This window comes from Hyaena hyaena, unplaced genomic scaffold (assembly GCF_003009895.1).
Source record: "Hyaena hyaena isolate Hyena2069 unplaced genomic scaffold, ASM300989v1 scaffold_539, whole genome shotgun sequence".
NCBI lineage: Eukaryota > Metazoa > Chordata > Mammalia > Carnivora > Hyaenidae > Hyaena > Hyaena hyaena.
This window is the reverse complement of record NW_024081169.1, coordinates 155,370-299,548: the sequence shown is the minus strand read 5'-3', so window position 1 is coordinate 299,548 and position 144,179 is coordinate 155,370. Positions and strand designations below refer to the sequence as shown.

The window sequence follows — 144,179 nt, the reverse complement described above, 5'->3', positions numbered from 1 at the left end:
CCCCCAACCAAGCCAGCCAGGTGCCCCACCGTCCCAAATCTTTTAAAAAAGAGTATATGGAGTCTTAGAATCCTTGGGATGCCCTTTGGGCTAATTTGTATTAAGATCTTATAAAAATCAGTTGGTTATTATAGGTCAGTTGTCACTGAGATAGTGCCTGCCTAAATGTATTTAAGCTTCTTAAATTGCTCCCTATGAGACTGCATTGACTGTCCTAACAAGTATTTTTGTTTTCTTTTGTTTTAAATCAGAAATACACAGTACAATCTTCTGAGAAGGTTGCTTTTCAACTTGATTTATTTCTTGTGCAAGAACACAAGTTGCTGGATTCTGTTCGTAGTAAGTGCTTCCTTGCCTTCTCTCTAGTTCAGTGTCACCACCTGTCTGGGAAGTGTATGAGGGGGAGTGCCATTTTATACCCAAGGAGAGTGAGGGTTAACTTGTGCAAGATCACTCAGTAAGAAGGAAGTCCAAGATTAAAGCCTTCACTCCTTAAAGAGTAGTGCTTGAGAGGCAGCATGTATGAGACTCCAAACATTCTTATTTTGAAGCTGCCTACCTGAAATATAAGAGCTGAGCTACAGACACTGTTTATATCAGTAACCCAACCAATGGCCGCCTGCTTTAAATCCGGATCCAGCCAATCTTGGTCATATTTGTTCACAATCCCCAAGGCAAGTCCTAGGCTCTGTCTCCTATGCTGATGCAGAGATGCCTCGAAGTATATTCTGCCGGACTATGAGAATAATCTGACAGATCAGATTTTTCCAACCACAGGAAGCTCCCCACTTCACCTCTACCTCACTTAGCCTATCAGAGTCATAACAAGTCACCCTAAAACCTGCAGCTTCTCTGCACTTTCTGAATATGGAAATGACAATCCTGACTTACCACACCAGCACCTGTTAAAAAGATTGATTTTGTAAGAGAATTGCATACAAGTTTTTTGCGAGTGGGTATCATGGTCACTTTTACACATATGACACTAGTATGTTGGGCAAAGAATTTGTGCTCATGTTTCTTTTTTTTTTTTTTTAAGTTTTATTTATTTTCAGAGAGAGACAGAGTGAGGGGAGAGGCAAAGAGAGAGGGAGAGAGGGGATCCCAAGCAGGCTCCACACTGTCAGCATGGAGACCCCTGACTGATGCAGGGGTCGAACTCATGAACCGTGAGATCATGACCCTTAATTGACTGAGCCACCCAGGCACCCCCTGCTCATGTTTCTTAAGAGAAAAAAGTAGAATAGTCCTTTTAGCAGAACAGATATAAATACGCCAGACACTGCATCCCAGAATCCACTCCAAGTTCAAATCCTTTTTGGGACCTTTTCTTGGAATCAGATATCTATAGTCCTAGAACTTCTTTGGGCATATTTCCTCCAAAGCTTTTTTTGTTTCTCTTTTCAAAGGAACCGTAGTATGGATACTAGAAAATGACAAAATTAAAGATGGATCTACCAAACCAATTGTTTGTATGCACGTGTATGTGTGTGTGTGTTTAACTCATTTACAACAGCTTCCGTCCACAGAACTGAAAGCACCACAACAGAACCACTGAGGAGAAAACCTAGGGGACTTGTGATCACTTCCAAAGAGCAAAGCCCTGTCAGGTGAGGGCAAGGGTGAGCGTCCGTCGAAAATGACCTGAGGGCTCATCAAGTCCAAAACCCACGTCCGCAATGACAGAGAGCTGTGCCCTGTGATCTCAGGAAGTAGAAAAATGAGCCACGACTAGAAACTAGATCTCTTCTCACATCCTTTCCACCTACCATTCGCAGGCCTCAGCACAATCTTTTCACAGAGATGAAGAATCTGAGAGAAATTTAATCGGCGGCTCACCTCAAAAGGTGATTTTAATAGTAATTTTCCATATGTTTCATGGAAAATTGAAATGATGAAAGACATTTCAGATGGCAGCAATCATGGCCACGTAACTTGATGTTCTGTAGCTTTATCAATTGACAACCCCATTCCAAACCCACTTTGACAGACTGTCACTTGGAATACATTGGGGGTATCTTGTCCTTTGTAGGTGCTTCATAAGTATTTATCAAAATAATGTCAGAATATGGGCTAAAGATATCTATTAAGGTGTGGGTTGCTTGTTTGTCAGAAACCTTGATAGACACCATAAACATGCTGATCCTAAAACACTAAATAACACTCTTCAAGTTCTCACATGTGTCGGGCACCATACCAAATGTCTCATAACAGTGCTTTCCCAGGTGGGGTTCCCTGATCCACAGCATGGGCACCACCTGGGAACTCATTAGGAACACGATTCTCTGGGGGCACCTGGGTGGTTCAGTCGGTTGGGCATCTGACCTCAGTTCAGGTCATGTTCTCACAGTTCGTGGGTTCGAGCCCTGCGTCGGGCTCTGTGCTGACAGCTCAGAGCCTGGAGACTGTTTCAGATTCTGTGTCTCCCTCTCTCTGCCCCTCCCCTGCTCATGCTCTGTCTCTCTCTCTCTCTCTCTCTCAAAAATGAATAAACATTAAAAAAAAAGAAAAGAATGGATATTCTCTGGCTCTACCCAGACGTACTGAGTCAGAAATGTAGGGGCTGAACCCAGCAATCTGTGTTTTAACAACCTTGCAGGTGATTCTGATGCATACTAGACTTTGAGAACCGCTGCTTTAATATGTATTTTCTCATTTAATTCTCTACCCCAATACAGTGATACTGTTGTCAATCTCATATGACTAAGGATGAAATGGAGGCATGAGAGTGCTTCCTAGGTGCTCACCAGCCTCGGTGACCACCAGCTAGTGGCCTGGACAGTGCAGATGGAGTATTTCCATCGTCACAGAAATGTCTACTGGACACTGCTGTGTGAAGGCGTTCAGCTGACTGAATTTGCTTGTAGCAGGTCAAACACCTATAGGTCAGGACTCTCCCTGGAGAGTTCTTCCACTAGAGAATTCATGAAGGTAGTAAAAGGATTAGTTAAGAATGACCATTGACTTACCTCAAACAATACTTCAGGAATAAGAGCTAACATGTACCACCATGCACTTGCTCTGTGCTGGGTACTTTGGGTGTTTAGATGCAATATCTCTTAATATTTCTATCAGGCTATACAATAGGAGTTATTAGTGCTACTTTTTAAAGTAAAGATTCAGCAACTTGCATAAAGTCACACATGTATTAGTCTCTAGTATCTCCTAGTTAGGAGTCCATTGATACCCCTTAATTAGTAATGCCAAGGGAGGGTCTGCCCCTTCCTGACTAGTCTAGATTCTTCCCTCAAGCACTTGTGATTCTCTCCTGTGTGTCCCTTGACCTTAACCCTCACTTCTCCCTCCCTGCCTCCCTTCTCTCCTGTGCTTCTTACTTCGATGTTCCTACAAGTCTTCCCCAAAAGTTCCTCATTTGTGCACACAGCACGGTCTAGTTTGTTTTTTCCTGCAGACTTTATGTTCTGCCGGTTCTCACTGTCACGTGCTGCATGCCTGTGTTCCTAGTTAAACAGGGATGACTGTGCCATGTGGCAGCTCTTAGTCTCTTTAACATGACAACTCTGTTCTCATTGCCTCCATGTTCTCCCTGCTGATCAACATTCTCTTTTCACTCTGTTAACCAGAGGGGTCTTTTGAAATTTCTTTGGCTGGGAAGAGTCCATTCTTCCTGGAAGTTGCGCTGAAAACTGATTGCCTATCACTACCATGTCATGTTTCCAAGTACCCCCATAGGGGGGTACAACCCGGAGGCTTTACTGTTAATCATTTGAAGTTCTCATCTGTCAACTTCCAATAATTCTGCTCTACTGGCCAGGCAGGGATTCTCTTCTTTTTCCAGAAAGGAAACTGGTTCAGAGTGCCAGTGACTTATCCTCAGATATGCAATTCAGCATTGTGACAAATATTTATGTAGGGCCTTCTTCGTGAAAGGCACAGGGGAAATACAATATGCCAATAGGTAGAGGAGAATCCACAGAGATGCTAGCTGGCAAATAGTGAGTGAGCATGGGAATGAAAGATTAGCCAAGATGTTTAGGGAAGGAATAAAATAGATACGTGATGGGAGAAAGGGCTTTCCACTCAGAAACTAGGACACCGAAATATGAAGCATTTCAGGAAAAGCAAATCCATACAGCATATGGTGAAACGAGAATGGAAATACTAGGTTAAACTGTATGAAATTGTCAACAATGGTTTGTATTTTTTACCAAAACACTGGTAGTTCAGTGTAGATCAACCTAATCTATCTGATGAACAAGGATTTCGTCAAGCACCTGTCTTACAGGTACCATCAAAGTACCGAGAATTAGAAATGAGACACAGCCTCAAGAGATGTCTCTCAGAGATGAACATGGAAGGCCAGTGAGAGGTAGAACCAAAGATGTCCGGGCTTGTACCTCTCCTGGACACACATCATTAACCATGGCGTTAGCTCTTAATTATTTGAAATATGGCTCACTCAGTGCCTCTGAAATAAACAGAATATTTGGTCGTTGATATAACCATGTTGGCTCTGTGAAATGCAAACTCTTTTTTTTAATACCCTCGACCCAATCCCTACCCACATACACACATGGCAAACCAGGCTGATGGTCATCACCTTCTGAAAGTGTTTCTGAAGAGCACATGATGTGACTTCAAGTGACTCTATTTAGAATAAACTGATCTCATTTTACATAGTCACTGTCTCATCAATAGCCACCTTACTCCCTTTTTCAGGTAAGATTTTAAAATACAGGATTCCTGGAAAGAAAGCCATGACCCATCTTTTATTGGTGAATGTAGGGTGAAGAAATACGTGTGCCTGGCATTTACCACCAGATTGCCCCCCACTAGCCAGTCCACAGAGAACCCTGTTGAGAGCAACTGTCACTCAAATAGATTATCCAGGGAGTTCCCTTAGCTTGCAGCAGCCTCACACCCGCCCCCCCCCGCCCCGCTCCTTGCAAAATGAAATCCTATGAATGAACCCAGATATGACCACAGGGACCAGACCTGGGGAGAGGTGTTCTTGCCAAGAGCCAGACAGCGAGTGAACAAGAAGGGTGTTATTCCTCAGCAGTATTCTAGAAGAAAGTTCTTATATTAAAGGGAGAGGTGAGTCCTTGTGGGAATTCAAAGCCATGAAATTGTTTTATGACAGATTCCCCTCCTGGGAAATGACAAATTATGGTATTTCTGAAGTTGCGGATTCCTGTTTTGTCCTTCCTGCATCAGCGGCTATTATGACTTCCAAGCCACTCTCACACCTTCTACAGCTTCATATTCTTTTGTGGAAAGCACATCCCGATGCCTTTTGGATGTACTGGCACTTTAACATGTCAAGGTAGACAGAAGAGTTTTTGCCTTTTGATCCCATCTAAATTCCAAAGTAACAACCTCTCTATTAAGCTTAAATGCTTCCCCACCTCCCATCCCCCGCCCCCAGAAAACAAGATGTACAGATACACAAAGAGTACTTACTGTACTTATGGTTCAGAATTTCATCACTTTCTATGTGTATTGCCATAAAATTGTTGTGGCAGAAACTAACTATGCTCCCATATCTAGTCTCTCCTTCCTTTTCTTAAAAAAATTAATATTTATTTTTGAGAGACAGAGACAGAGCATGAGAGGGGGAGGAGCAGAGAGAGAGAGAAAGAGACATAGAATCCAAAGCAGGATCCAGGCTCTGAGCTGTCAGCACAGAGCCCAATGCGGGGCTCAAACCCACAAATCGTGAGACCATGACCTGAGCCGAAGTCAGACTCTTAACGGACTGAGCCACCCAGGCACCCCTCTCCTTCCTTTTCAGTAATGGAATCCTCTCTCTTAGTTTTAGCAGAGATCACAGTGTCAGATAGGAACTACATTTCCCAGCCTACCCTTCATCCAGGTGTGGATCTGGTCATGTGTTCTAGCCAATGGGATATGAGCAGAAGCGATATGTGCAATTTCCAAGACACATCTTTTTTAAAGGAAGTTGCTTCTCCTTACCACCCCCACCCCCATTTCTGGGAGCAGCCTGTTGGACCAGTTGACAGAAGCCACAAGAGAAAGATGGGGGAAATCAACCCCTCAGCCCCAGTCTCTGGACTCCGTAAGCAGTGCTGCCTTTCTGCCCTGCATTGCACCACCTAACTCCGGACTGTTTTGTGAGAAATAAACTTTCATATTTAAGCCACTTTATCTTGAGATCTCTTTGTACCTTAGCTATTATCCCAACTAACACACTAATCTTACTAGACTCTTTGTCTAATGTCTTCCCTCCAGTTGGGTTACTTCAATTCAACCAACATTTTGTGGGAGACTTCCTTGTGATGAGACAGTGTTTTTCAAAGTAGGGTTCCCAGACCAGCAGCATCGTCCTCACCTGGGAATTGTTAGATATGCTTATCCACAAACTCTACCCCAGCCTTGCTGAATGAGAAGCCCTGGGGGTAGGGCTCAGCAATCAGTTTTTTTTTTTTTTTAAGTTTATTTATTTTAAAAGAGAAAGTGCAGAGAGTGTGCATGTGTGGGAGAGGTACAGAGAAAGGGGGAGACAATCCCAAGCAGACTCTGTGCTGTCAGCACAGAGCCCAGAGTGTGGCTTAAACTCAAGAACAGTGAGATCGTGACCTGACTGAGATCAAGAGTCAGAGGTTTAACCAACTGAGCCACACAAGGGGCCCATCAGCAATCAGTTTTAACAAGCCCTTCAGGCAATCTGGATACATGTTCATGTTTAAGAACACTGTACTGGGGCATAAAAAAAAGGAATAAAAACCGGCTTCTATCAAGGAATTTACATTAGAGAGTAAAAGGTGCAAATGGATAATCAGTCATAAAAACATAATTATTGCCTTGACTGTCTGCTATTTTCCTGTCTGCTCCTCTTTTTCATCAGATTAACTCAAAATAATTTAGCTTTGGTTGTTTTTATTTACATATGTGATTGTTTATGAACAGCCTAAAAATTTAGGTCACATGGGTGTATGCAAATCCTAAATGGGGAGATACCTGAAGGTACACTTGCAATAGGGTAAACAGAGATTTGATTATCAATATTAGAATTGATGAGGCTCTCCTGAAGCCAAGAAAGACAAGAAGAGGGAGTTCTTTTACCCCATGGGTAGTAAAATTACGGTACTTAGTACCCTATAAAGGATTATATGGCCTAGAAATAAAAACAGTCAAGCATGGATTAAATCCATGGGTGAGAAAGTCGTAAAATGGCATTAAGTACGAGTTAGGAATGTTCAAATTATTCTGAAAGTCTCTGACATCAGCATCCTAAAAGGAAAGTACCATCTTTACTATACTTACATCATAATCTTATCATCATCATCTTCTGTGTTCAGAATTCTAGGCTAGACCAGACTAGGCCAATGTGGTATTGTTGATGGGCTAGAAGAGAGAATGCCCCAAAATAAAGACTCTTGTGGGGCTTCTGGGTGGCTCAGTCGGTTAAGCCTCCGACTTCAGCTCAGGTCATGATCTCACGGTTCATGAGTTCAAGCCCCGCATTGGGTTCTGTGCTCATAGCTCAGAGCCTGAAACCTGCTTTGGATTCTGTGTTTCCCTCTCTCTCTCTGCCCCTCACTCCACTGCTCATGCTCTGTCTCTCTCAAAAATAGGTAAACATAAAAAAAGAAAAGACTTGTATTTAGTGAATTTTGTATAAAACCAGTACACACTTCAGATTTAATGGGTGATAAAGTTAGAGAAAATAAAGGAGACAATGGATGCAATTCATAAAAGAACTTGTCATTCCAGAGTAAAGCTGGCTCACCATTATTCTTGTGAATGAGAGAAGAGACAGTCGGATCAATGAAATCTGTAGATAATCCAAAAGTTACATAAACTACAATTATTACTAAACACAGCAAATGATCTTGCATCTTTGGCATAGGAGCTAAACACTTTAGATAGTGCTAACATATAAAATAAGTGTTGGGGTGCCTAGGTGGCTCAGTCAGTTGAGCTCCCGACTTCGGCTCATGTCATGATCTCATGGTTCATGGGTTCGAGCCCCACATCAGGCTCTGTGCTGACAGCTAGCTCAGAGCCTGGAGCCTGTTTCGGATTCTGTATCTCCCTCTCTCTCTGACTCTCCCCTGCTCTTACTGTCTCTCTCTCTCTTCTCTTTCAGAAATAAATAAAACATTAAAAAATAATAAATAAAAAAATAAAATGAGTGTTGTACATGCCCAAACTTTGGCACGTTAGATTCTTTGTGATAAGGAAGAGGTAGCAGTTAGCATGACTGAAAGCTCTGTGAATCTTTAGAAGAAAGGGTTTCATTTCCCCACCAACTGTCATTTGCTGCTAGAAATTAGTCTAGCCCTGGCTTATGCATTTTCAAAATCGTGCAGTGTCTTTAAACCACCATCCAGTTTGGTAAGATACAGTCACTTTATTTCCTCCTTTCCCTCCTTTTAATTCCATTTTTATTGAGAGCAAATTGAACTGCGTGGGCAGGCCAGAGAGGGACCCCTCTGTGAGGCTCCAGCATGCCCCACCATTGCACCCTAGCAAGGATTCATGTTACAAGAATTACATCATTGTGATCTGCTTATATTGGCTGACCAGGCCAAACAGACTCCTCGGTGTTGCAGGCAGGTTAACTCCTGTCGATCTTCAGGAACCTTCTGTAAGAGAGCTCTTGCAGCCTCCAGAAATCTCTGTCTTTCATCTTTTATTTTTTTAAGTTTATTTATTTTTGAGAGCAAGAGCGAGAGAGAGCATGAGCAGGGGAGGAGCAAAGAGAGAGAGGGAGACACAGAATCTGAAACAGGCCCCAGGCTCTGAGCTGTCAGCACAGAGCCCAAAGCAGGACTCGAACCCATGAACTGTGAGATCATGACCTGAGCCAAAGTCAGATGCTTAACTGACTGAGCCACCCAGGCACCTCTCTGTCTTTCTTCTTGTAACTTTCTGATCTTTTACTAATTTAACACATGAAGCTGCATTTGGCAAACTATCACCATATTTCATCTGCATAAACCTGTATAAAGCATAAGAAATCTTATCCCCATTTTACAGTTAAGTTTTTCCCTCTGTACTTTGGCAAGAACTAACTTATTTATTGCACTGGATATTTGCATCATAAATTACTATTCATTTATCGTATGTGTACTTATTTGTAAGGGCCTCTGAGGGCGTTGCAAATTCAGATGGCTTCACAAGACAGAACTATGTAAATACATTAAATAACAAATGTTTATTTGGTGCTTTATTATGTGCTGGGCACTGCTCTAACCTCCAGCACCTGGGAATGTGACTTAATTGGCAGATAGGACCTTTAAAAGGGAAATTAAGTCTAAAATGAGGCTGCTAGGAGCACCTGGGTGGCTCAGTCGGTTAAACGTCTGACTTCAGTTCAGGGCATGATCTCACAGTTCGTGGGTTCGAGCCCCGTGTCAGGCTCTGTGCTGACAACTCAGAGCCTGGAGCCTATTTCAGATTCTGTGTCTCCCTCTCTCTCTGCCCCTCCCCCACTCATGCTGTGTTTCTCTCTGTGTCAATAATAATAAACATTTAAAAAATTAAAAATAAAATAAAATGAGGCTGCTAGAGTAGAGTCTGGCTGGCATCTTTATAGGATGAGATTAGTACACACAGAAAGACACAGAGATGCTCTTGTTCAGAGAAAGGGCCGTGTGAGGACACGGAGAGAAGGTGGCCACCTACAGGCCAAGGAGAGAGGCCTCAGAAGAAACCAAACAGACTGACACCTTGATCTAGAACTTACAGCCCTTGACACATTTTCTGTTAAGAGTTGGTGGTATCCTGTTATGGCAGCCCTACCAAACTTATACAGAGCATGAGCAGGGGAGGGGCAGAGAAAGCAAGAGACACAGAATCCAAAGCAGTCTCCAGGCCCTGAGCTGTCAGCACAAAGCAGGGCTCGAACTCATGGACCACAAGACCATGACATGAGCTGAAGTCAGATGCTTAACCGACTGAGCCTCCCAGGTGCCCCCCAGTAAGTTTGTTTTAAATAGGGTTATCAAGGATGGTTTTGCTGAGGTTAATTTTAAGCAGGAAACTGAATGAGGGTAGGAAAGCAGTGATGTCAACTCTGGGGTAAGATCCATCAGGACAGTGAGAATGTCAAATGCAAAAGCAGGAACGTGCTTGACTTGTTTAAAGAGTAGCAAGAGGGGCGCCTGGGTGGCTCAGTCGGTTGAGTGTCCGACTTCGGCTCGGGTCATTATCTCATGGTTCGTGGGTTCGAGCCCCACGTCGGGCTCTGTGCTGACTGCCAGCTCAGAGCCTGGAGCCTGCTTCAGATTCTGTGTCTCCCTCTTTCTCTGACCTTCCCCTGCTCATGCTGTCTCTCTCTCTCAGAAATAAATAATAAAACACTTTAAAAAATTGTTTAAAAAATAAAAAGAGTAGCAAGAAGACCTTTACAGGTAGAGTCTGGTGCATGAGAAGCACAGTGGTAGATGAAGACGGAACTTACAGGCCCTTATAGGATTTGAGTTTTTCCTTTGGGCATTGCAAATGGAAAGCCATTGTAGGCTTAAGTTATAAAATGTTCATGTTGGCTATTGTGTTGGGAAATAGATTATAGGGGTCAGAGATGGATGTGGGAAGGCGAGGTAAGGAGGCATTTTAATCATCCATATCAGAGGGGAGTCTTGGAGTAGGAGAGCAGCGATGGAAGTGGTAAGACTTGATCCAGTTGGGATACATTTGTGAAAGCAGAGCTAACAGGGTTTGCCGATAGACTGGTTGTGATATTTGAGAGGAAAAAAGAAGTCAAGGAAACCTTCATGCATGGTGTAGCTATCTACTGAAAGGGGAAGGGCTGTAGGAAAAGCACATTTGGAAAGATCAGGAGTTTGGTTTTGACATGTGGAGATGTTTAGCAGGCAGTTGGATATTTAAAATTAGAGGTCAGGCAGAGGTCCGGGCTAGAGATCTTAATTTGGGAGTCATCAAGATGGGGACAGCATTTCAAGCCAGGAGTCTTGAAGGACTCTCTGCATGTGTGAGTGTGGACAGAGAAAAGAGGAGGTCCAAGGACCGATCCTATTTCAGTGTGGAGGGAAATGAGAAAATATGCACCGAGGAGACTGAGAAAGAACGTCCAACATGACAGAAGAAAAACCAGACAAGAGTGTTACCCTGGAAGATAAGTGAAAGGCTGTTCTCCAGAAAAGGACTGATCTATGTCGAGTTACATGAGGGCTGGAAAGGACCCTTGGATTTAGCAGTGTAGGGACCACTGGTGACCTTGGTCCAACCAGTTTGGGTGGAGGGAGGGGTCAAAAGTTGAGTATGTTTGGGGCACCTGGGTGGCTTAGTCGGTTAAGCGTCCGACTTTCACTTAGGTCATGATCTCGCGGTTCGTGGGTTCGAGCCCTGCGTCGGGCTCTGTGCTGACTGCCAGCTCAGAGCCTGGAGCCTGTTTCAGAGTCTGTGACTCCCTCTCTCTCTGACCCTCCCCTGCTCACGCTGTCTCTCTCTTTCTCCTAGAAATAAATAAAAAAACATTAATAAAAAAAAGTTGAATATGTTCAAAGGGAGATGGGAAGAGGGAAATGAGAGAGAGTGACCTGGACAACACTCGCAGGAGTAATGCTATAAAGGGAAGCAGAGGAATGGGACAGGAGGAGGGCGATATGGAATCAAGGGAGGAATTAGTTATTTCTTAAGTGGGGAGAAATAATTGCATGTTTGTGTGCTGATGAGAATGACCCAGCAGAAAAGGGAAATTTGGTGACATGGGACTGAGGACAGTTGGTGAAGGAACGTCCTTGAGTGAGTGAGAAGGAATGGGATCCAGAGCACATGTGACCGGGCTGGAGCTAGATGGGGAGGAACACAGAGGAGGAGGGGGGACAGATGGACACAGGTGCAGATGGATTTTTGCAAGTGCTGGAAAAGCAAGCAGTAGAAAATCTCCTTGTTGCCTCAGTTTTCTTCGTGAAATAGGGATCAAGGTCGACAGCAGAGAAGTAGGGCAAGGAAGGACATGTTGGAGTTTTGAGGAGGAGGGAACAGTCCTAGGGAAAAGGAAAGGGAATGTGCCAGGGAAATGTAATAGATACAGCAGGCAGCATTTAAGGGCTCACTTGAGGCTCGGGAACATGACTTTATGAGAGCAGTCAATGCAGTTGATTATTTTGCTCCAGCTATATTGCACCGTGTGGGTGTAGGCAGAGTGTAGGAAAAGTTGCATTTAACCGTGAGCTGGGCTTTGCTAGGAAACTGCAACAGAGGTCAAAGTGGAAAAGGATCTAAGTGCATGTAACAATGGCCATGGAATCCAAACCAGGCAAGGGAGGGAGTGAGGAAGTGAGGGGTGTGGAAACAGTGAAAAGATAGCAAGATCAGTTGACGAAAGATCCCAGGGGTGTCCAAGAATTGAAGGAGTGAGCTGGAAAGACAGGAGGTTGATGGTCTAAGCTTGAATTCAAGCTTATGGGCATGTAATTCTTGGTATTGGTAAAGTGTGAGGGATGACCTGAGAAATGGTTGTATATATGGGGTGGAAAAGATGATCTCTGGAGAAGAGAGAGTCAAAGAAACTAGGGTATTAAAAGATTATTTACCTCAATGTGCAACCACAGAGGGAGGTGCCCAGAGAGGCACTGGAGAGAATGAGAGAGGGCCAGGAATAACATCTACAAGAAATTAAAAGGAATGGTCTGGAGAGTCTGTAGGCTAATGGTACCAGTTCCCAAACCAAGGGTTTTAGGGAAGAAGGAGGGATAATGATCTAGATATAGCAACGAGGAACAAAGGGGTCACTTCTCCACCTGCAGCTGCCAGTATTGCCTATCAGCTGGAGCATGAGAGCCCTCACATTTCCGGCACCTTCTGGTAGCAGGCCTGGGCTGGGTAGTGAGCAAGGTAGTTTTTCCTTGGTCTGCACTTTGTAAGATTACGAGGTGGGGAGGGCATTGAGAGACAGGTGGTTGGCCATTGGGTTGTTATTTCTTAACCTATAGATGATCCATCATCATTTAAGGCATCAACAGACTTGTAGTTTCAGTTTGTCTCTGCTAGTCTGATTCTTAGTCTAAAGCACTTATCTTGTTGTTGTTGTTTTGTTTATTTTTTTCAGAGGGGTTGGGAAAGTGAGGGGCCTAACGGCTAAATTAAGTCCAATTCCTCTGAGATCTTTTCAGAATATCTCAGACACTTCTGAATAGGGAGGCTTCTCTGGAAAAAGCCCTCTCTCAAAGGGACCCAGAAAATCTGGGATTCTCCAGGCAGGCACCCTTTCTAGGAATCTGCCCTGATTTCCTGGGGCTGCCTTGTTCTGGAGTTCGGAGGCCCCTCGATAGGGGCGGGACTGACCCACGGTTGCTGCAGGCCACTGCTTTGCTCGCTGAGTGTTCCGTCCCAGGGACACCGTTGAAGTGACATATTTTCTCTAGGCAGAGATGTTGCTTTGCATCTGACAATCCAAATTTTTAGAGTTACTTCCTCAGTTTGAGCAGCTTTGGTTTCCAGAAGCGTACCCACATGAGCCAGCTAAGAGGAAACGGGTACTGGAATTCGTGGTGAAGCAGTCTTTCATGTGGCTTGTAAGCTATTCCTAAAGACATTTCCAAAGGGGCATTCCAAAACGGTTTTGAGCAGTCATTTGAATAAGATAGAGAGTCCCAGAGTATCTTCTTTGAAGGACAATTCTAATTTGAATAAATAAATTCTAGCATTTAAATATATATGTATCAGCCCCATTGCTCTCCAGTCAGTTTTCCACTCTTTAATCCTTTAAAGATTGATTGGCCCAGCTTTTCCAAAAATATAGCTTCCCTTGAGGATATTTTAAGGGGGGCTCTTTCCCAGTTCTCTTTTGCCAAACAGCACACATTTATAGGAGAGGCCATTAGGGATGTACTTGGAATAAGACCAAATCAACTAATGCCCAAGTGGATGGAACTTCTGGGATGATCTCATTAGGACCCATACAAACCCACTGAATTAACCAGTCTTCACAGTTTTATAAGGAAGCAGCTAAGAAAAGCTATGGGGGTGGATGGGTGGGGGAACTAATATGGGAGAGTCATCTTCAGCTTAACTCATCCCCTTCTCTGTGTTTCATAGCCTCCTGGGGGAAGAGAAGGGGGGAGAGGATGTTGGTTCTGGAATCTGGGCAGGAGGAGATCTGACCCAATTGAAGGTAGAAACTTCCCTACCCCTGGACCACGATATATTGTCCCTATGGCACTGCCCAAAGGGATGTCTAGGGGCGCCTGAGTGGCTCAGTCGGTTAAGCGTCCGACTTCGGCTCAGGCTGTGATCTCATGGTTCGTGGGTTTGAGCCCCGCGTCGGGCTCTGTGCTGACTGCCAGCTCAGAGCCTGGAGCCTGCTTCAGATTCTGTGTCTCCCTCTCTCTCTCTGACCCTCCCCTGCTCATGCTGTCTCTCTCTCAGGAATAAATAAAAAACAGTTTTTAAAAAATTTAAAAAACAAAGAGATGTCTAAACGTTAAATTTCTCTTGGCATTTCCCAACTTAAATTGAGCCTTCCTCTTCAACTTATGCTAAGATAGTTATCTTATATATACCCAGCAGGATGCCACACCTTGTATATAATGAAAGTATTAACTTTGAGTCTCATCTCAGTATGCTACATTCTGGCAGAACCCCCACCCCCCCCAAAGTGAACCCATTAAACATGGTCAGTCCCTCACAATGTAGCAAAACTAGTTTTGCCTTGTATGACACATTCACGCAAGAAATGTTAAATACCTAATCCCTTTTGCACATCTTTGTTTCATACTTCTCAATTCTGTCCATTCACTCAAAAAATAGTTCTTGAATGTTCTGAGCAAGGCACTGTGCTGGGCACGGAGAAGAGCATGGTAACCATGATAACGTAGCAAGGATATTAATACTGATCAATAAGTCCCCCTAAAAATGATTCTTTGTGAAGTATTTTAAACAAACGATGTTTAAACTTCGGTTAGTATCTTCCCTTTCCCCTCCCGATGTGCTTTATCAATCCTACTATAAAAGTCCTGAAAGCATTTTGGTGGAGTGAAGTACGAGAGAAAACAAAACAAAACCAAGTTTGTGGTGTAAAAGGGTAAATGAAATTGGCACTCTCATCTGCTCTTAGAAACATGAGGACTCTGCCCGCTCTGGGGGCTCCTGCCCTTTTGGAAGCCCTCAGCTGGTCTTTAGTGGTAATGATGACATAAAGGAAAATTACATTCTGATGCAGAATTCAGCCCCTTCATCTTTCTCCTTTCTCTACAGCATGAAGCTAGGGGCCCATAGAGGATCTAATATCAAAAGGAAGAGGGTAATACCACTACATGGAGAAAAAAAATAATTACCAAATTTCCTGAATAGTAAACAGCCAAAAAAAAAAAAAAGGAAGAAGAAGAAGAAGCTGAACCCTTTGATAGCTTGGCCCGTAGTCTGCCCGTGAATGCCTTAAGGATTATATCATCAGACTGACTCCAGCAGCCAGTGCTATTGTTTCATAAGGAGGAAACACCGAAGAAGGGGAGGAGAGAAGAGGGGATGGGTGGGAGCTGGTCTGCCCCTTGGGGAGGGGAGAGTTTGATCTTGAAGGTAGGTGCAGTTATCAAATGTTAGTGGTTGTGAAGCTAGAAAGACAAATTGAACAATTTCTCAGCGTCTGTGGAAAGGAAGTTTCTCGGGGCCATTTCTCCTTTTCTTGGGGGATTAAAATAAACGTTTGGATTCAATAACTTTTCTACCACAGATGACATTCGCTCCGAAGAGAGATAAAGCGACGGCAAGATGCCAGGAAAAAAAAAAGTCATTGCTGTAAACTATCACCTGGGGGCAGTCTTGTGACTGTTAAGCTTCCTCGGCCTCATTCTAGTACGGATTTCACTCCTTTTTTTTCTCGAAGGGCTCAGTTTCTTTATCCGAGATTGAAGAGTGAGAAAAAAGGGCTCAGTTCCTGAGCCTCCCACCGTCCCCAGTCAGGCGGGAGGCGACACCACGAGAAAGTGCAGGAGGTTGGGAACGGTCACAAGGATCTTCCTTTGGGTCTTTGAGATGGAAAGCCTCAGAAGCCGAGGCGGCGGCGGCGGGGTGGGGGCCCCAGACGGCGGGTCCTGGGATACTAACGACCTCCACGCGGACCGCAAGGGCGAGAGGCCCGGGATTCCCGAGATTCCGGGAATTTACCGAGACCCCCAACCCCGACCCCGGCACACACGCGTCCCCGCCCCACCGCGCCAGGCCTGCCCCGCGGGTGCCGAGACGCCCTGGCTCCGGCCCACGGCCGCGCGGGGACACTTAGCCAAGGGGGGAGGGGGCGTGGGCCCTGTGGGGCGCCACTGACCAACGCGGTCACTCCAGCGGCGGCGGTCAGGCCTGCGCCTCTCTGGCTGCGGCCACGGCGTTACGGGCCCTCGCTCACAAGCGCCGGGGGAGCTTCCCGGCCCGAACATGGGCGTCCACAGCCGACTCCCTGGGCGCAGAGCTGGCCCAAGGCCGCCCGCCTCTGCCCACGGCCGGCCGGGGACGCGTGTAGCCGCGAGCCGGGCCCGGGGCTCACTGGCCTCGCCCTGAGGAGGACGCAAGACTGTCTCAACCCCGCGTGCCTTTTCCGACGGGGTTCGTGCCTTAGCATTAAGAGCCCCCAGGACCTTCCTGGGTTGGGGGCTCAAGTCGGTGCAAGGAGGCCGCGCGGGGCCTAGACGGTTCTGTCCGTCCGCGTGCATGTCTGTCCGTCCGGGGCGGCCCGGGAAGCGGCTGAGCGCCGGTGCAGTCGGGCGTGCGAGCCGTGACAGTGTCAAGCGGACCCTGAGAGCCCCGAGCCCGAGACGGAGCCAGGGATCCTCGCTCCACAAAACCGCGGCGGGGAGTCCGCGTTGACAAGGAGCAACTTCCTCAAGGCTTCACCTCCCCCACAGGCCCACCGCGCACGCAGACGAAGGCGGCATCCGCAAAAGTCGGGAAAGGGGGAAGCTTGCTGGAGGACTTGGCCTCGGCTGTGACCGGGAGCCTGCTCCGGAGGCCTCCTCCGGCCCGGGACCCCACGCCGCTCTGCGCGGCGCGAGGCGGGCGATCCGCGCGCCGGGGCAGCGCCCGCGGACTCCGCGGAACTCGCGGCGCGGACCCATTGCTTCGGAAGTAGCAGGGTCCTTAGTGGAAAGGAGGGCGAGGCCGTCGCTTCTCAAAATCTTTAAGAAGAAAGAGAAAAGAAAAAAGTTAAAACTCAAGACGGCTTCCTCCCTCCCTCCACCTCAGAAGACAGGGAAGAGGCAGGGTGGACGAGAGGCCTCAGTCCTTCGGCATCTCGAGCCCCTAGAAATAAAGCGAGGGCGCCTTTTTGCCCCCTCGCGGGCTGCCGTAGTCGCCCTCGCGGTCCGCCCACGTGGGGAAGCGGCGCGGCGCGTGGCGGGGGGACTAGCCCCTGCTCGGAAACTTTGCAAGGGGGTCCCAGGGCGCGGGAGGGCCCCTGCCGAAGGCTGCTCGGCGTCCCGGAGAGCGTGAAATCCGCGGGAGCCTGAGTCCGAGAGGCGCACTGGGACGCCGCGCTGGCTTCCTAGAGGGCCCGGCGCTCGGCCCCGCCGCTCCCGCCCCACCGACCTGCCCCTCCCGCCCCTCTTGCAGCCCCACCCGAGCTCCGCGCGGCGCTTCCCGCCTGGGACAAAGGCGGGCGTAGCAGCCTGCGCTCCCGTCCGAACATCACGGACGTGGCCGAGTCGCACCAGGAGCTCCTGCGCTTCGCAGGGTAGGGACCGAGCCTCACCTAGAAGCCTCTACTCTCCTCCGCGACGAGTGGCAAGCGCGGGGCCGCGAAGGGTGCGTTTGGCACCGCCCGCCTCCTGCGCTAGAGCGGCCGCGGGCCGCTTTCCCTTTTCCCGCCCAAGTGCCGCGCGCGGGGACTGGCAGCCCGGGTGGTCTGCAGCCCCGCTGCCTGTCTCACCGGCCCGCGCCACTTCGGGCCCCGCTGCTGAACCCGGGCCGGGAGGGAAGGTCGTGGGCACGCCGGCGGGGAGCCGCCTGGCTTGGTGATTTAGCGATCCAGCCCCGAAGGGGTGTGAGCGTGTCTCACCTGTACAGGTGCAGTGAAAATAATTGCGCGCGTTTAAGTCCGAAGTTACATTTCCAAAAACTAGTTGCAGAAAGGAGAGCGATGTTCAGAAAAGCAAAAGCCGTTTGCTTCCCTTGGTTAAGGTGAAAGTGAAATGTGTGCAGCTGCCTAGAGCTGGAGGATTTTCTCTGTCGTGTGCTGCCCTAGATAGAGCTAAGGCGAATGAGCAATTAGGGAGGTCGCGTGCAGTTTACACTTCCTCGGAATCCGTACGAGGCAGGTCTCTCGTCCGCAGTGCCCTCTCATCACTGCCTTCCCGTTGGAAGAATTGTACCCGCCTCGGCCGTTGGAGTAGGGTGTGCTTGAGCGCAGTCACATCTGGACGTGTTTGGGTGACGTTCAACCCCCACAGCTGCCTTTGCCCCCAAGCCCTCCAGCGAAATTATTTTCCATGGCATCTTGTGGCCGGCTTTTCTGTCTTTTGGGACATTTTACCTTTGTCACACTCTACCCTAGTTGACCAAAACCAAAGGAGGGAAAACTTCCAGACGGAATGCCCCTATTAGTAACTCTTTGCTTGGCCTAGATGGTAGAATTCGAAGTCCCTACCCAGGAATGTGCTGGTCCATGCAAATGCCTACGGCAAGCCTGCTAAGCCTGTTCCCGTCTGTCTCAGAGTCTGAGCATTCAAGACCAGGTAGTATAGAGGGGATTTTAACTGACTATGCCATGAAGCCACAGGCCACTGGCTCATTTGCTGCTTCCCATCCAGGATAGGTTGCACACTGATAAAACAGATAAGTTAGTAAGGACACATGAAAATGACTGCTAAAAAAACTAAGTGATAATTTGAGGCTACGTGCAGTTTCAGAATTTGGGAAGTAGAGAAAACTAAATACACTGTCCTCCCATTCTGCTTTTTTTTTGTAGGTGTGATTACACTATGTGCAAGTGACTTTGTATGGTAATGTAATAACGTATGTATTTGTGTTCACATGTGTCTGTGTGTGTGAGGGTGATGTTAAAGTGTGCACCTATGGAAAGAGCCCTACACCAATCTCTCTTCTCTGGCGTCTGAATTGAAAAGAAATCCTTTGGTTGCAGGGTTTATGATTCACAGCCTCCTTAGACTGCTCCTGTTAGGGGAATAGGCTTTAGGAATGGAAAGCACTATTTAAAAGGGATTTAGCACATTCTGCTTCTCAGCATTTCCCCCAAAGGTAGTAGGACTGGAAGTTGGAGCTCAAGGCTGTCCATCCCCCACTTCCACAACGGCACAGGAGGAAAAGTGTGAACTCCTAGGGCGCCGGCAGACTCGTTACCACCTCTGGCAATGACCCAAAGTGTGTGTGTGTCTTGAAGTGTGAGCCCCATCACTCTGATTGTTCAGAGCTGAAAGTTCACAAACTGCCATGAAGTCAAATCACAGTTTGCTGGATGAATTTGTACACACACACACACACACACACACACACACACACACACACACAGTTTTACAAAGGAAAATTTAGTAAAATGTCCTGCACATGGTAGACATTCAGTGATTATTTGTTGAGTGAATGAATGAACTCATTTGTATATTTATTCTTTCCAAGGCAATTTGTAACTAAATAGGCTGTGTATGCATATGTAATATATATGTAGCAAAGAATCGTGTGCTCCGAATATAGGGGAATTTTTGTGTCTGTCCCTTTTTGCTTTCCAGTTTTCCCAAGCAACCCCCTCCCCCAAGTCCCTGCCTGAGGCACAGGTCTCTGCAACTAGTTGGTAAACTTATCCGTCTCCCACCGAAGCCTGTCAGTCAGCCAGTAAAAGCAAGTGCGTTGCTTTGGTCACGTCCTTACTTCCCTCGCAGATCACACTCATGTTTCTATAAAGGTTTTTCGGCTAATTTCATCCTGCACACCCCCACATTCCTTTATACTCTCGATAGGTGGTATAGTGCTTAGGTTTCACAGGCCTGCAAACAGGCAGGTCACCTCTGTTAACAGACGCAGCCTCAGTCAGCATTTTCATAGCGTGGCCCAAGTTCCCAGGAAAGCTTGGGTCTTGGTATGGGAAAGGATTGCCAGTTCCCCGGAAGGAGAGAAGCCACTGTTCCTAATCTGGCTGAGACTAACCTCACGCTCTAGATTTGTACTACAAAAGCATGTATTTAATCACAGTTCTGTGTGACTTCAGAAATTACAAGCCTGGTGTCTCAGAGAAGAGAGTTCTGTGCCAGGACCTTTTGAGCTCAGTGGGTCTCACTTACTGTCACTCTCCAGCGGACCCTCAAGTCCTCGTCCCCTCTGCGGGAGCTGGAGGACCCTCTTCTGTGCCCCAGCCAGCTGCCACCTGGAGGTCCAGGGTACCCTCTTCTTCCTCTTCCCCCCACACCCTTTCTGAGGGGCAGCAAGCTGGAATCAGCAGCCAACCAGTGCCCTGATCACTCAGTCACTCACCGCAGGACGTGAACCCACCTAATTTCTGCCATCTCTGAACAGTCTGAGCCTGAAAAACCCAGAAAAACAGGACAAAGACTCTTCCCTTTCCCCTCTGCTCTCCGCTTCCTCAGCCCCCATCCTTTCCCTCACAGTCTTCCCCCACCCCCCTAGCCTGTGGATATGCAGGAGGTCCCTATTCCCCCAGGGCTGCTGCCTGCTTCATCTGGACAGAGAGTGGGGGCGGGACAAGAAAGGAGTGTTTTGTTTGGTTTTTTAAATTTATTTTGAGAGAGAGAATCGCAAGTAGGCTCTGCACTGATAGTGCAGGACTCGAACCCATGAACTAGGAGATCAGGGCTTAAGCTGAACTCAAGAGTCAGAAGCTTAACCGACTGAGCCACCCAGGCGCCCCAAAAAAGGAGTATTTTAAAACTCCATTAAAGCCAAACTGAAACAAACAAACCCTGAAAAGCAAAACAGTAAAACAGTGGCAGCTCTTTGGGATCAACCTGGAATGTTTCAGCCCCCACCCCCAAGAAAGGATAACACCTCCTCTTTTAATGAGATGAACAGTGACCAGGACTCAGTGGGGTTGGGGGAAAGGGACTGGCAAACTGGAGGTGGAGGGGCGTCTAACTTGTTTCTAGCCTGCACTGCTAGAAAAATGTCTAACAGCAGTTGCCTCTGGAGCTGCTCAGTGGTGAGTGGTCTCTGGGAACAGGCCTGACCCAGGGCATAGTTCTCCCAAGTGAGGCCTTGAATTTGGGTCAGGACACTTGTGATCCTGTTTCCTCACCTGTCCGCCCCACCCACATCAGAGGCTAAGGCCCAGAGGGGCCTTGCAATGTGTAGTGCTTTACAGTTTATAAAGAATGAGAGTGGTGACAACCCAAAGGCCAGTCTAGCTCAGGGACCTGGGCAGCCTGCCGCCTGCTGCCTTCTTGAAGTTCTCTCCGGGCTGCTTTCTGAATCGCTTTTAAAATTAAAACAAAAAAACAAAAAACCGAAATCAAACCCAATTCAACCGTGTTGAATCAGCTGCTCACTCTACCTGACCCGCCCCCGATGTGATCTACAGCCGAGATCGCTAATGGTCACCTAGGGACAAATTAAAGATTTGAAAATGCTGAGCTTGAGAAGCCGAATTCCTTACAGTATCTGAGGTCGTTAATCACCCAGCAGAAACCAGCCCAGCAAGGAGGAAAAGTGGCTAGAGGGACAGGAAGACAGTGCGGGTCTGTGTGCTGGTTGGGGTCTGTGTGCTGGTTGGTGTCAGACGGATTCAGGTGGAGGGATTCTAATGCACTTGTACACATGTCTCCGAAGTGCTCAGAATCGGCGTCCCAGGTGACGGTCCCCAGGAACCATAAAGCCCTTTGGGGCTGCTCCAATTGCCTTAATTTTACAAATAAATGTGGACTTGATAATCAAGAGACTTGTGCAAGATTAGTTCGGGACTTGATGGCCCAGTGAGTTGGATCCACGCCCACACCTATGTTCCCCGAGAATAGGCAGCCCCCCCCCTTTTTTTTTTAACCCAAGGTGGTGAGAAGAACAAGAGATTCATGTTCACAGTGTCCCGGCCTCTCGGGAATCTACCTCTGAGGGCAAGGTGGGGTTAAGTAGTGCAAGTAGCAAGAAGGCGCGTGCCTGGAAAAGTGGCACGCTGGAGCCTTGCAGAGACAGGAAAGCAAGGATCTGGGAGGCGGGGAGGCAGGGGAGATGCAGGAGTGTCACTTCTGTGCGGACAAGGAAAGGGAAGCTTCGCCACCCACCACTGTCTAGGGTGGGCATCACTACAAAATTCGGGTCGCTAGTCTGGCACCAGGTCTTCCAAACAACAAGCGCTCTCCCAGGGGGCAGCCGCTGCCGGACTCCAGCCCTTTGCCTGTCTGGGAACCAAGAGTCCAGGCCCCTTCTCCTGGGGCCTCGACGCCGCCCGCGCAGCTCCCCGAGGGCCGTGCGGGCGAGCACAGGCGCTGCGCTCTTCCCTCCTCGTGGTGCCCCGAAGGTGCAGGGCTTAGGTCACCCTCTCCAGGAGGCAGGCTCCGGGGTCGGGGCTCCTCCGGGGCCTGCCCAGGCCCACTCTTCGACTCGATCCCCCAGTTAGCCGCGCTTCTCTGTAGCTCCAGAGCTATACAGACGATTTGTTTAGTGAAGCTCCTCAGACAATGGAAAGTTACGAGGTTTCCTGGATGTTGTGTTCGGGAGGCGGGGCCGGGACCCGCTGACGGCGGTTTCCCCAGCCCCGTTCCCCACCTCTCTGCCCCCTCAGCCACCGGGCAGCAGAAAGAGGCGGCCAGCCTTCTCGTGCCCTTCAGCCGGAGGACCTACGGCTGCCGCGCCCGCCACCTCCGCACCTGCCAGGCTGAGGTGAGATGCCCGGCGCGCGCGGTGCTGCCGCGCGCCAGGTGCCGGAGCTGCCGGGGCCACAAGGTCGAGCGATGGGCGGGAGAAGGGAGTTCGAGGCGGGGTGGGGCGTGGGCGGTGGGGGGACAGTCACCCCTCAGGGAGTGGGAGGAATAAGAATTTTTAGGTGACCTGCGTAAAAGGTCCCACGTCATTTGGCCTCTCGATGACTTGGGACCCGTCAACGAAGTTTTAGGGACCTTGGTTTTTCTATCTAGAAGTGAGGATAACATCATGCCGTCCCCACGCCCCCGGGGAGTGACAGCTCTCTGGTCCGAGATGCCGTCCCGAGGGCGGCTGGGGGGAAGCAGGCGCTCTCCCATCCCTGTTCTGGAAGGAAAACCTGACATTGAAAACATCAGAAATGGCCACGCTGGGGCAACGCAGATCAAGTACAGTCGAGGTGCTATTGCGCGCTTGGTCTTTCCAGGAAAGGCAAGACCGCGGCGGTTTGGGAGCAAGCAGCCGAGTCTTCCGGCTTGCCCCCGGGCCGGCCCCCAAAGGGCGCAGGGAGCCCGGTGAGGACGTGGCGGTCCTTCTACGCGCCTTGCTCAGGACGTGGGTTCAGCACAGGCGCGCGAAAAAGCCCTCACCTCTGCAGCCCGGCCTCCCGAGAACCCGGCGGCGAACGCCCAGCGGCGGCCGGCCCCTCCCTGGGATCCAGCCCCACCTGGATTCAGCCTCTTCGGCCGCAGAAGCGCCCAAGCCCCGCAGGCTCGGCGCGCACCTCTCGCGGCTTCCGGCGCTGGAGCCCCACACACTCCAGAGCGTCTGGCGTGGCCGCCCCTCGCTTCCCTTAAGGCAAGCGCGCGGGGGCCCGAGGGAGCTCCGGCCTAATCGAGCAGGACCGCCCAGTCTCCCAGTCGACCTGTCGCTTAGGAACAAGTCCGCAATCAGGATCCTCGCCACCTTCTGTCTGGAAAGCCCGGGACTGACCTTATTATTCAGGGGAATAATCCGAATCCTAACCTAGTTCTCCCCAATTTTCCCGGCAGAGCAGAAGTGGCCTGCCAGCCCGAGCGCGGAGGAGGCGGACAAGGAGCCTCTGGCCGCTACTTGGTAGGAACTTGGCGTTTTGATGACGTCTCCGCGTTTTATTCGGGTATTTGGTTGACCCCACGACCGGTGATTAGCCACCCTCGCCCTCCCGCTCACCACCCACCCCCCCCCCCCGGGCGGTCCGGGAGTCGGTGTTTTGGCAGGAGCCTCGGGGGCTCTGAACGCAGGACGCGCGGAGTTGGCGAAGGCCGGGTTCCTGCACGCGCCCCGAACCAGCGCCGTTGCGTGCTTCCCTGCTGCGCACCCTGCGAAGCCGGAGGAGGATGAAAATTTTAAATACGTTGGCCCAAATTCATTCTTGAGAACACTTTGAAGTTGGGTAACTCGGACCGCGCCACTCTGCCCCGCTCCCTCCCCCACCTCCCCGCTCAGCCAGATGCACCAGAAAGCGGCACTTTGATCTTGCATAGCAGTAATTCACATTTCTTTTAAAAAAAAAAAAATTTTTTTTTTCTGTGAAAAGAGGATGGGACCGGGGAGAACATACTACAATTCCACGGGCGCGCGGCTGAGGAGCGGTTTTCTGGGCCGGGCCCGGGCTGGGCCCGCGATGCCGGCACCTCTGTTCGCCCGGGTTTGCCGCGTTCCAGGGTTTGTTCTTCCTCTCCTTCGGTGGAGAGGGACCCGTCCGCGCGATTCACCCCGGCAGGAAGCTGGGCTTTATTTGTCTTTGACCTCGAGATGCTAGGAGAGGTGTGGAGAGGTTGGCCGGGGCGGGGTGGGGAGTTGCCGTCGGAAAAGCTCTGAGGCTTTCTGTGAATTGAACTGGAAGAGAGGGGAGGAGCTCAGAGTAAAAGCGCCTCCGCCTTGCATCGAAGAACTCGGTACCCTCCACCCTCCTCCTCGCCGGGAACGAAGTGAGGACAGCTGCAGACTCTGGGTGCAGGGCCAATATCAACCCGTTGCATCGGTCTTTCCCGCCACGGGGGATTTGCTGAAATAAAACCGACGTGCAACCTTGTCTGGCGCTTTGCCTAATAACCTCAATTGGATTAAATTTTCGAGAATACCCAACTCCGTACAGCGCCAAACACCGCGGGCTTCCCACCGCCTCCTCCCACCCGCACACGGGCACACAGGTCCTCCCTCTTCTGCCGCGGCAGACCAGGCGGACCCCCACCGCTCTAGGACCCGCTTCGAGTCCCGATTCCCTGGGTTCCTCAGCACCCACCCCACCCCCGGACCTTTCTCCCCAGAACTGGATCCTCTTTCTATTCTCTAAATGGAATCTCTTCTCTTTCCTCCCTCTGAGGCCCTGGGACTGTGTATCCCACACGTCAGAGCTTGAGGAAGAACGAGGAAGCTACCCATCTTCAGTCTGAAATCTAGTCCTGCTAGGCCAATGGGGTGTCTGGTTTGTGCTAAGGACCCTAAGTTAAGCGGTTGGCCTGGGGTGGAGGTCGGGGGGCTCTCCTCTGCATGAGGTACTTACTCAGAAAACCCATTGGGGGGGCCCTCTCTAATCCTCTGTCCTAAGTCACCCTAAATCCTACTTGGGGAAGATGGATCAGAGTGGGGGACCCTGATGGCATGTCCAGGCCAGGGTTAGGGCTTCAGGGGCTGAGTTAGCCGTGTCCTCTTTCCTCTGATTTTTCTTTTTCTTTTTCTTGTTTTCCTCTTCTTTCCTTTTGTTATTTTCCCTTTCTTTTCTTTCTCTCTTCTTTAAGTTTTGTCTCGTTCTTCTATCCTTCCTTCCCGTCTCATGTGTCTCTGGCCATTGTTTTCTGTAGCCTCTGAGTCCTAAAAGTTCCAATCAAGTTTCTCGGGCTGTAAGGAGGCCACTGTCAACCTGCTCACCAGCACTCGCAGGCTCCGACGGGGGCCGGGGGCCGCATGGGGAACTGGGAACCAAACAGAAGCTGGCCGGCTGAGAGGGGTCAAGGGCCTCCCAGGGCCTGAGGCAAAGGCCCAGGAGAGGGACTGGCTCCCACTGCACATTCCTTTCCTCTTCTTTGCTCTAACACCCCCCTCCCTACTCACTCACCTCTCTCTCCAGCCCAGAGGACACCTGTGAGTTCTGCATCCAGTTACAATGTAAAATTTGAGGAAAAAATAGGTGGAAAGGAGACAAATGGGAATCCTGAGCAGGTAGAAGAGGGGACTGTGTCAGCTGGTTGGGTGGAAACATGCTTCTGTGGTCCTGGGGGAAGCTCCCTGGCAAGAGGGACAGAGGCGGCCATTACCAGTAAGGGTACAAGGCAGGCTGGACTGGCATCTCGGGAAACATCCACGCCAAGGACCCGGGCACACAACGCTACATGGCCTCAACAGTTTTAATTCAGTGTTTGCTCAAAGCAAGTCCGCTAGGGAGACTGGATTTGCCATCAGTGGGAGAGAAAAAAAATAGCCCAAGAAGAGAGGCTGCCAACATTCCACCAAGAAACCAAAATCGGGAAAAGGGAAAAAGAAGGGATGTTCTGCTTGAGTTTTATGCGCTTCCTTCTTTCTGGATCCCACAGGAGGCAGCTGGCTGAGGCCAGTGCCCCAGGGCCGTCCCTGGACTGCTCTCCAAAATGCTTCCATCACACCCTCAGGCCCAGCTTCCCGGGCCTGGGTGCAGGAGGAAAGAGCCTGCAACCTGGGTGAAGGGAGGAGGCTGCAGTCCCCTGGGCACAGAGACAGGATCAAACTCGAGACTCAGTTTGAGTCCCACAGAGGCTGAAGGTTTCCTGGGGCATTGATGCATAACTGGCTGGTGACGTGCATCCTTTGAGAGGTGGGGACTCTGATGGTGAGTCGGCCTCCTGCCCAAGCCCTCTGGTCTGGCTTCACAGCCCTTCTTGGGCACCAGGGACCTCTATTTTACTTCCCTCTCCCTCACATTAAACCAAAAGCCATTCCTCCCAAGCCGAGCTTTTGCTTCCAAACTCCAAACCTCTCTCTTATGCTGGGCCCCAAGGCCCTAGGGGCTTTCCCTCTCTGAACCCTTTTATGCAACAAACCTGATATCTGGGGCCTCAGCTATTTTGAGGAATAAACTGCTGATACTAGTCAGTACAAGGGCCACAAGACCTGTTTTTTATTTGCATTTCAAACAGATCTGAGCTGTAGAAATGGGGACTGAAATATACTATGGACCTCAGCGTCAAACCCTGTGAATATGTGTAGGAAGGAGCAGTGGGAGGAGACTTCACTTTGAAAACCTTTGAGGGTCCCCCATAGGGAGCAGCCTCTCCCTAGTGGCCTTGGAGTTACTGCTAGATGAACACACTCTGTTCTCAGGAAACTTCCAATGCGAGGGCAGAGGCACTCTGTGTGGCACTGGCTGCCATCCACCACTGGGGGGACACATTCCACTGGGGAAGGACAGGTGTTTGAACTGAGCTGGGGTGGGGTGGGGCTCTGTTGCCTCCTAATTGCTCAGTTACCATCCTTGCCCCCAGTGTCTCATGGGAGATGTGCGCCTGGGGGAGGGGGCAGGTGATGTGCAGGCAAGAAACCTTCAAGGAATAGGTGGTTTGGGGGGGTTGAACCAATAAAGGATCTGAGCTGTAGAAGCCTGTGGTGCTAAAGCGAGTCTGCCCTGGCCTACTGGGCCACCACGCCAGGAGGGAAGGTCAAGGGTAGATGTCCACTAGATGCCGGTACCGCAGAGCACGGAACAGTCACAAGTGCCCACCGGGGCTTGGCAGCTTGATCTTAGTTGACTGAGCCCCACCAGAGAGGGCAGCCCCCTGACTCCCTCCTGTGCCTGGTGGTGCTTTTCTGTTCAGCACCCTTTGCGTTTCACCTCCAGGGAAAGACCCTATGGAGCTCCTGCCCTTTTAGCTCCTCACTCACAGGGATGCTGCGCTCAGGCTGGGAAGGCCTTCTGTGTCTATTTTAGATGGGGTGGGCTTTTTTCTACCTGTGTGAGCCACCTCTATCAGTTTCCCCCCTGCCACCTTTGCTGGGGCCACTTCGCAGCAGAGACAACCTGGGCGTGTGAATTGCATCCAGAGAAGCTGAGGGTATAGGGATTAAGAATTCTGGCTCCAGAGCTCTATAATACCTGTCCTGAAAGCTGTGAGACCTGAGCCAAGTTACATAACCCATTTATGCCTCAGTTTTCTCCTTTGTAAAACGGGCCTGGTAATACCAGTTCTTGGGTCACAGAACTTGAAGTGGGTGGAATGGGTTCATGTATAAAACACACTTAGCCCAGAGCCTGGCATGAAGTAAAAAAGGCTCCGTTAATATTAGTTCTTCGTAAATGGTGCAGAATAGAAAGAGAGGAGCTACAAAATGAGATCCAATGGCGTGAGAGAAAGGCTGTGGAAATACATACTTCTTAGCCTCTGGATGTCAATGCCTTTGCTGTGTCTTGAGTTGGGTCAGAAGTTCTCGTTTCCCGTGAAAGCAATCAAGAACAGCAGCACTGGGGGCAGGTGCTGGGGGTGCCGTGGCCCACTCTGGTGCCACCGCTCTCTGCTCTTGCCTCGAAGAATCCCCAAACCTCTTGGGCCTCTGGCGCCACTGCTGTCCGCAGACACCACTGAGGGTTAGGAGACCACAGACCCGCCCATTTGTCCTGCCCAGGAGCACCTTCATTTGCCTGCATTTGCGGACTGTCCTGTGAAGTCTTTGGAAAGTATGTAAAGTTAAGGAAATATTTTTCTTGATTAGGGATAGATAGCTTTCCTTGCCCGTGGCTTTTTAGGGTACTTGGCTGTGAGCCCAGAGTGCAATGGCTCCTGCTGGTGCTGTTTGAACTGCCTCCCCTATCCCCAGCAGTAGGCCCTGTGACTGGCAGTGTCAGCCTCTCCACAGACACCCATCGTGTGTCTCTGCTCTGAGACACCACTGGAATGGACAGTTATATGTATAGTAGAGCATATAGTAGAACAACTCTGTATATGATTATTTGTAATTAGTTTTATATAATATGGTATATGTTTTATATATAGAATCATAACATAATATGTGTGTATATATGTATATACATGTATGTGTCTGTCTGTGTATATATGTATACATACACATATACACATACATACACATATCTTTCCAAGGCTCGTTTGCTGGGGCAACGGAGCTCCCTGTGTTGGTAATCTCTCTATGCCGGCTCGCTTCCAAACCACCAGGGATGTGATGCACCTCTCTCAAGAGTTCTGGATATATTTCTACCCTTTTAGATTTGGTTTCACTCAAGAAGGCTGGAAGGAGGCAGCCTATGACTTATGGACCAACACTAACAAAAAGCCTTGGTGATCCAGCCCACATGCCTCCTCCCAGCCCCCACTTCCCGAGTCCGAGGGCAGAAGCAAGCATGGCCCTGGCCACTCTAGCCAGCCCTACCTCTCCACCTTGGAGGATTTAATTCCCCAACCGCTCCTTGGAGCTGCGCGGTCAGAGAGCTGTTCCTCCGCTCTTTGCGTAATGGATGATTCGTTCTTCACTCCTGAAGAGGGAGAGATTGATCCATATGGAGGCTGTGAAAATCTACTTGTCAGCTTAGCCCGAGCCAGCTCAGGCCCAACAGGCTTGCCTTCTACCAAGGACGTTTTGCCCCTGGGTGGCCAAGTTTTATTAGTGACAAGTGAAATCTAAACACACTTCCAGCAAAAAAAAAAAAAAAAGAAAAAAGAAAAGAAAAGAAGCCTTTAGCTGCTGATTGCTGGCGGCCCCGTTTTGGTGCCCTTCTCCTTGCTCCGTCCCCAACCCCGAGCCCGGGAACCCCTGGTATTATTCTCTTTAAGTTTCCGGGCTCTGGCCCACTGTGTTAGACTGTGGGGCCTGGGGCTTCTCCCCCTCTTCACCTCCATAAGCTTTAGATAATCCTTCCTTTCAGTGGAAAAACCAAGGGGAACTCTTAACCTTGCTTAGCCACGCACCTGCAGAAAACAGCAGGAAGAGAGTGATGGAGTCACATGTAGCGGCAAACCTGGAAGAGCTGGGAGACCAAGGGTCAGAAAGAACTCCAAAGAATCCTCTGCCTGGGAAGTGTCTGGTGCCTGGGGTTTGGCGGTCTGGTCGGAGGCAGGCTGGCTGGAGGGTGGAAGGGGCTGCATGCAATTAAAAAGCAAAACTAGACCAAAGCCTGCCGTCCTGCTCAGTGCCATTTCTCACTGACCACTTTTTCAGTCCCTGCTGGGTCTCCAGGGCTTTGGAGAATGCCCTCAGTCTCTCCCAGGCCCCCGGTAGCTTCCCCAAAGTGTGAGGCCTCAAGGCTGAGTGCTCATCATCTCCTGCACTTTTGTCTCCTAAGAGGCCTTGACCACAGATGAAGCTCCCTGCAGATGAAGGAGGAGGTTGTGGGGCAGCCTCGTGGGTTTAGCTTCTGGAGGCCGGGGAGAGCCCAAGGGAGCTGTGGAGTTGGCAGAGGGAGAGAGGCGGAATTCGGGTAGATTTCTGCAGACTTTGGGGCTGGCCGAGTGTGTGGCCAGAAGGCTTCCCCGTGGCTGTGTGTGATGCTGTGTTTCTCGGTGTGTTTCTCGGTGCATGTTGGATTCTAGAAAGGCATGCACCTACCTGCATGTAGCTGCACTCTGTACATGAATGTGTGCGATGTTTCAGATATAAAGGTGGCTCCATATAGTCATGCACGGTGCAAAATAGATGCACGAATCTTGTACTGCAAACTTCCTATACAAGTACATAGTAGACACTGATGCGCCCACGTTTATTTCGGGGTGCACGCCGGCATCCTCAAAATCTGCCCACTTTGGGCTGGTTGCCTAGGGCAGCCAAGCAGCCCTGAGCTCCGGAGGGTGCCAGAATGTTGCCTCCCGGCCCAGGCCGGCCTGGCGAAGGCAAGGGGCAGGAGGGCCTTCCGGGAAGCCCCCTGGCCTTAAGCCCCCAGCTGGCCTTTCCGAGCGCCTAGGTCTCCGGAGGCAGGCTCCTCCCTCGCCCTCCGTGGGCTCAGCGCAGGCTCGAGGTTTCGCTTCCTGCGAAGGCTGGCAGGGCAGGAGCTGGCCTGCCCCCACGGCGTTGGCCGCGACGAGCTCAAGGCCAAGGGCCGGCGGCCGGGTTGCGCGCTGCACCCGGGGAACGGAGGCGCTGGGCCTGGGGGAACAGGATTTCCTCGCCTCCTGGGCGCGGCCGCTCCGGGCCGGCCGCACAAGGCCCCCTTTGTGGCGGGGCCCAGCTCCTGCGCAGACCCGAGGCAGCGAACAATAGCTCAATGTTGCCGCTCGCCGGGCCAGGCTCTCCCGGTTACCCCACGGCCCGCCGAAGGCGAGGAAACCGGGTGGCGCTTTTTTATAGTCACGCGTATAAAATCGGGGCTTTCTCCCCTTTCGCTCGCCCCTACCCCAACGCCGATAGAAAGCAGATAAATTTATGAAGGGCGAGCTAAGAGAATAATTACAGGGTGAAGGCCGTTAAATTTTATTTCCAGTCCCAAAGGCAAAACCTGCGATTTTATTGCAGACATCTGGAAGGACCAAGAGGTGGGCACGCTGCTGGTTTAAAATAAAAACAAAAGATTTTATTTCGCGAAAACAAAAAAACATCATTAAAGACCCTTTTGCCCCCACGGACATTTATTTTTCAAAAGTGGGAGGGGGCTGTGGAGCAGTCAGCGCCAACGCCCGGCCCGAGGCTCCCGGCGACCTGACCGAGGTGCGGTCCGCGGAGCCGGCCTGCAGGGGTGGGGGGTGGAGGTGGGCGTTTCCAGAAACCGACCCCCTCCCGCGCCCTCCCCGAGGGCTCGCCGCCAGGTTTGCCGCCCTGTAACTGGGCGCCAGTTTGGAAGAAGAAGTGAAAAGTGGGTACGTTTGGCCTCATATTCCCCCAAGAGTGGATCAAAGCAACCATAAAACCTCAGGTCGGATCCGCCTCCCACCGATGGTCTTGCCTGCTCGGCTTAACTGTAAAGTATTTAGGAGTCCTTCACTCCGCCGGCAGGGAAACTGAGGCACAGGCCATTCACTGACTTGCCTAAGGTCACCCAGAGCCGAAGGGGACCTTCAGCTAGGCTTCCCTGAACTGCCTTGGAGTCGGGAGGGTCACCTCCCACCCCATAGTCGCCTCATAATGTTTTATATCTAGTGCCTAGACAGGCTCAATTCATTGTAATGGGCTTCCCCCCCCCCCCCCACAGTGTCCTGCCCGCGTGTTTAAGGGCACACTAAGGTGTCCTGCTGGCAACTGTTTTTCACTTTGTTTTCAATTACTCAAGACTGCAGAATCGCACCGATCACCTTGTACTGAGGCTTGAACAGCGGGGCTACGTGGGGTGATGGTTAGTGTGGAGAAACCGGAAGAAGAATGCTTCGTGGGTGGGGGAGGGGATGTAGAAGCTGTGTTTCCAGGACCCTTGTCTTTACACTGCAGAACTCTGGTGTTTCTTCGGAAAATCAAAATATCTGGACACAGTCAGTTTTAGGTGAGCAGTCATTATCCCGCCCTTTCCTTCTAGGCTTCCCTCAGTCAAGGCTGGGAATGGGCATTCATTTCCCATCAGTCCCTACTGGTGGTGGGTGAGTTCCTCTCCCCCACTTCCCCCCTCCATCCCCTTTGACTCCTCCCATGCATAATAAACTTCTCTTCCTCTTGGGGTTCCTGCAGTAGATAGGGAGGGGGTCCCCCAGCGTGTTCCTTTGCCATCAGCTTCAGGCCTGAAATCGACCCCTAGACTCCACCCAAGACCCAAGGTTGTGTTGGCTGGGAGACCTGGGAATGGCTTCAGGGATTAGCCTCAGGTGTTGGGCACCCCACTTCTATTCCTAAAGGTGGAAGAAGAGAGAAACTGTGTAATGAGATTTTGAAAAGACGTTGATATAATGAGTGGAGGAAAATGCACACTCCCAGATTTTTGCATTGAGTCCCCCAAACCTCTTTTTCTTCTTTCCAATCACATAAACTTATACACTTAAATCACAAACAGTTAAACCGTCCTGCTTAAGATTGCCCCGGGCCGTCTTCCCCATCAGTACAGGGTCATGAACCAAGGGGTGCATGCCCCTGGGGGTTGGGGGGCACAAAGCACCATAGATTGACCCCTACTATCACAAAAAGGAAATATACCTGCCCCTTCCATTCATCTAGAGGAAAATTCCTATTTTCCTGACAGATCCAAAACAACCTGGCTTTATTACCATCTGATTTGTTTTAATGCTTCAACCCACAGTTCTAGGGCATGTGTCTATATGATAGAGGTGGGGGCCACCTACGTGTGACCTGAAGGAGGGGTGTGGGGGCTCCTCTAAGAACTCTCTGCAGTGCGTAGGCTTTGGGGTGAGGTGCAGATGCACGCCACTGAAGGCACTGCTCTCTTCTCCGTGCCCATCCCTCCAACATGTGTGTGGTCACCTACGTTGTGTAGGCTTTCTGGGCCTGCATGTAAGTATGTGGGTAAACCAGAAGTTCTCTTTTTGAGAAACGTCCACAGCCTCAGGGAGGGGGTAAGACCTAGGGTGCACCTACTTCTCAATCCAAACTAGGTGTGTGAGAAAAGAGCAAGGCAAGAGGCTGCCAGAGGGATGGGAGATACAGGCAATGGGGAGGAGGAAAACGCTGGGAAGGAATAGAGCTTGGTCCCTTGGACCCCACTGGGCCTGGTCCCAACAGGCCCCAGTCAAGGGCAGTCACACCAGAATCGGGAGCCATAAGAGGTCTGAGCTGCCCGAGAGGGTAACTGCGCGTTTGGGGCCTGCCCTCGCCGCCAAGTCCAAGGCCCGGTAGTGCTGATGGTGTGTGGTCACTTTCTGCCCGGGCTCCTGGAAGCAATGCTGAGTGGTACCTGAGGTGGAGGACCCTGCACCTCGCTGCTCCAATTCCTGGAGTTTGCCTTGCAGGGTGGCCGGAGATGCAGAGGGCCTTTGTGCCTAGCCTCTAGATTCCAGGGATTTTGGAGGGCTGCTCCGGGATCCCCAAGCCTGAGCGAGACAGGCTCCTGGGAGTCAACGGAGGACAAGCCTGGTGGAATCGCACGCATCCAGTGGCTGTTCCATTATTCCTCCTGCCTTTGCTGCGCCACTAGCTTCCTCTAGTCTGGCTGGAGCCCAGTTTGAGGGGGCTCCAAAAATGTTCTTTTTTGTTTTCCTCTGAAGAGGCCAAGGTACATTCATGACTCTCTGCTGTTCCCTCCAGCACTGGAGCGCTTCTAATGTCAAGGACTAGATTTACCCTTCGGTCAGGAGGGGGAATGTGGCATTTCAGACACCCGGCAGGCCCTTCCTACTCGCCCCAACGTGGAAAGTCTTGTTCTTAGGGGGCCGGTGGCTTGCAATGGGCCCCTCTGCCCTAGGCTTGCTGACTGTGCTCAGGGCCTGGCTGTCTGCGAGACTTGTCTGCTGAGCCTCTCTCTTCGGTCTGTCGCTCGAACCCGACAGCTGGCTTTTTCCTGCCTCTTCGCACGAGGATAGAAGCCTCTCCACCAGGGCATTGGGACGCGAAGATCAGCCTGTGGCTAGGCCACCATCCGCGAAATCCGAGACCTTTTTTCTGCTTGGCAGGATCAGCTTCTCGGCCTCTGAAATGGCTCTGCGTTGGGCTCCCCTTGGGGTCCCCTGCGGGCCCGCGACCAGCAGCGTAACCCAGAAGGGGGTGTGGAAAATGAGAATGGCCTGAGTGCTGGATTGTTAGTTCCGTAGAAGTCCCTGACGACCGCACTGTCCTGAAAGATTTTTTTTAAGGGTTGAGAGAGGCTCAGCTGGCGGGGAGAGCCTGGTTCCCGAGATGATCAGATTTGAAGGGTATTCTGAAAAAGCTCCTCCGCTGTCAAAGTTCCTGGCTGCCCTCGCCCAGCCCCTCTCCGTGGGTTCTCCGGCACAAGCGCCCCGAGCAGGCGAAGCTCAGATCAGCATCCACTCCGAAGCAAAGGCGAGCATTTGCTGCGTGCGGGCCCAGTCGGGATAAGTCTTCGGAGCGCGCGGTAAGCCGGGCGCGCCACGGCCGGCCCTTTGCTTAGGGAGAACATACGTCTTCCCCTCCGCCAGGTAGCCCTGGAAGGAGGAAGCGATCTTTAGACTTCCGATTGCAAGACCCCGGATAGTAACGGGGCGTCTTGGTTTGTTTCTTTCGTTTTGCTTTAGCCAAAGGTGACTACAAATCGTAGAGCCGGAAAATAACCTGTGTGGCGAAGTCCGGGCAGAACCGGGAAAGCGAATAGCATCTGGGGGGCAGGCGCGAGGTCGTCAGAGGCGTTTTCTGGTGTTTTTGGACAGGTTGAGAGCCCCCCGAATTCCAGATTGGGAATTTAAATGACTCCGGGCTTGCAGCATCTATGAGACCTATCAGATTTGGAAGGAAAAGGTACGGATTTGGGACTTGCAGGAGTTTGGAGCGGCACAGATCAGACCACGACTTTCAGCTCTCCTCCCTCCCCACACGAGGAGCCCGTGGGGGACCGGGCAGCCAGGGGTTAAAGTCGGCCCAGGAGCATCCCGGGGACTACCCGCGCGGAGCCTTGGCCCGAGCCTCAGTCTCTCTCCTTCTCTCATTGGCCCGCGCTCTCTGGGTTTCTCCGGTTCCCTCCTCGCCATTGGTCGGGGGCTGGCTTTTTTTCCCCTCAGTCTCTCTCTTCCTCCCCCTCCCTCTCCCTCGCCCCTAGGACAGGAGCGCACCGCCTGCCCCCAGCTCCTCGGGAAGGGAGGAATTTAGAAGAAAAAAAAAAAGTTTCCCAGAAGTTTGGATCGGAGGAAGGACGGGAAGACCAAGAGAGGAAGAGGGAGAGGGAGGAGAGAGAGGGAGAGGGAGGAGAGAGAGAGAATAAAAAAAGATGAAGTCCAGTCTGCACAGCCTGTGAGCGCCTGCCCGGGGAGGGTGGGAAGCAGGACTCGGGCGCTCATGCTGCGAGCGGGCGGCGCTCCGGGCGCTCGTTCCTAGCGGCTGGGGCAGCCAGGGGCGTCGGTCCGAGCCCGTGGCGGCGGAGGGCGGGGGAGGACGCAGGGGGAGGGTGCGGAGGACCCGCAGGGCCGCCGCCTCGGTCTCGGCCGCCGCGCCGCCGCCTCTCCCGGGCTCGGCCCGGCGGGCGCTCGGAGCGAGAGGGCGCGGGCTGCTCCCTCGGTAGCGGGGGCGAGCGGAGGCCGGGGCGCGGGCGGCTAAGATGAGTGAAAGGAGAAGATCTGCAGTCGCCCTGAGCTCTCGAGCACATGCCTTCTCCGTTGAAGCCTTGATCGGCTCAAATAAAAAGCGGAAACTGCGAGACTGGGAGGAGAAGGGGTTGGACCTGTCCATGGAGGCGCTGAGCCCCGCGGGCCCCCTCGGAGACGCGGAGGACGCGGCCGCGCACGGCCTGGAGCCTCACCCGGGTGAGTGCGCAGGACCGGGCCGAGGGAGGCGGGCGGAGAGCGGACGCCGGGCGGCCCGCGGGCGGGCGGAGCGCTGTGGAGCGAGGCCCTGCCCGCGGATTCCCTGCCTGGCTCCAGTGCGGGTTTCCTTCTCTTTGCGCACACGCCTCGAGCCTTCCCCAAAGTCGCTGCAGACAATATAGGAGGAACTGAGCCTTGTGTTTTCGTCGCCAACCTCAAGCAAGGAGGCCTCGCCCGCATCCCTTTCTCTTCTGGAGCGGAGCGCGACTGAGCGGCCGCAGGCCCCCGGGGTTAAGGAGGGGCACAGATCCAGGGCCACGGCAGGAGCGGAGAGGGGCCGGGGCTGGCTTGCGAGAGCTCCGGAGAACTGGCGGAGCTCCCGGGCTCGACACCCTGTCTCGGGAAATGCCCAGTTGGTCCCATTTAGCTTGCGACCTCGGTTCTCGCCCTCCCACCCCACCCCCGCCCCCCAACTTCCCTGGGACTCAAATTGTGTTTCCCCTACTCCGGCGACGACGGAATGGCGTGTATGGAAAGAGAATGTACGGTAGACCTCTTACCCTGCGCCCTGGGCCACTCTTCCGGGCCCACACCTCTGTGTATTGCTGGGGGAGCGGTGAGATTAATTTGTCTCGGATCTATGCACATTATATGTACACAACACGTAAAACACAGAGCGGATGTCGGTGTCTGTATTTTAGCAGAAACCTGGGCGGGTGGTGGAGGGGGAGACAACTTAAAGTTTTGTGTTAAGTGCCAAGATTTCAACTGTGCAAAACAGCCCGGGGGAACAGCTGTTGTCGGAAGAATCTTGCGCGCGCGCGCACACACACACGCGCGCGCGCGCCCGCAGCTTGGGTCTAGCGGTTTCAGAAACTTTCCAGCCAGGACTTCTATAGCCATTCTGGAGGTGCTCCTGTTGACCGGCTAGGGCTGGGGAGTAAACCTGGGTCAGCGCGCCGAAAAGCGGGAAGGCAAAGTGGGGTCGGCGGCCGGCAAAGGGACGGGGGCGGCCACGGGTTGAAGAGCTCGGGGACGGAGCTTGGGGCCCAGGGGTTTGGGGGCTGGAAAGCTGGCCGACCCAAGGAGGGACAGCTGTCGCTTACATTTTCTCTTTCGGCAGTGACAGTTCAATTTCCATGCTCCTGAGGCTAATAATAACGCGATTAGCGGGTGACTTGCAGAGACAGGGTTTTATGAATTCTCCGTGTTCTTGTGGCCCGTTACGGTATTTGAGTTTAGTGCTGGGGAATTATTTTTATTAGTCGATGAAAAGAAAATTAAAAGGAGATTTATTTCGTCCGCTCAAGTCTTTCTCTGTATTTGGATGCGGGTGCTCGTCCACGCGGACCCCTGTGTGGGCAATCCAGACAAGAACGCGTGGCTAATGTGTGTTTCCCATCTCTGACCAGACCCTACTTCCTCACCGCATTTATATGTTGTCAGAATCTCACTCGGGCCTTCACACGGTTTCGCGGAAGTTCCTTCAGGCCTCATGACCATTCGTGATTTGGGAGGTTAGTTTATTTTATTTTCCCGACGGTGGGAAAGGCAGAAGTTATTTAACCGCGCCTGGCAGACCCCCTGTCCGCGATTACTTTTCTCTAAAGAGGGGGCCAAGTTAGGGTTAGGTCGGCCGGCCGGAGCCGGTTTTGGGTCGCACGTTCAAAAGGACCAACATATGGGGTCACAATCAGAGACTCAGCTCGCAGTTCTCTCTGATCGCCGTCCTTTTCAGCCACAGTGAGGAGAGAAACGGTTGGAGCGAGGTGAGACCCGTCCGGAGACCCAAACGCGAGGGCCTGGTATCCAGAATGCGGTTCCCGACCTAATACAGAACTTTGTGCTACATAGAGTTCAGCTGACCGTTCTCATTCCCTTTATCATTCTTTTGTACAAGAAGAAAAAAAAAAAAAAGACGGTCGTTTGGATTAGGGAAAACGAAATCTGTATGTGGGGCTACAGCCCGGGAGGAGGAAGCAGCTGAAAGCCGAGAGCGCTCGCGGGCTACCAGCCGGGCCTCGCTGCGGCGTGCGCCTAGGGGATCTCCAAGTTGGAGCCCCTGCAGTGGCCAAAGCTTTCTGATGAACCGGACGTAGGATGAGAAAAGATCTTTCAGAGAAACTGCGCGGTAGCGGAGGCTCTGCAGCCCCCGGAGCGGAGGAGGCGGAACTGCAGGCTCTGGGCCCGGATGGTGGCGGAAGGCGAGGCCAGGGCTCGGGGTCCCTCTTAGGCCTTTCTTTCTTTTTCCTCTAATAGGGCGCCCTAACGAACACATACAAAGGAGGCCACCGTGAAGGTGTGTGTATGGTGGTGGAGGAGGGAAGGGGCACAGGCGACTCTGTTGTGCCCAGGGCCGTGCCTCCGCCGGCCTTGGCCTCTAATTGTTCAAACTCTCTTCCCGGATTGGGACCGAGAGCAGGCTGGACCCGCTGCAGGGCTCGCCTGCGCTACGCCGGTGATAAGAAGTCAGGAACGGGGTTGGGGGTGGGGGGGTGGGAGGGGAAACGACCACAACAAAACCAAAATTGCCACGGAGCTTGGGGAAGGATTCAACAAACAGGCTGACTTGCACTGGACACACGCCTGGGGCAATTCTATGTATCATTTTCACCACTCCCTCCCTCTGTCTGGGCCGTTCCGTTTCCAGCCTTCTCTGTCCGTGCCTTTAAATCCTCCGACAACCCAAGGGCCAGATTTTAATGTTTAACTTTTATTCAAAGACGTGGCCTTTTGCTTTTTCACAGCCCAGTTTTTCTTTCCGCGTGCGGACAGAGCTGGCTTTAGTTGGCGCAGAGCGCCCGCAACCCCGGGCGCCAACCTGCAGCAGCGGGGAACCCGCGCGGCCCGCGGGCGCTCACACACCAGAGGACCCACAGTATGTATTTCAAAATTTTCCAACGAGCCTGCTGGTCCCGAAACACCCTGAGGCCTAAAGGGCCTTGGAGAAGGAAGGGCCTGTGAGATGCCCTCATTATTGCCAGAAGTCCGCGTCTTTGGAGAAGCCGGCGGGACGTAGCTGCCGCTGGCTCGGGAGGGTCTCCGAGGAGCCCGACTCTCGGGCATGCTTGCCTCTGCCTCTCACCGAGCAGCGACAGTGAACTCTTTTGAGCCAGGATCGCCCGGAACAGCTGCTCGGGCCGCGGCCTTGGAAGTATATTTCAGGCGCGCGGCGGCGCCATCTGCGCTCGGACCCCAGCTCCGGCTGCGCCCGGCTCCCCCAGCTTGCGTTTGGGCCTTTCCCGCCCAAATCCACAGCCGAATGGGGCCGAGGTCCGGTCTCCCGCGGAGCGAAATAATTCAAACCTTCTGCGAAAAGATTTCCCCCTTCAGGGCCTGCAGCCCCAAGCCTTGCAGCCGAGGCGCTCCAGAGGCCTAAGAAGGTGGCTGCGTCCGCGGGTGGGCACACAAAGCAGGCACACTCAGGAACACGCGTGCGGATACGCACTCCGCGCACACGTGCACACGCTGCAGGCTCGCGCGGCCAGTGCACCCATCTACGCGATCCCTGGAGAAAGGAGACCGGAAAAGTCCATGTGGCGCCCCAGAGCACTTTTCTTCTTTCGAATTCCCGAGATCAGCTGTTGATGAGAATTAATCTGCCAGTTTACGGCTTGTTTGCCCAGAGTAAAAGTCCCAAGATTTTAATCCTGACATCACCCCTCCACCCACCCCAATCCCCAATAGGGAAACACAGGTCAAAACGGAGGAAGTGACTCTTCACTGACGTTTAAGTAATGGAGAAAACGCGATGAGTTTGGAGCCAGTGGGGAGAGTGTATGCTTGTGCTGGGCAAGAACCAGCCGTGGCGCACGCCGGGCTTGGAGCGCAGGGCAAGGCTGTGGGGTGCGCTGGGCCTGACGCCAAAGCGTATGCCTGAGCTAGAGTCCGGGGCGAGGAACACTGGTTCCTCAGTGGTGCGAGCGCCCCTTCGCCGGTGCAGGCCTCGAAGGTGCCAGGCCTGGACCCGGAGGATGAGCCAAGCGTGGTGCCTGCTGGACGCGCGCAGCGCTCTCGCCTGCCAAGTCAAAGCGGTCGTCCGCGGTGGCCTCGCCTTTGGTGAGTGACCTTGCGTGAACGGGAGTGAAGGGGTAGGCGAGATCTGCATTCGTCCCAGGCTGGGGAGGGCGGCTGTGCTCGAGGAGGGCTGCTGAGGCCCTTCGGTCGAGCTGGTCGGACGCTGGCCAAGTCGCGGGGCTGGGAGAGCGCACCGCACGGGCTCCCGGGAGGCGGACAGGCTTCTGGAGACGTTTCGGTGTAAAACACCAGCCCTGGTGCGGTGGCACACAGAAGCTGCCACCCCCTCCCCCCCCCCCGCCTCCCACGAAGAAGGAAGCAGTTCTAACCCCCAACATTCGTAAACTGCTGGAGGGCAGTGGGTAGGTTGGAAAATGGGGGGGAAACCCTATTGCCCAGTGTTTGGAATGTGATGGAAGGAGGGCGGAGTGTGCTGTGTTTTGCACCCCCGCAGGTCGACTCCTGTCCCCTGCGCGCTTCACTGGTCCTTGTGATGAAGGTAACAGGCAAGTGGGGGAGGGGGGGTCGGGCGGGAGGGACGGTCTCTTGCGAGGGATGGTTGCTGCGAGCTCCCTCGCCCGGCCCCGCCCCCCACCTCTGCACCTCGGAGACTGGTCCCCACGCGCACAAGTTTAATGCCCGGAGCAGGCTTTCCTGAACGGATAGATCAGCTCCCAGCCTAGGGACACAGCGTTCTGAATTCGTGTCTTCCTTCCACGCCCCGTCCAACGCTATCTCTTACTGAACACGTTTATGTGAAAAGCTGGACACTTTTAGGTTTCCTGATGTTATAGGTTAAACTCCCAGAAAGAAAAGTTCACCCGGTGACGTTCATGCAGGGGGAAAGGGAAATTAAATACCTAACAGTGGAATTTGTATTGAAATTATATTGACACACATCCGCTAAGGTGTTTCTGCCTCCCCACCATTACTTCAAATGGTCTCATGACCATCTTTTAAATATTAAAGGAAAATTAGTTTAAAATCTAATTAATACGCCCAGCACGGGAGGAGAATGGTGGGAAATGCCTAACCTGGGGGCCAAAACGAAACTGATCGGGTATTGGTGGTTTGTGTTCCCCCATTTATTTGTATAACTTCCCTTGTGTGTACAGACATGAGTTTAATGGGAGCAAGTCCCTCATCATTAATCCTTCATGTTGGACCACAAGGAGAGAGAGACAAATATGCTTTGGTTCAGAAGACCCGAGACATTTTGTTCCTCCAAGCCTCTCCAAGGGCACTGCTAGTATTAAAGAGTGAAATATTCCAGGTCTGTCACAATCGTTCTCTCTGTTGCCAAAAACATATAATATTAATAAGATGAGAGAACTTTTTTGAGATCTCAATTATGGACTCTGTTAGAAGTTTATTTCCCACACCCAGGAGTAAAATCATTGCTGCTTAAATCTGTAAGTTCCTTCTCTAGGTGACTGTAGAGTTAAAAACAAAAACAAGACTCGACTGAGCAGATCCGGCAGGGATAAAGAGGGGAGAGCAGATTGGCATTTCACTTGCCTTTCTGGAAATGCAGAAACCCATCTAATGGTTGTTGGGGGGGGGGGGAGTAGAGCTGGTTATTGCCTTATTACTCCCCAAAGACAAAGACAAAGTAGTTCAGCAGGAGAGAATATTTAAGTGGTTTTCTAGTTTTGACCTTATGGGATATTTTTCCACAGGGAAAAAACTAGGGAACTGGTGGAATGTGAAATCTTTTCCCCTTCTTTCTCTCACCCATGTGGTTTATTTTTGCCTTGCTTTTTCTGGTTTCCAGTGAGCTCTGAATTTTATATGTGCATGACTGAGATACTCAGGGGTCTGTACCGGGAACAGCAATTAGCAAATTTATAAATTGGGGTCTGTTTACACGTCTTTGGGCAAGGATAATCATTACTTAATTTAAGTGAGGCCCTTGCCCTAAGTGTTAAGATGGAAAATGAGACTCAATAGGGGAGGACAGGAGGTGAAATGGGAAGAGGTGGGGAATTAAGTAACGGGTGACGACAAATCAACATTTATGCAGTGCCATTAATGGCTTCACTTTGAGGCAGGACATTTTGCTGACTACAAACTGATGGTGATCTTTTTATACCACAAATGAAAATAGGCCTTGCAATTGATACTCCATTCTATACTCTTTTTACCAGCCAGTGTTTAGCTATGCCCCTCATCCATAAGTGTAGAAAATGTACTAAAGAGTAATATACACAACTGTACGTGTTTATACATAAGTTTATGTGTGAACTCCACAGCTCTGAATAGGACATAGATAACACCTCAGGAAATATTAGACACACGTTAGAGAAAATAAACTGCTCTCCCTTTTTTTGTGAAGCCAGTTAACAAATCAGGAACACCTACAGTTTGGGGAGGCCAGAAACTTTGTCATCTCTGCATAGCACTTGACGATTCAAGGGAATCCCAGACTGGAAACTTCCGGGCGTTGGCATTTTCACTTAGCTCTCAGATTCAGTGAAGATTTTGACCAGAGTCTAAGAGAAAGCAGGAGAAAATGAGACTGTTCAGAGGCCACTTGAAAAGATCAGGAAGAGTGGAAGTTTTTTCTAACTAACTTTGGCATTGAATTTTGTGAAGAATGCCACCTTCATTTCAGATGGGCAGAATGCTGGCTCCTATTGAAGAAGAATTTCACGTTCTTCCATGCAGAGAGTGGCGCGGGGGACCTTCGTTCTTCCATGCAGAGAGTGAACGGAATCACCAGGGGGGATAATCTGGTTAATAGAAATAAGGAGAGAAAGTGTGATTTGGGGAAAATAATTTAAGAATGTAGGCGATCTGTGCAAAAATTTCCCTGTTTGTCCTCTCGTATTTTCTTCAAAGTAGTTGCCGAGGCTCAATGAGCCGGTTCCAAATTGCCACACACTTTAGAGGATTAACAACGACCATCCTCAAGTCTGGATTGCACCCGTAATATCCTAATATAGCCTTTTAAAACCCAGGATACTAAGGATAACAGCAGAGTTCCCTTGAAAGGAATCAGTAGAAGTCATTACCTAGCCGGGTGCCTTGGAGTTTCAGCGGATAGTTCTCAACAGGGTGAACCGAAATTCTTACTCCCAGCGCCAGCTGCCTTCTCGGCTGTCCCACAGCCCCGAGGGTACCGTCGAAGCCCCAGTGACCCCCTCCCCCAGTCCACCCACGTCCCCTTTCCCCACATCCTGTCCCCCTCCCCCCACTTCCTATACGTACGCTAAAACGCCTATAGTTTTTCTCCGTCTCAAAAAAAGATTCAGATGAAGTTTCACCGAGGACAGACTGGGGATGGCCATCTCCTCCCGCGACACTACCCCTGGGGAAATAGGACGGCGCGGGGGACCCTCGAGACTCAGAGAATTGGGCCACGGCCGCGCCTGCGCTCCCCCAGCCCCTCGCGCAGGCCTCTGCGGCGCCTAGGGGCCGGAGGGGCGGCCGGGTCGGGAGCGGCCGGGCCGGGCCGGGCTTCGGTGCGCGCGCCCCGGCTCGGTCCCCGCGAGCGGCAGGGAGTGCGCGGCCCCGAGGGGGTCCCTACCGTTCTCAGCTCCCTTACATCCTGGAGAGATGGGGCGATGGTAGAAGGCCCCCTTCTCCCCGCAAAAAATCAAGGGGAAAGAAAACCCCAAACAAACCCAACCCCCCCCCCACACACACACCACCACCACCACCACCAGCACCAGCACCAGCACCACCAGCACCACCACCACCACCACCACCACCAACAACAACAACCAAAACAAAACCCAAACGGAACGCAGAATCTTCCACCTCGTGCCCCGAGGGGAGTTTGAGCCTTGGCTTTCATCAGGCTGAACAGATTCCTGAGGAATCAAACTGACTTCAAACATTAGCAATTAGAAACCAAGAATCCTTCCGGCCCGAAGAACTTTTAATCCCTAACCATTTCCAAATGGGTAATTCTTGGGTCAGTAAATATCATAGCTAGTCTGTTGAAAAGGAGAGGCATTCTGTCGGTGATCCGAGGCGCAGAGGATCCGCGGGTGCCTCAGAGGGTTCATGAGGGTACAGATGGCCCCTGCCCTCGAGAAAGCGGGCATTGCCAAACTGAGATCGCCCTTCACGCTATTCTTGGAGATTAAAAACAGTGAGGTAATTCTTTTCCTTAAAAAAACCCCATAAACTAAAAACCAAACCAAAACAACAACAAAAAATAACAACAAAAAACAACAATAACAACAAAAAGTCCCCACCCATCTGTACAGAGTGGATTGAGAAATGCCTACCATTGAGTGAGTATGTTCACAGGAACGGTTTCCTGCTACAGCTCCCTGTGAGCTGAGAGGGAAGTCTTCCCTTCAGGCTCCAAAGTGTCAATCACACCAGGCGCCAAGGCCCAGAATTTTAACCTAGGGGTTAGGGGACTTGGGTGGTTCAGGGATTGTGTTCTTGCTCCTGAAAAATACATAGTTGATTTTCACCGTAGGGAGGGGCAAACATTTGTGCCAGTAAGTGATTGTGAGCATAGCAATGCTTTCTTTCTCTGGGTATGTCAAACTTCCTCCATTTAGAAGCCTTACACACACACACACACACACACACACACACACACACACACACACCACATGTATTTGCAGGAAAGCTGAGGGAGGGTTTATTTACCAATGCACTATTTAGAATAAAAAGGATTTCTGAGAAAATTAAGCATATGAGCAAGTTTGTTGAAAAATACTGAATCGTAAAACTTTCCAGAAACCTTAATTGCTTATGTCGCTATCTAGGAGTCCTCACTATATACAGAGTTTTCAACACAGGCCCTCGTAATCTAGATTATATCCATGCACCATGGTAGGAATAGGGCTTGACTCGCTTAAATTAGACCTAGAGTCTAGTGCTAGCTTAATCGTTATTTTTGGAGCCAGGAATATTTGTTCTCCAGGCAGACATACACATGTTGAAAAAAGTGTTTTAAAGTTGACTCATAGTCACTGATGAGGGCTCTGTTCCTGGTTTGTGAAATGAGGGAGAGAGACCCCAAATGACACCTGAAGCCCCTTTAGCTGTAAGGTTCTATGATCCTGTTAACTTTTTTTGAAATATCAACATTTTCACCTAATGTACATTGGCTATCACTAGTCTCATCTCTTTGTTGGATCAAGGGGAGTTTTACTGCAATTGTAGAAAGTAATAGCAATAGCAACACAAGGACAACCCCCCTCGAACCAAAAAAGGATTTTTACAGCTAGAATTAAGAGCTTCCATAAAGCTTTTGAAAAGTTTTTAGATTAATATCACATGTTCAGAAGTTCTGGATCTAGTCCTTTCTGTTTGATGTAACCTATTGTTGCTTGTATGACTGCCCAGGACCCTCCTGCTGGGAGAATTCTATGGCATTAGTGAATTTAAAGGAATATACATTATTTGTGCTTTGGACAGTTTTTGTGTGGCATTCCCAGAAATAGCTGGCAAAACTCTGGATTTGAAGAACGCAGACTGGGAAAAGTAACTTCACCAGTAAATTGAGTTAGTGGGATCTCCACTCCCCCCAAGAAAATCAGTTGCCCCTCATTACTCTCTGAGTCTGACGGAAAGCACTAGTAACTATTCTCCATGTCCAGCCTGCTAAGCTGAGGTCTTGATCTGGCAGAGATGTGAGAATGCTAAAAGGATGACTTAGTAACGGGCAAAACGCTTGTCAACAAGATAGATCAGAAGACAGCTTAGCATTCGAGACCTCTATTCATAGCTGCTGAACTTGAGGGCAGGGTCAGACAAAGCTGGGCCCAGCACACACCTAGGAGGGTTGCTCGTGTTTCCCCCTGTGGGACTGTCTCTGCCCCTAGACTTATATGGCTGGGCTGGTGACAGCTCCCCACTTTTATTTGGTGTCCCCATTCTCTGCAGCCCCAGGCCCTGTGTAGACTGGAGTCCTCAAGGAGATTATGGATTTACTGGTCATCCTGTCTCACTGCTACCCTATAATATATTGCTGAGGGGCATTGCTTTTGTATCTCTAGAGCCTAGCACAAGTGGCTGGCACAGAGCAGCACTTAATATATGGTGATAATGAAAAGCAGTGTTGTTGCTATTCATACTGGAAGCTATATACCATCCAGTATGCTATGTTATTTATTATATAATAAATAAAATAAAATAAATATACATGTTATATGTAAAGTAATAAAATATAGTGTGTAATATATATTATAATTCATATAGTATAGTTATGTGTTATATTATTATATGATACATGTATTCCAAATCACAGTATATAACAATCATGTGTATTCCAAATCAACACAACTATATATACATGGAAAGTGTGCGTGTGTGTATGTGTGTGTGTGTGTGTGTGTGTGTGTGTGTTTGTATGTGTGTATTCCATACAGGTTTTGAGCTTCGACTGCTTGTTTCTGAGCCCTGATTCCTGCTCGTTGTATGGCAAGAACCATACCTTGAGCAGGTTCCTTAATCTCTCACAACCCCAGTTTTTATACCTGTGAAGTTGTAATGATAAACATATTCATCAAAAGGTGGTTGTGAGGATTAAATCTGTGCATGTAGAGGAACAAAGGGAGTAGCAGTGTCTATTATTCCTGCCAAGTGAATTGATAGTAATTACTCATCTCAGTGACCAGCTTGGATAATAAATTGTTACAAATTCTAAATCTAGCAGGCACCACCTCTCCCCCCCCACCCACCCCCAGTCTTTTGCTTTAAATGGGATGCTTGGGACGTGGAGGGGATCAACACCTGGTGGATAGCCTATGGTTAGAAACCAAAGAGAATCTGAGAATCTGAGTATGAAGGGCTGGCTAATGAAGTTGAATAGAACTTTGAGGACTGTTGCTATTCAGGGTTTCGCTGAGGCAGAAAGCCAGCATCCGAGTGAATATTTGAGGGTGGGAGAGAGGGCTTCAAGGGTGAGGACCAGCTGTCTGGCGAGCAGTAGGAAGAGAGGATAGGTGGAAGGGGGGCGCAGGAACCTCAGCTTTACCAGCTCCCCAGGAATTGGGCTCTGGCAGAGGACAGAGGGGCCTTTCTGGATGTGGGGAAGTGAAATAGCACAAGCATGTTTTTCTGGTTGGTTTTCTGATCTTTCTACCTGGAGCTCAGAAATCCCCACATGGTCAGGTTCTACCAAATGGGAAGTAAGGAAGATTCATTTTCATAAGGTCTTTGTTTGTAAAGCCTATGTTCCCCGAGGTTTTTTTTTTGGGGGGGGGGTGCAAAATGAGCCAGTTATATCAATTAGTTGAGACTACAGTAAAGGATTTGTACGTGTCGCTTGGTTGAGTTAAAAACCGAAAGAGTTAAGGGACTAAAGTGAAGGAAAAATCTGTAATAACTAAGCTGACTGTCAGGAAGAGGAGACAGGGAAATCTTTTTTTAGAAAAACAGCAGAAGCCCCAGCCGCTGTGTTAGAACTTACATCTGGTCTCATGGTTTTGCAGTTTTCTTCCTTCCAGAAAACAGAAGCCTGGGTTTGATCATTTACTATTTTTTTAAACAAGTTACACCCCAGACTTTGTTTGTATTGATTCCTGGTGGCAGAGGGAGAAAGTGCAACCCCAGGGGAAGAGGAGCAGAGGAGAGATCCCTCCCAAGACCCCTGAGGAGCCCAGTGTCATCAGCCGCAGCACACGGGTCCTCCCTGACCATACGCAGCAGGAGGAAGTTGCTCTGCCCTAACTGGAATTCAGGTCTCAGTCTTCCAAATGGATCTGTGCACCACATTTCATCTCCAAGTCCTCTTGGAGTTTCTGTACTTCCCCAGTCTTACACACATCCTCTGATCTCAGAGTCCCCCCAGTGCTAACCAATAAGCACTTTATGGATCGAGGACACTGACCTCATGGTTTTATTCGCATTCCCTCATTGCCTTCACCCAATGGTCCTCAAAGGGAGGTACATGTTTCCCCATGTTACAGATGTGGAGATTGAGGCCCAAAGAGATTAAGAAATTTGCAGTGTCCTCAGCCACCAGACAATATTGCCTTCTCCTGTAGATGACTCTTCAGAGCCCCGGGGGAGAGATGGAAATTTATGCTTGCTGCCTGCGCTCATCCTCCAAACAGAAATTATTAAACTGTAATTGAGAAGAGCTCATTTACAGTTTCCGGGTCTCTGTCTTAAGCTGCCTTCTCCCTACAGGCTAGGGGTAGTCCTTGTGTCAGTGACACGGGGTGGAGTTTCTGATTCATACACAGAGATCTCAGCTGAAATGTGGTGGCTCCCTATTGAGTTTGATCTAAACCCTCCTCAACCTAAATCCCCTCCTGCAGTGAAATGCAGGGGAAACTTTAACTGCCCTGTTTTACTCATTCCCTTCTCCATTCACAATGGGTTGGATGGAATCTTATTGGTAATTGATTCAAAATGGAACAGCTTAGAAACATATCAGTTGCAGTGACAAGCAATCTCTGCATTTCTAAGTACTGTTGATTCTTTCGAACTCAGCAATCACAGCTGAAATCCCTTTGCCATGGATTGAATTTACAAAGGAAGAGATTCTGATTTCCACAGTGGCTTCTTTTTAATGCCCGAGGATTAGGTAACTGCCTTGAGGACCCACAGCAAGTACACCCGCTCTCAGAGCCACGGCTTTAACTTTAACCTCTGAGTGACTGCTCAGATTCATTTAGTTTGTAACGGCTCTATTTAGAGCAGCCTCGTTTGATATGGGATCAGTTATTTGTAGAGATCTCTCCTCCCTGTAACACACTTCCACCCCATGCTCCTTCACCCTTCTAGCATGCTCTGTGCAGATGCACCCCCAACAGTGAGTTTCAGGAAGCTTAACAGTGGGCCACAGGGTTTCTGGTCCACCTGTTCACTGTCTTTCCATCACTTTCCCTCCCACTCCAAATAACCTTCCTCTCTTGGAAGGCTGATGTCTCTAACAGGGGTTTGTAGCAAAACGACTCCCCCTCACTTCAGGATGTAGACGGTAGCATTAATATGTTTCTTGGCTGTGTAACTGGTGGGTCTATCAGATTCCTGTTTGTTGTGCCCAGTGATAGAAAAGTGGCTCTTAGCAACTAGAAAGAGAGAGATGTAAAGTCTGTCTCTGTCTTAAAGCTTTGCCTGTGCAGGCAGACATTGATGGGATTCAGTATGCCCTTACATCAACAGAAGTATATGAATCTCTGGGCCCATGTCCTTTCCCGAGGAACCCATGTGAAGCCAGACTCTTGAAATACAGATTGTGGAGGAGGGAGAGGTGACTGCTGCGGTCTTGGATGGTTTGCTGGGCCTCCCTCAAGAGGTCTGTCCAATTAGAAAGGTAGAGTCTGCAATGTAGGAAGCCAGCCAGGCCTTGGCCACCTCCTCTTTCCTCCAGCATCAGAGCACTAGTTACACGGCCAGCATGCATCCTGGGAACGTTAGATCCCATCTGGTGCAACTGTGCATTACCCAGATTAGACTGTGACATCACAGAGATTTAAGGCATCTTTGTGATATTCAGACTGGGTGGTAGGTACCCAGGAGGCACTTCCCCCGGACATGGGGTGATTTGAGTGCTAAAGGAATGAGCAAATACTGAACGAAGCCCTGGTGAGTGTGTGTGTGTGTAGGGGAGGCCTGGCAGGGGTGCCGAGGGGTGTTTTGGAGAGCTGGGAATAACGGTTCCCCCAGCCTGCGTGGGTGAATTGGTTCCGGATGTTAACATTTTTTCCTTGGGGCTTGACTACATTCTTCTTTTTCTTTGCCTGTCTGTTTTCCTGCCCAAACTGTGAGGCCTCCACAGCTGTGTGGCTCATTGCTGGTGAGTGTTGGGAATGACAGATCTGGCTTGATGGCAAGGGCAGTTTGGGGGCATGCGTAGAGGTAGACTTTTGAGAGGTTTTCATCCAGCATCTTTCATAAAATTTGAGGGTTTTCTTCTTTGGCCATCATCTTGTCAGCTGCGTACCAACCTGTGTTGCACTGGGGAATGAGTGTGGAGTGTTTGCAAAAGCAGATGGTCCTTCATATCCTAGAAGCAGAAGAAACTGGCTAGTGTCAGAGACTGAGACTGTAGATGGAGGCAAAGGAGTCAGCAGAACATAGCGGAGCGCATGGAGTGTGGGTCAGGGCATGTGGGTCTGGCTTTGGGCAAGCACCTTAACTCTGCCTCCGTTGAGTACGTGTAAGCAGAGGGTAATAGCACCTGCTGCAGGGCTGGTGTGAGAATTCAGTGAGATCGCAAATGCAAAGTGCTTGGCACAGTGCCAAGCTCACGGAAAGTGCCAATATTAGCATCTGCCTCCCTTGCTCGTAATTAGACTCCTTGTAAATTGAGAAAACTCAGAAGCTCTTCAGGGTTCTTGTGAGAAACGTTTTGGTGAGTGTCAGACACAGGATCGCCCCAAACGACCCTTCCTAGCTTATCTCCACTGCTGCCCCAATCAGAGTGCATCCCTTCCCATAGGCTGACTGTTTTTTTTAAATGGACACATAACTGACACACACATTGTATAAGTTTAAAGCGGGTGGGTTTGATATGTTTTTATATGCAATATGATTACCACCTTTTGTGGTGAGAAAATTTAAGATCTAGTCTCTTAGCAACTTTAAAATATATAATACAGAGCTGTGGCCTATAATCACAATGCTTTGCCTTAGTCTCTAGAATGTATCTATCCTTTCACCACGAATTCTGTACTCTTTGACTAACATCTCCCTGATTCCCCACCCCTAACCCCTGGTAACCAGCGTTCTACTCTGTTTCTATGAGTTCAGCCTTTTAAGATCCCACTTAGAAGTGAGATCGTACAGGATTTATCTTCCTCTGACTTGCTTCACTCAGCATAATGCCCTCAAAGTCCATTCATACTGTGGCAAGTGGGAGGATTTCCTTCTTTCCCTGAATGATATTCCTTTCTATCTATTTAATCTATCTATCTATCTATCTATCTATCTATCTAATCTTTATTTATATATCCATTGATGGACACTTATGTTGTTTTCATATCTTAGCTATTGTGAAGAATGTTGCAGTGGATATGGAGCACCGACATCTTTTTTGAGCTCCTGTTCTCATTTCCTTTGCACACAGGCTTCTTATTATCCTTCATACACTTGTTCGCGCTCCTCCTTCTGTTTGGAACACTTTCTTCCTTCTCTTCTCCTAAAATTTCCCCTCAAGAAAGTGTATTCTGGTTTTGAGACCCATTGTAAGCACCTAGCATGACAGAAACAGCCCAAGATGTAAAAGGGCGATTTGATACAAACGTAAATTGCCGTGATGTACGGATTCAAACATGTGATGTGTCCCTGCGAAGCTCACAGACACTTTGGGCATTATGTAAATGGAAGAAGGTTCTTGAATGCCACCAGCTTTCCCTTCACTTCACACCTCCTTCAGGGGCCTCTCTCAATATGGTGGACTTCTGTCATTTTATAGTCACAAAGGAGCCTCAGCTAGGTGATCTTCAGCTGAGCAGCCAAGGTGGTAAAAATACAGGAACCCCCATTGGCTCCATTGGCTACATCTTCAGCGAGCTGCCCTTGAGAAGAGGTCTTCACCGATTAATCTGATTAGACCATTTCTGAGCAAGGCTTCTCTCTTACTTCCAGCTTTATAGAATGAAAGCCTTCAGGATTCATATTACCAACAGGCTAGTAATTCGACTTTTAGTCTTTCTTTTTACAAAAAATTTTAATGTTTAATTTTGAGGGAGAGAAAGAGAGAAAGAGGCAGAGCATGAGTGGGGGAGGGGCAGAGAGAGAGGGGGAGACACAAAATCTAAAGCAGGCTCCAAGCCCTGAGCTCTCATCACAGAGCCCGACGTGGGGCTCAAACTCATGAGCCATGAGATCATGACCTGAGCCAAAATCAGGCAGTTTAACCGACTGAACCACCCAGGCACCCCGACTTTAGTTTTTCTTTTCTTGGCGGGATATATACCTGTTATCTTCTTATTGTCCTATTAGATTGGCATGTACCTTTAGATTCCGGAGCAACTGATGACTATAGCCAAGGAGACCGTGCCTAGATGTCTCTTTGTTCTATGGTTATCTTTGATCATATGTGTGCGTGCATGCATACACACACACACACACACACACACACACATACACACACTCACTCACTCATACACTGCTTTTGATTGCTCTTTTCTACATTTTAAAACTGGTCACCGAAGAAGGGGTAAAATAGAAGCTTATAAAAATTAATGTTCTGTGCCTTTCTTATGACCCTGAACACATATTGCCTTGAGTGATAACGTCATGGAGGACCTATTTGTTTGAAAAGTAGACTAAATCCCTGGGGAGTGCTGGGTCTTACTTATCTTTGAATCCCTTTTAGTTCTCCATGAACATTTGTGAAATGGAACTGGTGGTTGTCAAACATTAGTGATGGGTTTTGTAACCACTGGAGCCACTTAGCAGATGATTTGGCTTCAAGATGGTGTGGACACCCAGCATGAGATGCCTGCCAGTGCTTGTAGGTGTGACCCTGGACATGTCAGCTGATGTCTCTCTACTCTGGAGTCTCTCTTTCTCTAATGGACTTTAGTAAGAAGGAGAGTATGTCTCATTGTACCACTAACAATGCATTTTTGTAGCTAACTGCGGAATGTTTTCTGCATGGAACCTATTGTGGAAGCTCTCTCCTGATGAAGATTTGGCATTTAGAAGCCTGGTTAGTTTGTGGGGTACCTCTGCCCCCATCTCATCCTGTTTGCTTCAGGCCTTATGTCCATGGCAGCCTCTGTTTTCTGCCCAGCATGGGAGAAAAAGAAATAGCATAAAAGGCAGTCTGAAAAATCCCCAGTGCTAAACAGAAGTGCAAAAATATCTCCAAATGAAAGACAGATTGCACGAGTTTGCCTGAGAAAACAGCCTAGAGTTACGCCGAGCTAGAGCAGAATGACAGAAATGTTTCTGGTGGTTCCTTCCCACGAGCAATAGGAATATGTGAGTGAACCCCAGGATGTCCCAGCTCAGGGCTTGGCCCCATGATGCAGGAGAAGGCAAACTGTCAGGAGGAGAAAGGAGAACATCCTCTGAAACATAAGGTAAGTTTTGAGTGGGTGGGGGCCTGAGTAGAATGTAAGGCAGGTCTGTGAAAAAGTATTTCACTTTCCAGAACCAGCATGGTCATAAAGAAGAGTCAGGGACAGAGATGTACAAAGTGCCATGTACTTTGTGGTACCTGTCAAATTACGTATAAAATCCTCAGTACTGTCCTGGGGTTGAACAACCTCACTTTGCTGTTTCCCTTCATCCTGTATGTCTCATGACACGCCTTGCAGCTGGGAGTAGCTGGAACTTACGTTAGAGGAAAAGGCTTTCCAAACTTGTCTTTGTTTGGGCTCTCAGCTACCATGCCCACCGTGGTGGCCGATTGCTGGGACCAACCCACTGTCACTACAGAGTTTTCAGGGCTTCTGAGCCATTGTTACGTTGTGAACACATCAACATGGAGACAAACTTACATGGGGGTCAACAGACCTGGAGCTCCCAGTGGTGGGAAAAGAGAGCTTCTCTGCACTTTCTATGCAAACAAGTAGGATGATTCTGAGTCTGTCTCTGTCTGGTTGAATATTTTGGATCCTGAATCTCGAAGATGCTTCTTCAAGATAAGTCTGGTGGCCTCTAAATGTTAGTTGCCAGCAGATTGTATGAGTTGTTCAATGTCCCGGTGTCTTATGGGAGCCCCCGCATTCCAACATAGGTGCTTATTCTACATCCTCTTTAGAAAGAGAATGTGCCTCAGAAACTCCAACTTGGGAATGGGACACATGGCAGTCACACAGATTGAATTCCTTTCTTTTCTGTTTCACAAAGATGGGGTATGAAGGATCCTGAGCTGGAGATGAGGGGAGGGGCCTTTCCTTTGAGCTGCACCAGGGACAGGGAGTAAGCATATTTGTCCAGGATGCTAAGGAACTTGGCACAGATACTCTGGGGGAAAGAGATGCTGTGGCCACTGTCCCAGTTTCCTTGTAAAGTTTCTTTTTAACCCAGCTCTTGTTAATAGTCCCTGGTAGGTGGTGAAGCAATTATGACATCTGGGCTATTCTGTCTTAGGAAAACCCTCGGATTGACTTTCTAACCTCACCCATGTTTATGCTTAAAAAGCAAAACAAAACTCGAAGTACCTGGTACTCAAGATTGAGTTTGAGGCCTGGTATCTTTACCTGAAGGTGTTCTGGACAAACAGAGAAGCTCCTTGTGTCTGGTCCACGGGCTATGTTCATTGCAAACTGGAATTAAGCAGCCACATCACATGCTTCCCTTTAGATGGCAGGGGTGGCATCAACATCCTTTTTCAGAAGCCCAAGCCAGAGCCACCAGCCCCTCAAACTACCTATGTTAGAGCTTCTGAGTCTTTCCTTCCTCATGTGACAGCATCAACAAAGCAGCCTGTTTACCTACAGGTACAAAATATTATCAGCGCCAACTCTTCTGATATCTGAGTAAACCTTGTAAATGAATTTACACTTAACTTCAATGAGCAGGGCTTATAGTTAGGTGCTGCTATATCTCACTCTTTGAAGTATGTGAATTTTTGCCAAAGGGACACATAGCATTTTTGGATAATAAACCTACTTTTCAATGTACAAAGTTGTTTGCTTTTTCTAGGTATTCTAGACTGAAATGCTGTGCAGGGCAAAAACAAATCCATTGATAAGGCGTAGCAAAATTCCTATCATTTCATTAGTACCAGATCTTCATATATATATCAAATATACTGAGAAGTAAGTCATATCTTCCTGTAACAGATCTTTTGTTTTTGTTGGGGCTTGAGAATGGACCCATTTTGTGTATTTGAGGACTTGTATTTCACCTCCTGCCTTCATTACTAAGCTCACAGATTCCGTGGGTTACTGCTTGAAAATGAAAGTGTCCTGTTTCAGGGAACTCTGTTAAAAAAAATTCAGGGGCGCCTGGGTGGCTCAGTCGGTTAAGTGTCCGACTTCTGCTCAGGTCATGATCTTGCAGTTTGTGGGTTCGAGCCCCGCGTCAGGCTCTGTGCTGACAGCCAGCTCAGAGCCTGGAGCCTGTTTCAGATTCGGTGTCTCCCTCTCTCTCTGACCCTCCTCTGCTCACTCTCTCTCTCTGAAATAAATATAATATTAAAAAAATTTTTTTTAATTCAAAATACTTTACTAGGGTCAAGTACAGAAACATGGCTCAAGTTATGGTTAGGGTGCTCATTTTATTTTCAGGGTAGGATATTGACTGGAAAGTCCTCTTACAAGGGAAAAATGTCGAGCACCTCCTAGGAGCCGGCTCCTGGCAGTACTGGTAGATCATGTGACCTCTCTGCATCCATGTGTCTCCATGTCCATGGGGGGGAGGGGGGGGAATGCAGCATGCCACTGGGACGTCTTTCAGAGGTAGTGGAAGATAGCCTCGTGTGGCAGAAACAGGCTCTGGTTATTATGATTGTTCTCTTTCAGACAACTACACATGTTATTAGGAAAATTTCTCATCATGGAAGTACCAGGAGCCCCCATGAGCCTTTTCTTCACCTTCAAATTCATCACTATTTTTTGCTGCATTTGTTTTCCATCTATTTTATGTTTTGCTGGACCATTTTGAAGCAAACCTATGGCTTTATGGCGTTTTACCACTAAGTACGTTAGTACTCTAGTAGACCTCCAAAGAGGGTCATCTGCTGACCTAGATATAATGACGTCATCACAGTGACATGGTCAATATGGATTCCTCCATATCGTCTCAGTCAGCCATCCTCACCTCCTTGATTTGTTCAAAAACTGTTAAGGCTTCAGGGCCAACGTTTCTCCTCTGACTTGCCTACCCATGTTATTTATTCATTTATTTTTTTTAAGGATGTCACACACCAAACACCAGACCAAATGGTCTGTAGTAGGCTGACTGCCTGATGTACCTAAAGGGTGCATTTCCAGGATAGATTCTTGGGCCCCAACATGGTTGACTTCTTTCAGGAGATCTGAACCAGGAGGAGGTGATGAAGCCTGTATTTTGGAAAAGTCCTCAGATGATTTTGATGGGCAACCAGGTCTGGAAAGCACTGTTCTCTCCCACTGTGTTTTCCTTAGGAATACCCAGGGGACAAAGGACTGGTCAGGGCATATGACAAGAATGCTCTGGAACCTGTAGTTTTAAAAACTATTGTTCGACCAGCACCCAAATAAATGTCACATCTGAGAACATTTGTTATTGTAACAACATCAGAAAATTGCTTTTTGTTGTGTTAGGAATGACTAGCGGACATTGAAATAATGTGGGCCAGTAAGTAATACCTGATTACGGACTCCCCAGGCAAATAAAACTCAGGATGTTTTTCCTGGTTGTGGCACATACAACTTGTTGTTTTATAGAGGTCATGGAAAATGAAACTCCTTCAGGGTTTTCATATTGGCAACAGAATACCATTCTGGAAGTGAATTAAATTAGGATTAAATTTAATTTTATGCGGGCTAATTCAAGGAGCTCAGCCCAACATTTGCAACTCTTAGAATGATGTTTAAACCTGAATGAAATACCAAGTTGAATAAAACACAAGTTTAAAAGTGAAACATTTGGTTAACCTTTCCTTTTGTCTACGTGGCTCTAGACAGCTGCTTAGGGGACTTTATCTTCTATGTATTTTTAAAAAAAATTTTAATGCTTTTTTTATTTTTGAGAGAGAGAGAGAGAGACAGACAGACAGACAGATTGTGAGCAGGGGAGGGCCAGAAAGAGAGGGAGACACAGAATCTGAAGCAGGCTCCAGGCTCTGAGCTGTCAGCACAGAGTCAGACGTGGGGCTCGAACCCATGAGCCACAAGATCGTGACCTGAGCCAAAGCCAGATGCTCAACTGACTGAGCCACCCAGGCGTTCCCCCCTCCCCGCTCCTTCCTCCCCCCGCCAAATACTTACCTATGTGTTTCCTCAGCTGCTGCCCTGTGGGCCCAGGAGCAACTGCTCTGCACTGTTTGTTAAAACACCTACTGAATGAGAGAGTCCTCAGGTACCCCCTTCTGGGGCTGGGCCTCTGGTTATCTCTATACCTGTTGAATCACTGCCTGCTTGGCAGTTGTGTTTGTAGCCTTTCCCCGAGACTGAATCAAAGCCTCAACATCACGAGATAGGGTCTAGTATCATTTTCCCGTTAAAGTACCAGTATCTGTGCTCATGCTGGCCTCCAAGATTCCATTCTCTAATAGGCTGTGACGGTTGTTACTTACTCTCCTCTTTTACTTATAAGTTAAAAGAAAAAAAAAACACCTGAGGGGTGCCTGGGTGGCTCAGTCAGTTAAGCGTCCAGCTCTAGATTTTGGTTCAGGTCATGATCTCGCAGCTTGTGAGATCCAGTCTTGTGTCAGGCTCTGTGCTGACAACTCAGAGTCTGCTTGGGATTCTCTCTCTCCCTCTGTCTCTGCCCATCCCCTGCTCTCTCTCTTTCTCTCTCTAAATAAATAAATAAACTTTAAAAAAAACTCAGATAATTTGTACACATATTAAATAGTTCCAACAGGACAAAAAGTAATCACTGAAAAGCATGAAGTAAAAAGTAATCTCCCACCCCTGGTCTCCTAGTTTATCATCCCGGGACTAGTCACCATTACCAATTTCTTTAGCATCCTTTCAGACACATGTAGGATGTATCTGAGTTGCTATATGAATGGTAGGTATGAACTATTATATGTAAGTGTGTAATATGCAAATATGACAACCTTTAAAATTAAAGCACTAATTGTGGTGTAATGCACACAACTTTGGACTTTATGACTTTAGTTTGGAACTGTTATATTAGAGAGACATACTTAGGGGTTCCCTTTCCTGCTGTTTTAAAGGACACATAGTATTCCATTTTGTGGGCCTTTCATAATTTTTATCGAACTATTGTAATGGACCTTTAGGTTGTTTTCAGTCATTTGCTTCTATAAATACAGCTCCCTTGTTACTTTGGGTCACCCTTGTGATAGCATTTATAGAATAAATTCTAGAAGTGGAGTCGTATAGTTGAAGTTATGGCATTTAAAATTTTGATAGGTGTTCCAAAATTGCCCTCCCCAAAAGGTGCAATTTACACTTCCACCCACACAGTATGACAGCCTATTTCCCACCCACCTGCCAACAATATATTAGAAAATGTTTCCAGCTTTGCTAACTAATATCCTTGTCTTTTGAAAAATGTTTGCAAATTGATCTTGTCATAAATTCTCTTCAGCTCTCCCCCCCCCCAACTTTCCAATTTTTTCCAGGTACAGAGCTTAAGTTTATAGGTCTATAGGGCAATTCCTTCTTCCCTTTAAACAGGCATAGGGTTTTGTTTAATCTCTTGGGCTTCCCCGCTCCTCCATTTACTACCAATCATTACTTTAACTTATTCTTTTAGGATCCTGGGGTGCAAGTCATCAGTGCCGGAGGCTTTCAAGGTGTTGAGTAAATAAGAAATGGCAGCAAACATTTCTTGTTAGTGAGGGAGAGAATAAAAGGCATGTCACTCAGGGTTTCTGGGTGCAACTTTGGTTCAATTATCTTCAGATGTTTAAAATCAAGGCTGTTTCCAGACCATTTCAAAGAACAGCAGGGCAACCTGCTGGGAACTGTGTGAAATGAACACCCTGTTACAACTAATTAGTGTTACTGTTTTCCTTGCAGTTGGGAGTGAGAGGAAATATATGAAGGGTGTTTATCCCTTCCTGTAGTAGGAAAGATTTGGGACCGCTGGAGAAGCCTGGAGGGGGACCTAGGGTAAGCTTCCTATACCACTAGTCCCCTTTCCCCAAAGAATGGCTGTGCGCAGTCATGATCCCTGGTGTGGATTCGATTCCTGTGTGCTCTGCTTTCTTTGACCCATGTGTTAGCGCTTCTACAAGAGCCCGAAGACAGATAGTCCATTCAACTAAATTCAACAAGTATCTATTGAACACTTACAGTTTGTGATGAGTAGGAAACGGTCCCAGCTCTAAGGACTTTAAATTGTGGGCACAAAGAATAATTGACGGGGTATTTGGAGCCCCCGCAAGATTTTGAGGGGAAGAGCAATGAGCTCAGACAAGGTTTCAATTCTAACTTTGTCCTTTCCTGGCTCTGAGAATTTGGGCATGCTGCTTAACCCTCCTCATGTCAATTTCCTTGCCTAGCAAGGTTTAAGAGTTACATAGTGTTGTCCATGGTTAGTGATCAGTTAATGTTAGCAGGTCATCAGCCCTGTGCCTTAGGAAGATTCATGTGACAGTAGCAAATAAGATGATAAAGCGTGGGTTGGGAAGATCAGAGTTTAGTCAGGACAGGTCAGTCGGCAAGGCAGTGACCAGCAAACCCCCTCTGTCCTAGCAAAGATGGCTGCCTTATCCAGCTCATGCTGTGCAAACAGACTGCTCTGTGGCACAGCAGCGCCCCCTCTGTGTCAGCAGAGGGAATGAATCACACGTGTCACAGAGGTAGTTTAATGGCTCCTGCACCAAGCACGAACCTAGGCAGACAGGCTGGAGGTGCTGTGAGCCAGAAAGGTAGATAAACACAGTCTCTGTTTTCAAGAAGACAGATGCTCAACAGATAAATGTGACGAAGATGACTACTCCCAGGGAGTATGTACAGAGTCTGGGTGGACAGAGGAGGACACCTGATCCCTGCCTGGGCTGGCAGGGAGCCGGGAGCTCATCTGTAGCCTCTTGATTCCCGCCAGGTTTCCCAGAAGCAGGGCCTGGTTGAAGGAAGACCTTGCGTGAATTCCCTGTGCTTGTGGGGCCACCCCTGTCCTGCTGCCCCCACAGTCCAGACCGCTGCCAGACTCCACCTCCCCCTCCCAGCCTCCGCAGGTCACCGGCTAAGGCTGCCCAGTGCCTATGACAGCAGCGGTAACAAATTGTTCCTCCCTTACACTGAGAGCATTGGTTGGACCAAGCCCAGGATGATTAAATTGCACATCAAGCCACTGCTGTGTTGACCAGACCTCCCTTCCAGCGCCCCCTCCCTCCTCCCTTCAAAGCAACAAGTAGCAAACATTTGATTGAGTCACAGTGGCCACCCGTCCCCGTTTCCTCACACCCGCTCAGCTTTGGAACACGAGGGCCGGATCCTGAGGGAAACTGCCACCTCGCACACCAGCCTGCTTGAATTACAGCCCTGTGCTTCCTGCTCTGGCCTGCATTCCCCTGGCCCCCTGTTTGTTCTCCACTGGGGGCTCCTGGTCACCCTGTGTCGTTGTGCAAACTTCAGTGCTTTTTGGGACCGGCTTCCTCTTTTGGGGGCCCGGGAAGCTGGCAGCTGTGGACACGGGAGCCTGGAGAGAGGCTCAGTCATTGGATCTGCTCACCCAAGTCGGTCACCTCGAAGGTTAGGTGGGGGACCTAGCCCACCGTGAGTGCAGCGAGCCGCTGCAGATGTTCTCTGCCTCTGATTTGCATCGTTGTTTCCATCCAGGTGCAAAAATGCACCAGGCTCCCTCAACCAGAGCTTCCTGGTGTGAATCAGATGAAACCTGAACCTTGGGGAAGGTGGCAAGTTCTCCAGTGCGAGCCTAGGCAGTGTACTTGGGTGGAAAGTCACGTCAGGCCCATAAACACAGCAAGTTGGAGAGGCCGCCAAGAGCAGAGACAGAAATAGCTGAGGGGTCCCCCATTCCGCCTCACTCAAACCCACCAGCTCCCGCCAGAACTTCTTTGCTCTGCCTTCCCTCTTTCTCTTCTGTGTTTTTCTTTCTCTCTCCAAGTTCTGTTTGGCTCCAGAGACTCCTCAGCTGGCCTGCAGGGCCGCAGTTGGCTTGATAATCTTGGAGTTGCTGGGTCTTTTTTTGGAGTGCAAGAGAGATGCGAAGCTGGGCTTCTCCTCTCTGGGAAGCTGCAGGAAACACGCCTCTCTGTTCCACCCCACGGCAATATCTTCCAGGTGTTTCTCCTCCAGGGAGGAGAGGAATTGGCTCCTAACTCACGTTTTAATCAGAGTGTTTTTGGATATGTTGAATTTGTTGCAGATATCTGTGCTTAGTCTGGTTTGGGAGTCAGATTTCATCTCTTTCTCGTTTGGTCTGCAGGTAGCCTTCATAGCGCACCCATCCAAACTCATTGTCTATTTGAAAATGATGAATCGGGAGCCTGGAGGAGGACCGAAGCTGTTGCACAGAGCAAAGCTCTGTGTTTTGCTAAGTGCTCCGAGTTGGAAGGGAGATTTTAGGAGACGGGTAAAACACAACAGCCACGAAACAGGTGCTGCTGTAGTAGGAACTCCAGGGAGGGATCAGCCTAGCTTGGCAGCCGCGGTGTGTTTTTTTCCAGCTACAGAGACTAGAGCCCCTGCAGTGCTGACAGAGGTCAGGTACTGGAAATATCAAGGACCATCATCTCTCAGGCACCAGCCCGAGACACCTTGTACATTTCATGTTAGGATGCGGACCGCAGCTTTCTGCCTTCCAGCAGGGAGAGCTGATGCGCTCTCTCTCTCTCTCTCTCTCTCTCTCTCAGATGTCTATAAATACACGCTCTCATTCACCTGAAAGCTTTCTGACAGGAGGGCAGAGTGTATCCTTCACAGCACAGCTTTTGAGGCGGAGGACTCAGTAAGGTAACATGGGAAGCACCTAACACAGCTCCTGGAGCAGAGCAGGGACTTGATCATCAGCCTTCCTTCCTGCATTCGACCTCCCCTTTCTTCTTTATTCCTACCTTCCCCTTCAAGGGAAGCTATGAGAACGTGTGTTTAATTTCCCCTTATGTGGATATGTGTACTAGAAGATATTGTGCTCTTTGATGAATGGGAAGACACCTCTTCTCTGAGTGAGACTCCTGCTTAAGGAGCATAAGTCACACCGGGCCACTGATCACGGTCTTCTCTGCCCCCCATCAAATTGCCATCTCACTTACTATTCCGGCATCTATCTTTGCCCTTCCTAGGGTGAGACATCTGCTTAATATTTGCCTTCTTTGGAACCAGGCCATTGGAAAGCAGACGAGGCAGGGCCGGCCAGGTGGAATTGGCAGGGAGTCGGTGAGCACCTCAGCATTGCCTAACGAGGCAAGACATTGGTAATGCACAGGCCGGGAGCCATGGGGATTTGGCTACCTGACTGCGGGAGGGCGGGCTGCTGGCAGTCCATGAGGATATTTTATTGGGAGCAGAGTTCAGCCCTAGACTGTTTCCCAGGGCAGGGCCAGCCCTTCCCTCGCTATCAAGGTAAGTAATGTTTTAGTGCAGTATTAACGATAATAGTTAACTAGCTTGAATTTAAATTAAAAAAATAATCAAAGGTAATGTGAAAAAAAATCCATGATAAACCAAGTATCAAAATAGTGGGGTGATGGTAATACAGATCTTGTCTGTCTGAATGATCTCGGCCTGCAACCACAAAGTGCAGGCTGGGCAGCCTAAACACTTGTTTCCCTCAGTTCTGGAGGCTGGAAGTTCAAGGTCAAGGTCCAGCAGAATCTTTCCAGTGAGAGTTCTCTTCCTGGCTTGCAGACGGCTGCCTTCTCCCTGTGTCTTCATTTGGCTGCGGAGAAAGAGAGAGGGAAAGAGACAGAGAGACAGAGAGAAGGAGAGGGAAAGAGATGTAGAGACAGAGACTGAGAGAGGAGAGAGACAAAGACAGAGAGAGGGAAAGGGACAGAGACATAGGGAAAGGGAGACAAAGAGAGAGGGAAAGAGAGACAGAGAGAGGGAGGGAGACAGAGACAGAGAGGGAAAGAGACAGAGACAGAGAGAGCATACTGGGTGTAAGCACACTTCTGGTATCTCTTCCTAAAATGGCACTAATCCCATTGTGAGGGCCCCATCCTGGCGACCTCCTCTAGCCCTAATTAGTTCTCCTAGTCCCCATTTCCAAATACCATCACATCAGGAGTTAAGGCTTTAGCATACAGATTTTAGGGGGACACAAACATTCAGTCCATAACACTAGCTTTAATATTTTGATATTTTGTTCCTCCCTGATTTTTGTATTAATTTTTTAAAAATATTGCATTAAAACATTGTTTGACTATGGAAATTGTTGTTGTCACCTTCAATTTTGCCTTACTCTCCTCATTCTTGTCATGTCTCTGCTCTAGAGAAGCCCTAACTCCCGAATCTGGGGAAGGGGCATTGGGCCAAGGCATCACCCTGCCCTAAAAGATCAAGGTCAACCACTCATTGGGTTGGTCCAATGCCGACCAGTTCTTCATTTCCTTTTTCTTCCTTGATCACTGTCAAGTATATGGTTGCATTTTTAATACTTCATTATTTCTGTTGTACCATAGGACTTTGCATTTCCTCCAACACTGCAGTAATTAAACATAAGGTTCTGTAATCAAATCTAATTTTTAAAATTTCTCCTATGAATGGAGGTAGTCAGGAATCTAGAGAACCCATTCTGAATCTGTAGCTTTATTAGGTGACCTTTTGCTGTAACTTCTGTAATTTTGGTGTGTCTGCAGATTTAATCTAATTTTAAAGACTATGAAAGTCTCTTCAGCTCTCCAATAATGTGGTGGCCCTTTTTAAAATTTTTTGGTAGTTTCCCCAAGTTAAACATTTTTTAACTTTCGATTTTGATATAATATTAAATTTACAGAAAAAGTCTAAGAACTGTACAAAGAATTTGTCTGTATACCCTTTACTGTTTCATGTTTATATTTTGCTTCATTTGCTTTCTCTTTCTCACTGTATGTAAACATGCACACACCATCATGTATGTATGACCACACACATATATGTATGGGCACACACATTTATATGTGAACACACATATACATGTACATATGAACACACAGCACACACGTACACATACATGTGTGTATATATATACATATACATATGTAATTGTTTTCTGAACCCTTTGTTAGTAAATTAGAGACCCTATTCATTGATATAATCTGTTATATAATCCACAGTCCATATTCAATTTTCACCATTTGTCCTAATGTTCATTATAGATATTCTTTTTTCCTGGATCCAATATCTAATCCAAGATCATGCATCACATTTGGTTGTCAAATTCCTTTAATCTCCTTTAATTGGAAACAGTTCCTCAGCCTTTTTTTGTTTTTTTTTTAATAATGCAACTTTATTTTTTAAATTTATTAAAAATGTTTATTTTTATTTTTGAGAGAGAGAGAGCATGAGCAGGGGAGGAGCAGAGAGAGTGAGAGGGAGAGAGGATCCCAAGCAGGTTCCTCACTGTCAGCACAGAGCCTGATGCAGGGCTTGAGCTCATGTACCATGAGGTTATGACCTGAGCCAAAATTAAGAGTTGGACACTTAGCCAACTCAGCCACCCAGGCAGCCTGTCTTTCTTCACCTTTTTAGTTTTTGAAGTGTTCAGTCATTTTGTAGCCTGTTCCTAAATTTGGGTTTGTCTGATGTTTTCTCATGTTTAGATTGAGGTTATGCATTTTTGGCAGGAATACCACAGAAGTGAGGTGTTTTCTGTTTACCATATCAAAAGTCTATTGGTTTATCTCCATTCTGGTCATATTAACTTCTTTTTTGGTATTTTTTCTTTTGTTTTTTCATTTTTTATTTTGAGATTACATCACCTATCTGCTTTTTTCTTCCAGTTATATTGAGGTTTTATTGACCTATAACAATGTGTAAGTTTAGGATGTACAATGGGACAATTTGATATATGACTGCATTGTGAAATAATTACCACAGTAGGGTAGTTGCGTCCCTTGGTGATGTTCGCTTTGGGCACTTCGTGGAGGTCGTTCCAGACAGTTTTCTCCACCACGAAGTTAGTTTGTTCTACTTTGAAATTAGTAAATAATTTGTAGACACTTATTTTGAGATTGGGTATCTTTGTTCCTAAACAAATTTTCACGCCCTTGTTTTAGCATCCATTGATTGTTTTCCATTTTCATTTAGTCCAAAGTATCAGAAAAATTTGTCTTGAGGTTTCTTCTCTGATTTATTTGTCATTTAGAAGTGTATTGTTTAGTTTCCAAGGATCTGGTGATTTTCCAGCTTGCTTTCGCTGTTGATTTTTAGTTTAGTTCCATTGTAGTCTGTGAGCAGACACTGATGGGTGTGTGGGGGGTGACCTGTGGTGTTCTGTGATTGGGGCACAGGTGAGCCTATGCTCCGCTCCTGGACCGTGAACTTCACCAGTACTTCTAGGGGTGGGACAGGATGGCTAGAAGGGGACCAGAGTTGGATGTCTCCCTTCCCCAGGTAAGGTTAGGTTCTGATAAGTAGTTTCTTCTGAGGGTGGGCCTTGCTGAGGAGAGAATACTGTGGCGTATTTCAGGATGGTTCCTTGTTTTCTCCCAAGGCTTCCCCGGGACCCTTCTCTGATTTGCAATGAAGAGCTCCTAGAGGTGAAACTCACAAAAGTTTGGGAGTCTCCTGTGACTGGGTCCTCCTGGAGTTTCGAACTTTCAGACTTGTCCAGATTGATCCCCCAAGCAATTTGTCAACTATAGTCAGGTTTTCTGACCCTGGCACTGTGCCTGCAGGGGTTCGTGCTCATGGGTGTCTACTCCAGTAAGTTGATTCTCAGTATCTGCCTGTCTCTTCAATTCGGGGTGGGAGTGGGATGGGGGAGCAGTTTTCCCTGTGACCTCATTTCTCTAACACATCTAAGGAGAGTTGTTGACTTTTCAGGTTTATAGTCATTGTTCACATGGAGTGGTGGCTTCTAAGCTCCTTACATGCTAGACCAGAAACCAGAAGTCCATTGACAAATGATATCTCCATCATCCCTTCTGTATTTATTAGCTCACCATCCAGTGCAAGGAGGAGCTTTTCTTTTTTATTAGTTAATTAAATAAAATATTTCTGTATATATTTATTTAAATGGACTCATAGACTCATAGGTTCCTGTATTATTTAATGGATTATATATAACCTGTTCTTATTTATTTTTATACTCTGATCACTCCTGACTTGGCCAGTGGAAGTCTTTCCCAATTAGCTCTTGAATGCTTCAACATGTTTCCCCTTTTTCTTTGAGTACTTTCTTACTTTCTGATTCTACAAGATGTTCCAGGGTTGTCTTGCACGTTTCCTGCTCCATCCCTAGCACAATATGATTCAATCATAGTTCATGAACTATTTTCTTTTTTTGGAGAGGTTATTGTAGCTGAAGATAGAGTTTGGATTCCATGTTGTTTGTTATGTCCATTGTACCATGCAGAATATTCTGTATATGATATCATCAGGATTTCCTATGAAAAGGTATCATCAGCTAGCCGTCTTTGAGTCCATTCTTCTGCTTTAATTTAGCATTTCAGGCTGGGGTGTGATTCGCACAGGTGCATTCATGTATCGTTTTGATTTAAGTAATTGCTTTATTTGGGTCTGTTTGTTAAGAACTGCAATTAACCCCCCTCCCAGTTAACTCAATATGTCTAGTGATGTTTGGTTCTGTGCTCAGACCCTTGTTGATTCTCTAGAGAATAAAATACGGTACCTACTCCCAAGAAGTGTATATTATGGTAAGGAAGACAAGAGGAGTCTACACTAACCCATGGCACATGCCATGTGCAAGTATATAAACCATCACTGCACTATATGGGGACCAGCAGTAAGTCTGTACCAGATCTTATGCATAAGGATGGAGAAGGCAAGCAAGACCCCACAGCTCATAACCATCAGACGTAGGAGGAACTTTGCATATTTGCCATGCCTAGAAAGATGAACTGTCTCATAGATGCCCTTTTACACCTGGCTATAAACCTCACTGGGACACACAGAGGAAAGAATGGACCGGGTCTCACTAAATTTCCATACATAAACGTTTCCTGGAGCCTAGAGCAGCGTCATGGAGCTGAGGTAGGAGCGCATGACATTTTGAGGTTCTCTGCCTGTATTCACTCCTGACTGTCCTAGAGCAGAGAGCTCAGAGTCTTTGTACTATTGCTCTTGGGAGCAATGTTGCCAGACTCTGGCAGAAAGAATATTACATAAGAGAAAAGCATGACGAGTTTTTTTTCTGGCCCAATAATTTTATATCTCCATCCTGTCTATACTCTAGGTTGTAAAGCCTTGGGGACAGGGCCCTGCATTATACTTACTGGCATCTCCCATTGTATGTGCAGAGGAGTGATTCATTGATTGGTTGTTTTTCTGAAATAACTCCAACTGCTTTGGGATGTGGGATATGGGAGATGTGATGATAAGATTTGTTGAACTCTGTAAATATAAAATTTTTGCTGTATTAGCTTAAATTGTGGCCCTAGAGTGGCTCTAGACTCCCTCCCCCCTCCTTTTTAAAATATTTATTTATTTATTTATTTATTTATTTATTTTAATTTTTTAATGTTTTATTTATTTCTAGGAGAGAGAGAGAGAGACAGCGTGAGCAGGGGAGGGTCAGAGAGAGAGGTCAGAGAGAGTCACAGACTGAAACAGGCTCCAGGCTCCGAGCTGGCAGTCAGCACAAAGCCCGACGCGGGGCTCGAACCCACAAACTGCGAGATCATGACCTAAGTGAAAGTCGGACGCCTAACCGACTAAGCCACCCAGGCACCCCTAAATATTTATTTTTGAGAGAGAAATTTGGAGAGAGAGAGGGAGCCAGAGGATCCGAAGTGGGCTCTGTGCTGAGAGTGGAGAGCCCAATGCTGGGCTCGAACTCACTACCTGTGAGATCATGACCCAAGCTGAAGTTGGATGCTTAACCAACTGAGCTACCCAGGCACACCTAGACTTTCCCTTGTAGAAGCAAAATCCCTATGGTAGTTACAGACCTCACTTTTCCTAAACATTTTTTTTTTTTGCCACATTTATCCTTATTTAAAAAGCAGATGTCGTTTTAAAAGAAAGGTACTCTCTATATTGAAAAGCCTCTTTTAAATAAAAGTAAAATTATGACCTAGATGATCTTCGGTGTTAACCTATAGGCAAACTTAAAGCAAGAGAGGCCTTCCTGGCAGCTTTAAAATGAAAGCATGTAGGTGACTTCTCTGCTGCCCTTGAAGATGGCTGCTGGATGGTCTACATTCGTCATGCCTCTTTCTTGGGCCTTATTCTTAGGCCCAGCAAAGCATGAATCTTGGTGTCTTGTAATTCTTCTAGCCAAGGAGGCACTTGGGATTCCGCCCTATTTATTTATTTATTTATTTTTATGAATTTTAAAAATGTTTATTTATTTTTGAGAGAGAGAGAAAGAGAGAGCGAGCACAAGAAAGGGAGGGGCAGAGACAGAGAGGGAGACACCAAATCCAAAGTAAGTTCCAGGCTCTGAGATGTCAGTGCAGAGCCCGAGGTGGGGCTGGAACTCACAAGCCGTGAGATCGTGACCTGAGCCAAAGTTGGACCCTTACCCGACAGAGCCACCCAGGCGCCCCCAGGGTTCTGGCCTCTTAATGGTAAAGGTAGGTTCTGGAAGAACTTGAAGGCTGTATTGAATAAGGAACTATCAAGTCATGCAGTGCTCACAGCTGGGATGGCCCGTGTGCATCAACTTTGGAAATCAGTAGTTGGATTAAGGAAATCCTCCAACCTGAAATGAATATCAGCTTGAGTTATTAAGCCCAGAAATATTTCCTGTCTTTGAGATTTGCTGGTAGGCCACACTTGCCTTAAGTTAAAGGGTCAGATTTTCCTGTAAGCCCTTGAGCTCTCTTGCTATTTTGGGTAATCACCTCTCCACACACATATGCTTAATCAGGAGCCGGAGCACAGGGAGTGTTGTCGACTTTGCCCTGTGCTGCATTAGGATCCCTTCCTTGGCCAAGTAAGTGCTCTTAATGAGTTCACCCCCTTCTGCGATCATGTTGTTGGGCTTCTGATTAGACATTGTTGTATGTAATCCAGCTCCATGTTAACAGGCATTCCTCCAAGTGACGACAAGATCTGGCCTATGGTGGATGATGGCTCTCCCCTGGGATCTCCTGGGGACAGGCTGGTGCTTTTAGAGCTGCCGTGTGCCTTGATCTTAATTTATCTGTTGTATTCAATATCATTGGAAGCCGGGAAAAGGCCACATACCTGACCTCTGTTCCAGGGCTGTGATATTGCACCCACTCCGAGCTTTCTTTGATCCTGGCTTTGGCAAGCCAAGTAGGGGAACTCCTTGGTCCCCAGAGTTTCCTCTGACTGTCCATTTGTGACATTTAGTCTTCAAATTACAGTTTGATTTGATTGCAGGTCTGAGAAAAAGGCTTTGAGGGTCTGCTGGAAAGTAGGCTTTTCCAAGTGTCCACATGAAGATTAGTATTCCTCCCAGTTGTCACCTGGCTGTTCTGTGACAGTTCTTGAGGGAGAAGACTTTGGGCCATTGGGCTTTGGGCAAAGCCATTATAGGCAACTTACAGTATTCAGGTTCGGGCCACTCCCAATCCAAATATAGACCCCTCCTTGGTCTTTTTAAGTTTAGAATGCTTCTTTAGAATGAATTCAGATTTGCTGAAGTCATATCTGCCTTTGTAGGGATAAGAGAATATTCACCAATTTTTACTGAAAAAAATTCATGGAGAGAATCGTTGACTTTGTTGAGGGTAAATGCCAATAAATTGGAAAGGAAGGAAGGAAAGAGGAGAGGGGAAGGGAGGGAGGGAGAAAGGAAGGAGGGAAAGGGGGAAGGGAGGGGGGAAAGGAGGGAGTAAGGGAGGAAATTGAAACAACTTTGTGTAAGATATTAGTGCTGAGTTAGGAGGACACAATTTCAGACAGTTGCCACCTGTGTAACATCATAGGTGTTATGGACACCCTGCCTTTGTCATGCATCTTCCATTCCTGTCTGAAATCTTATTGTGTGAACTGTGAAATAATGAAACTGCATTTTAAAATGTGTTTTATAATTAGAAGCAGTGGCCTTGATGAATTTTGTCACAAAATCAAGTCTTCAAGAGCACGCTCTCAGCTGGCCACAGGCCAGAAACCAGTCTCTACAATGCGGAAAAAGGTCAGGATTGGATTGGGTCTCTATATTAAAAAAAGAAAAGAAAAGAAAAGTCTCCTTTCTTCCAATCTCCTTTTGGAGCTTCTTTCTCTGTTTCTTTCTTTTCAAAAAATATTTGTTTATTTTTTTATTTTTGAGACAAAGCGTGACAAAGTGTGAGTAGGGGAGGGGCACAGAGAGAGGGAGACATAATCTGAAGCAGGCTCCAGGCTCTTAGCTGTCAGCACAGAGCCTGACACAGGGCTCATACTCACAAACTGCGAGATCATGACCTGAGCCGAAGTCAGATGCTTACTGAGTGAGCCACCCATGTGCCCCTCTTTCTCTGTTTCTCTACTGTTCTAAAATGCCTGAGCTGAGGGTAAATCTAGATAAGAAAAGGATGTACCATTCCTTAAAGTGCTAAGAGCCTTTTCCCTGTGGTGTCCCATGCTTGGTTTTCTGAGACTGCAGAATTTCAGGTAAAAGAAGTTTGTTTTGTGGGCTGTAGGGTAGGTTCTTGGATAAGAAAAAAGTCTTTGTCAGCCTTCCCAGAGCCAAAGAGTAACTGAGATTCTATCGGTGGAGCCTCCTGTGGCTAGCCCACCTGGGAAATTCAGCCATACTTTGTGGGGCACCAGGTCTGGGCATTTGTGGGTGTTCAAGCCCGTGTTAGGGCAGGCTGCCAAGGAGACACAGGGGTTACACACCTGGCCCTCACTGCTGCTTGGCTCCAGGGTTGTAACCAGGCTTATGAAAAGAGAGGGCCTACCAGGGCTGCCCTTCAGTGAGGGCCCACTGGAGAACGGACAATCTTGGCTTCCATCTGAAGACCTGATTGGTTTCAAGCACAGAAAAACTGTACCTCATCTGCTGCCGCAGCCTTACATTCCTATGAGCTGTAGGCTCTGCTCAAGATTTCTAACACTGCCGGCGACAGGGTCCTGTCCCACGTGCAGCAGGGATGGCACTAGAGAGAGAGACCTGTAGGGGCCATAGGTCCGGAGAAGCAGCGAGGCCCACAGAGGGGTGAGAAGCCCTGATATCAAGCTGGTGTGTGGTGCAAATTGGCAGGGATGGGAGCAGGAAGCAATTCTGGCCCAGGCCAGTGGTGACCCTCAGGTGTACTCCCCTCTGGGATTAGGAACAATGGGGCGTTGCCACCAAGGCCACAAGGCAGAGCAAACAATGGCACCTGTAGTTGCAGCAGGTGAACTTCAATGGCTGCCAAGGAGAGCTCAAGTGCCATCTGGGGACCCTGCCAGCCACAGCGGGGGAAGGGGGGGACGGGGGAGGGGGGCGGGGACCAGAGCCTGGGATTCCGCAGATCTCCTGCCCCAGGCTCTGAGCCAATGACTGTTGGTATTGTTACTCAGAACCCCTCTGGGGACCTTTCTCCAACTGGGAGAAGGGGGAACGGTACTCTTCCGTCCTTAGCGCAGAGATGCCCTTGATTTGTATTCCGGGGGATTGCCTGTGAGCAGTGGACTGTGTGTGGAACTCCACTGAAGTCGATGTAGGGCTCTACTAAGAACTTAGAATACCAAGTCCATGAGGGACAGTGTCTCTGACAGTGGAGATATAAACTCCCTCCCCATCACTCTGTCCTCTGACAGCTGGAATTTGGGCATTTCTGGTCTTTGGGTAAGGAGAATTTGTCTGCTGTCAAGGAAATCTATTCCAAACGAGATGTTTTATGATATTACCAATGGGTTTTTCCCCCCTAGTCATGTGTTTTCTGGAATATTCTATATTTATTGTCTATAGTTAGATAATATCTGAACAGTGTCCTGATCCTGCCCGTTCTTAAGTTTACATGTGTCATAGTGTGAAAATTGCACATGGATGCTGTCTTGTTGGCTGGCATAGATGCTAGCTCTCCTCCCGAGTGCCACAGTGACATGCTGGGCCTTCCTGTTTTGACTGCCTCATTCAGCGAAGGTCCGCGGTCACGCACGCTGATGTTGAGAATGACCACCCCCCTCCCCTCCCCTTCTCCAGTGGAGCACATGGTGCTTTCACACCAGCAGGCTTTGAGGAAATGAAGCTGTTCTTTCTTATTCTTCTTGGCAATAGTGTTTGAACTCTGTCTGGTATTCTGCTGAAAGCTTACCTGTTGGGAGAATAGTGAAGGGCAGGCTCGTAGTTCTCGAGATACAAGTATCAGATACTCCTTTAAAAAAAAAAACAAACCCAAATAGTAACAGCAAAACCATATCAGAGGTCGCGCAGCTCAGACCGGTGCCCCTGAAGCAGGCTTCTATGGAAAGGCCTCAGGCTCAGACTCGGTGCAGTTTGCCCTGAGGGAATGCGCTTGTGCGTTTTCTTTCCGATGCAGCTGTGGCAGATTCTTCAGAGGTCCAGCATGGCTCTGGCCTCCTTAAAGTACGTTGAAGGCCACAAATGAGACCACATCACGTGGGTTTCTGCCCCGAGGCTGCATGGAGAGAGAGGCCCTCTTCAGGCCAGTGGGTCCCGGCTCTGCATTAGCCAGCTTCATCTTGGGTCCTTCATCCCCAGTCCTTTTTTGTGGAGAGCAAGTGGAGAGCAAGTCAGACTGGCCTTGCCTGGTGAAGCTGGAGAGGGGTCTCTCCTTCACCAGCTGTGTGTGCCCAGCATCCAAGGCTACGGGCACTTCCCGTGTCTGTCCTATGACAGCAGCCCTTTAAAGTTATTTTGAAGTTGTGACCCTTTTCCCTTTACCCTCCCCACTCACACCTGTTAGTTGTGCCATTTGGCCAGAGTATACCAAATTAAACGTGAAGTATTTTATTGTGTGAAGTATTGTGTTGTGTACTTACCCTGAGGGATGGCTTTTCAAGCCAGGTATTAGGATGTTATCCCCTATCTGTCTGTTTTAAATACAAATGTATTGCAAGGAATACAATGGTATGGAATGGAATGGAATATTTAAAATTAGGACTGTCTTAGAGAATCTGAGCTAGCTGATTGCTATAACCATAGGGCATAGAAAAGAAGTTGAAGACCATTCTTGCCTGGAGGCTGTTGGGAGATTTTGTGAACCTCGCTGAGCGAGACAGAGAGGCCTGAATTGTGGACCGCAGTGTGGAAGCATCTGTGTTTTCCTCCAGTCTGCTCCTTGTTCTCCAGGTCCTGGAAATCTGGACCACCTCATGCCCCTGAGCCAGGGCTGCCTGAGAAGCAGAAGAAGTAGCAGCTGCCTCTGTTACCTTCAGCCTCCAAGGCCACGGCTAAGGGCCTTACCGCGAGGTCCCTGCCAAGGCCTTTGGCTTTCTTGAATGACTTGATCACACACTGATGTTTCGAGGCTGGGTGCTCCCCAGCTGGAGCCCTGAAAATGCTTGCATGGCATCCCTCAAGAAGGAGGCTCACTTGAAAGAAACTCACACAAAGTAAATCACCAGGACCGGATGGTTTCCATCCAAGAGTTGGGGAAGGAAATGAAGTGTGAAATAGCACAGATACTGATGAAGACATTAGTTCTCCATTAAAACCACAACTGTGGCAGGTCAGAGGAAGCTTGCTAACACGGTGATCTTATTGCTGGAGGGGGGAGATTAGTGGCCTGTCTGCTGCTTCCAGAAAATCCGGTCCCCTTGGAAAGAATGGCACAAAGTATGAACAATAACACAATAGCCTTTATCCCCTTAAAGCAGGTAAGAGGGACAGTGTGCTGATTCACACATGACACCATTTTAGTAGAAACCTGGGAAAGGTTTCTGCACTCATATAATAGTGAGTGTGTAACATGTAGGCTGCTATTCTCTAGTCTGCGCCCCTGGCAGACATTGCTAATCGATCTGGTACTCTTCCCTTTGAGCTTGGATGGGGTCTCCTTCGTTCTGTGCTCTTGACTGTCACCATCAAATGACCAGAGTTGACATCTTTGTTAAAGCTCATTTTCCCTCTGTGCCTAAGAGGATATATTTTATCATGGACCACAAGGGCTCATAATTAAATGATAACTCATGACAAGAAGGGGCTCTTTCACAGATAGTTTAGTTTAAGAGCATGAAAAAAAAAAACGTCACATTTTCCCTTCTAAAGACTAAGTTAGCTGGATATCCATCCCCAGCAATCAATGGTTTTGTGAGAACTGAATCCAGAGTGTAACCCTGACTCAGACCAGAGTAGGATCTTTCTGGAGGGAAGAGAAGTCACTTCTTCTGTGGCAACTAGCAGCATGCTCCAGAAGGTTCTTTTGAGGAATGAGAATCAACAGCAGCCTCCTTCATGAGGCATTTCCCTGCAGAGTTGTAAACGGTGTTGCGTCCTGCCACCAAAGTGACTCGGTGGGGCACAGAAGTGAGGTATGCTTTGAGAGAAGAGCTACGCTGAAGCCCAGGGAGAAGAGAGATGGGAACCTTGGACCTTGGAGAGGCTGAGTAGCTTTATGGAAAACCTGAAGTCTCCCTGGGACTGGCCTTCACTTCACACTAAGGGAGCAGAAGACCCGTTCTGCTGCAGGTCTGGGAATCCCGTGGAATCCACAAAAACATTTTGTCACTGGAATGAACAAAGTCTCCTGTCACTGATAACAATTGAAGCAATTTGGTTATAAGGGCGCCTGGGTGGCTCAGTCAGTTAAACGTGTGGCTCTTGATTTTGGCTCAGGTCATGATCTCATGGTTTGCGGGTTCAAGTCCTGCATCTGGCTCTGTGCTGGCAACATGGAACCTGCTTGGGATTCTCTCTCCCCCTCTCTCTCCACCCCTCCCCTGCTTATGTGCTCTCTTTCCATCAAAATAAACTTAAACAATTTAAAAAATAAAGCCATTTGGCTATAAGAACTATCCTATTAGCCTAGTGATCTCCATCTAAAGAGGTGTATGATGGAACAGATCTCCTGGAATATACTGTAATCTGATCATTTAAAGATAGTTGCCTGCCTGCCCCCATTAGGGAAAGGGCTATTTTTCTTGATCAGTGAAAAGTACAACATACTCTGATTAACAGAGAATTGGAATATAGTAAGCTGCATGTAGTGTGGGAGAGACGCTGCCTGTACTGTGGTTTCTCATTGATAATTCAGCATCTTGTCAGGATCTTATCAGGCTCCAGTCATCCCTGGGGCATTGGGCAGGTGTTGTGGCTCAGCAACGGTGGCCGCAATGATATGGTAGGACCCATTGGTCAGCAGACCTGGGACTTAGTCCTCACCCCACCAGCAGGTTCCCTGAGATCTTGCTCAGATCTAGCACAATCATGGGGCATGGAACGAGACGCTGGGGAGGGCATTTTGTCTAGATGTTTGCCTCACGGAGCAGGGGATTATCATCTCCGTTTTAATGCGAGGCAGTAGTTGTTCAGTAAAAGAGTAAGTTAAGTGCACAACGTGTGGGAGTTGGGGGGGGGGTTGTAGGGAGAGGGCAGGCTCCCAGCCAGCAGACCTTCTCATGTCACCTCTTTGCTTATGAGCCTCAGTTTCCTGTCTTTAATGGGTATGGAAAAGTAAGCGTGGGTTTCACATGGTGTTTAGAGCATAGGGAGAAATCTCTGTGGGTTAAGTGATTAAATGTCATGTAGATGACTTCTATTGTGAAGGCACTTGACAGTTGATAAAGTGCTTTCGTCTACAATTATTTAACCCTGCTGAAGACTCATCGCATGGGATTCCTTATCCACTTTCCCCAGAAGCCTCAGCTGAGACTCAGCGGGATGGAAATGGCTTCCTCAAGATCAGACCAAGGTCAGAACCAGGGCACATGCTTCTGCCTTCTGGTTCTGGACCCCCAGTTCCTTTCACCACATAATGATAGATAATGGAGAGTTTACTCTGTTTATCATTCACGTCGGTGGCAGAGAGTCCTTCCACGTCACAGCCTGGTAAAAATAGACCATGAGGGCAAGGAGGTTCTCAGCAGCAAACAAACTGAGCTCACCAAAATGTTCTCGTGGGCAGGCTCGGTTGCCGTGGCCTTTAGGAAAGCCTTGGCAGTCCTGCGGGCAGTGTTACCTACTCGCGTTCCCTGAGGAGCTGTCTCTTGGCTCTGGGGACAGGCGCAGGCCCTGCCCTAGAGGACGCAGGGCAAGGGGTGCGGGGTGATGGCAGGGAGGAGAGTTTCTTCTGAGGTGTGGGAACCACCAGTCTGGAGCCCATCCCTGTGGAGGGGCCAGATTGTGTGTCCCACAGGGCCAAATACACACGAGGAGAAACAGCCTGGTGACCCTGGGTGTCTGTGTCACTGAGGGTTTTCTGAGAGGCGGAGAAGGGCAGCAAGGGAGTATGGATGAGTAAATGTGGCAAGGCTGAAGAAAAAGCCCCATCAACATTCACTTAAAGATACATACATTTTTTAATTTTAGAGAGAGAGAGTAGAGGTGAGGGGCAGAGGGAGAGAGAGGGAGAATCCTAAGCAGACTCCATGCTGATGGAGCTCGATCCCACGACCCCAGGATGATGGCCTGAGCCACAATCAAGAGTTGGATGCTCAACCGACTGAGCCACCCAGGCGCCCCTTCTTAAAGATAATTCTTAATCCCCCGAACTCCCCCAAATGATTGGATATGCGCTATAATTTTAAAAAGTTATACATGCACGTGTATGTGGTTAAAACGCAGATATATGAGAAACAAGAAATCATACAGAGAAAGTGTAACACTCATAGAGAAAAACGGTCACTTTGTAAGGAATATGTTTTTGGGAAGATGTACCACTACTGTTCTGGGTTACATTTTGTTGAATACTTTTCTTGTTGGAAATATCTGCTTAAGAGGACATGCTTTATATTATAGCAGAAGACCTTGAAGATGGATGTTTTCCCCACTTGAAGGAAGCCTATCAAACCAGTGGTCCTGTGCTGTTAAAGTCATAGATTGCTTTGAGAATCCCATAAATACATACATACATTCTCTTCCTAGACAAATGCAAGTTCTTGCAACTTTGACACAACTTTAGGTCAGATAAACTGCCAAAGCCCAGCCACTGACATTAGGTTAATATCCTCTTTGTTGAAAAAAATTAGAAATTAATATTTTATGAAATAATTTTTCCTTTATAGAATGATTCACTGCATGCAGTTGAGATGGTTATAATTAAAATGTAGATATACAGCCAGTGTCACACAAAATATTCTGATTTCTCTGAAGTTCCCTAGCTGATAACATTTGTATTTTACATCTGTAGTCATTGCACGTTCATATATATACATATATATATTTAAGTAAGCTCTATGCCCAACATTGGCCTTGAACTCACAACCCCAAGATCAAGAGTTGCATGCTCTACCAACTGAGCCAGCCAGGTGCCCCCACAGTCACTTATAATTTTATCTAAGTTTTTTATTGGTTCTTTTAAAGATGCTGTGTAGTGTTACTCCACCGTAATTTGTGTCTGATGACACATGTGATATTGGTATAGTAAGGAAAATCTGCCTTCACCGTAAAATCAATTTTGATTACATGTAGAATATGGTATATAAAATAATATTTTAATGTATACAACAGCCCACACGCCATCAGTAAGATCTCATCCTCCAAACTTGTGAATTCTGGGAGAAAAAATTACTTCCATATGTTTCTAAAACTACTTAGGATTTTTGACGGGTTGGTGGTCTATTGATTCTAAGTATCTGACCTGTCAAAACGCCATCTTTAAACTCCAGTGATGCATAGAGGCTTGGAATTAGCTGGGACTGAATTTATTACAGAACAAAGGGAGGTGATGATTAACACACCCATCTGAACAGTAGGGGGGAGAATAATCCTTGAATGGATTAGATGCCATGATCCTAAAACTGCATTCTTTGAGCGTTGGGTCCCTGCCCAGAAATGGGGAGAGGCCAAACACTGTTGCCTTTTAAATGACAGGGTATCTCCATGGGACTCTGGTCAGGGACACTGGTGCAGAGTTGAGGGTCAATAGAGAAGAAGGCTTTCTTTCTCCTGCACTCTAGCAGAGTTGAGGACTAGACCTGCTCTGTGTGCAGTAACCCTCAAAACGGACAGCCCACCCAATTAGTGTTATCCAATTATCAGTCTACCTGTGTGGGTGGGGATTAGATTGAAGTGTAAATAAAAGAGTTGTTTTTTGTTTGTTTCTTGTAACCACTAAAGGAGAATAACTTACCTTTTTTTTTTTTTTTTGGACACTAGTAGGCTACTTTCAAGATAGGCATAGAAACTGTAGGAAGCTGAAATGAATTATTATGTACTGTCCCCCCAAGAAGTCAAGGGTGATAGGCAGGCTCTCCCTGTTCCCTGGCAATATCTGGTAGATTCTGTGCACCCCCAGGATGTAATTGCAGGGAAATTTATCTTTGTAAGAATAGTCCACAGACAGAGCACTAAACCCCTTTTCTGAAAGATTTTTCCATTATTCTCTCTTTCCTCTAACATTCTTATAAGTTTTATAAAAAGTCTGGATTTTTAAAATCACATGAATTGATAGCATTGATGGAGGTTGAGTCTCTGAGAAAGACCACCAGCAGAAGAGAAGCCTCCTGAGGAGGAAGCAGGCCATTAGGAAAGTCATTTTGACCCCCATTCCCTGGAGGGAATCACAAACCCAGGTGCTCAGGAAATCTCCTGTCACTCTGAGATGGGCTGGGACACGGTGCCATGTCCAAGGCTTCTAAATACAGTTCAGGCTGGGTCATCATGACAGATGCTGGCCTGGCACTCCCATGGGCTTTGCAGTGGGAACTCTGACAGCTTAAATGCCACGGCCCCTGGGCTCCAAGCCTTCCTGGGCTGGGACAGGGAGAGGCAGTACAGAGCCTTATGGGCAGGAGGGTAGGAGCAAATTTGGCAAGGAAATCCTGCTGCCTCGATGACACCGCTGCTCTTTCAGAAAGCGACAGGCACCCGGCGACACACCAGCTATTTTAGAAGCTGTCAGTTTCTGAATTGCTGACATACTTGGAGGACACTGTCTCTTCAAGAGTCATTCTTACCAAGGTAGGTAGGCCTGGGGGAAAACAGAGGCATGGTGTATCCAAGGTGTTGGCTGAGGAATGAGTGGAGGTCAGTGATCCAGGCAAGATGACTCAAGGAGTCAGTGACGGAGTTAGGAATAACATGTTGACTTTGGGATTCCCAAATCAGCCGCTACACCGAGGACAGTGTTAGGCAATCCCTTACCTTGCCCCACCCTCTTCTTGGCCACCACCAAAAATCTTCCCTGGGGTCAGCATCCTTTGACATCTCTTTCTCTTCTGGGGAGGGCCTTAGAGGGGAAAAAAAGACCAGAGAAGACAAGAGGGGGGCTTTTCCTGGAGGGCTCCGGGGACTTGGGGTGTGAGGATGGGATTCCAAGTGTTGAAAGCATGTCCAGCTGGGGTTGGTGAGTTGTAAATATAAAGACACTGCTACAAACATGATGAATCCAGGGTGCTCCTTTCCCCCTCAGCACTTGCCCTGTACCCCCGAAAGTAGATTCTTTTCTCTTGTCCAGGCATTTGGTTTTAGGGTTTCTGAAGATTGTGTGACACGGTGGATGAGTTCAAGCTTTGGAGTAAGACACCGGTTGGTATTTTTCTTCTCTCTGGTACTTCCGTGGGGGTGGCTCTGGGCAGGTTACCTCGGCTGAGTCTCAGTGATAGGGTTATAGTGCATGGCTCTCAGACCCCATCCTCATGCCCCCTAGGAGATTCCCTCAGGCTCTAGATCTTTTCTCCCTCCTCCGTGTGTGTTTCCCTTATCCTGAGATGAGGACGAGTGCTCTTGCCGAGGGTGTCACTTTGGAGTCAAGGGACGCTTCAGCCTCCCTGCTCTTTCTTGTGTTTCCCCCTTCTCATGGAACAGTGCCCTTGGATGGCTCCTCCAGCCAAGGTTGATCTCTATGCTTCTCTGCTCAAGGCTAGAGTCGGCTTCCCCAGCCCCATTTCCTTACTGAAGGTCCAGCATACCTCTTTGCCCCATGATATTCCCTGTTGTCTCTTCTTTCAGATTCTAGTCATTTCCCCTCTCGGTAGTGTGGCAGCCATTGTGGACCAGGAGGGCATCATGTAAGCAGACCCACACAAAAGGATGCTTTCTTCACTGATATTTTCACTGTTTCTTTGTTCTCTTTCCTTCTGCTTTTCCATTATGTCTTCTAACACTAGTCAAACTATCAAACTATTTGATAGTTTCAGCTCTGGGCCCTGAATTATTTTCTTCACTATGTGATCTTTTCCTGTTCTACATTTTATATTTTCTTTATTTGGATTTGCTTTTCTCCACTTAAGAGAACACAGACCTTCTTTCTCTCTCTCAGATATGGACAGGGAGTGATTGGGGAAACATCTAACCCTTGTGGTCACTCCCCTTTCCAAATGATGGAAGGAACTAACATTTAATATACTCCTGCTGTGTGCTAGAAGCTTTGCTGAGGGTTATTGACATCTCTATTTTAGATGAGGAAATTGGCCTAGAAAGGTTAAGTCGCTTGCTCAAACTCATACATCTGGGTCTATGTTATTTTTTAAAAATTTGTAATGTTTATTTATTTGAGAGAGCAAGAGACAGAGCATGAGCAGGGGAGGGGCAGAGAGAGGGAGACACAGAATCTGAAGCAGGCTCTAGGCTCTGAATTGTCAGCACAGGTTCGACTAAAGGCTTGAACTCTCAAGCTGTGAGATCATGACCTGAGCCAAAGTCAGACACTCAACCGACTGAGCCACCCAGGTGCCCTTGGGTCTATGTGATTCTAAAGAGGGACTGTTTTTTATTCCCTTTCTGGCAGCATCTCTGGAAACCCTGCTTTACTGCAGGCAGCAGAGACCTGCTGAATGGGGGGTGTGGAGGCTGCAAGAGCCACTCTGTTCCTAAAGGCAGGACTTACTCTGTTTCTGAAGGAGAGGCCTATGTGCCAACTACTTCTAGCTCAGCGTCACTAACTCTAGCACTTGAAGGCTTTAACCTTTTCCCCATTTTATCCTCATGACCACAGACACCTACTCTTCTTGAGTTCCTGTGGAGGAGAGTTAGTATCTGAGAATTTTTCTGATGCTTGGCTGGGAGCACTACTCATCGAAGTGACTGAATTCCCTGAACTCATTTGAAGCCTGTCAAAGGCTTCAGGTCTGATCTTCTCAATCAGTTTAACACAACTCACAGTCATGGAAGGAGAAGTGGGTGGGGATCCAATCGTTTAGGTTCTATGTAGACATGACCCTGTTGAGATTGGGAACATGGCATTTAATGAAGACACCTTATTACGAGATATTTGGTCTCCTGAAGAAGATCAGAAGATGAATAGTGTTCAAGATTCTTCATCTCACCTTCAGTCTACTGTCCCAGAGAGCAGTCTACTGTCACCTCTCTTCTCTTGCCTTGCTAAACATACAGGATTTCATTCATTCACTTATTCAATAAAACTAACATTTATTGAGTGCCTAGCATGTGCCAGGCACTGTCCCAGGTGCTGAGAATACAAGATTTCTAAGGCAGAATTACTTGCTGTTCTCTAAGCTGTCTGGTAGACTTTACTGCCATGCTTGTGCCTTGAAGTTCCCTTTTCCTGGAAGATCCTTCTCCTCCTTTCCCTATTTTTTCCTTTTAATCTTGCAAACAGCTTTTCAATAGGCCCAGAAAAGACCACTGGGCTGGAAGGGTTTCTTCTCACCTCTAAACTTCCATAACATTTTGTTGATACTACTCTTAGATGTAGTACATGAAAATTAACATTTCTCTATCCCCTTTACTATTGATAATGTATTGACATAAACATGCACACATACTCTGTTAATCGTTCATGAAAATTTCGCACAGGAGGTACTAATGATATCCTCATTTTATAAATGATAAAATTAAGGCTTCAAGAGGTTAAGTGACTTGTTCAAGATTAGGCAGTTGAAAAGGAAGAGGTGAACTTTAGAATTCAGTCTTTTGATTTCCAAAGTCTAGTCCCCAGCATGCTCAATGCCTCTTGGATTTTCACTATTCTACTTTTATTAGATTATATATTGACCCGTCCTGTCTCCTGAGTGATTTTGTATGTTCCTGAAAACTGAGATCATGTTTTATTCAGTTTTGTGCCCCTCATAGTACCTAGCACACTGTGAGGTTCAAGCTTGTTAATCAATAATTGTTTACAGAATAAATAAATGATTTATTGAATGGATGGATTTAGAAGATTACTGGGGAGATTGTTACATGATTGCCAGCCATGTAGCTCTCTTACATTCAGTAAACGAGATGGTTCCCTATGTTTGGCATGATACACTGGGTTTTAAAAAAAAATTTTATTTATTTAAAAATTTATTTTTTATTTATTTCTGAGAGAGAGAGAAAGACAGCATGAGCAGTAGAGGGTCAGAGAGAGAGGGAGACACAGAATCTGAAACAGTCTCCAGGCTCTGAGCTAGCTGTCAGCACAGAGCCCGACACGGGACTCAAACCCACGAACTGTGAGATCATGACCTGAGTTGAAGTCAGATGCTTAACTGACTGAGCCACCCAGGCGCCCTGATGTTGGGTTTTAAACTTAGTGTAGCTTGTGTATATTTTGAAGGGAATTTTGTACACAAATGTCTAACCTACTTACATGTTTGAAATTGCCATCTCCAAGGCACTGTTTCTGGAAGTCATAGTTAGATTATACTTACTGCTTGGAAATTAGCTCCTTACTTCTTCCCCTTTAGTGGATTAGCATGAATATGTTTACTTATTGGTGCTCAGTGAAAATATCCTAACAAGGTATAAAGCAAGGTCTTCTAGGGCTTATGGAGAAAGACCTCCTTCTCACTTCATAGAAATTAAAAAGACCATCAGGCAGATGTCTGATGGTGCTATGGCAGTGACCTGGGTGGTGGTGGGCGGTTCAAAGTAGTTGTGGTTGCAAAGAGCAAATAAGCAGTGGCTTGGGGATGAGTGAATGTGTCACTTAACCCAGAAAAAAATGCCAAGAGCCTCAAGGAGGGACCTGTGTTGACAGCTGCTGGCCCAAAATTGACTGGTAAGTCTTGAAGACCACCCAGTCAATTAGGATCAACTTTTGGAGGACCTCTGGTAGAAGAGCTATTTAGATTGAATATTGCCATGTGGCTTCTAACCAATTTTTTATTATTCCCCTTATGCATCTTCTGTGCTTTCCATCAGGAGTATTTTCTGAACCAAAATTCAATTCAATTGAATTTAAAATTCAGTCTCAAAATTTTTAATTTTATAGGAAGAATTAAATAAGATATTTGGAATTAGGACTGTTCTAGAAAACCCAAGACCCATATTTGTCTTTATTTTTTCTTGGTCTTCCTGTTTAACTTGATCATTGGCATCTAATCTTATATGTTCATTTGATACTTTATTGTTTATAAATGCTTTATTGTTACCAGATGAATTCTCCTCAAATACAGATATCCATTTAGGACTATCAAAAACTTTTGGGCTGTGAACTATGACCTGAGTTAAGCCTAAATTAACCAAATTCTGCACGAGTAAGAACTACCTCAGCTGCTTTTTCTTGTCTCTCAATACTGTCATTACACATTTCTCAAAGTCTGTACGTTTTCCAAGTACCTTCTAATGTTGTTTTGCTTATGGTCTAAGCTAGAATGAAAGAGTGATTTGACATTGACAGTGATCTTCAGTGAACTGTCACCTTTGGATGTTTTCCCCAGAGGAGGAACTGGGGATAGGAAGTAAAATACAACAAAAGGGGGCCTTTTGTACTTGTACTTACTTATTTAATAATGTTAAGTTGGTGCAGACACCTCAAATATTCCTGAACACAGCTGTCCCTCTACTGAGAAAGGAAAAGTCTTGTCTGGCCTTGGCTTGAATTTTCTCCTCTCCCAAAAGAACTGACAATGTTTTAGTTTCCATAGAGCTATCTTCTGACTGAGGAGCCTGAACATTAGCTCTGCATTTCCAAGTTCAGTGTGGGAAGCACCTACCTCTAAGGGCTCATTCTGAAAATGGGGAAATAGCGTACGGTGGAAAGAATGTCAACCCTAGCGTCAGGCTAACCCAGATCGCACTGTGACACCTACTATATAATGTGAGAAGGCCTCTCAATCTGGCCAAGCCTCAGTTTCCTCATTTGTGAAATGGCAACAGTAGTGCTCATTCATAGAGTTTTCTATGAAAATTGCATGAAATAATGTATATGAAGTATCTAGTGTAGTGCTTATTACTTCTCTTCCCCTTTTGCTTCCATCTTCAAAGTATGCTGGAGCATTAGAGGCTGAAACTTTCATGACATTGAGCCTTCATCTGATCAACAAGAAATAAATATAAAAATTACTGCTGCCACTTCTTTGCAAAGCCTCTGTAAAAGGCTGAATTCTTAGGGATGACTTTGGGTCCTTGCCTCTGGTTCTGTGTATCACTGAGTGAGATGCTGGTTGTCAGGTGGAGAGTGCTTTAGGCAGCTGAGAGATAATGTGCTTTTGGTCTCCTTAATTGGCTTATTGGCATGGGAATTGCAGGCTTCAGGTTACCTCCTCCTTTTCCCAAATAGAACTTGGAGGGCATGGAGAGCTCAGAGACTTCATTCCATCACCAAAGTCATCTAACGGGCTCATTTGAGTGTTTGCTATCATCATAATTTTAGTTTAATCCAACCTGGGTTATAGTTCATTCCCATGAAGCTCTGGACTGGGTATCAAATTTGGGCTCAGTCCGTACTCAGGTCAGTGCCAAAGGCTCTGCTTCTGCCATATTTAGAATTACTCTGTGAAAAATTTCATCACCAGATTTTGCTAAGCTACCTGATAAAATCTGACATTCCAAAACCAATTTCAACTGTACTGGTCCTCTAGAAATAGAAATTTACTTGAGCATGGTGCAGAGAGTGCTGCCTGCCCTGGTATGAATGAGAACCCTTGGATGGCTGTGGGAGTCTTGGTTTTGGAGGCTTCAGGATTTAGGAAATAGACCAAAGAGTGACGGCCCCACCAATATCAGATAGGAAGTGCCACTCAATATAGTCATGTCCCAGTTATTGGCAGGAAAAAAAATGTTTGATTATCATCTGGGTTGTGTCTTTCTCCTTTGTTTCAAACTATTTTCTTCTTTGGAGTAAAACATGATAGCTGAAGTCCAGGTTAATGGAAGTGGCACTGTACATCTAATCTCAGAACATTCTACATCTCTTATCTGACTTATAGCCATCTTCAGTGACCCATTTCCCACCATGAAAACAGGCTGTTCTACATCATTCATATAGAAGATGTGGCAAAACATTAAACTCAGCTTGTGGAATTCATAGTCTGGAAGGGGAGACAGAACTACCATCATTTTCATTTGAAAGAAGACTTTGGTATGAAGAAAACAAAGTCTAAGCTCCATATTATGAGACCCAAGTTCCTTCTGGAATATAAACTCTATGTGGCCAGAGATTCCTCTGCGCCCCCCCCCCCCCCCAATGTCTCAAGAATCTAGAAGAGTGACTGGCACATAGTAAATGTTAAATAAATATTTATTTATTTGAATTTGAATTGAGCCTGACATTCCACCTTTATCTCTTATCTCATCTCCCCTCTTCTCTTATGTATTTTAAGCTCTGGCCCTAGCAGTGTGCTTGTAATTCTCCAAAAATGACAAGTCCTTACTCATGCTGTTCTAACTACCTTAAATTCCATCTCCTAATTTCTTTGTGTGCTCATATTGAACTTCTATTTCAAGTCTATTCTCAAATATCACCTTGTGAAATCTTCTTGATCCTAAATTATTGACTTGCTTGCTTTTCAATGCTCCTTGATTCCTTACTCCCATATTGTTGGGACACCTACTAATCAGTCTTCTTTAACAATTTGTGTGTCCTTCCCATCAGATCGTGAGCTCCTTCAGAGCTCATCTGTTTTGGTCCATTAATATATAACCTGATCTGTACAAAGCAGAAATGTTTGGTGAAATAAAAGTGGAATTAAATATAGACTCATATGCCTGCAACCCTTGGGAGGCAGAGCTAATGTAATCTAGATTTTGGTATCAATAATATATGATGGTGCTAATAATAATATCTCTTAGATTTCTTTCATTAAATTTGTTATATACATAAAGTCTTAGCAGAGCACCAGATGCATAGTAAATGTGCAATAGATGTTGACCATTAACTCTTTGGTTGGGATAGCTTTCGTGGGCTTATATTCATCTCACTGTCCAAAGTCACTGGCACTGTTATCAACAGAATCATTAGTTTCTGTTATCATAAGGATATAAATATAATTTTCTAAGCAGGAGGATATCTTCCCCAAGATCCTAATAGTAAAGATAAGGAAATACTAATAGATAAAGGTAAGTAAATAGTGAAGATAAGGAAACTGAGCCTCCATGAAATAAAGTGACTTTCCAAGACCCCACGCATGGTGAGTAGTGGAGTCCCAGGAATAAATGTGCTCTGTTCACTAGTAATAAATTGTTCTTCAAATTATTAGTTAAATGGAGATGAAAATCACCTTGAAGACTGTGACATATGTTTTAATAATGTCTGGTTTTGATATGAAGTCAAAATACACATGATTTAGGCATTTTCTATACATGTCAACCAACTCAACTCATCATGGTTGAGTTGCTGTTGTTAGACCTGGTGATCTTTAAACTGCACTACTAATCCACCCATTATTCAGTAGACTTAAAAGGGACTTTATAGCACCTCTAATTAAATGTGCATGTGCTGTGATAAAACGATTGAGGAAGATGAGGGCCAGAATAGTCATGTGAGTTGCCGGGATCAAGCATATTAAGCCATTTCATTTGTAAGGATTGTTACACTAGTTGAGGGTTGTTTCAGAATTGTTGGCTGTTTTGGCCAGGGTTGAACCTAATATCTTGGGAGAGACCTGATCATTGGATCAGGAGGCGGAAGACCTAATTTCTAGGCTATGGTTTTTTAAAATTTTTCTTAGCCTCAAGTCCCTCATCTAGATAATGGACATAAAAATACGCCATTTCTATTTCATCAAATGGAAGGATATATTAAATAATGTATAAAATGTAAATTAAACTATTTTATTATTGCTATTATTTTGCATGAATTGAGAATTGAACTTGCTGTAGCTTTCTTTTTTTCTGAAAGCTTTTTATTTATTTTTTTTTAATTTAAATTTTAGTTAGTTAACATACAATGAGATATTGGTTTCAGGAGTAGAATTCAGCACTTCAACAAGTGCCCTCCCTAGTACCTATCTCCTATCTAGCCCATCTCCCACCTACCTTCCTCTGTCAATCCACAGTTTGTTCTTTATCAAGAGGCTCTTGTGATTTGTTTCCCTAAACTCAACCATCTCTGAGAACTTAGTGTCACAATATCCATTTTATCAACACGAAATAGGTCAGAGAGAGAAAGCAAGTGACGCCATGATCTGATGATTAGAATCTCTTTTGTAGGGATTTTTTTAGATGATAATAGATATGTTAGTTTGACCGTATAAATCAGATGATGTTCTCCAGTGACTTGTAACTGGCATCATGTAAACTACCAAAGACTTTTTTAACTTCCTTAGTTAGGTATAACATTATCATTTAGGTTCCTGATTGGCTGAAATGTCCCTTGTTAAAATATCATCCATAACAAACATCTGACAGCCAAGAAGTCTTTCCAGGCCATTCAAATGCATTCCTAATGGTTATTTTTTGAAGGCGGGAAGTCACAAATTGCTGAGAATTAAAAAAACACAACTTGAAAACATGGAAGTGTTTTCTGATAATCACAGGACTGATTGTATTTTCATGGTGACCCTATTTGAAATAACCTGTTCTGCATTTCTTACAATCATGACTTAATTAACTTGATTTTAGTTACATTCTGATTAATAGCTAAAGTAACTGATGTGGTTAGCCTAAATATTTTATATAGCTATGATTTAGAGTGTATTTTACAAAGAATCAAATTTTATTTTTATGTAAGGCGTTGATCTTTACTCTGAGATTCCTGTTTCAAGAGTATTATAGGGTAGCTTAATTTATATTATTGAAAATGTGGGCTGGTGCCTGTATTCTGTGTATAAAAGTCGCTTTGACTCTCTTTTATGAGGGAGTGATAATTAGGAGCACAGAGTATTTCTGAAAAAAATAATGTATCTGAAAATTATCTTCATGGGCAAATACTGCCTATGTCTCCACATCTTGTCCATTTCTTTTCTAGTAAGCATGAGTTCCCCAGGGATGTTCTAGCCCTCTCAGATCCCCTCTTTTCTGGATTCCTATGAGACATGCAAGGCAGAAAACTGCCTGGTACTATTTGTCTTGGTCTCTGACTGTGTGTGAATGTGCTTAGTTTCCACTTGTACTGTAAATACCTTTAGGAGGAGCCCTGTCCCATACTTTGGTATTTTCCAGAATCTAGCACAGTGCTGGGCACATAGTAAGCACCCAATAAACACATAATTAATCAACACTAAGTGGGAAACTTCTCAAGGTCTGGGGCTCTGTTTCAAATTATCTACACGGTACCTCATATAGGGCCACATGCTGATAGGTGCTTATTGATTGATTTGATTGAAACTATAAACAGAAGACCCACTGAATTTTTTAACTTCTGTGATAATCTGAGCCCCTAGTCTTTTTCCTCACTTAACTTGTCTTGCCCAAGCAGTTTTCATTTTATGCTTCTAATTGAGGTAGCCTGAGTTATCACTGAAAGCTACATTAGAAGGGATTCTGACATTCTTCAAGTCATTAGAGGTGGAAGAGATTATAAAAGTTTTTAGCTCAGTCTTTCTAAATACATGATAAGGAAATAGATCCATTGTAGTTAAGTGACTTGTCCAAGGTGACTTATTAGTTCATTTAATGTTACACTTTGAGCTCCCATTTTATTCCAGATGACACAGGGAGATAAGAGCAGAGTCTCTGGCTTCCTAATTCTCCAGCTATAGCCCCATTCCAATCCCAAACTCCAATGTGGTCACCATTAAAAAGTTATCGTTTAGTGCAGTGGTATCTTTCCCTCCCCTCCCTCTTGCTAAATACTTATTAGAGATATCATATGTCCAAAATACCAACTTATTCATAATTGGAGCACGTTGTGGTAAGGGGATTTCATACCACTTTGTTCCCAAGGATAGGACAAGCCTATTTTTAAAAAATTCTTGCTTTGAGGCATTTTTTTGTTTTTGTTTTTGTTTTTAATATTTTTATTTATTTCTAGGAGAAAGAGAGACAGTGTGAGCAGAGGAGGGTCAGAGAGAGAGGGAGACACAGACTCTGAAATAGGCTCCAGGCTCTGAGCTGGCAGTCAGCACAGAGCCTGACGCGGGGCTCAAACCCACGAACCGCGAGATCATGACCTAAGTGAAAGTCGGACGCTTAACCGACTAAGCCACCCAGGCGCCCCTGAGACGTTTTTTAAAAGTTCACAATACTTGTGATAAGTGAGGAGCTCTTGGCATTATCACAGAAACGATGGGATTTGGGAACCTGTGATTTGGGGGATCTGAATTACTGTGTGTGACAGCGTGTGTGAGATGATGTGATGGCTCTGCAGTGGAAAGGCATATAGAATCGGGGGGTAGGGGGCAGAGATTTGTCACTCAGCAGCAGCTCCTGTCTTAGATAAGTAGCTCCACTTTTCTGTACTTGAAGGAGATCAAAATTAGCACCTGTTTACCTCCAAGTGTAACATGATGTGCTTAGACATATAAAACCTAGATAGAAAACTTTTTTTTTTCGTGAAGATGGTGACTTTACTAGTGAGCAGGGATAAACTAGGTTTGGGGCAGAGTTTCCTCTAACCAAAGCTTGGTTCAGTTCTGCAGTACCCTGAATGTCTTCAGAAGTGAAGGGTGATGGCCTGAGGAGGATGGAGAGAAATGGCACTTTGCTCCTTGTGGGTGCCAGCGGCATTGTGGGAGACTCTTGCCAGCAATGCTGTGTGGGTTTGAGAGAGAAACAGGCTAGAAGGAAAGAAAAGGCAGGGTCTCATGGGATGGTTTTTCACAGGCCTAGAAACCTGCTGCAGGTAAGTGAGGATGCTGCAAGGTGGTCTGACTTTCTATCCCATCCTTCTTCATCCTGCTCATGTCGAGGACTGATGCCCAGGAGGCCTTGACCTTTGACATCAGTGAACAGTCAGTTGTCATACTAAGACACTGCTGTTTCCAACAGCAGTGTATGTGTTTATTTACAGGGGAAGCAGTCAGAATCCTAGATGTTAAGGGTGGGTTGGAGAAATAGGTTCCCAGGCTTAGCTTGTGGTATTTGACCTAAGAAGATTGTACCAGCTAATCTGAGTTTGGAAAGTCTTAGGAGATACCATTCTTGGCATTGGGACTTTAAAGCTTTAAAAATTATAGCAAACTCCCTGGTAAATCTGACTCCAGCCTTCTCCATCACTCTTCATGCCCCCCCCGCCTGCAACCCCTTCATGAGTACAGAAGACACAGGAAGAAAGGACCATCTGGCACAGCATGCCAGCTTTTTATTTGGTTGCTCTCAATCCTGCCTTCCTGTTTGGATCACCCCTCCTCTCTGCTCATACTTCAGAAACCAATCAAGGTGTCTCCTGAACTCATTTATTCCCTTTGTTTCAACCGCCTTCTTGGGTAACTTTTTCCATATGCGTATATCCTTGCCTTACAACAGACTTTTTTTTTTTTCATTTTTCATCCAAAATGGCCTGATTGGACTCTTAGGAAAAACCATTCACTCAAATATATGACAAAGTGCTTCTAAAGGTCTCAAACAACTTTTCATTACTTTTGATGGCCAGGATATATAAATAAGAGAAAAAAAATGGCTGTGTTTAAAAATAACTGCCTGATGGGCAGTGATGCTGAGTGGTGTGAAATTAAAGAACATGTTACTGTTGGCATTGAACTTCCCTCCCCTCCAAGTGAAATTATCTAGATTTGGAGCTCTGTGGTCTGTAATTATTTTTTTTTTAATTTGGCATTTTTACTGTTGTTTCAGTTTGACTTCATTCCCTTCACCATGCTGACATTGGTACTCTTTATATTGCCTGTTGTGGACTATTTTTCTTCAACTGTTGCTAAAACTTACTAAAATGCCAGATGTCATGTTGGAAACATGAAACCTAAAAGATGGTCATAAATCACAAAAACAAACCATAAAAAAGAAAATAATAAAATACGCTGTGCGCTGGAGCTTCCCAGCTTTAAGTCTCCTTTTGTTCACACCACCCCACCTTTACTCCATGCCCCCATCCAATCTCCTATCTTTTAGGAAGATGGGCAGGGGGGCAGCTTTGCAGTTTCTCACCTAAGGCTTGACTGTTTATTTTGCAGATTCCGAGCAAAGCACTGGTTCAGACTCTGAGGTGCTCACTGAGCGGACTTCCTGCTCCTTTGACACTCACACTGACCTGGGCCCTGGGGCTGCGGGCCCTGTGCCTGCTGCCATGTCTTCCATGGAAGAGATTCAGGTGGAGCTACAATGTGCTGACCTATGGAAGAGGTTCCATGACATTGGAACCGAGATGATCATCACCAAAGCAGGCAGGTAAGGACAAGTTCCTTTGAATGACCAGCTTCCAGGAATGGAGTAAAAACAGTAGGAGCTGTTACATTTTTCTTTCTCCTTATTTGTGGTAGGGAACACTGGCAAAGCCAAAGCAACTTGTACTCACTTTTCTGCATCTTGGTAAAGTGATCTTGTGTTTACTGTGATTTTGCTATTTTCCTCCAAGGGCCATTCCAACCTCTGAATCACCTCTATGCTCCCAAACATTTTCTGCCTCCAAATGTATTTTAGCTCATACCAGAGATCCATGGTACATAAGGGCCAAACGGTAGATTTCCAAAGCAAGTATTAACTTCACCATCCAATGTTTTCAAGAGAAAAAGTTTGCTCCCCAAACAACAGCTTGCATCTTCTAAGGCATTTAAAGCAGCCAGATGTTTTTATAAGAAATTTGTTTTTGGTAAGAACTGAGCTTGGTACATGACTGAGCCCTGCTTATTGATCTGTATGTTTTATTGTTGGCTTGGAATTCTTACAAAGTTTGAATGGTGACCCGGTGGAAACTTTTGCAAAACTATTTATGTAGGAAGATAAAAGTTTTTAAAATACGGTTTCTCTTAAAATAAATGCTTTTTATTAAGCTATTCCTTCATTGGCATCTTACAGTTTTCCATATTTATGTATCTGTTTTGTGCTGGATACTCAACATATGTTATTTCGACATATTATAATCCCATACATAGATGAGGATGAAAAGGCTTAAAGAAGTTAATAACTTGACCAAGTTCATATGGGAATAAAGGGAAGCTCCAGAATTTCACACAAATCTGTCTGGTTCTAAAACAATGGTCTTACCTATTTATAATTCTGCACTGTCAAGAAATGGTTGTAATTTTTGCTCCTTGGACTAAAACTGAGAATAATTTAACTAAAAATAAATTTAGACTAAGTTTTTGAGTATATAGGAATAGTTAATTAAAGTTAAAACAATTATGCAGCTTTCATATTTTCAAAGCCAGTCTGGGGACCAAAAAGACCCACCCAATTGATCATAAGCTGTCTCATGAATGTTGGCATTTAAAGTAAAAGAATATTTGAATGCATGTAGAGAAACGTTCCAATGCAATAAGACATCACAAAAGCATGAAGTCAAACTGAACCTGACGTCTTGTTCATTTTATTTCTCCTTTAGAACCTTCTTCCTTCTCTAAGGTTTAGTAGTGAATAAAACCTTTAAAAAGCACCTTAGGAGAAGCACCTCTGAAGGGAAATTATTTTCAATACCATTTCTATTTTGTTGCTTGGCTTTCAGTCTACTTCTGTTTTATATTTTTTTTTAAATATTTTTTTTATGTTTTATTTATTTCTAGGAGAGAGAGAGAGAGACAGCGAGAGCAGGGGAGGGTCAGAGAGAGAGGGAGTCACAGACTCTGAAACAGGCTCCAGGCTCTGAGCTGGCAGTCAGCACAGAGCCCGATGCGGGGCTCGAACCCACGAACCGCGAGATCATGACCTAAGCGAAAGTCGGACGCTTAACCGACTAAGCCACCCAGGCGCCCCTACTTCTGTTTTATATTTTGAGATGTTACAACTTAGGAGGAACCAGATCAGTTCAAGGAAAAAGTTTTTTATTCTTCTTTTTGAAAAATGTTTATTTATTTCAAAAGGGAGACAGAAAGGGGGGGAACATGTGAGTGGAGGAGGGAGAGGGGAAGAGGGAGAGAGGAGAGGGAGAGGGAGAGAGGAGAGGGAGAGGGAGAGAGGAGAGGGAGAGGGAGAGAGAGAGAGAGAAAGAGAATCCCAAGCAGGCTCTATACTGATGTGGGGCTCAAACTCACAAAACTGTGAGATCATGAACTGAGCTGAAATCAAGACTCAGCCCCTTAACCGACTAAACCACCCAGGTGCCCCTTTATTCTTCTTAGTTTTGGGCAAGGGGGGTGGTTTGGAGAGAGGGGGAAATATTACATTTTTTTGTTTGCTTATAGGATTTTCCAGTTTTTATTTGAGGTTTTCACTGACTACTGTTGAGTCTGTGTCTTCCAGCCATTTTTGTCTCTGATATCATTCCCTTGTTCCCTGCACTTCAGTGAATTCAGTTTACCCCAACACCTTTTTCACAGCTCTCCTGTGACCTCATTTCATGATTTGTTCTACAATATTTTCTTTTCCCCATCTCTGCCTTCACAAATTCACTTGATACCTGGATTTGTCCAAATATTCCCAGTGCATACGTATACAGTTTGTTCTTTAGTCATATCCCTTTGTTTAGGTTTAGAAAAGTTATTCATTGCTTCTGTATTGGGTTGCCTCAGCCTTTGATATTGCTACATGTAACTCTGCTCAAGTAATTCTGGAACAACTCAGAAACATACAAATAGAGTTTTCCCTTTGTGAATTTTTTTCACCTTCTCCCCATTCCTCAAGTCAGTTTCTTCCTTTTCACTACATTTTCCTTCCTTTGTAGTGTCCTTTTCAGTTTTAATCTCAATTTCCATCTTCTTAGTTATATTAGTATTGTATGACTCTGTTCTTTTTCTTGCTCAGAAGATCTTAGTCACCATCTACTTCTTCTAACACCCCAGACTGTAATCTTGTTGATTCAGAACTACTGCTGTCTCCAGAGCCTTCAGTCTGTAATCTGTATAATCAGCACCATGGACAGAGTTCTTGTAGGAATTAATGGGTTTGGAAGACACAAGAATTGGCCTGAATTTAGCCATAAAATTAAAACCAAACACATCTCATTTTCTGAATATGAAAGATTAATTTTTCCCTAGTGTGTTATGACTTCACTTGATATTATGTGCTAAATTACCGTCAAAAGAAAAAGCAACTTTTGGTAAGTTTTTAGGAAGCGAATTCACATGTTGTCATAGAATTTTAAAGCAAGAGGGCACCTTAGAGATTATATAGTTCCCTTTCTTTGTATTATAGTTGATAAGGTTAAATAACTTCTCCAAATTCCATTCGATTCCATAACTTCTCCATTTTAGAACTTGGATATTTTTTGGTAAGGGACTGGTAGCTTCTCCACTCAAGGTCATGTGAGTGTTGAGACAAAACAGGTATTGAAATGAAAACCATCTAATCCTTTTTCTTGAAGTCATGAAGAAAAGACATTCATCTCTTTCAATGTAAGCCTCTAAAGATGGCTTAGAGAAACCACATTTTCTTAACTCAGATAACAAGTGAGAGGACTTTCTTTCCATCCCTGGCAAGGTACTCTTCCACTATTTATAAACACAAGGCAGTCATAAGTCATTGTTATTAAGAAGGGAATTAATGGTTTAAATTTAAGTATATAGATCAAAGTTCCCAAATTTTGGGGAAGAATTAATGTGTATCAAAGGGCCTAACCTATAGTGAATCTTAGATTTAGTTATGAGAAATTCACTATTGAATTTCATTAGCTCACTGTAAGACTAAAATATAAAGCTTTCTAATTAAACTTGTGAGCTAAAGGGCAAAAACCTAGGATGATATACCAATAGAAGCTTCTGAAAAGTTATAAAGTAGGAAAGAAGGAATGGTTATACATTATTCGTTGCAAATATTTACAAATTAGCCATCATTCCTATTAAAGGTCTATGTTCCCTCTTGCCCCCAAATACGATTATGATGTCACTGACCTACTACCAGAGAACATTTGCTTTTTGAGTTGCTTCTGGTGAGCAATGCAGTGTGTGACTAGCACAGAAAGCCCCTCATGTAAACAACTAGGGCACATACGCAAGATGGCTGTCTGGGGTCAGGGTATGGTCTATGGCCATGAAATGGAGCAAAGCCAATTAGGCTGTATATGGATCAAGCCTGTGACCTTGACCTCATTAGCACCGTGCTCTGCCTAGCTAAACTAACTGGCCCCAGATGGTTAAGCTTAGTGCAGCATTCTGTGTACAAGTACCCTAGAGCACATGCAGGCAATCCAAAGTTTTGAACTGAGCACTTTTCATGTCTGACTCCTAAATGAATGGCATACAAAAGAGCTTGATGTTTTTCTTCTTTCTTATAGCTAAAGAAGAATGGAGAATTTTATTCTAGACCCCTTGAAACTCAATACTCTTCTGGGTTGCTCCCTCTCCTCCTCTTCAATTATGAGAGTAGTTGTAAAGTGCCATATCCTGACCTTGCTTGCTTTGGCAAGTTTAACAAGCCATTGTGGTAGAAACAAGGTACTGCCCAGAGGCCACTAGAATTCATTTGGTATTTGCTCCCTATTCCACAGGGTCCTCCCTCTGACACACATGTTGACAGCCTGAGAACTTGCAGAAATTTTTCTACAGTTTTATGCCTTAAAAAAAAACAAAACCCGAACTTTGTTGGCCCTTTGTTTGAGGATTGGTAGCCTCTTACTTTTTGTTTCTTTTCTTGAAAGATTACTTTTAAATAGACTCAATCAATCAAAAACTATTTCATGATCACCTACAATCAACTGTGGTAAGCTACTTGACTAATAAGAGCATAAGTTATTCAAGTACATTAAGTGTAAGAGGGTATTTTCAAGGGTGTTATGGTCTAATAAGAAATGTATGTGTAGATACGCACACATTGTCTATCTATCTATCTATCTATCTATCTATCTATCTATCTATCTGTCTAATCACATTAAAGATGAACTAATTTATAAATCAAGGTAGGTATGAGCATTTGGAGTGTATGAATCATCAAATAGGTCAATTTAAGTTAAGAAGATGTACTATTTCAGCAATGAATCCTCAGCATATTTTATAGCAATAATTTCCAAAGTGTAAAAAAGCAGCCAACTTTGAGGATTAGAAGAATTGGACTTTGGTGTGCTTAGAGTTCTTCTTAAGAAGAGATGACCTAAGCTTTTACTCTGGCTACTTCTCCCCCTCTCATTGTTGAGCTTACTGCCTATTCCCCTTCATAGGAGGATGTTTCCTGCCATGAGAGTAAAAATCACTGGCCTGGACCCACACCAGCAGTACTACATAGCAATGGACATTGTACCTGTGGACAATAAAAGATACAGGTAATGATGACTCTGGGGTACCATCACCAGCATTCCAAGACAGTTCCTTAAAATCACTAGATGAAGCATTTTAGCAGTGCACTGTACTATACACTAAACAGAGAACAAAGATAGAGGATAAATCAATAACCAGGAGCAGAGCACCAGGCAGGAAGTGGTCACTAGTGGTTAGAAATCAGGATGTAGCATAAGGGTTTAGTCTGGAATCCTCCCATATTTCTGGAAAGAGTGAGATTGTATAGTGTCTGCAAGGGTTGCAAAATTCAAATGGATATTAAATCTAAAATTAATTCAGTTAACATTGAAAGTGATTAACATATTGAATGATTTGGTTTATGAAATGCTGAATGAATTGAGAGGATTTATTTTGGAGAGGTGGAGGAGAAGTGGACCAATGTAGTATATTCAGTCATGTAACTAATGGATTGCCCTGTGGATGAGGGAGGGCAAGAAGAAGAGAAATGGGTAAGATTTCAAGAATGATATTTAGTTAGGGCGAATTATTGTTTATCAATATGGGTTGTGAGCAAGTTTGTTAAATAACTTTCCTTCAAATTCATTAAAGGCCAATACAATGTCTGTATTTCTTGGATGGCTTACATGTAGCTCTATTTAATTATTTATTTATTTATTTATTTATTTATTTATTTATGTAGTTCTTATTTAAAACAAGTTGTGGCATAATCAATCTCTTGAGATTTCAATCAAATCAGTGAATCATGAGTCATTTTCAAAATATTTGAGTCCTTGGCCCTAAACCCATTAATTAGGAGGTGAGAGATGAATGAATGGAGGAAGACCAGGGCTAGTATGGTAGAGGGAGAGAGCTGGCTGAGAGAGAAGTGATCTAGATGCAGGACTTAGGACAGGAGATGCTTCTGATCTGTCTTAGAGGATCTTGGGAGTTGTGATTTGGACTGAGTGCCTCTGTTTGCTAGGGTCTGTGTCCCACATAGTCCTTTTTAAGTGAAAGGCAGGGAAGTGCCAGATCCATGGAGAGCTCTCTTCAAAACTATAGGGCAATTGGCAGACTCTGGAAAACTGACCTCCTTTGCTACCAACAATGTCTCTTACTTTCAGTGGCTTTGTGGGAAATAATGTGGATGATGATGGCATTCAAAACTGGGTTCATCCAAGAAACACTACAGCACTGACTGGGAAGACTTGGTAGAGTTTCTGGAAATGTTTGCACTAAGGCGAAGACCCTCTATTTTCACAAATATGCCTCAAAATTCTGATTCTCAGCAAGGAAAGGGTTAACAAATGAGAGGCTCAGAGGGTCTCTGCACATGGCTGTGTTTTATAGGACAATATGGAAGATGTTTTTAATAAGGAACCAAATCCTGAACAAGTGGCCAACGGATTATATGGTTTGCATTTGAAAGGTGAAAGGTTGCAGTAAAATACCTTTTCCATAGCGAGACACGTGGGTTCAGGATGCCTGTGCGCACGCAGGGGTGCAAGTCAAGGAGAGGGAGAAGAAAGAAAAAGGACTGTGAGAATGTTTTCCTTGTGAGGGCTGCAGCTTTGATCATTAACCACAACACTTTGCTGCCCTCCCCCACCCCACCTCATTCTCCATTTTCATCACTATCTGATTGTCCCTGGTTATCTCCCCTTCTCTTTTTCTCCCTTGTATTCTCTGTTTAATCCTTGCTGTTTTCAATCTTGTTATCTGTCCCCTCTCCTGTGTCTCCTATGTCATCTCTCCCTTCTCCTGTGTCTACTGGGTTCCTGGGCCTCTCATCCCTCTGTATCTGTCTCTGATTTCTCCTCTCTCCCTCTCTGCCTCAGATATGTGTACCACAGCTCCAAGTGGATGGTGGCTGGCAATGCGGACTCCCCTGTGCCCCCAAGAGTTTATATACACCCTGATTCTCTAGCTTCTGGAGACACTTGGATGAGACAGGTGGTCAGTTTCGACAAACTCAAGCTGACCAACAATGAATTGGATGATCAAGGACATGTGAGTCAAGGAATTCCATCCATCTTTCTCTTCCTCTCTTTTGGATCTCAAGCTTACTAGTCCCAGGGTTTTCCAAATGTGTAAATAAGAATCTCTATGCCACTTTGAGTCATTTTAAGTAAGTCATCATAAAAGTTCTTTTTTCCTCCTCTGAAATTTCGTTTATTACAAATCTGACATTTAGCAAACATCTGCATCAGGCTGGGTTTACCAGACACAGTTCTCGTGCTCCAGGGACCCAAAGTCTAGTCAGGGGAGAGTTTAAAGACAGTAGCACAGGACATGTGAAAGAGGTCGCAGCTTTCAGTGGAATACCTCAGAGGGCAATAAACTCAGAGAAACAATTAACGTGACAGTTTGGGCTGATCTGTCAAGACTTTTATGCATTTTTAAGAGAGGACTAAGTCTTAAGACTTTCCAGGTATAATTAGAGCACTTGATGTTATTAATTTATCTTTAGAACTTTCACTGGATGCCAGGATCCATACCGGGTGCTGCAGAAAGATTGAAGCAGGAAGACCATGGCCCCTATCTTTATGGAAATGACGATATTCTGAGGCATACCATTCACTCTCATAGGACATAAGGAATGTCCATAAATTTAGTAACAAAGTACAAATAATAGCTTATAGTATTTAAAGGCAGCATGAGCCCATGATGAACATTTAGAGCAGGAAGGAGCAGCTGTCACGTAGCAGAGGGTCTGAGACCTTTTAGTGGAGTGTCGTCTTCTGGTATTGGGACAGTTGTTCAGTATTGTCCAGTGAAAGCAAGTGTACAACATCAGCAACTGTGACTGGGGTACTCTGCTCTATGGTTCCGTGTAGTGCTATCCAGTCACTTAGTCCTTCCTGCCGTGGGCAACAACACTGACTTCCAGTTTCCTGCACATCCCAGCCCATCTCTGTTCTTCCTATGACACTTCTGTCCTGCGATTGAATTTGCCTGAGAGCTTGAAAAGATGAAGGGACCTTTGAGCAACCCTGGCATAATGCTGCCCCTTCTCATTTCAGATCATTCTGCACTCTATGCACAAATACCAGCCCCGAGTTCACGTGATCCGCAAGGATTTCAGCAGTGACCTGTCACCCACCAAACCTGTCCCTGTTGGGGATGGAGTGAAGACATTCAACTTTCCTGAGACCGTATTCACCACGGTCACAGCCTACCAGAACCAGCAGGTAAGAGGCTGCCTTTGAGAGTCTCCTGCTGCATCAGCTTTTAAAGGAGCTTATCCCCATGCTTTTGGTAAGAAAGACTTAGTCCTTCTACATGATACTGAAGAGCTGAGAATGAGAGATGCCAGACTTGCTGTGCAAACACCATGTTGGTGATGACAGGGCCATGATGCCTGGTAGCAGCTGGTATAGTCTAGATTTAGATCAAAGACAAAATCTTTGACCAGGAGGAGCGAATCTCCTAAGGCATTTTCATGTCTCTCTGTACTTGTCCCCGTGTTCACTATCTCTCCTGCATTCTGGCAAATGTTCTTCACCATTTGCAACTCCTTTGCAAGTACCAAGGTTTGATTCCTTCCTTCCCTCTTCTCTGCAATTTTCTGTGTATCCCTGCATCGGCTACATCAAAGTCATCCAGCCTCTCAAACTCCATTGAAGACCCACTGCTTCCATTTACACTATCAGACTAAATTTACCTCTGTGTGATCACCAGCCACACCCTAACATCTGTGTTTTTATGTCGGCAATATGCTCATTCATCTCATAAATATTTGAGAACTTTCAATATTGCAAGGTTAGTAGGGAAATCAAGCAGATTAAGACTTATTTCTTCATAAGAAATGAAGAGTTTTAGTTGAATGAAAGACACCTAAATACATAATGATAAAATGGAGTAATTTAATGACGGAGATGTGGAAGGGGTGCTTTTGGGTTTGGGGAACGAGGGACATTTTCTTGGAAGAGTTGATGCTTTCTCTGATGTTGAGACACAAATAAAAATTGGTCAGACTAATGGGGGAAGTATGTGGGAAGAGGGGGAGAGGTGGCAAGTCTGGAATCATTGTGGGCATTCCAGACAATGTTCTTTCTTTGAGGAGTGACTAGATGCATTTACAAGTGATCTCATTTTATGCAATTCCCAACAGTTGCACGTGAATTTCATTTTTGTAAATTAGACCGAATTTCATCTTTTGACAATTTGTCTAATCAATAGGATCCTGCAGGGACTCCTTTTATGCAAATAAGAGTTTTTACTTGTTTATTTTGCTTGAAAGCCTGCGTGTTTTTCTTTTGGTCCTGCTTGGAGCAAAATGAACTTTCTACCACAACACTCAATGCCTTTCATATTTGGATACTATGCTTAGTGCTCTGACCAAGAAAGAAATAGAGGAAAAATAATCATTTGCTAAATATTTATTGAGTGCTTATGATGTGCCAGGCAAGTGAAGGTGAGTGATATAATCTTTGGTTCATAGAGAAAGAATAGTTTGGTCTTTCATAGCGCGTTTGGATAAGACTCTTTAGATGTTCTTTGACACAGGAGGAATCTGATATATAACAACGCCTTAGTCTGGTAGACAGTACTATATGCTTGCTGGCCTTTCTCATCAGCTCTAAAGCATTCCCAACCTTAGATTTTCCCTGTGGGTACCACATTAGATATAAAGTAGAGGAGGAGTTTTAGTTTGTTTTGGGTGCTATTTAAAAACTATTGAACCCTCTGAAATTCCTTAGATAGTAAAAGAGCAGAGGCCATGGAGGGTCCTTACAGGAAACTTCAATAATCAAAATATTTTTCAAACTCTGACACAAGATAGAGCAGCAATATGGACATGCCCTTTGGAGCGACTGAAACCTTGGGATTAACTGTAGGTTGTCAGGAGAGGGGGAACACGAGTCTAAGTTCTCTGAATCACGGATGGAGCTTTTTTCCAAAACAGTCAGCCATCATCTTCATCATTCATTTCTCATAAAGGCAGAGACTGTGGCAACAAATATTACAACGTTAGAATTTAGTTTATAGAGCAAAGGAGAACACTGGTGAAAGAACATTCTCCTGCCTTGCCGAGATCGGGTGTAGAGGCTAAGAAGGTCAGTACTGTAACCCAAGTTGAAACTAGAAAGTACAACTCCCTGTGAAAATGAAAGAAGAGCCAGCATGGATGCCTGAAATCCCTTGCACTTTTCTACCTTCTCTCCTATATAGTGTCCCCATGTCTGAGTGCATTCCACTTGTATAAATATTTGGTCTTTTTCTGGACTGGGGTGGGGGCAGTGGTGGTTTGTTGGGGGGCAGGACACCATGATGAAGTTGATGGCATTTGGTAGCAGACATACCTGGTTTGATATCTGACCTTTCCACTGATAAACAGTATGACCTTGAACATGTTTCTTAACCCCTTTCCCTGGTGTTTCCTGGTCTGAAAATGTCCTGGCCTCATCGAGTTAGTGACGATGACTGGATGAGGGAACATGCGTAAAGTCTCTGACGCAAACCTGGCATCAGATTCATAGCAGTCCGCCTAAATTGGTAAACATCTGGGTCTGTACAGGCATGAAGGGGAGTGGCGAGCAGAGGCAATTTTACAGACTAGATTGCTCGTTAAGGAGAAAGTGGATCGTTGGGAATTGGAGGATCTGCATTGGCTCTTGGGGGTATTTTAACCAAGAGGTAACTACTTTGATCTTTTTGTTCTGTCATGTTGGTGAATTCATGATGTGCTGACATTCAAAATAGATGAGTCACACGTACTCAATTCTGCGCAGTTTGAAATCAAGATAACAGCTTTTGCCTGTTTAACAAGTCCCTGAATACATCAACAAGCACGGTTATTTAACATTCCCTTTGGCTGTGTAGATATGATTTCACATAGCACAGTGTCTCCTAATAAAGCAAACTGACCTCAGGTCCTTCCCCCAGGAATCTCGGGGTCTGCATCCTGTTACCTAGCAATAATTTTCAGACTTGTCATGAAGATGCCGGGTAGCAGAAACTTCTCCTTTGTGAGCTGTATCACCTACTACTGTGTTTTTATCTCCCTCAACTTTCTTGAATGAGAACGATTAATATTTTATGGCAAAAGTATTTACCTCATGAATTTCTTTTAAGGGAATGGTTAGGAGGACTGGTGAGAGGAAAGAGGAGAAGTCAGTGGGGGCAGGGGGGATCCTCACTGTTCTCAGGAATGCAATGAGGGAAGGACAATGGATGGAATGGAATTGAAGTGAAATGTTATTCAGTTGGTCAGATTCAGGCAGTATCCTTTCCTGGATAGGGAAGGGCAGCAGCGGGCTAGGCATTTGGAGATCTGGGTTTTCTTCCTAAGTCCCACTAGCTGCCTATGTTACTCTGAGCAAGGTATTTTCTTTCTGGGCTTCGATTTCTTCTTCAAGAAAATGAGCAATTGGCTTATGTTTTCTAAGTTCTGTGTTAGCTCTGAAATAATAATTTCTCCCTCTTTTTTTATGCATGCTTTTTATGAGGGTTGGAAACAATTTATTGTTTTCAACCAGAGGCAATCAACACACACAAGTATTAAAAATTATTAGAATGTTTGTGTCTGTCAACTATTTTTAATTTATTTTTTCTTTTATAGTTTATTGTCAAGTTGGTTTCCATATAACACCCAGTGCTCATCCCCACAAGTGTCCTCCTCCATGCCCGTTGTCAACTATTTTTAACCTCCACAACAGTCTAGACCAACAGAGTTGTAGCAAGTCCACACTGGAAAGGCAGGAACTTGGTGTTTTGTTGCTGGCAAACAAAATATTCCAAGCAATACTATTTATTTGTTACCCCTCCTAGCCCTCTCCTTTGTTAAGGCCTATCTCCTCTTGGCTTCCGTCTTGTCAGCCAAACACCTGACTCTCCACACGTCCCATCTGCCACTAAACTGTGTTGCTTTTACTGGTGGAATATTTTCTACTTTCTAATCTCGTGACTTTTGCCCTTGTTCAGGACCTGCTCTCCCTCCAGCTGAGGCCGTGGTGACAGCTCCCAGCTGAGTTACCTGGACTGCACGCTTAATGTCTCATGAGCCATCCCATATATTTGCTGAGGGATGATGGGTCTTCCTAGAGCACAGCTCCAATTGCATCATTTCTCTGTTAAAAATTGTCCATGATTGGGGTGCCTGGGTGGCTTAGTCGGTTAAGCGTCCGACTTTCGCTTAGGTCGTGATCTCACGATTCGTGGGTTCGAGCCCCGCGTCGGGCTCTGTGCTGACTGCCAGCTCAGAGCCTGGAGCCTGTTTCAGTCTGTGACTCCCTCTCTCTCTGACCCTCCCCAGCTCACACTGTCTCTCTCTCTCTCTCCTAGAAATAAAAAAAAAAAAAAATTAAAAAAAAAAATTGTCCATGACTCCCCAGTGCCCAAGGGAGTAAAGCCCAAGGTTCCATGTCTCCCTGTGAAGGTCCTTTGTAGCTAGTTACCCAGCTAGATTTCTAGGCTCACTTTCCATTAGTTTTAACCACGCATCCATGAGTTCAGCAGTCTAGTTTGAGTTTTACTGTGGTTTGCACTTTGTAGCCACTTTGTTTTTGCTTGTGCTGTTGTCTTTCCTGCAGTGACCTCTTCGTTCCTCTTTATCTGTCTAGATTCCTCCCGCTCTTCAAGTTCAGTACAAATACAAATCCTCCTTACATTTCCCCCTATAACATTCCTTACGATTTTCAGCTGTGGATGAGCTCTCCTTCATTGAACTGTTAGTGTGCTGTCCCTCCCTCATGACCCCATTACCAGGTCGGGGGTGAAAGGACTCAGGTTCTGGACCCAACTCTGTAGCTGACAGACTGTACTGCCTTTGACAAATCACTTCACCTCAGAATTCTCATTTGTGAATTAATGGTTTGCCCTGAATCAGTTCTTCTCAGTCACCAGTCTGTGGAGAAATATTTCATAGTCCATTGAAAGATGAAAAAATATAGGGCCATTTTATACCTGTTTGCATTCATTTAAATAGACTGTATGTTAATTTGTCCTTTTCACTTTTTTGATACTAAAATGTCATTTATTTTATGAAATAATGATGGCAGGAGATAGCAGATAGGTGTAACCCTTTTGTTTGGTAGAATAAAGAACTGGAATATCAATGTTGATCCCTCAAATGTTGGGCGGGGGTGTTAGAATTGGCCCAAAGCCCAGAAACCACTAATTAAGAAGCAGGACCCTTCCATCTCCATAATCCTAAGGTATTTGTGTCTGTCCCATAGTGCACAGAACTGAATATGTGCTTAGAAAAGGACTGCATGAATAATTAGCCAACACACTTCCACGACCAGTTTCCTTACATGTCTGTGGTTCGCTTCTCTGGATATAAGCACTAGTGAAATGTGAAGAAAGAGTTTCTATTTTCATGAAATACTTTATGCTTTTCTTTCCCCCCTTCCCATTCCTTCCTCTCACCTTTGCTGACTGACCCATAGACTCCCAGGGCTGCTAGCATACTGAAGTTATTATTACTATTATTTGCTCTTGGAGTGCCAACTTGGCAGGCTGAAGGCAGAGAGGAAGGTACACCATGCCCAGAATCTCATCGTGGAGAATAAAGTGCTAGAGGTGGGAATAAAGGCGACTCTACACTCTATGCTTTTTCTTGGAAGAAGCTGACGCCAACATATCCTCATGGAATTAGCAGGAAATTTCCATCGCAGTCTTTGTCTTCTCTAAGGGGAAAAGGCTGCTGAACCTTGATTTTTCCCCCCAAACAGGAAACTAGATTTCAAAAAGACACAGCCCTGTTCTCCTCAGGTAACACAGTCTTATTTCTTGATGAGAATTGGCTACACGAACCAGATAGGAAGTCTGAAACCACAGTCAGGTCTGTGTAAGCAAATCCAATAGGAGTTCTGAGCCACTCATTATGTCCTAAACTATCGAGCCAGTTGTGTTCTCACGTTCCAATCAAGTCAGTGCAGAGGTTTTTTTTTTTTTTTTTTTAATTTTTATATGGGCTAAGTTTTTTTTCTTCCCTGATGAACAACACCCTTCAAGCAACATGGTAAAAAAATATGAATAAGAGAGTGTTACTAAGGGAAGGCTTTTTCAGTGTTGGTATTGTAAAATCATAGTCAGGATATCGAAGTTTCCTTTGCTTTGTAGGCTGTGCTATTTACGTTTGCGCTGCGTGCCGTGAGGCATACCTCATTGAGTAATTGCCTTGGCAAAAGGTCAGTGAAAATGATTAAAACGAATGGTTGTAAGCCAGCAGCCACCTCTGTGTGCTCAGCCTCCAATAATGTAGACTCTACCAATCAGTATAAGGTTGTGGAAATCAAATCAGTGAGGAAAAATGCTTCCCCAACCCCTGGACTTTCCATGTCTCCTCATTATCATTGGACCAAGTTTGAACATGACCACTATACAATAGCTTTGGATACATGGTTACTACTCGACCTTCTCGTTCTGCTTGGTAGGATATTTAAGACTCTCATCCCTAATGCTATAGTGAAAGCAGAGAGGATCAAGGGAGTTGCTCCGTCTGTATTGTCTAAGGCTGGTTACAGCTTTGTGGCTGGTGATTCCTGTTTTCTCCATTATTCATTCATGCACTCACGCACTCATTCATTCATTGAACAGATACTCATTGAGCACAAATAGCATGTCATGTTAGGTTCTTAATAAAATAGTATATAAAATAGATGTGGTTCCTAACCTGAAAGCACCCTATTTTGGAGGGATGATCAAGAAGCATCTCTCTCAGGAGACAACATTTAGACTGAGACTTAAGATGAGGCATCAGCTATGTGAAGAGAAAAGAACATTTTTTGTCTGGGGGTAGAGTGAGCGTGAGAGATCTAAGCAGGGAAAGAGCGTGGCACTTTCTAGCACTCAGAGCAGCCTGATGTTGGTGGGAGCCCATGGCCCAGGCATAGAGACTGTGGGTGGCTGTGGAGAGCTAGCCAGGGGCCATGCTGGGCCTTCAAGGTCAGCCAAGGAGTTTGGATTGAGTTCTGAGTCAGGTGGTAACCACTGAAGAGAATCACATGATCTCTGTACATGTTCACAAAGACCACCTTGGTCGCTGTGTAGAGAAGAGACTGGACAGGGACAAGAGTGGAAGAAGAGAGACTAGTCCAAAGGTTATGTAGGGTAGTTTAGTGAAAGGATAACGGTGTACTGCTGGAAGGTGGGGAGGTGGAGATGGCTCTAATTGATAAACTTTGGAGTAGGGTTGAAAATCTAACTATTCATGAGCCTTCCACACTGCTCCAGATGGCCTCTAGATGTGTGGTGTACACACAGAGGCAGCAGGGGTTGAATCTTCATGGGGTTGCGTGTGGGTCCCTGTGCTGTGGGCCTCATTGGCCTCTGCTGGTGGCCCTCATTCTCTGCTCTGGGCCTTGGGTCCTTTGTATGGACATGCTCTACTGATGGAAGACAACTCAATTTGTGCTTTTGTGTTTTTGCCTCAGTTGGACCCCCTAGGCCTCCCTGGCTGGCTCAGCCTCACTTCAGGGCTCATCTAGGTCCTCTGTTTGGCTCCTGCCTAGTCTGTAGCACCTTGGCGTTAGGGTCACCCTGCCTTCCCTGGCATGTCAGGTGAGGACCTCTGAGTCCCTGACCCACCACAGAAGGGTAATAAGATGCTACCTTGGGCCTCTTCCTGATTCATCAGACCAGGTGGCATTTTCACTTTGGTGCAGCCAGCCCCATGTGTGTGTGGAGGTTACCAAGCCAGTCTTCCTCTTTTTTCATACTCCACTGGGGTGCAAGGGGAAGACTTTTTACTCTTTTTCCACTGGATAAAAATTTACCTTATGTCACATCCTTGTCTTCCGCAGGACAGCAGGCTTAAAGGCCCAGCTGTCATTCACATCCCTTCCTGTGCTATACGAGATACTCGTAACATCTGAGGCTACCAGGCTGGCTCTCCATATGGGAACCGTGGGACTGTGGATTATTGAGGTTGGAAATACTTTGGTTTATTCCTCCAAATTATTGTCCTTGTGACCCTCAGTGTTGGTAGGCATAGCCAAAGTTGTCAGCACCAGCATTAACTGGGGTCATAGTTTGGCTTATATTGTTAAATTGCTCTCTTCTGCCTGTAGGGCAGGGCAATAAAGTCTTTCTGTGATACGGCCTGAGGGCAGCCTCTAGCTGTATCTCACTGCTGCCCTTCTTCTTGTACCCCATGCTCTGGCCAAATTGGACTTCTCAGTGCTTCTCTGGTATGCCTCATTCATTCATGCTTCTGTGCCTCAGTGCTCTGGCTTATGTAGGACATTTCTTAGAAAATACTTCCCTTATTCCTTTATCTCCTTTTTGTATTTTTCATGAAAATCCTACACATCTTTTAAGGCCTGTCTCATGCGCTATCTCTCAGAGATAGCACCTTCGGATAACCTCAGAGCCCTTCAACTTGGACTCATTGCTACTTCCTCTTATGCTCTTATGACACTTTGCCTTTGCTGCAAACTTTATCAATTTCTGTTTTGTGTTGGTGTGTATGTCTGTTTTTGTCTCCTAGATGAGAAGCTTCTAAGGGGGAAAGCCAGACAATACATAGCCATATATGGACTATATATCACTGTCACCTCTGCTTCCTGTCACCTTGCTTTGCACACAAAAGCACTTGATAATAAACAAATAATGAGTACACACTACATAAAGCTCTGTAAATCTCACATTAGAAGCTTTGAAACAAGTACAGAGGTGCTGTTTCTCCTAACATTTGGTGGCATTTTTCTATTAAATCTCCATGCAGACCTCTTGGCCTGAGATAGAATGAGCTGTGGGAAACAGGTTTTCAACCTTTTCTCCCAGGCCCATGAAATAGAATGTCATTTTATTTACAGGAGCCTGTGGAGGCCTTCCAAACATGGCAGCACAATCATATATCAGAAACCCCTTATCATAAATGAGCCGGACAGGATAAGCCGACTTGAAAGAGAAAATAAAATATTATAACCCCAACTTGAAAAGAAAATATGGTGTGTGGTTTATTGCTGTGGATTATGGAGGAAGAAAGAATGGATCTTAAGTCAAAAACAGAAAAGCAGTGACAGCCTTTAAATGCAATACAATATTCACAGGGCAGACACTAGACTTTAGAAAGCCAAAGGCTTCAGGCTCCTGCTCTGGTCTATAAAATAGATGTAAAATTGCTTTTGCTACATTATTAGTGCTACATTATTAGTGTGCCATTCTAGAGGCAAGGACTGTTTTAGGGGGAAAAAAATTAACTTTGATACTTTCAAGTCAGAGTCTGTTGGTCAGAATCTCACATTGCATTTTAAAGACCTTTAAAGACTGTGGCTTTGGGAAATTCCACTCTGACAAAGTGAGCCAAAGAGGGACTTGGAAAGATTTGCTCCATAAGAAATGACTGTAGCCATCTTAGTGGATAAGGTCTGCAATGAGCAGAAATGGGAAGGTGGTCTTAAATAATGATACCTTCTTTCTAGAATTCCCTTCTGTTGAGAGTGCCTTCCATCCTTTCCTGAGCTCCCTCATCCCCCAGCCCTACGTCTCAGTTGCTTGAAGGTAGTGAGTCATTCACATCTGGTTTAGACGCAAAGATATCAAAAGGGCCTCCCATGGCCAAGGCTGGAAGAAGAAATGAAAGAGCACATGTGGAATTTGTTGGTCAGGCTTGGTCTAGTCTGGAGGCATGAGGGTGATATGTCCAACCCTCACCATGTTCGAGGGGACTGAGATGAGAAGCAGTAGGCAGGGACTTCTACACTGGAGTTTGAGCCAGATGCTTCCTCAGGACCCAACCAACCTGGGTCACACAGTGGTTTGAGTCTTCTGATTTGCTTGTGAGCCTTGGAGACTGGATGAAATGCACTGTAGTCAGCCCCACTGAGTCCCTTGTTTACAGATTTTCCCTTGGGTGCAACTTGATAAAAGTCTGGCTACTTTTTTTTGACTGGTACTTTAGGTCATTAAGTGAATGATCTCTAGGTCTCTAGGAACAGGGAAAGGGCAACTTAAGTGAGATGGATATACAATTATCTGGTTCTTTCAGGCTGAGGTGGGTTGTGTGGTGGTCTCATTCCATTGGATTGGATTCACTAAATCCATCCTTTCATTATTTACTCACTTGTTCACTCGTTCATCATTCAACAAACTCTTTTCAAGTGCTTTCCTGTGTGTCATGTACCATGGACTTGACCATTGCCCAGTTTTCTATGTCCATGCCTTTGTTTGTCTAGGCAAGTGATTTATAGTCTTTTGGGGGTGGGGCAGGAAAGGTGAGCAGAGGAGTTTACAGTCACATACTGGGAAAACCTGGATGTTTTAGGGAGAAGTGGGTCAGGGGGGTTAGACATCTGTGTGCCAGGCCCAAGTCCTATCTCAACTTCAATTTAAATCTCAAACTTAAAGGAAACTAAATAAAAACAACAGCTGTTACTAACAGAATGATTTTTGTTATTTTTCTAGGACCAACCTAAAAAGAAATCTGTTAATTATAAATACAACTTATGTTTTTTGTTTGTTTCCAGATCACCAGATTAAAAATTGATCGAAACCCTTTTGCTAAAGGATTCAGAGATTCTGGAAGAAACAGGTAAGAATAATTGGGAGAGACTCACCGACCTTTCTCTTCTATGTGACATTATTCCACCAGCACTCCATTTGTGTTAGCCACTATGCTGACTCAGGCAGAAAGAAATGGATGGCTGATACTTGGATCAAAGAGCTGTCCCTCAAAAGTTGAATTTTCCAACTTTTTGTTAACACGCTGTATGTACATCACCAGATCAAATCTCTCATGATGTTTTTCTCTTTGGTAATCCAGTCACTTAAAACAAATTTTATGGTGATTGATTATCATCAAAAGATTGGCACTTTTTCTGGTAAGTGCTGTAGGTGGCCACAGCACCCTGAGTGACATCTTTATTTTGCATTATCAGGAACAAGGAACTGTGGACAAATTAAAGTTATCAGAAAATTATTACTTTAAATTTTTTTTAAGTTTATTTATTTATTTTGAGAGAGAGAGAGTGAGAGAGAGAGCATGAGCAGAAGAGGGGCAGAGAGAGGAAGAGAGAGAAAGAGAATCCCAAGCAATCTCTGCACTGTCAGTGCAGAGCCTGATGTGGGGCTCGAACTTACAAATCATGAGATCATGACCCCAGCTGAAATTGAGAGTCAGATGTTGAACCTACTGAGCCATCCAGGTGCCCAGAAAATTATTATCTTTAAGAGCTCAAACATTGTTAAGAAATTAGCCATTTTTCTCCTAAGACATATTCCCAAAATATATTAGATGTTGCCTACCTTAGTAAAGACAGTTTCTAGAACATGACCTTTCCTGATGGCCCAGGATTGTCATTAGGATTAGGTTGTCATATAGGGAAATTCTGAGGAACTGCTCACATTTGAAGGACTCTTTGCTATTACTGTAAGTGGACTTAGCAACATGCGTTTTTCTGGTTAATCCTTTCTTTCTCACCTTTCCTCTATAAAATTAAAATCTGTTGGGGCGCCTGGGTGGCTTAGTCGGTTAAGCGTCCGACTTTCGCTTAGGTCATGATCTCGCGGTTCGTGGGTTCGAGCCCCGCGTCGGGCTCTGTGCTGACTGCCGGCTCGGAGCCTGGAGCCTGTTTCGGAGTCTGTGTCTCCCTCTCTCTCTGACCCTCCCCTGCTCACGCTGTCTCTGTCTCTCTCTCCTAGAAATAAAAAAAAAAAAAAAAAAAATTAAAATCTGTTATCCAGAGAGCCAGGAGAGAACTGAAATTGTCAGGAAACAGATCTATCTAAGGTTATACAGTCAGAAAAGTTCACTTCATATAAACCATACTGAAACCACAAATGTGACTACACATGTTTTATAAAGTGTGCAGGTTTGGGAATGTCTGGGTGGTCAGTCAGTTAAGCGGCCGACTTCAGCTCATGTCATGATCTCATGGTCTTTGAGCTCGAGCCCCACCTCCTGCTCTGTGGGGACAGCTTATAGAGCCTAGAGCCTGCTTCAGATTCTGTGTCTCTCTCTGCCCCTCCCCTGCTTGCTCTCTGTCTCTCTCTCTTTCAAAAATAATAAACATTAAAATTTTTTTAATCCATTTGTCAGTGGATAAAATTTTTTTAAATGTTTATTATTTTTGAATGGGTAAGGAAGATGTGGTTTATATACACAATGGGATACTACTTGGCAATGAGAAAGAATGAAATCTGGCCATTTGCAGCAACATGGATAGAACTGGAGGGCATTATGTTAAGTGAAATAAGTCAGTCAGAGAAAGACAGATACTCAAATGTGTTTCTTGAGAAACTTAACAGAAGACCATGGAGAAGGGGAAGGGGAAAAAACAATTTACAGAGAGGGAGGGAGGCAAACCATAAGAGACTCTTAAATACTGATAACAAACTGAGGGTGGATGAGGGAGTGGGGGAAAGGGGAAAGTGGGTGATGGGCATTGAGGAGGGCACTTGTTAGCTTGAGCACTGGGTATTGTACGGAAACCAATTTGACCATATATTATATGAAAATTTTTTTTAAAGTGTGCAGGCTTTGCAGTAACTATTTACATTAGTGTTCAGACATTTTCCTCATTTGGGGACATTTCTTTACATCAAAATGACACAGATTGTCAAGAGTTATCTGTGCTATTTCTCTGCAAGAGTTTTCATGACACTGTCTAGTATTATATTTAGAATCCCTTCACGAACTATATAGCACATTCTGGAGAACCAGATGTACGCTAAACATCATCTGTAGTGGTTATTTCCCTTACAAAATGACTAATGGCAGCACTTTAAAAAAAACAATTTTTTTTTTTAAAATTCCAGTATAATTAACATACAGTGTTACCTTAGTTTCAGGTGTACAATATAGAGATTCAACAATATTACTGAGTTCTCATCATGATAAGGGTACCTTTAATCCCCTACAGAGGCACTTCTTTATGAAACTCTTTTTGTATATTTAAATAGATTTAGATTTCTAGAAATTTTTATTTACCTCCAAAGTTCTTGAGGTTACACCTATGGATTGAAGTAAAATTCACTTGAACTTCTAGTTTGAAGATGACAGAATTGTGTAATGTGTTCTAGATCAAGCAACTGGTTAGTGGTGTGGCCACTAGAACTCAGGCATGGGGACTCCAGGCCAAATGCTTTCCCGTTCAGCAAAGACTTTTGTCTTCAAAAGTCAGCCAGTGGGGAATGTGTACTCTTTCTGCCAGTTAGTTTATATTCCATGTTCAGGTTGGAGACTTGCCCATGAGCTGTTTCCGTTTGCTTCCTTTTCAGAGCTCTGCATCCTAGGCCTACTGAGGACCTTGCTAGCAATGATAAGCTCAGAATAGAATCTGACCTTTGATAAAGAAGCCTCTCGAGTTCTTAAGATCTTTAGCTTAAGAGCTCATGGCTGGATTTTGGGGGTTCTTTGAGTTCCCAGATACTATAAGGAAAATTGTGTGTGGATGAGCAGATATGCATTTTTCTTAAGAGAGGTCTACAGCTTTCTCCAGATTTTTGGAAGGTTCTGTCACCAAAAGTTAAGAATTTTTTCCCCTCGACACAGCAGGGGGGCAACCCTGATGACTTTAGTTATTTAACTACTTTCTCTTTCTTTCCTTCTGTATCTCTAGTGGCATTTAATATTTGTTTACTTTTGTCTTGGCACTCCAAAGGTTGTTCTGATTTCTTCTTTGCCTTTTATTCCCATTAATGTCCTTGTGTTTCAGAGGCGTGACTGAGAACAGAGAATTGGGATAGGCCGTATCGACCAGTGTTTTGGGGCTCTGCTCTGGGAATTGGAGCCACACTTTAATCTTGGGAATAAGACTATGTGTCTTGAAGCATTTGCCTTGGTTAGGAAGTTGTGATGCCATCTTGGTTCAAGTCCTGAGGTTCTCCTGTCCCCTCACTGGGCTAGAAGGGAGCTAGGCGCATCATTTGATCCTGGCCCGGGTCTGCTTTGGGGCTGGTGAATGTCCCACTGCTTAGACAGATGGTTGTTTGTCTTGCCTTGTGGGCTACTCTTCTTTGTAAGGACTCCAGTGGGGGCAGAACCATCACTCCTCATTAGCCCATTTCAGTCTCTTATTTATATACAATTTTTCTGGTAGCATGGTGATTCTTCACTATATCTGGCTAAAACCTGCAGGCTATTTTATTTTAAGTAATGTTAGTAATTATAGAAATTATTTGTGATAGAACACTTACTGTGTCCCATACCTTTTACTTATATTTTTTCCTAATCTTTAAAGTCACCTATCTTTTGTATATATAGGAAACTGAGGCTCAGAGAGCTTAAGCAGCTTCCTAGTGTCACACAGCAAAGCTGGAGCGCTGAATAACTCCCAGGCCCACGTGTGCACTCTGTGCTCTGTTCCTGCTGACAGTTTAAACTTGACTTATTTTATCTTCGACAGGTATGGAGAATAGAACTCTTCCTCGAATATCTGATAATGTGTACTCATTCTCCGTCTGTCTTTGTAGACTTCCCGTGGCTTTGTCATCTGCTTGCTGTACCCTCCCTGTAAATAAGGGGTTCCCTAGAGGACAGGAAGTCAGGTTGATCTTCCTAGCAGGTGAAACTATGACATAATGACCCAGAAGGCCCCTGCCTCATGACAGGGCAAAGATGGATCATTAGCTATAGAAGCTATTTTTGTCTTCCAGTGCTCTGGAAACTAGATTAAAATAGACCTTTGGGGGCAAGTCTGGGGGCCCTTGTATTTTCTCTTTAAAAAACTCAAAATTACCTGATAATCAGACTCAAAGTCTCACTACTTGCCTGCGGGATCTGATAAGGACAAGGATGATTAGTGGAAAAGACTGGTGAGGCTACAGAGGATTATTTGTAACTCTTCTGGGATCTGGGAGTTCTGTGCCAACACCAGAATCCAGTCTATCACCTTCCAGCCAGTGCCTCACCTACTGCCCTTCTTGTGCTAACAGAGTTCTTACAAATCTGTGCTCTTCCCCATCCGTTTTAGACATCAGTGACTCATACAGAGGAGCATGGTTTGATGAGTTGCATATAAACGTACCCAAAACATACGGATTACATTTCCTTTAAAAACACATGGGCTTAAAAATTAAGGGGGGAAAGTGCTTGGCCAATGTTTTTTGGTTTTGCAGAACACAAAACATTTGTGGAATACTTTGGAGTTCCAGAATTTGCCAAACCTCAAACCAAAACACGTTTAGGTTTGTCGATCTCAATCTATCCCAGCACGATCCAAAGGCTCAGGAAGGGAGGGGTGTAGAGGGAAGATGGGGAAGACACAGCACCCGCCCTACTCTCTTCAAGTGCCTCTCCTGAGTCTCTCCCTCCCAGCCAGCCTCTCACTGCAGCACCCTCTGAGTATGGCCAGAGCACAGAGAAGAACTGAGGGGGCTGGGGTGAGGATGCTAATTCCCATTACTCATATATATTTTTTAAAATGTTTATTTATTTTGAGAGAGACAGAAAGAAAACATGAACTGAGTAGGGACAGAGAGAGAGAATACCAAGCAGGTTCTGTGCTATCAGCACAGAGCCTGATGTGGGGCTTGAACCCACAAACCATGTGATCATGACCTGAGCCAAGATCAAGGGTCAGACACTTAACTGACTGAGCCACCCAGGCACCCCTCCTCATATTTTTTTTTATGCTTTAACTGGCCATTTTCTTTTCTTTTCTTTTTCTTTTCCTTCTTTCTTTCTTTCTTTCTTTCTTTCTTTCTTTCTTTCTTTCTTTCTTTCTTTCTTTCTTTCTCTCTCTCTCTCTCTCTCTCTCTCTCTCTCTTTCTTTCTTTCTTTCCTTTCTTCTTTCCAAATAGTTTATTGTCAAGTTGGTTTCCACAGAACACCCAGTGCTCATCCCCACAAGTGCCCTCCTCCATGCCCATCCCCCCTCCCCCCCACATCCATCAGTCCTCAGTTTTTGTCAGCATTCAAGAGTCTCTCATGGTTTGCCTCTCTCCCTTTCCCCCACCATTTCCCCCCTTCTTCTCCCCCTGGTTCCTCAGTTAAGTTCCTCCTAATCCTCCTATACGTGCAAACATGATATTTGTCCTTCTCTGCCTGACTTATTTCGCTCAGCATAACACCCTCAAGGTCCATCCATGTTGCTACACATGGCCAGATTTCATTGTTTCTCATTGCCGTGTAGTATTCCATGGTATAGATAAACCACATCTTCTTGATCCATTCGTCCATTGATGGACACTTAGGCTCTTTCCATGTTTTAGCTATTGTTGAGAGTGCTGCTATGAACATTACCCCTCCTCATATTTTAATATAAAGAGAGGCCATGGAGAATACACCTGGCTCCCGGCTCCTATCTCTTTCTCCTTCTCCTCACTGGGCACTGAAATGCCCTGTCTGATTGCTGAGTCTGGGAGAGGGAACTATTGAGGACCTGCTTGCATAGAGCGAGTGGACATTCTGGGCCCTTGCCATTGGTGGTAAGACCAGCAGAGGAGGCCTGCCATTCTAGGGAGTGGTCTCAGTTCAGGGGAGCTGTAGCCCACACGCTCAGCCTCCACACCCACGTGTAGTATCCAGATACCTTCATCAGTAATAGAGCTGGTATTTCGGCCTCCAATGCTTCAGGTTCCCAGGACTTTCTTGGACTTTATTCTGAGTTCAAATGAGGACAAGAGATGACATTCATTGGGCCTTTCAGAAACCCAACAGAAGCCCCAGTGAGTCCACGGTGTCATCCCTGTGGCAGCACCATCACCAGAACCTGTCACAGTCCTCCCTGCTTCTTTAGAAAGTATTCACATGCTTCTATGTGACAAGGTCACCTCTCCTCAAGCTGTACTTTGCATTCTCCTGTAATTGTGCCCCTGATTAGAAGTCTCCACCAGAAGTGGGAGGGGGGGGGAGTGCATGTGTGCATGTGTGTGTGTGTGTGTGTGTGTGTGTACGTGTGTGTGTTCATGTTGAGGGGAAGAGTGGTGGACAGATGGTCCTTTTGGATGGAGACACTCATAGATTTTGCTTCCAGGCATTGTCTCTGCAATGGGAGGGCAATTGTGTTTACTTCCAAATTGTTCCTTCTTCTAGATTTCTCAGAAATTATGTGGCCCAAATCTGGCTTTGGGTAGGTTGGAGGAGATCCATGTATGTTTACTTTTAATCAGGCCTAGCCCCAGAGTGATATCCAGAGTTACGTCTGGGAGATTTCTCCTTCCAGGAGGAGACAATAATACCTTCCTGTTCCTAGAGAGAACAGATCCCCTCAGCTTGATTGCTTCATGTCTTGTGGTCTGTGTTCCTGGGCTCTGCCTGGTGTTAGAATGTGAGTTCCATGGGGCGCCTGGGTGGCTCAGTGGGTTAAGCATCCGACTTTGGCCCAGGTCATGATTTCTCGGTTCGTGGGTTTGAGCCCTGCGTTGGGCTCTGTGCTGACAGCTCAGAGCCTGGAGCCTGCTTCAGAATCCGTGTCTCCTTCTCTCTCTGCCCTTCCTCTGCTTGCTTTCTTTGTCTGTCTCTCTGTCTCAAAAATAAATAAACATTAAAAAAATTAAAAGAAAAAGAATGTGAGTTCCAGTAGTCTTAGGCTATTTCTATAGTGCCAGGTACACAGAGTAAAATAATAATTGTTCATTTAGTTACAAAGCAGCAAACAGAGTTGGTGAGTGGCAGAGAAATTAAAAACCAGGAACTGGTTTTTGGGGTAAGTGAGAAACCTTACCCCAACCAAGGATGCATCAAATGCAATAATAGTGGAGAGCTGGTTTTGGACACAAATTAAGGGAAGGAAGAGTGAATCTACAAATAGGCTTAGTTTGAAGACTGGGGGCAATGTTGATTCGAATCTGAGATGGGCTGATGCTGTGGACACCGATTTAGCCTCATCCCAGGTTAGATGTACACACCCTTCAGGCCATCAGAGCTGGCTCTGAACAGTGGGGATATGCTTTTGCTAGTTTCAGAGTCTGTGAGCTCAGGAAAGAAGGAGTCCCAGAGACTGAGTCCAGGCAGAGTGAAGTTGAGAAAGATCCTTCAGTTATGCACAGAGAGGTCACATTACATCTTCTTGTTTGGGCACTCCAGTGGACAGGGTCTTCCAAAGAGAAGACAAAAGTTATGGAGCTGAAGAGAACCAAGTATTTGCAGTGTGTCCCATGGTCAAGAAGTGGCCTTGGGAGTTACATCTGTCCACATGCCTGACGAGCCCACTGTGCTTAGCGAGTAGGAGCATTACAACTACGAAGACCTTGCACTTTATTTTATTTTATTTAAAAATTTTTTTTAATGCTTTATTTTTGAGAGAAAGGGAGAGAGTGTGAGCAGGGGAAGGTCAAAGAGAGAGGGAGACACAGAATCCGAAACAGGCTCCAGGCTCTGAGCTAGCCATCAGCACAGAGCCTGACGTGGGGCTCCAACCCATGAACCATGAGATCATGACCTGAGCCGAAGTAGTACGCCTAACTGACTGAGGCATCCAGGCGCCCCCAAAGGCCTTGCACTTTAAAGGGATAGCCAGAGGAGCAGAAGGAAAGAGGATTCCATGGGTGTCTTAGTCCGCATCTAATGTGAAAGCCTTGTCTCTGCTAAGAGTGGTTGCGAAAATTTTACAGAAAGCCCAAGTCAGCTTGGGAAATTTTATACAATTCCCAGGGACTTCCTCCAAAGCAAACACATACATAAAAAGGAGAGGATTGAAATTATGATCTGTCTGGGGAGTGAAAGGTTCTATGAACTTGTCTTAAGAGCACCATGGAGCACATAACTCTGGGTTCTCTCAGTATCCTTCACGCTGTTTTTGACCTTGGGCTTTACCTTACTCCCAGCCTCTATTGCATCTAAGACAACTGCAAGGGCGACTGTCCCATGTGATGTGGTTTCGTTCAGATACTCCCAGCTTGTGTGGTGTCCCAGAAGCCACTGCTGTTGGTTCCACTGCTGTAGGTCCCCTGGTGGAGTGGCCCTTCCACAGTCCAGGGAACTGGTGAAAATTTTTAGAGGGGTATTTTTTTCTCTGTGGAGGCCACCTGTGGGGGCTTCAATCACAACACTCAGACTCCACTTAGGAACTATCAGAAAGGAGCTGGAGGTAGCTCCAGCCTGTATCATGGGGCACTGGGTTCATATGGTAACTGGCTTTAGTAGGTTGTCCCTTGCTGAAAAAACTAGAGGGCCTGCAGGATGAGGTGTATGAGGCAACGTGAGTAGAAGCTGATTCTCAGCCAGTTCTGCTGTTTGCTGGGAACGTGGCTGGTGGCTGTCCTTCTTGGCACCTAATGTCCCTTTACATAATGTTTCAGGGGAGAGCGATCTAAAAATGGAGCCATTAGCTGCATTACGGGAATGGATATATTTGATTACAGGAGGAGGATGCTTAATGAGGCTAATACTTAACCCAAAGGAAGGAATCTCCACTAATGTGGGGGGGGGGTGGAGAGTTTGGGAATAAAGGATTTTCCTATGACCCCCCTCTTCAGCAGCTACTGTCCCAAGGCCATGTTCATAGAGTGAAGAATCACCTCCTCAGGCACACACAGGAAACCCTGTGAAGGTCCAGCCCTTTCTCACTAAACCCAGCACGGAATCAGAGTGCCTCCAGTGAGCGGAAGTAAAAAGGAAGGAAAAGGAAGAGTTAGCCAGATACTAGCCCTAAGGACAGGTCATCCATGCTTAGATCTGAAAGAAACCATCTCCCTTTGTGAGTTGGGGAAGAAGTGTGCAGGGTGGGTCTCCATCAAAGTCTGTTAGAAGAATTCCCTGTTACAATCAAGTGTCTCCAATCTTGTCCATGCCCTGACCTACCTCTTAAGCTGAACATATGAAATTACTATATTTGTGGGTCAAAGAGGTAAAATATCAGCAATTTTATATGTTCAACCTTGTATAATTATTTCTAAGATTGTGGATCATAAGTATATGATAACATTAGTAATAATCATTTCAGGGGTCCAGAGTTTCCCTTCTTATCTCCTGGTTGATTGGTATTGCTAGAGTGTTTCCCATTTTATGGATGGTAAAGCTGAGTAGAGTGAGGTACTAGCTTTCAGAATTTGCAAGTCCAGCCAATGGCAGCATCCAGAGGGTGATGTCACTGTCTTCTGTTAGGCACAGCTTGTCAGTCAGCAGACAGTGTTGCTCTTGTCCCTCTCTGGGTCCCTGTCGCTTATGAAGGCTCACATAGCAAGCTTAGGGCCAGTGTGCTGACCACTTGCCTTCTTTCAACCAGCATGACTTCCAAGTGTCCCCCTCGCTTTCAATTTCTATATATTTATTTGCTCTCCCTAGAGCCATTGACTGTGTTTTTCCAGCCAATCTCATCCTGCTCGTTCCTGGCAATCTCACTAGCCCCTGTAGACTTTGCAGACTCTTTTGTTATCCCTGGCGTGGGTGCCATTTAGCAGATCTAAAGTAAGTAATCAGCACTGGACTCCCTCTCAGTAACTGCTGCATCTACAGTTCAAGGTAACTGGCCCTGTGCTAGACTCTGGTGGCAGTGTCCTGCCAGACTCTCCCTCTTCTTCCAGGCCATGGCTGTTTATCACATCCCCTGGCTTATGGTCTTCCAGCCAGTATTTAACATTTTTCTCTGCCTTGTTATTTGTTCTCTCTCCTCTGTCATGAACCTTTTCCACCATTGTCCTCTTGGCTACATTGGTTTGCCAGGGAAAGTTGGCAGTTGTTTTATTATCTGTGGCTCTTGCCCAGAGATGGTGTCATCTAACAGAGTGACGTCTTTTTAATGGCTAACATATTGGAGTCTGAAATATCTGCAAGATAATGAGGCCTACAGAGGCTTAAGGGACACGTTCTCCGTTCCTTGAGGAGAGAATGAGAAATGGAATTAGGTAACCTGCAGGTCCCTCCGCATTCAGTCCAGAACCAGAGGGCTGACACAGTTTTGAATTCCAGGGAAATAAGAATGTTTTCTCCTGTTACAGGTCACAACCTGAGCAGATGGTGGGGTTTGTTTGCTTGAGTTAGACCAACAGTCCTCACGCTTTCATTATGTTTTCTTCTCTTTTTTGGATGTATTTTGTCTTTAATCCATATGCATTTATTAAGTAACAATTAGGATGGAGTAGTATCATTATCTACATTTCATCGAGAGGGAGACTGAGGCACGAAAGGGTTATAGAGCCTGGCCAAGATTGCACTGATATGGATCAGGTTTTCAGTATCAACCCAGGCAGTCTGTCTCCAGAGCTCTTGGTTTTCTTAACCACTGTCCTAATCTGTGTCTCATGTGATTACCAAATTAAAGTTTGACCATTCCGATCAAAGACAAAGAAAGTTACTCTTTTAGTTAGCCTGCTTTGTGTCATCAGGGATTTTTATTGTACTTCCTGAGGCAATGAAAACTCCTTCTGGAGTCCCATTGCCACTCATTCAGACTCCACTAGACATAGGGTTCCCAAGCTGGGAATCACTGGGGAAAGGAACAATTTTCTCAGCTCAAAGTGTCTGTCTAGTGGACACCTGTTCTGCCACACTCTGTAAGGCACATCAATGGTGACCCGTCAGCATGTAGATATACTTATTGTACCATCAAAAGCCAAATTTTGAATGATGACTTGTGGTTGTTGTTACTGTTTACAATTTGTAGACCTCTGCTGGGGGTCTTGTAGAATATTCCTGGACAACAAATAATGTAGGAGCCAATTCCAGATCCAGGAAAGAAGGAGGTGTGGAAGGTCTGCCCTCACCTCTGTAGATTGAAGGACAGTCTAAGAAAAAGGACTAGAAAGTTCAGATATGGTAATTAGATCGGAAAGAACAGTATATTCTGGTTATGTCTTTTCAAATGCTGGAGAGGAAGAGAGAGGAAAGAAGATCCCAGGTACAGTACCGCCCATGGGATAAAATCCAAGCACCGAACATGGCATAAATATCCACGGCATCTGCCCCATCATCTCATCTTGCACCTGGAGCTCCAGTCACCCTGAACTATTTTCAGTTCCCAGAACATGCCTTCTCTCCCATACCTCTAGGGCTTTGCATATACTGTTCACTCTCCTAGGAAAGTTCTTTCTGACTCTTGTCTGTTTGGAAAATTGCCGAGTAACCTTTAATATGAAGCTGAAGTAGCTGCCTTTTGTGGTGTGCTCTTGGAGTTTTCCAGGTATAAGAAGTATTTCTTGCTTGGTTCTCCCTGGCATCTCCTACATATTTTCGGTGTAGCACTGATCACACAGGTCAGAATTAGTCATTTACATAATGTTCTCTCTTTCTTCTAAGTTTACTTATTTATTTTGAGATAGCACACATGACTGGGGGAGGGGCAGAGAGCAAGTGGAAGAGAGAGAATCCCAAGCAGGCTCCATGCTGTCAGTGTCAGGCTGGAGCCCAGAACCATGAGATCATGACTTGAGCCAAAATCAAGAGTCAGAAGCTTAACCCACTGAACCACCCAGGCGCCCTACACTCTCTTCTCTTTCTGTTAAACAGGACACTCCTAAATTATGGTAAAGACCTTGTGCTCTTTTTTGTCTTTGAATCTCCTGAACCTGGCATATTTACTGTTTGGAAAACTTCTTTATGACTTCAAAACCCCATCTCTGTAATTCTTGTCTGCCTGTTATTGACAGATGGCCGATGGCCTTATCAATCCCTAGGATATGTTCCCTTTGTTACCAGAATCACCATCAAATAGTTTGGGAAGAGTTCCAAGTCAGAACTACAGAGAAAATAAATAGAAGAATCATAAAAAGCAACCCTCTTTCTCAACACAAATAAGAAAACAGAAAGTCTGCATCAATGTGCTACCTAATAGGTCCATGAAAGTGGTTATAATTGTTGTTATAACTATCAAATATTTGATGAACTTCAAAGAAGGGCAATCCCACATTCTATTTTTATTTTTTCTATATAAATATTTATTTGTTTATTTATTTTTTAATAGTTTATTGTCAAGTTGGTTTTCATATAACACCCAGTGCTCATCCCCACAAGTGACCTCCTCCATGCCCATCACCTCCCTCCCGACCCCACCCCCCCATCAGTCCTCAGTTTGTTTTTTTAATGAGAAGTTTGGAAGAATAATTCTTTGCAGTCTATTTTTTTTTTTTTTTCACATCAGTTGATCTTGAGGCATCATCTATTTGCAAAAGAGATCTTCGGCTTGCTTCCTCTCCTTCCTTTTCTCCCTCTTCTTGAGCACATTCTGTTGGTTTGGGCAGTGAGCAGACTGAAAAGTCTAAAGAGAAGAGGCCTGGAAATCAGAGAAATGATTCCAGCCAAAGCACTGAACAAAGGGGGTTAGATATGGCCTCTCGTGTCACTGGAGCAAATGAGGAAAAGTAAGCAAGAGGGGGGCACTTGCCAATATGATTGTCTCTGATTGGAAACCTCAGACATGACATCAGGTCTCTGGTGAGCAGCAGACCCAGAGAGGCCTGCCATGTGGAACATGTTAATGACGTGAGGTTACCTAAGACTGCTTTTTTTTTTTTTTCTTTAAATCTGTGAGACAATGAATTCACTTTTAAGAACCTTAAGATAAAATTTTACAAAACCAGCATATAATGGTGATGAATAAGTAAACAATGTTTTATGCATGATAAACTTTGAATCAACGTCCAAGTGGCTGAAGATGTTAATGGGTAGTTGGCAAAGACTCTTGTAAAAGAAGATGAGGGTAGAAATGGCTGGCCCCTGGATAGAGGACTCAGACTGTTGCAGGTCAGAAATTCCGTGACTGGAACAGAAGAAACCAAAGGAAAAGTGAAACCCCTCTGGGACCTGAGTCAAGAACGGCACAAACAGCTATGGAAACAAGTCCCACGTCTCTAATACTAAAAGGAATCCTTTTGTCTTTGGAGTCCTGATTTTCCATCAGGTTATTTTTCTAAGTTTTAGGCTAGCTAAAGTTCATGAAACAAAGGCTCAGTAATAAAACATAGGGTGAAAATTTACTCCTTTATTTATGAATTCAGCATGTGTAGATTGAGATCTTACAGGCAATAGGCATCATCTGAAGCACTGGGATACAGAGAAACATGGGATCCAAAGTAGACGTGCTAGTGGTGGAGAGGGTTGGGTTACCTGGAATGTATCTTGTCATGGCCCATCACCACCCGAGCCTGATACATAGAACTAGTACTTTCTAACAATTAGATCTATCCAGTGAAGCTTAATGGAGTTCGAGGACAAATAAGATGTGGCATATAGTAAACAAATAGAATTAATTTTTCTAAAAGGAGATATGCTTTGAAATTATAAATATTTCAGGAAGTATATAGGACAATTCTATGAGGGATGGATCCACAGCAAAGTGGGGAAGGATGTGTGATCTTAGTCACTGTTTTTCAGTAGTCATACCTCCCCCCCACCATCAAAATAAATCTTGTGACCGACTCCTGGACTGGATGGACCATGGCTGTGTCCACATGTGGCATCTTGTACATTACATTCTTAACAGCTAAGGAAAGTCTTCCTGATGGGGATGTGGAAATTGGCACGGTCACCATTTACTCATTGGTAATGGAACCAGAGGGTAAAAGTCATATCAGAGATTTCAGCCCAGGGTCAGAAAGAACTTTCTAACATCTGTTAGAAAACTGAATATTTCCTTAGGAAATACTCCAACTAAGGCTGAATAGCCATCCAAGATGGCATCACAGAAAGTAGAAGTAGGTGATACCCAGGAACTTTCCCAATTTTTTTATTAAAAAAAATTTTAATGTTTATTTCTGAGAGAGAAAGAGAGACAGAGCATGAGCAGGGAAGGGACAGAGACAGAGAGTGAGACATGGAATCCAAAGAAGGCTCCAGGCTCTGAGCAGTCAGCACAGAGCCCGACACAGGGCTCGAACTCACAAACCGCAAGATCATGACCTGAGCCGAAGTCAGATGCTTAACCAACTGAGCCACCCAGGTGCCTCAACTTCCCCAATTTTTAAACCTATTGACTCCATGACTCAGTCTTTCAGGTGGATTTTAGATTTGGACAGATGGGCAAATGGCCACTATCTTGTATAGAGTTGACTGCTTAAATAAAATCATGGATACCTTTGCCAGTCTTTTTGCCTGTTGTGAAAATGAAATAAAAGTTTTTTTGTATTTCTTTAATAAATACAATATTGGCAGTATATCAGTGTGTTACTGTTACTTCAGTCGTTTGTCACTTTATTAGGAAATGAGAAGGTACTGTTCTTTGTCCTTGAGCTAATATTTTGCCCCTTGTTAGTACATGTTCCTGGGAAGAATGGACTCGGAGGTGGAAAACAAAGGCCTTGCCATTTGCAGTGAGCCTGCCATGCCATTAGAGGGAATCCTAAAATGTTCTGGTGCGTGGCCAGCATTCCAGAGCAAGGCAGTGAGATCTAGGCCCGGCCTATCTCTTTCTTATAATCATCAAAGCTCGGTATGCCTTCATCTGCCTATCCCCTTATTATTGTGAACTCCCTAATAGCCTGCTCTCTTTCTCTCCACAAATAGCTTCATGTACTGTATTCAGCATTGATGTAGGTGACTATGTGGACATGTCTTCTATTCCTACTTTTAACAGATTAACAGCTAATAAACACCATGCAACACCCTCTCTTCTCAACCTCTTCTAAAAATACAGAGTTTGATTTGCCAACATCGGTGTATTTAAAGCCTCCAAGATTCCAGGGAAGACTTTAGAAAGTTAGCTGTGCAAGGAAGGCCTGTTCAGAGGGGAAATTTTCCAACACAAAGAGCCCATCAGTGTATCAGCAGCTCATCTGAGAAGAACCTCAGGGGATCTTATAGTCATTTATAAGGAAAGAATATTTGTTCTCTTAAAATAAAACTTCTCACTTTATTCTTGGTCTGCAGGGCTGAAGAGAACTCTGGAAATGTACTGCTTAGGGAGTGGGACAGGCAGTGTGTTTTCATCTTAAGAGCGAAAGCTTGTCTTTTCCAGGAAGGGATGCCATGTTACTTCTAGTAACTTTGAAATGAAAGGACTGTCACCTCCCTTTCTCTACCCTTCTTGTCCTGCCTGCCTTGTAGCCTCTGAACTTCCTTTCCCTCCACTTAGAAGTGAAGCAATTAGTTTTAAAGAAAAGTCAATAATCAGAAGCTGTGTTCAAAGCTTTAAACAAAGCCCCAACCAGTACTCTGTTCCGAGGACATGGAATTAGCAAGAATATGTTTTGAGATAACTTGGTTATGTTGAAATGACGCCCATCAGCACCTCATAAATATGGCAGAGAGAGAATTTACTGAAGGGTAAAGTAGGCACTACGTGCATATTTCAATTAACGGAACCTCCAGTATCAATGAAACAGAAGCCTAATGTATTTTACAAATACCGGATGCTTCCTGAGGTCTGACTGTCTCAAGTAAATGACCCTCAATGACCAGATTGATTATTAGATTATAAAATACAGATAAATATTTACAGAAATGTCTTGGCTTTTTTGCTTGAGGTATAATTTCTGGGACCAGCCACTTTTTTTGCCTTCAGGTGGGTGTTTTTTGATGCAACAGAAACTCAAGTGTATATGCCCTGCTTGCCTCTGTTGATTTAAGGAGACTTTATAGCCACAGCGATTTGACAATTTCATTGACTCCACATACTCACTGATGGACTTGGGGCAGTCTGTGTCAGTTCACTGTGGTAATGATAATGACATCGTCTTGTGCTAGAGAAACAGTCAGTGCTACTTCCCGTTCAACTACATTCATGATTTTAGTGACCTTGACATCTAACATTTAAGTTTTTTTCAAGCAGACCACACCTCCTTTGAAGAAAGCTTAGAGCAGAAATCAATCATAGTTATGACACACTTGCAAATAATCTGAATTGGGCTAATTTCTTTTTCTTTTCACATTTCAGTGTCATCTGTACCTTGTGCTCTTCCAGACTGATTCCCTCCTCCCCTCTCCCCACCACTGCCCCATTGGTGATATCTCTTAGTGCCTATGTCTATACCACTTGTCAGACAAACCACCTCAGATTTTTAAAAAGCCGGTGCATTTCTTGGCATTATTTACAACTACCTTTGTTGGTTCTTCTCTCTGCAGAACTGGACTGGAAGCCATCATGGAGACTTACGCGTTCTGGAGACCCCCTGTGCGTACACTCACCTTTGAGGATTTCACCACCATGCAAAAGCAGCAAGGTAAAGTCCCAGGGCATGGCCTCTGCTTAGCGATGGTGCCAAGGAGAGAGTGGGAGAACTGAATATAGAACATCTGGCCCCATGCCAAGCCATGAGTTACACCCGTTCTTCTAGAACGAAGAGTACTTGGTGGCTCTGTAAATAACCGGAACGTAACCACTTGTGCAGACAAGCCCGTTCCAGAGGCAGCTCGCTGTCCCATTCCTAAAAGCAGGGTTATGTTCATGATTACGATGGTAGTGAAATTATTTCTATCCCTGAGCATTCACACAACCCTCGGTATTCTAAGAGATCTTCATAAGAATTTCATTTATTCCTCATGGCAGCATTATCAGCTTTCTTATTCTAGTTTTGTAGATGAGAAAAAACTCGGCCCTAACAACGGCAAGGAATTGCTCAGGTCTGACTATGAGGGAGCTGCTGCAAGCCCCTCAGAAGCTTGCGATTTGTGTTCGCTTACATGGAACATTGCCTGTCTCAGGTTCATGGGCTGGGTGGACTTCTTCTTTGCACGGTCTGTGCTTTTCTTCCAGCTTCTCCCTTCTCTGGCAGCGCCGGTCGGGAAGCCCGTGGCCTGTGCACAGAGGGCTCGTGGACTGACCTCAACTCCTTTCCTCAGTCCCACCAGTGGCTCTTCCCAGCGCAGCCCCCGTTCACCTGGGGAAGCCTCCCACAGTGTCAGACGCTTTATGAGTCTCCCTCTCCAACCTCCTCCTGCCCCAGAGTGGCACCCATCAAAATTACAAAGCGTATTAGGTTCTGCCACATGGCTGCCCATTAATAGAATTCTAAGTTTTGAAATTGTGGCTCTGCCAGGTGGGAGACGTTTCTAGGACTTGATACTACATTAGATCACATTCCCTCCCAGGGGAGCTTCCGGTGGCTTGCACACTAAGTTAGGTTCTGTAACCTAAATTATTGAGCTCTCTCAGGTTGTAAGATAAAGTGATTGAAAGCATAGGGTCTGGGGTCAGATGACTTGGGTTAGGTTCTTCCTGGCTTTGTGACCATAGCCAAGTCCCCAATCCTTTCTGATACATAGTTTTCTCATGTGCAAAATGGAAGAATAGAAGAGAATTTTTGTGAGGATTAAATGAGACAATGGAAAAAGGGAGCACTCACGACATGCTAGCTCTTGTGGTGGTGGTGGTGGTCATCATCACTACCCCTCTCTGTCCCTGTACATGGGTACCTGAGAGGCAGGTGCATCAGGGACAAGAGATACTGACTTCTGATTAGTAATTATTTAAAACATGATTGACCTTCATAGGGATCTGGTGAGGCAAGTAATACAGAATTCTCATCTCTCCCTCTCTCTCCTTTATAACTGGAGGAGAAATGGAAGTCCTCTGCATGAAGCAGCCTGCTTCTCATAATCCTGTGACACAAGAAGGATCAATACATCTTCAGGGTGTTGCTATTGCTTTGAGGCTCTCATGCCCTTATGAGGCAGAGGTATTCTGATAGTTGGGAAATCTGGGTCTCCATCTTGGATGGCTGCTAACTCTTTATACCCTTAGGCAAGTTACTTCTAGTGAATGTTTTCCTCACCTACCAAAGAGGGGTAATTTTTTGTGAGATAATTAACATAAGCATGCTTCATAAAGGAACATGTGTCATTTTCATGCAAAGACACTTGATCCTGTTTGTTTCTGAGGTGACTCCTTGCTTCTCTGCCCTTGCTTTCCTTGTTGATTTCCCAAGCTCTAGCTAAGCAAGAGTTTGTACCATGAAGGCTGGTGTGAGGATGTTGGCAGGGATATTGCCACTTCTTGAGAGCAGGCGTTGGTGGTGACATTGTGTTCACTGCTGTGTTCTCAAGAACTGTCATAGGGCCTGGCCCCCAGGAAGTACCTAATGAACAATGCCAAGTGAGGTCACTTGGTGGCACTGTGGCTCAGGTAGGCAGGGTCACTGTCTGATACATGTACTTGGAGCACAAGCATTTAATATGTGTGTAGCTGTGGAGTGATGGCTGGGATTGGCAACCTGTATTTTAGCAGCACGTGGGGCCATTAGGCAGGTGCAGGCACAGGGAACTGGTGTGAGTTGCTTAGGTGTGAAGCATGGCCAGTTTCACTGTTTTTTTTTATTTTTTTCTTGTGTTTTATTTATTTCTGAGAGAGAGAGACAGCATGAGCAGGGGAGGGTCAGAAAGAGAGGGAGACACAGAATCCGAAACTGGCTTCAGGCTTCGAGCTAGCTGTCAGCACAGAGCCCGACGCGGGGCTCGAACCCACGAACCCTGAGATCATGACCTGAGCCGAAGTCGGATGCTCAACCGACTGAGCCACCCAGGCGCCCCAGTTTCACTGTGTTTCTACTGAAAATTTACCCATTTGATAAATTTATTGTTGACACTTGGAAAACAATGGTTTAAGAGGAACTAGACTTTCAAAGCAAAATGTCACACTTATTTAGTGAGTCCATTTTTTATTGGTTGGGGGGGATGAAATTGTAATTATTAGATACATATGGTAGTGGGATAGGGCTAGAGGAAAAGCCAAAATTCTATTCAGTTGTTTAATTGGAATCCATTTTTAAACTATACACTGAATTTGATCTAGAGTCTCATTATTTACAAATATGTGGCTTGGTTTCCTGACATTAACAAAGGACATAAAAGAGACAACATTCACTCCCTCCTCCATTAAGAACTAAGAGTTGCAGTAGCTCTGGACAGTATCACTCATAAAATGAAGAAAAGAGACATAGTCATCTGTGTTGCACTGTCTTGTGTCTTAGAAGAAGTAGAGAGTGATGAACTTCTGGTGGAAACTTCAGTGGAGACTGATCTGGTAGTATTCCCTTTTGGTGAAGAGAGTATTGGCTGTGTTGACACCAAACTCCACGAAATGACTGACTTACCTAGTGTCCATATAACCTCACTGCTTCAGACACATGAATGTCTGGCATGTCAGATACATGGCCTGAAGACTGTTTTCTGCTGCTGCTGCTGCTGCTGCTGGAGGCTAGACTCTTCTGTCTGAATGAGGTTAAGGATGCCTTTTTCATCCCATCCTTGCCATCATTTTTATTTCTTTTTAATTTTTTAAATGTTTATTTATTTTTGAGAGAGAGACAGAGCACAAGCCGGGGAGGGACAGAGAGAGAGGAAGGCACAAAATCTGAAACAGACTCCAGGTTCTGAGCTAGCTATCAGCACAGAGCCCGAAGTGGGGCCAGAACCCACAAACCATGAGATCCTGAACTGAGCCAAAGTCAGATGCTTAACCCACTGAGCCACCCAGGCACCCCTATTTCTCTTTAACTAAGACCCATTTGTTGATAAAATTTCAAGGAAAGCTCTTAGTTGAATTAGCCATAGTTTTGCAAAAACCCAAATCCTTCTATTAAAAAAAATATATTGAATGGCTATTCTATATAGTTGTTTTCTCCTATGGAGAAGAATGCATGGGATTCATTATACTCTGCCTTTTACACAAAGAGAAGCCAAGGCACAGAGCAGTCTACTAACATATCTGCCAGTAAATGGTGGCAGAACTGAGTTGAGGATTCCAAAGTGCATCTCCATCTGGAGAGGGCAGTTTCCTCTCCATTAGACCACATTTGACTTCTTCATTCTTACTTACTAGAGCTTTGATTTTCCATGACACTTTTTTTTAAGTTAACACTTCCAATTGATGTTTTCTTGGCAACGCCTTGAGCATTAACTGTAAATATGCCAATATTTTATTTTTATGAAGTCAAGTGTATGGAAGTGTATGGTCTTACCTTCAGATGTCTTCATTTAGAATCAGCAAGGGAGTTTATAGGTTTGGGGAGTCTGGAGATAGGAATTCTATTTCAGGAGTGGCTTCTGCCTGAACACTCCTAGTGGCAGGGACAAAATGAACTAACCAAGTAAGTGATGCTTCAGGATGTTGACTGAGGGAACACAGACAAGAGAAGAAAAAAGAAATAAGAGCCCAGGTCAGTTACAGTCAAGTGCAGTCCCCTTGTTCTGATGATATATACAGTAGAGCTGTTTGTAGGGCCCAAACTGAAAGCACTTTTGGGAGCACCGTCCGTCTCGAAGGGGCTGACAACTCTTGTACCAAAAAGGAACCATCTTGGACCAGTGACACCAGAGCTGGCATTCCATCTCCATCTGTGGAAATAAGGAGACCTGCCATTTATGAAACCCTCCCTTCTCCTCAAATGGTAGCAGACATCACTAGAAAAGATTCCAATACCATTGGGTCTTTTAAATTTTGTCAGGCAGTTAAAAGGATATGGGCATCCCTGTTGGTGCTGGGCTTTTCATCAGTCTGATCGGTAACATTTAGAGGTTGGTCCTAGAAAGGGATCAGATGCTGAGAAATTCAAACCAGTAAAACACAGGGAAAGGGGGACAGTTCAAGGGACAGCTTGTCTTTGAATTACTGTGGATCACTCTAATGATTCAGAGATGGCTACTTATGCAGATCTTATTGATCACGGAGATGAGGAAAGATGGCTATGAGGAGGTCATGACAGGGATTGGAGGGTATCTCAACTCAGTCCACTAAAACAGTTAGTGGGGGCATATATTTTGTTTAGTCCCAAAGCCCCTGATGCTCAATGTGTCCAAAATGGAGTGCACTGATGTACTTCACAGACTTGGCGCCCTCTTCTGGGGGAAGGACACCACTATAATCCTGGGTGTTTCCCTCCTTCCTTCCCCACCGTAGGCAGCCCTCATCACCAAGCTCTGGAGTCTGTCCACACCTCTAACCTCCCTTGCCACCACCCTGCTTCAGGCTCCTGCCTGACTTCACCCTCAGGCCCTCATGGTGGTAACTTAACTGCCAGCAGCTGTAGACCTATATCTTCTTAAGTTTCAATGTGAAGGAAAGGGTCATGTGACCCTCTTATGTATGGTTTCTAGCAAAATCTCTGAGTCTCATTGACTCAAACTGCATCATCCCTGAACCAATCACTGTGGTCGGGATGGGGAATATGATGTGTGAGCTGTCCAGCTCTTAGAAAACAAACCAGTTCATGGAAAGTGAAAAACCAGGGCCAGCCCACCTAGACAAGGTAGGTGGTAGGTGTGAAACAGGGTCTTCCAGGAAACAGAGCCTCAGAACCCAAAGGACCAATGTGAAAAATGAGAATTGGGTGAATATATTAAAAACTAGATTAGGGGCGGGGCGCCTGGGTGGCTTAGTCGGTTAAGCGTCCGATTTTTGCTTAGGTCATGATCTCGCGGTTCGTGGGTTCGGGCCCCGCGTCGGGCTCTGTGCTGACTGCCAGCTCGGAGCCTGGAGCCTGTTTCAGTCTGTGACTCCCTCTCTCTATGACCCTCCTCTGTTCATGCTGTCTCTCTCTCTCTCTCTCTCTCTCCTAGAAGTGAATAAAACATTAAAAAACAAACAAACAAACAAAAACTAGATTAGGGGCACCTGGGTGACTCAGTCAGTTAAGCATCCAACTTCAGCTCAGGTCATTATCTCACGGTTGGTGGGTTTGAGCCCCACGTTGGGCTCTCTGCTATCAGCGCTGAGCCTGCTTCTGATCTTTTGTCTCCCTCTCTCTATGCCCCTCCCCCATCTCAAAAATAAATAAACATTTTTAAAAAAGGAAGAGGTTTGGATCTATGTATATCTTCAAACTTTAGGGAGAAGGATGCATTAGGAGTCTTTCTAAGATTGAAGCCACACAATTCGTATTAGCACTATAATGTTTCACATTTGCATTTTAAGAAGTACTCTCATTTCAACTAAGGATAATTCCTTAGTAGGGAGGAACAGACTTGTGATCCTTAACTTTATGGCTTCTGGGTTTATTCCGTGGGATCAGTCCATAGGATGCTGGCATTTTACCTTTTCCCTGATTGAATGCCTCAAAGGCGGCTACTCTGGGACACAGTGATTCTACATTCTTCAAGGGCCACATGCCACCAAGTTATATGAGAGAAAAGTTTGGCTTGTGGAACCAAGTAATTACATGGAAATTTATTCTTTACTAGCCTAGATGGGGTCTTGTTTTTACTGTTTTTCAAATTTTTTGGGGGGTGAGGGGGGAAGCACAACAAAACAAGCCCAAAAGGAAACTGTATGTGAAAGCCTCCATATTACAATCTGGAAGTGATCAATTTAAAGATGCAAAAGTCAGCAGGTTTGGTCTTCAGGATTTTCATGGTCACATTTTACTTGTCTTCATGGTACAGAAGTATATTCTAGGTTATTGTCCTCGTATGGAATCGCTGCTAAACATGTATTCTTCTCGGTTCTTTTGGCTGTGAGCCTTGAATATTGGAACCAGTTAATGTTGAATACGAATTTCAATGACTACCTCCTCACTTGGGTCCCTGGATGAAACAAGATGCAGGGAGGTGGGGCGGGTGGGGGATTGGTTCTGGAATACCAGAGTTCTCAGCTACTTAGGGCATTACATTTTAATCACCTCTCAGACATGGATTAAGACCTCTGAGGTCAGTGGGAAAGGCACCAACCTACCTATCTATGTTCAATTCTGCTTGCTTGATCTGAGAATAGAGATGCTAGGCATCAGATTTCCATTCTGGGCAGGGGTGAGGCGAGAGGGAAAGATAGTTCAGAGAGGAGACAGAGCTGCTTTAGCCTTTGGGAGTATGGGCTTAGTGGGCTCCATGGTCACGGGCTCAGTGCTCCATCATTTGCAGTCATGGAGGCTCCCCCCAGCTCGTGACATCCGGGCATCTAGCTGTGACATAGGCTCACCAGTGCGTGGGGAGCCCGAGGTGCTCAGCTCGATGAACACAAGCCGACACCCGAGAGTCTCCCCATAAGAACCCAAATGTCCTGGGGCGCCTGGGTGGCTTAGTCGGTTAAGCGTCCGACTTTCACTTAGGTCATGATCTCGCGGTTCGTGAGTTCGAGCCCCGCTTCGGTCTCTATGCTGACTGCCAGCTCAGAGCCTGGAGCCTGTTTCAGAGTCTGTATCTCCCTCTCTCTCTGACCCTCCCCTGCTCACGCTGTCTCTCTCTCTCTCTCTCCTAGAAATAAATAAAAAATATTAAAAAAAAAAAAGAACCCAAATGTCCTAGGATTCCTTTCTCCTTCTTCCACTCCTTCTTCACTTATAGAAGGGAAGAGAAGAGGAAATAAGTATTTAATCCCTTTGTACACTTGGCATCTCCTGTTTCTCGAAACATCCCTACAAAGGGAGATACCCAAAATTCCATGTATATCGAGAGAGGCTAACTTGCAAGGTCCCATAATCAGTAAGACGGCCAGCCAATCCGAAACTCTATAGTCCATGATCGTCTGCTAAATAAAGTTTAAATCAAGGCTCTTGAAGCATTCAGGAGCTGGCAGGTACAGAGGGGTGAGGCAAGAATGCTATACAAGAAAGGGAGGGATGCTTTTCTTTGAGAGGCAGCTCTGACCCCTGTGGATCAGCATGGCCTGGCTTCCTGCTCTGCCCTAGCTCTTCTATGATGAGAGGCCTCAAGGCGGCCAAGTGTTGAAATGCACAGGGAGGCCAGCCTCCCTCCTTCTGCTTATTTAGCACTTGGCTGGCACTCCCGATCTTGTTTAACAGCTGACAAGCTGTTAGATCGTAAGAGAGAAAAGGCTTCTCAGTATCTCGGTTTGCTTCTCTGCAAAATGAGTACCGCAGCCTTCTCGTTCTGGGTGGACTTTGAAAAATAGCTGTTATTTGTATTGAGTGCTCTAAGTGTGTAGGAACATGTCTTCAAAGTGAATGGAAGCAATGTGACCTTCTCTTGGACAGGCTTGCTCCCCGGCTTCAAACACTAGTTCACGTGGGGGCTCCCACCCCCTGAAACTCAGCAGGCCACCAAGTCTCATTTCCAGTGAGTGTCATTTAAAAGCCAAAGCAAGCTGACTACAAACTTTTTAACGTGTACCTCTCATCTGTTCAGCAGAAATCCCTGTAACTTGTTAATAGTTCCCTCTTATTTTTTGTAGTGAAACCAATTGAGGCCTTAAATCAGTACCATTCGTTCCATCGTGGGCCATCTGAGAAAACCATTTAGAGTTGTAAAAAGTCATCTGCTCCATCCTGCACTTCCTGCTGCAGGGCGAGGGCCAGTGCCTGTCGGAGCGTACCCGCAACAGGACAGTGAAGTGTGCCAAACAGGGGGTCTCTTCGGGGACCACATAAAACCAGATCTGGGAGAGCGGGATGGACTTTCAGAGAGAGGAGACCAGATACATATCCCATAAAACACAAATCTCTTTACAGCTGGAGTCAAGTTTCTCCATTTGTGCCACAGCACTCATTTCACTGCAGCTCACAGTGGTTCAAGTGGAAGAGGAGGAAAATGGATGTAGGATGTCGCTTGCAGAAAATGAATCTCTGAACTTCCCCAGGAGGCCCAATTGGCTCGGCCACTCAGTGGCCCAAAAACAAGAAGTGGGAGATGTTCTTCCTCGCCCCTCTCTGCTGTCCTCTTCCAAAACTCCTTTATTTCAAAAGGATTCCTCAAAAAGTACTTGTTTTTGGCTGTTCACACTTTTGTGTAAGCTTCATCCTCAGACACAGATATGATTCTGACAAGAATAGTTAGAAGCCTATCAGTTTGAGATGCTCTTTCACAGATGAGGAGAATGAGGAGGCACCGCGCATTGCCCGTGGTCATGGGCTGGGTGGAGGCCAGCGGACCTAGAATTAGTCTGGGTCTTCTTCCTACCATGGTCAGCTGCTGGCTTACTTCTCCCAGGGGTATTTACGATGTTGGCCTTACCTCAGTTTGTGGGATAAAAATCTTTTCACCAAGTCTCTTAAAGGAATTTAAGGCATGAAGAAGAAACAAAGGAGAGTTTCCTGAAATGACTCTAAAGGCAGCTACTGTGTGTAGTTCTACCTTGGAAGTTCATTGGGGTAATTTTTTTTTTTTTTTTTTGACCAAGAAGGAGACGATAGTGGTTGGATTTTGTAAAAATTTAACTCTGACAAAACTGTTAACAGGAACTAAGTGTGTACTTCCAGTCAATACTACTACCGCATCTGTGCGCGTAAGCTGAGGCTAAAAATCAACTTTGGGTTTCTCTTTGAGGTGTCTGCCTCTCAGTGTGCACATCTGGGCCCTCCTCCCTGGCACACCTGGATGGTTCCTCTGGATCCCAATGTCTCTGGAATTCTGCTGGCTTTCTTCACATTTCTCTCACTGATAAAAACCTTATTCCTGTTCCTTCCCACTTAAAATGTCCTTTAGCCTTTTATAGCAGCTCAAGTTCCTCACACCAGGCTCGCGGGGGATCAGGGGCTCTCAAACAACTCTGGGAAATTCCCAAGCTTGCCCTGAGGGAGGGGTTCCATCATGGGAGGGTCGCTATGGAGGACACAGCAGCCCTCCCACAATAGAACTTGAATGAAAGGTCCAGCAGCCCCAGCAGTCACCACTGCCAGTGGGCAAGGCAAGAAGTTGCTGGTACCCTGCTGCTTCCTAGCCCTGGGAAAGGAGAGGCTTGGAAAGGCCATTTTTTGGCTTCTGAGAACACAGTTGAAGTAGGTCGGGTTGAACTGGCCCTTCATCTGTTGGTGCCTCAGCCACCAATCCAGTTCTAAAAGCTACATGCCAGAGGAGCAACTCTTTCAAGGAGATGAAAGGGACCTGGGGTTCCTCTAACCTCTCTACTAGCAAGCAGCATCGGTCTCAGAAATGCACATTCTCAGGCCCTGCCCCAGACCTGTAGAATCAGAAACTCAGGGTGGTAGGTGGGGAGGATCAGCAATCTATTTCGGCAAGCCTTCCAGGTGATTTTCACGGCCCTTAAAGTTTAAGAATTGCTATTCTGGGTACTTTGAAGTAAGGAATTTGAGTTCCGTCATTGGTTTTCATTCCCTGGCTGTACATTAGAATCATTTGATTATTGTTTAGTTGGTCTGGGGTGGGATCCTGAAACTTAAAGCTTATAGATTCTCCTAACTTACCCAGTTCAATTTCTCATCTTCTAGATATAGAAACAAACCCAGAGAAGATAAGGAATGTGCTCAGGGTGAGCTGGGGGTTAGTGTGGCAGAGCTGTGAGGACACAGATCTCCTGACTTTGGGACCTGTCTGAACTCTTACCTCACAAATATCCCAAATCCACAGACTACATTTACAGTCTTTTTTCCAGTCTCTAAGACTGGACAGGCTCTTACCAAGGGAGATTAGCAGACCCTCTGGATTATAATGAGTTAGTTACAGGTTAGCTTTGCTTTATGCTAACCTAGCTCTTCCGGTTGTACTCATAATATCTTTCATGTGACAGAACTTCAGCCCAGTGCCTCCCTTCCTACCTCCTGGGCCCCTCTGCTCAGCCCTCCCAGGCCTCAACCTTGACCCAGTACCCCATTTCCTCTGTGGGTACGGTCCTGAGATTTGGTATGCTGTGTTTTGACCTGGAAGACTACATATGGCAAAGTCAGCAACAGTCCCAGGTGAAAACACACATTTAACGCCTTTCCACTGAGAACGGGGGGTGGGGGGTGGGTGGGAGGGGCAGTTTCAGGGATGGATTTTAATGTTGATTACCAGAGGTCTTACTGGAAAGTGAATTTGATGGTGAGAAATGGCAAAGTGAATATTGGAAGGGCTTATTATTATTATTTTTTAAAAGACTTCAAAGGCACTTATACACAGAAACAGAAGTTTAGTGTTCTTTTGTGTTACCCCCCTTTTTTTGGTGTGTGTGTGTGTGTGTGTGTGTCCACAGATAGAATCGCTTAGGTCTGCTGAGTTAAGGGAAAGCTACGGTTCTGTACAAATCAGCCCGTCTTGCACATTTGAGGATACGTCCTGCAAGGCTTGCATCCGGCCTGGACGGGCCTCTGTCTCAATGGTACTTACCTTTTATTTTTCAGGGGGCAGCACAGGCACTTCCCCCACCACCTCCAGCACTGGGACACCGTCCCCTTCAGCCTCGTCTCACCTTTTATCTCCATCCTGTTCTCCTCCGACATTTCACCTGGCCCCCAACACTTTCAACGTGGGCTGTCGAGAGAGCCAGCTGTGCAATCTCAACCTCTCCGATTACCCACCGTGCGCCCGCAGCAACATGGCAGCCTTGCAGAGCTACCCGGGGCTGAGTGACAGTGGCTACAACAGGCTCCAGAGTGGCACCGCTTCAGCCACCCAGCCCTCGGAAACCTTCATGCCTCAGAGGACTCCATCCCTGATCTCAGGAATACCGACTCCTCCCTCGTTGCCTAGCAACAGCAAGATGGAAGCCTACGGTGGCCAGCTGGGGTCCTTCCCCACTTCCCAGTTCCAGTACGTCATGCAGGCTGGCAATGCCGCCTCTAGCTCCTCGTCACCACACATGTTTGGGGGCAGCCACATGCAGCAGAGCTCCTATAACGCCTTCTCGCTCCACAACCCTTACAATCTGTATGGATACAATTTCCCCACTTCTCCCAGGCTAGCCGCCAGCCCGGAAAAACTGAGCGCCTCTCAAAGCACTTTACTCTGTTCTTCTCCTTCCAACGGGGCCTTTGGTGAGAGGCAGTACCTGCCCACGGGGATGGAGCACGGCATGCACATGATCAGCCCTTCGCCCAACAACCAGCAGGCGACCAACCCCTGTGACGGCCGGCAGTACGGGGCGGTGCCAGGCTCCTCCTCCCAGATGTCCGTGCACATGGTGTAAGGGCCCTCCGAACGCCGCCCGGCGCAGGGCCCCATAGGCTCCGTGGGCAGATCCTCCTCTCCGGGAGCCCAACGCCTTTGAAGAATGGGAACTGTGTATTTGTTTTGTTTTTTATTTTTATTTTTTTTCTGGAGGAGGAAAGCACATCCCTAAGAACAACAAAAGACATTGAAGCCACTGAAGGATACATACAATCATCTCCGACGCAGTGGCCATTCTCCTGCCTTCCCAAACCTTAGTTTTCTAAAACGTTGTCTACTCCAGAGTGGCCTTTGAAGAAACTGAATAACCTTTTTATAATAATGTTAAGGGAGATGCTAGCATGTAGCAGCCATAAAAAATTACCCCCACACAAATACAGACCTACCTACCTACCTACACACACACACACACACACACACACACACACACACCCTTGCCTGCATGCACGCACACATATATATTCACACACAAACTCTTACATACACCAACACACACACACACACACACACACACACACACACACACACACAGACTTGGAACTGGGTGAACTCTGTGGAGGGGGGCCCAGACGGGTGCTTTCACCAAGAACCGGTCTATGTACCACGCTAGATGGACTTGGCCAGCAGTAGCTGCCAACCTTTGTCCCCTGCAGCTTACGCTGTTTCTGGAATGAACCGTGTAGCCTGGAACCCCCTCCTATCCACGAGGGCGGACAGACACCACCACTACAACGGGACTTGGCTTCCTGAAAAAGATGGCTTCTGAACTTTGGCTCTCCTCACTCGGCGAGCTGTCGCTGACGGTCCCAGCGGTACCTGTGGAAAGGGAGTAAGAGCAGCCGAACGAAAAAGGAAGAGAAGGAGTATAGTGGGCAAGAGAGAGGCGGAGAGCGAGACTGAGAGAGGAAGTGTGAGCAATGGTGAGAGTTATAACGCACCGAGGAAATTGGTTTGGGTTTGTTTCTCCCTGTCCCCCCTACAGGTTATAGAGAGAATCGTGGCGTTACTGAGGAGGAAACGTCTCTGGGACACTGGGCAGAGTCGGGGCACTGGAGAGGACCCGGGCAAGGAATGCACTTGGATCCCACTGCTCTGACCTCCGTGATCCGGAAGAGGGGTGCGCTGCCCAGGAAGTGCGGATTCTCCAGCCGCAGCCTGGGGGGCGGGGGGGGGGGGAAAGAAGGAGTGTGAAGAAGGAAGGGTGTTATAATCCCGACAGATGATACCAAGAGCAGAGGCGACAAATCGAGGCCTGGCTTCCACACGCCAGATCCAGACACCTGACCTGGATTGCCTGCCCTGTGGCCCCCGGGGCAGGAGAAATCCAGTCACGTTCCAGAGAATTGCAGATGGGCCTTTCTGCATCCTTCCACCTGCCCTTAGAGCTCCATTTTTATCAAATAGTTTATTGCATTTTGAAGTTTTGGGTTTTTTCCTTCATCTTTCCCTTCCCCTTCAAATCCTTTAATGTTAAGAAAACAAGTGAAGTTTGGTGCAAGCTGAACTTTTTAAGTGGTGTGGAAATGCAAATAATACCAAGTAAAGTAATACAGATATTATTAAGATTTTTGGTTTTGAGGTGTTGTAGATAAATGTATTTATGTGCCTAGCGGGGAATCCAATATTATGAATATTAAAAAAAAATGGGGGCAATAAAAAGGGTATGTAAAATATGTATGAAGTAAAGGTGTATAAAAAAATGTGCCCTTATGCACGGAACTGTTTCTAAGTGCCAAGCACAGAAAGCCGCTAAATAAAATCTTTGCAATTGTTTCCTGCGTGTTTGTATGGAAAAAATGGTCTATGCATTTACATTATGTTTTGTAATAAGCACAGCACTGTCATCTATATCACTTAACATGAACTCTGAATAGACCTCACAAAGTAGATATTACCATGCTTATTGTATGGTTGGTAGCTGAGCTCCAGAGAAGTTGAGAGGATTATCCGGGATCACACAGTCTGTCAGAGAAGAACCAGGACTTGAAATCAGGTCTGACTCTAGTGGGATGTTCGCTCTCTCATATTAGCTGCAGTTGCCAGTGAGTCTAGCAGCGATCCTTGTCCTGGCTCCGTGCCCTGCGTTATACCGTTCTTTACATGATCATCTCATCTCAGCCTCCCACCATTCTGTGAGACATTATTTTGATCATCCTTTCATAGATCTGGAGACAAGTGTTAAAAAGATTCAGTACTTGATTAAAGCCCTCGGGTAGCAAGTGGTTGAGCTGGCCACGTGACCTCAGGGTCCTGCAGAGCTTCAGCTGTCCCATAAAGCACTTGGGCAATCAGGAAAGAAGTTATATCCTGAGGGAGTGAGGGGAGAGTGCCTCTAGGGCTGTTTAATCATAAATGTATACTCTCCCCTTTTAATGCACTGCCACAGCACCGGAGGCGTGATTTTGAGTTCCCATGCACCAAATGACTTATAAGAGACTAATAAAGTGCCTTGGGCTGTTCCACTTTTAAACGCTTCCCCATATTCTCTTATTTGAGCCTCATAGTGTCCAAGAACAGACAGGGAGGGTAGGAAATATTTTTGCAAATGGGAGACGAGGGTTCTTAAAGTTGTGACCCACCTGTAACTCAAAGTGGCTGGGAAGCAGCAGAGCCCAAACTCGAAATCCCCTGCCCTCCCTCTATCCTGGACCATTTTCGGTAGACAGTGACAGTGGGAGCCCACTGACCCATTTCATCAGGGCTTGATTTGGGGTGTCAGGGTGTCCAATACACACACATTCATTGGAAATGGAGCTTGTTTTGGGGAGAATAAAAACTTCAGTTGATCATTGCATGGTTTTATAAATAACTTCCAAGACTGGCATGGTAGTTAATTCCATTAGCTATCCCATGGTTGCTGAAATAACTGGGACAATGGCTAGATCTCCAATCTCCATGGATTGTGGGCATGCCTATCTCCAGACTTAAATAGGCACTATTTACTTGGAAATCTTGCAGTCAACCCTTGGCTTCATAATGGTGGGCAGAAAACAGCTACATATAAAGCTTACAGTTATTTCTTTCTGATTTAGCAGCATACCAAATATTATCAACTGGCCTAATAGCGTTTGAGGTTTTAGGTAACAGATAATCATAATATGCCAGGGAGCAAACGTTACATAAAAATTTCCCTACTTCCACTGAACAGTAAATAATAATTTCAACAATCATTCAAGAGTGTTAATTACAGAAACTTCCCATAATTTGTATTAATTAGAACAGTCCAAATCAATTACATCTCAATTATGGCATATGTTTCTACCTATAAATGAGAAAGTTAAATGGGATAAAGAATTGCCAAGACTATGCTCTACCCAGTTCTCTTTAAGTAATGGTGAGAATTCATTATAACTGGCATGCTGATTACATATATACAAAGAGCTAGTAGAAAGCTTTTCTGTTCTCATCCATGTTTCTGGAGGAAAGGCTGTCTTGTTCGTCTTTGCACCCTAGGGAAGTTTGTGACCCAGTATAGAATCTCAATACATAGTCATTCTTACTGCTGAATTTGTCGACCAAACCCATTTTTCAAGGATAGGGCAAAATGGTTGCATGGCTGAATTCTCATTGACTCCAAATGAATGGGTCCAAATTAACAAAGATTTATTCTTCATATGGTATTCCATGGAAGATTAATGTAAATTTAATTTCAATACTAGCCCACCAGGATCCACTATACATAATGGAGTAAAAAGAAAAAAAATGCATGTCATAGTTTCTTTCTTCAAACGGTTTGCTTTTCAGGCAGTCATGCACCTTGTGGGGCAAATGATCTAAAAAACTAAAAATTCAGAGAAGATGCTCAGTGTAAGAAGGTGAGGTTGGAAATGTTTTCACTGGTTGAGCTTTGAATGATACTCAGAATTTTATAGAAGGAATGATGGGTTAAGAAGTAACTTTAACTTAAAGGTCAATAAAATAAGTTTTGGAGGAAAAAAATGATAGCATCTCAATTCAAACCTAGTGATTTAATAAAACAAGACATTCAGACCCTTCTTGTAGCCTATAGACTAATACCATCTTCTATGAAATCTTTTATCATTAGTGGGAGTACAGAGGTTGAGATGAAAGGCCAGAGCTTCTTGGCTGATGCCAGATGTTTGATTTATTGCTTAGCACCTGGAGGATTTCTGAGAAGCTCCGCTGCACCAATTTGCATCCAGTAAACTAAAGGAGAGTTGTCCTCCTGAGGAGCCCCAGCCATAAAGATACATTTTCACAAAACTTTTGTACTTATGATTGTCAGTCAGAGATCTGATTTCCAGAGAGGGCCATGGCTGTGACAGCTTCATTCATTCATCTTGTTCAATTTCAATAAGCATGTATTTCATGCCCATTCTGTGTCTAGCACTGCCCTGGACATGAGGAGGCAGAGGTGAACAATTAGACGCGTTCCTGCCATTGAGGAGTTCATGGTCTGGTGAGAGACTACTATGGGATATGTGAGCAAACAAATGAATAATGTGATTTCAGGCTGCAAGAATTATTCTGAGGTAATTACAAATAATAGGAATGTTCGAGAGTCATTGGAGAATGAGGATGGAGACTCCTTTAAATAGGGTTTTCTAAGGAGATGACATTTGAGCAAGTACAAATGCAGAAGTTGCCTCAGAATCTGCTTCTCCAACTTACACCGAGGGCAGCCATATCCTTACTGTAAGATGTGCCCTGTTAGTCTTGCATCTGCTGAAGCTGGGTATTTTTATTCTTCCCAGGGCTTTGTAGTATCATCCCTTATTTGATGAAGCCTGGTTGCTGGACTTCTTGGACTGGGGCCATTCAGAGACTCCTCAAATCTAAAACTATCTTCTACATGGCCGCAATAATGTCCTATTAAAATGACTTCCTTGGCCGAGGAGAGTCATCCCTTCTCTCTGACTTTGTTAAAAGGCTAAAACAAATGATCAATCAATTAATTACTACAATTAATTAAAAAGTATGGCTTGGTATTCTATAATTTTCTCAGAGCTATTCTATGTAATATGGAGATGTAGAAAGTGTCTACCTTCACAAAAATTTCAACTTAGTTGAGGAGTCAAGATAATATGCATGTGAAACAGTGAACAGTGAAAGTATTATATTTATGGTGAAGACCATGTATTCTGTAGAAGTTTAGAAGGAAACACATTTTTATTGAGTTTTTATTACATGTTATGCATTGTGCAAGTTTATCCTATAACCTTGCAACTACCCTACAGAATTTGTATTTCAATCCTTATTTTATAGATGGGGAAATAGACACTCATAGAGGTTAGCAATGTGCACAAAATCACAGAGCTAATGAAGAACAAAGACAGGGCTCCAGCCCAGGTCTTTCGACTACTGTTTCTCTGAAAGTGAGATTCAAGGGGACTACAGTAAAGAGATAAGTGTTCATGGAGAAGGCTGAATTTGAATCATTGTTTGAAGAACTGGCAACCATGTGAACTGAGGAGAGGGGTGTCAGGGTGTGAGCGTGGGAAGCAGGACATTAAGACAAGTATTTTCTATATGGGACAATGAGTTATGGCGGTTGGCAGTGGAGAGAGGATGTTCACCTTCTTAAGTCAAATCTCAAATCTCTTAAGTCAAACATTCTCCCTCCTGCTCCTGGTACCGTGAGTCTGGATTTCCTTTTCGTATGTGAGCTGTCCTGGCTCTGTAACGTGGGCAATTCAGGATTTCCTCCAGTGTCTCAGTGGGAGCCTTCATCCCGAAAAGAACCAGTGGGGGCTGGGAGGTGACAGAGGAGTCAGGCTGCATCCCCCAACCCTGCCAGGGTCCCCTAGGCAAAACTTACTGCCACAGTCCCAGCGTCGAGCTGGGCACGGAGCCCCTTGCTCCTCCAGCCAGCCATTCAGTGCCACGTGGGACTGTGAAAGGAGATCTTGCTGTTTAAGGCCGAGAAAACATTCATCATGTTTTCCCTCTTAGCTCATTTTACTGCTCATAGCACTCATCTTTTATGGGCCAGCCTAACAGCATTTCCCACTTCAGATGTGTCCTACTCACACGTTCTGCTTTTATTAGACTTTACTGCAGGCCCTGCAGAGGCACGGAAAACCAAAGAGGTTTTGAGTCCTTTTTAGTAGTTTCACCCAGGGAAGCTGAAACGGACAAAGGGGACTGTCAGAGGACTGCCAGGTCAACCCTTCAACAGTTCTCATGCTAGGAGACATTTCTGGGGTCCATGAAGAGGATTTGTGGACTCTTCCCCTTCTTGCCACATTGCACATCATTCCTCCATCCCTGGGCAGGGAAAGCCCCTCCTAAGTTGTCTCTGGATGATGTAACAGCTACACTCTCAAATAGTAATGCGTTATTGTTGATTTCTCATTCATCTCGTCATCCAACGTGGGCTTCCTGGTTAGGTGGCTTTCCTCCAAGCTGTGATTCCAGGAACCGGGCTCCTTCCAGGCTCCGCTATCTTCAACACATAAGCTTGGTACCTCCCTATTCAAGGTAGCAGATGGAGAAAGAATGGAAACTGGAACATGGAAGATATTTATAAATCAGGCCTGGAACTGGTTATGACGTCCTCTTGATTTGTAGTTTGAACTCCATTTGCCACACCTACCTGCAGAAGAAGCTGGGAAATACAATCTAGTTGAGTGCCTAGGGAGAAAAGGAAACAGATTTGGTAGCTATCAGGGAGATAAGCACCTGAGTGATCTAGACTCACTATCTGTTCTTCCTGTAAACCCAGCTGGTAAAGGGAAGTCTAACTTCTAGTCCCAGCTTCTTGAATGTTTGGCAAAACTATCTGGAGCATTTGTCATTATGTCCCTAGTTCATCAGTAAGATGTATCTTTCAGTATGAGTTCTTTCCCATTC

The 144,179-nt window shown here is 45.9% G+C and overlaps 1 protein-coding gene, 1 long non-coding RNA gene and 1 other non-coding gene across 3 annotated transcripts; 2 read left to right on the top strand and 1 right to left on the bottom strand.

Annotated features, from left to right (window-relative positions):
• The first annotated feature begins 10,092 nt into the window (after window positions 1-10,092).
• TRNAR-UCG lies at window positions 10,093-10,177 on the top strand. The gene has a single exon. It is a non-coding gene; the product is annotated as a tRNA-Arg (tRNA).
• Window positions 10,178-35,785: 25,608 nt separating this feature from the next.
• On the top strand, window positions 35,786-137,385 carry TBX15 (T-box transcription factor 15). The gene is made up of 8 exons (XM_039255672.1): window positions 35,786-35,990; window positions 90,767-90,980; window positions 95,836-95,937; window positions 97,732-97,903; window positions 98,917-99,084; window positions 109,312-109,376; window positions 125,721-125,818; window positions 136,601-137,385. Exons 1-8 carry the CDS (start codon window positions 35,786-35,788, stop codon window positions 137,383-137,385), a joined length of 1,809 nt encoding a protein of 602 aa, XP_039111603.1.
• LOC120247648 lies at window positions 129,753-136,727 on the bottom strand. Its single transcript, XR_005532373.1, has 2 exons — window positions 136,669-136,727; window positions 129,753-129,929 (listed from the first exon to the last, which is right to left on the bottom strand). It is a non-coding gene; the product is annotated as an uncharacterized LOC120247648 (long non-coding RNA).
• Window positions 137,386-144,179: the final 6,794 nt, after the last annotated feature.

Coding starts and splice junctions, on each gene's coding strand:
- TBX15 (XM_039255672.1), top strand. CDS start 35,786: ATGAGTGAAAGGAGAAGATCTGCAGTCGCCCTGAGCTCTCGAGCACAT. Junction 109,377..125,720: donor AGAGATTCTGGAAGAAACAG/GTAAGAATAATT, acceptor TTCTCTCTGCAG/AACTGGACTGGAAGCCATCA. Junction 125,819..136,600: donor CACCATGCAAAAGCAGCAAG/GTAAAGTCCCAG, acceptor TTTATTTTTCAG/GGGGCAGCACAGGCACTTCC.